This window comes from Corylus avellana, chromosome 10, assembly GCF_965113065.1.
Source record: "Corylus avellana chromosome 10, dhCorAvel1.hap1.2, whole genome shotgun sequence".
In the NCBI taxonomy this organism is placed as follows: domain Eukaryota; kingdom Viridiplantae; phylum Streptophyta; class Magnoliopsida; order Fagales; family Betulaceae; genus Corylus; species Corylus avellana.
In genome coordinates this window covers 9,136,628-9,280,806 of record NC_142499.1, presented here as the reverse complement: position 1 = coordinate 9,280,806, position 144,179 = coordinate 9,136,628, and the positions used below count along the sequence as shown (strand labels likewise).

Sequence of the window (144,179 nt, the reverse complement as noted above, 5' to 3'; positions counted from 1 at the left end):
TACCCATGGATGCACCTGATGAGCCCCCAGTTGCAGGGCTTCGCATTGGCACCCTAGCAGCAACTGATCTCAAAGATTGTGCTGACTGAGGATCATCAACATGTCTCTGGAAGTATGCCACAAGCCGATCAATGTCCTCAAACATCCTTTTCCGGAACTTGAATCCCTTCGGATATAGACCAACATATTCATGGTGTGGATTTGTACTCCTTATAAAAGTCAAGATGAATGTGCCTGGATGCTCATCAGAGATGCCAAAACAATAAACTATCCTCATAGGATACTCTGATTTCTCAATCTTTAGGAGTTCATCAACTTCTGCTTTTGTGCCCTTTCTGAACTTGCGATAATTTAACATTGCCTTTAAATGAGACACTAAGGGATCAACATATCGATCCATTACCTAGGGTTTCATTCAATAAACACATGGAAAACGGTTATCAGTTTACCTATGCCAAACTCATATCCATAAGAGCAACATCAATAGGCACAAAGCTCATGCCTCCACCCACCGAACAACAAGAAGGATACAATATTGCTTCGCATCAAAATCATATTTTTATTCAAATGTCTATTTGTCTACAATTTGTGAACTAAAGTATTTTGAGCTGCTGCAATTTAAAGCTAATCAACAATCCACAAAGGACTTTTTTCTTACCAGAATAATACAACATCTACATATTTCTACCATTTAGGAACGACAACTAAAAACCTTTGGACAGTTACAAATGCATTCCATCTTTTCCTTGATAAAAGAAATTCTCGACGTTATTCTGTGATTAGTTCTACTCATTTAAGACAGAAGGCATTCCAATTCAAGATAGAAGGTATTCCAAAAAAACAAACCATACATAAGCTGATTTGCTTAGGTTATTTCAAGCAGATTCAGCTTGCTTTGGGTGCGAAAACTCCTGACATCAATTATCAGAATGCCCCATTAATCAATATACATGTTGCACAGATTACTTGTCAAAAAGAAAATGTCAAGCAGATTCAGAACCTACAGCACTTTTCCGTCATCATCAATATTATAAATAAAGCACAACCAATCAGCAAAAAAAACCCCTGAAAAACAATACTGACCTCATCCAAATCCTCAAAAGTGTCTTCCCCAATTTTCAATGTCTTCCCAATACGAAGTAAGCTTGTGATGTCCTTATGCTCCTTTCCACCTTCGACTATGTCCTTGTGAGCATAAACTCCATCATAAACTTTGAGAGTTAGAGTTAAATGAGAAGGCCCATGACGACTGGGACTGATAATACTTTCCCCCGGATCCTTGTCCGACAAGAACTGTAGGACATAGTGGAGGAGAATTCAAAGTCTTGCCAATATAAAGGGAAAGTTATGACACACAATAAAAGGACAAGTATATACTCGTAAATAAAATTATATCTTGGTCTCTTCAAGAAATGGTACAGTATGATTTAAATCCTACAATTCAAGTAACAAAGCACAATATCAACAGATAAGACTCAAAACAATTTAGACAAACCTTGAGCCATTTAAATCTGAAAAGCAGAGTGGAATTTGTCTTGAAAATCATTATACAAAAAAAAAAAAAAAAAAAAAAAAAAAAAAAAAAAAACCCTCAACTTGTCAAGTGAATAAATAACACTTTCTTTGAACCAAAGTGTTCCTTATAATGGCATGCAGATAGAGCACCAACACAGAAAATTACAAAATCCTGTGAAACCAAAAAAGTACTCCTTCTACACCAATCTAGGGTCCACAGGCTCAGATTAAATTTTTTTCAGAGATAAAACTCTGAAACCCAAAAGTTGATGGGCATGGGTTGTCTTTCTAGAAAACATCTTTTTCCAGCTTTTGAAGAGATCACGGGTAAAACCACCATTTTCCTTTCTTTTTTTTTTTCTTTTTTTTTTTGAAGTAATTGGAGATTTTATTGATAAAGGGAAGAAACATCATGTTCAAAAATAGATTTTCCGAAAATCACAAACAGATGACGTCACTTCCCTCGCATACTCAAGATTACTGCCTGACGAGTGCAAGAAAGCTCTGCTCAAACCTCCTATGGGGTCCATGAGTTTACGAAAATATACGTAGTCTCATGCCATTGGATATTAACAAAGTTATTGTTGATACCATACCTCCTTTGCTTCATCTAAGGTTATATTCTGGAAGCGGGGGTGAACAATCATCCTTGGCTTAAAATGCTTCTTTGCAAGCTCCTTTTCTTTGCGAGCTTTGTCTTGCTCACTCTGTAGCCTGCTCCGATCTTCATGGTAGTAGGGATCAAGGTTTCTAGCATACTGATGTCGATTACTTCGCATCTCACTCTCTCTAGAAACTAGGAAAACCTGATACCTGTTCTTTTGAATTGATTTAATCTTGCAGGTGACAATGTCACCCTCATGTAGCCTGTCAGATAACTCAGGACTCTCCCTCCAGTCATCTGAATAGTCTTCCTTCATGAGCATCCCAGTCAATCCAGACTCAAGCACACATATTGCTTTTTGAGCTTGCACCCTGCGGACTGTGGCTTGCACAATTCTCCCCTCAGCAAGGGTGTCCTCGGTCTCACCTGAAATCATATAGAATTCCTCATCTTGACTTGGCTCTTCATATTGCTTACGCCAATCCTGAAACCCCTGCATTAGTTCCCTTTTTATATCGTAAAAAGTCTCCCTCTTATTCTCACGGTTCTTGCCTTTAGCATATGCATCCACATCAAGGATTCTCAAAATATTAGGCCGGTCTCTAACATGCTCTATTGCCATCTCCAGTGCATCGTCATCATCATTTGCATCACCACGTATGTCCTCGTCATAAACATCTTTGGCCAATTCTTGTGCAAGGCCATAAGATTCTGGATGTATTCTTGTATCATCCAACAAATCAATGAACTGACTGCTGCTAGCAGCCAATCCACTCCGCCGGACACGCAGAAAACCAACCGCATTGACGAATACCTTTTTACCAAGTCCATGCACTGTGACAAAGTCCTTTCGGGTAAAAATTGCCCCAGCTCTTACCAAAGACCTCTGTAGAAATGATGCCTTTCTGGGTCCAAGCCCAGAAATGAACTGCAAAGGAGCAAATAACCATTCATGGCTAATAGCCAAATTAATGTCAAGGCCCACCTGATTTGTGACATCTACCATAACCTGTTCAACCATCCCATACTTCTCATCTGGGGTGAGAAAGTTCTCTAGTGAACTAAGTTTCCATGACAAGATCTCCCTTCCTGGCCCACAAAGTGTAGCAACCATTGCCAACGGATTTTGCAAATATCGCCCAAGAGCGGCAGCCCGCTTAACAATGCCTGACAAGAGTGAACAAAATCAATTAAAGAAATCTAAAAGAACACATTAAGGGAGAGGCAGGAAAAAGGTAACAAAGTAAGTACCTGGCTGTCCAGGTAGCTGGTCAGATGAGATCCGAGAGTTTTCATAAAGACGAGGTAAAGATTCGTCACCATAAACAATGCTTAGCCCATCCATCTCATGGCCAACATCTCTGGGATTTTCCTCCACCATCTTGAAAATAATCTGATAAACGCAAAGTGAACTAAAATAAGACCTCATGCATCAAATGAGAAACAAAGTACGTGAAGTGAATTACTGATTCCAAACAGAGAGATTCATAAAGTATCACATAGTAATGGAACTCAAGTCTCTGGGAAGCAAAAACACGTTTATATAACAGCCCAAATGCAGAAGGAATAGAATTGAAAATAAGAAAAGATATACCCTAAGTCCTATGTTTACATCAACCACTAATTAAAAACAAATAAAGATTAACAAAAAAACAAGATTCTCACTTCTCAAAACCACTGCAGTTGTGGATTACTCTTTTATTGTTCGGCATTGAGCGATTTTGAGAGGAAACAATCTAGTAAAATGTTATCCTACTGCTATGCCAGACTATATTATTCAAGGATGAAGATAAATATTTTCTTAAATTTGTTTACACTGTTACCAGAAGGTTTGGCACCTCTTACTCCCTATGTATCCCAACAAGTCATTCTAGGAAGCTGGAGTGAAACTATCAACCGAAAATGTTAGATGTCAATTATAGAACACTACAAAAATCTAATCAACAGGAACAACACATGACATAAGTGTCAATCTCATTCCTCTGCCCCAGTGCTTATTAATTAACACAATGCAATCTGTTCACATCTGACCATGTCAGAACCATTAGAGACTCAAGAATACATCCAAACATGGAAACACAACACTTCTGCCACAAAATGAAATGCCTTCTTTTTTTTTCTCTATAAGTACTCAAATTAATTTTTTGAGATAAATGCAAAATCAATCCTTATGATTGGCCTAAATTAAAAATCGCTTATTGCAGTATAAAATATAATTCAAAGGTTCTCAGGGCAGGACAATATAACAATTTAGTCCATGCAGTCAAATTTCGTCAAAACATTTAACGGAATCCATTAGTGTGCCATGTCAGCACTAATAAAATGATGACACGTGTCACTCTTAATAAAAAAATATATAAATATATAAAACTAAAAAATTAATGCCACAAACTAATATCAAACTGTCCAAAAAATTCAAAGAAGAAAGCTAATAGAAGCTAACCCAGGTGGTGGGAGAAAGCTCTAAGAGCGAGTCTTCGACGCATGAGGAGTTGTAGTTGTAAGAGAAGGAGGAGAGGTCGGAGTAGTGCGTTGCAGTGGAAGAGGAAGAAGAGGCCGAAGCCGAAAGTACAGAGGACGAAGAGGAGGAATAGGACGAGGAAAGGAAGATCCTTGAATGGCCTCGGCCCGTAGTTGTAGGAGATCTGGAGGTATTGTGTGGGGTCGGGTTCAGTTTCCGGTGGTGGGTCGTCAGGTGGCTTGGAGAGGAGGGGATGGTTGGGGGGAAGGAGGAGGCATATAAAGTTAAGGGTTTGTTGAGTTTCTCTGTGCTACCCATCACACACACTCACGCAGAGAGGGGTATGGAGGAATTGTTCTGCGTTTGATTGTTTAGCTGGACAGCAAGAGATGAGAAATCCTTCTGTTTAGGTGGGCATAATGGATCAGAGATGCCTTGCCACCACCTCTTCTCCTTTCTTTTTTCTTTTTTAAATTAATTTTTTAGTTTTATATATTTACATTTATTTTATTAAGAGTGACACATGTAATCATTTTATTGGTGCTAACCGTGGCACACTAACGGATTCCGTTAAGTTTTTTTTACAAAATTTGACTATAGAGACTAAATTGTTATTTTGGCTTACCCCGAAGACCTCTAAATTATTTTTTATACCGTAGGAAGCGATTTGTAATTTAGGCCAACCATTGCACTTTAACACACACATACTCTTCCAAGGAAACATAACTACAGTGAACCCTCTCAAAGCAGCACTATAATAAGAACATACACTGACAACAAAATGAAACAACAGTGGAGCATTACTTATTTCACGTCATAAGTTGCAAAACAAAATAGCTTGTTGTTTAAAATAATATTAATAAAACAACCACAATCATTGCTTAAATATTTAGGTTTTAACTCTTTAGAAGGTAAAAAAAAAAAATATCAAAAGTAGTTCTAAATGGATCCATCTTACAAAAGCATATAAACCAAAGCCTACAACTTAAATAAGATATATTTCTTAGACAGCAGTTTTCATTTCAGTTGACAAAAATTGGTGGAGCGGTACTAGAATTATCTTACAAAAGAGAAAAATCTGACAGATCCAATTTAGGAAGAAGGGAAGACACAAGAACAAGTGCACACTGCATCTCACAAGCACAGCATAAAATGCTACTGACAACATAAGAAAGAGTACCAGAAAACTACAAGATCCATGAACCATTGAAGCTACGCAAAGTGCCAAAAGTCCCAGGGATATGATAAATGCTCATCATCTCAAGAAGATTAACCCCACAGTAAGAATTCAATGACTACCATAGAAAGCTAAAATTATGCTCACCTCATATATATCCTCCTTCAGGCGAGTACAAGACAAATTCACAGCACCTAAAACAACAACATGTGGTTGGTGATCCGTCATGAACTTTAATACCCGTTCCTGGTCATTTTTCTTACGTTGTTGGTCAATAACATTTTGAGACCGCAAAGTGAGGGACCCAGTGTAAAGCACATCCAGAACCTCCCCTGATGAATCTAACATCACAAAAGTGGTTGCTGGCTTTCCAGGGCCCCAACAGCAAGCCATGACCCTTGGTGCAGCTTCATCGTCTGAGCTGATATCAGTTTCCTTCCGTTGATATGGTCCTACTGAAACTTTATTCCATAAAACATTCCCATACTCCATCAGTAACCAGTTTTTGGCTCTACTAGTTAACAAAGATCTTGCTTCTTTCTCCATTGAAGGTAGAAGAAAACCAAAAAGAGCATCCTGCAATATCAATTTCCTCTGCTCGTTCCAAAGTTGAGCAGATTTACTGACTCCATCACTAAGATAATACTCATTAAAGTCACTCATCAACTTATTTAAATCCTCTTCAGGCATCTTAATAGTAACTTGAAGAAGCTTCTCCTCCTCAGCCTTCTGCATAAGGAGCCACTGTGCATCATCAAATGCATTTAATGGCTTCTCACGCAACCACTTCACCCCTGCAAACTGATGAAAAGAATCTATTGCCGCATTCCCATCGGGTGTAGGACATGTTGATACCACAGCATGATCCATAAAATTGCTACGAACATGCTTCCTAACACATGGCTCACAACTTATCTCCACAGCTGCCTGGACAAGCCACAGAAAATTGGCAATCAAAAATTACAAGATGACCCTATGATCAAGCATTACATACAGAAGCTTTAGCATTGAGAACTATTGATGACAACAAGAAGCATACCATGTGCCTAGCTCCTTTAAGCACAGCTTGAGGTGTCTCAAACATAGCACATGTAAAATTTGAAGCCATCTCTTCTGGTGTTTCCTTAGGATCCTCCAACTCATCGTTTCTCTACAATCCAATGAAATGAGAAACTTAAGTCTCCATTCAACAGAACAAAAAAAAAAAAAAAAAAATCCAAGAAATCAGATTAATTTACCATCTTTTCTAATGATAGCTGCAATCCAAATTGCTCAGAGCTGTAACCAAACTTGCTTGCAACCTCCCATAGGCCAGCTTTACCGCAAACACTATATAGTGACCTCCTCTTAGGCCTCTTGTATTGTCCTTCATCCACACCAACTTCACCAGATGGGAAATGCAAGTTAAACTTGGAGTCCACATCATCAACCTCCCTTTCTGATTCTGCTGCCTTGAGTGACTTCATAATTGATTCAAAAAGTTGCTGATTTAAATTGAGTCTTGTTTCATCATATACCCGTCGAGATTCTTCCTCGAATCGCTTATTGTAGTATGATTGAAGAGCACTCTTACGCTTCAGCAGCATTAGCCACTTTCTGTCCAAGTCTTGAATTGCCCAAAGTACCTTCATGTAGCAAATAGAAGTTATTTGCTGATTTAGTCCTGCCGTTAACAAGACACAGTTTATGTCTACAAGTGCAATACATACCTTGTGCCACTTAAGAGTGGGAGCCCCCTCATTCTTATCCTGATTGTCATCATCTACTTCAGGTTGCTCAGGATCTTTGAACAGGCTTAGGCACTCCTCCTTTCGATACATAGCAATAAAGGGGATCTGAAGGCATGAAGAAAATGCCAGAATAATAAGATAAAAATCAGATCAAAGAAAGTGAGGCTACCAACTTAGAAAAGAGAATACTGACATCTAACTTCTGCACATGCAATAGGTCCAAAAATCTCATGATATCATCCTTGTTAATAGAGAGATCCCACCCATCCTTAGGAGTCCCCCTGCCTCTCTTGCCAAACAATGGTATTGTACCAGTTGCAAGTTGACTATGTATCCAGGCGCTCTCTTCATCTATGCTAACTTCATCCAATGGAGGGGAACCAGCGCTTTCTTCAGTTATCTGCCAAATTTTATATATATTATTTATCACATGAAAACACCTAGGTGACATATGGAATAAATGTAATGGATTTAAAGGCATGTCAAACCTGCATTCTCTCCGGAACATCAAGGTCCCGAATCTGGTCATCCTTCTGTGTCATATACTTCTCAGACAAAACTATTGGTTCAAATTCATCTTCAAGTCTCCTTTCTCTATATTCGCTAGAATCGAAACCTTGCTTACGTTGCAGCAAGAGGTCATCAACATCACCAAATATTTCATGAGCTTCCTGCAAAGCAGACGAGGAAACTCCAGGTGCCCTCCTATTCCCAACTTTTTTTGGCCGCTTCCCTCCTCTACTAGAGTCAATTAAGTAAATAAGTTATTTAGTTAAACAATATGACATGTCAATATTAACAGAAACACACACAACACACTACAACATACTTGGGAGGAGCTCCATGCTCATCATCTTCATCAACAATAAAGTCTGCCATCTCATCCTCTTCACCAATGTCTGCATCCTCTTCATCTTCTGGTTGTTCCTCCTCCTCAGCAATGTCCTCAAGTGGAGGACCTACATTATCGCAGCATATAGTCAGTCCACAGTCAACAGGCACATATACCAATCTTTTTTAGAAGACAATACCTTCATCATCACCAAATAAACTACGCTTAAGCTTCTCCTCTGCAGTTCGCCCACTTTTACCAGTTCCAAAAATTTCCTCCTCATCAGAAAACCCAGAGGGTTCCTCCTCACCAACACCCTGGGCTTTTTTCAGCCGCTTAAACTTTTTGCTCTGCTCAAAAAGTTTCAACAAAAAACCTTGAGACATGAGCTATAATTCTTACATATGCATAGCTCTAGAAGGATTGAAAACAATGTTAGAGGATGAAATGAAAAGATATCAGGAAAGTTTACAACCTTCCAACGGGGAATAGTAATATTGTTGTCCTCCAGGAGCTCATAGTCATCTTCATCAAGTGTATAATTCTCTCTAAAAAAGTGGAAATGGAAATAGTTACAAACAACAACCTACCCCAGCTAGGGTATTTTGAAAAAAACTAAGGAAATGATGAACAAGATTTGCAATTTATAAAACTTTCACATTCATTAGAGGGGAAAAGAAAACACATATCAACTAGCCACAAATTTTTTTTTATAAGTAATATTTGCCCCCAAGGGAAGGGGTAAATATCAACTAGCCACAAAGTTAACATGTTAGATCCAAAAAATTGAATAACATTTGTTTCTATCGGTATCAATTAATAAAGACAACTATTTATCTATTCTTTTTTTCTTACAATTTCCCAAGCACCAACAACAAAATCAAATTCATAAAAAGGAAATGTGCATTTTATAAAATTTAACAGCTCAAAGGAAGAAAATTCACTTTTTCTTCCTTTTTTTCTTCTTCTGCCTCTCCTCATCACTGTCTGCCCTCTCCTCTTCATCTTGATCCTCTTCTTCATCAACGTCATCCACTATAAATCCATCCTTCTCATATTCATCCTGCCCTTCTTCTGCATAATGAAAAAAATTAAAGGGTTATAGTCTCCACCAGAATATTCACCTTGATAAGATCCCAGAGTGGAAAACCCAGCTAAAAGTCCCCAAAAAAAAAAAAAAGAGGAATTACTTTTCAATAGCACACCATTATCAACAAAATAAAAAATATAAATAGATAAAAAGTAACATCTGTATTACTTTTTGATATAAGTGACCAAAAAAAAAGTAACACGGGTGTTACTGACGGCCACGTAGGAAAGATATGAACTTGGCCTTGACCATACAACCAGAACATAAATTTTAAGGGTAAACATGAAATCTTCATGTAACAGTTGATTCATATCTAAAAGAACAATCAATTATAAAGAAGTATAGATAAAACTTCACGTCAAAAAGTTTCAAAAACCACAACTGAAACATTAGTCGACCACCAACTGGAAATGATTCCAACATGGAATATATTTGTTCAGGAAAATAAATTTCTGAAAACCATTCTTTCCCAGAAACTTCAAAAGAAACTATATAACAATGCCATCAAGCCTAACCCTTTTCAAAACCCAGTGTTATCACTTCAGGGAAAAATAAGATTTAGAATCTCATGCCTTGATTAAACCAAAAGAAGAAAAAAAATCCACAGCTCACTCACAATTTCTGAACTCTGTTGTCCAAAGTAATGAAAACCTTAAAAGCTTCTCCGCAAGCTTCACAACAACCAAAACACAATTAAGGTTTTCCCATCGTTTTTGTGCCCAAAATACATATTGAAATCCAAACCCTGAGCCAATAATTCCTTTATTTTCTCATCAACCAAACAGACCCCAAACACAGAAAAATCCTCTACCCAAAATCGTCATCAAAAACTGGTTTTAGAGTGCATTTGGCACAGCAATTTCTCAGACCAAAAGAGAAAATGTACTGTTTGGAGTGCATTTTTTAAAAATTACAATTTGAGCGTTTTCAAATCGCACTTAAAGGGTGCATTTTGAAAAAAGCAAAGACCAAACTGCAGTTTTACCAAACACTTAACTGCATTTTAAAAATCGCATGTTTTTAAATAGCAAACTCAAACATATCCTTACAGTTGGTTTGGCTCTGCAATTTGGAAGGCCGAAAGTGCGTTTTTAAAACAAAATAGCAGAAAGTGTGTCGTTTGGAGTTCGTTTTAACAAATAAAGGTTTGAAATTGTTTGAAAAAAAAAAAAAAAAAAAAAAAAAAAAAAAAAAAATCTATGTTTTCAAATTGCAGGTAACCGGATGCATTTTACAATTTTAAAGATATGATTTTAAAGGCCAAACAGAAATATTTTCAATGACTTAACTGCATTTTAAAAAGTCGTGTTTCGAATAGAATGTTTTCAAACCAAACGGAGCCTTACCCTCCATGCAACCAAACGAACCCTAATTCGAACACTAAAACCCTAACCCACCAATCAGTCCACAAAACCCGAACGAAAACAAAACGTAAATGAAACCCAGAGCCCCAAACCTCAAAAAAATTGGGCCTAAAAAGTGGAACCTAAAAGCCCTTACCGTCATCTTCATCCTCTTCATCGTCATCGCGTCTTGCGCCTCCATGGACAGGTTCCCTCTCGTCCTCTTCTTCGACCTCGACCTCATCTGCGTGGGAATCCAACAACAAGGGCGACAAATGTGAGAGACCCTGAAAGCTCTAGGGCTTTCTAAGTCGAAGCAAAGAGAGAGTCTTGGAGGGGGGGGCTTACCTTCTTCGTCCGAAACTACGGTTTTCCCCATTGTCCGAGAAGGAAACTAGGGCAACGAAGAAGAAACTGAGGAAGAGAGGCAGATAAAGAAAGCAAAGAAAGAGAGAGAGAGTTTGTGAATGCGCAAGAGAATCTGAGCGAAGCCCAAGAAAGCTGTGTGCAAGAATTGTGAGTGAGGGGGAAGAAGCGAAGATCTGTGAATTCGTACGCGTGCGCGTGAGAGAGAGAGAGAGAGGCTGTTCGAATCTATAAATATGAGTGAAATAAGAGAATATGTTAATGGTCATAACATAAAGCTTAATTACATAAGGCTTATGGCAAACTTCTCTCCTAAGTCTCATTTAAAAAAAAAAAAAAAATTGATAAAGAGAATTTTGAGATTATGAAAATTTGAGAAAAAAGATTATTTGTTTGGTTTAAAATTCAATTTTTTTTACACGTAGGAGAGAAATTGGCCCTGAGTTGAATTTGTGTTATGTCCGTATCAAACCTCATAACTTATATACGGAGGTTTTGTTCAACCAATCAAAAGTTGATTCTTAAGCCAAACTTCATAAACTTAAGTTTAAGGGTTAATAACTATTTTGGTGGCTTTGAGGTTTTTTAATTTTTCCCTCTAGATTTTAAAATATGAAACTAGAACATCAGATTTTAGAAATGACCAAATTACCGCCTTCAGTTTGAAAAATTCTATGGAGGTGACCGAACCGCCCTAGGGAGTGGCCGGCCACCCCCAGTTTGACCTTAAGGATGACTGAGCCACCCCCATGGCCCTTGGGGATGGCTGAGAATTTTTCAAACTGGATGTGGTTTGGGGTGTCAATGCGGGCGGTTAAAAACTGTCCGCTAACCGTTAACTGTATTAACCGCTATAACTGCCTAGCGGTTAGCGGTTTTTGGGTTTACTAACCGTAACCACTAACCGCTAACCAACTTTTTATATAATATTTTTTTTATAATTATAATTATAAAAATATTTATATATATAACATAATCACTTGATCATTAAATCACAATTTTTTTAAAAAATAATTAAATTACAATTTGAGTATTAATATATTATCACTATAATTTATATGATTATATCATGTAATCACTTGATCATTAAATTACAATTTTTAAAAAAAATAATTAAATCACAATTTGAGTATTAATATATTATCACTATAATTTATATGATTATATCACATGATCAATTGATCATTACATCATTTAATTATATAATAACAAATTATATATATATATATATATAATATGACATAACTCATAAGTATACCAATTCATACTAATACAACAATTAAATATCTAGAGACTTATTTCGAATGTATGTTATAAACTTATAAATTTATATATGTTATAAGTCTATATAAGTCTACATATGCATATGAATAATATAAATGTATAATATAAATACTTAATTATATGATTCAATGACAATTCAAATACTTTATTTAAGACTTAAAAGTGAATCATATTATTAATGTATAATGATGATATGATTCGTATAATATCAAATTAAGTAATTGACATTGGATAAAACAATGACTAATTTGTGACTTATAAACACAATTTAAGTATTAATGTATTATCATTATATGTTGTGACAGTTGAATTTTTTTTAAAAAAAAAAACAAGAAAAAGAAAAAGTTAACCGGTTATGATTTAATATTTAAGGAATTTTTTTTAAAGTACAAGTAAATGTAAATTTTGGGTCAAATATTTTTGATTTTTCAATATGGGCTCTTTTTATAGCAATTGGGCCCAATAAGACACTAAAAAAAAAAAAAAAAAAGCAGCCAAAAAAGGCCAAAAAGCCCTAAAAAAAAGAAGCCCAAAAAGGCCCGAAAAGCCTTAGAGAAAGCCCAAAAAGCCCAAAAAAAAAGTCCAATTTTGAAAAAGCGGTTAGCGGGCGGTTATCTATTTTACTAACCGCTAACCGGCGGTTAGCGGTTGTGGTTAGCGAAATCTACTAACCGCTAAGGCGGTTACGGTTAGCGGTTATTGCTAATAACCGCTAACCGTAATCGCCTTGACACCCCTAGATGTGGTGATTTGGTCTTTTCCAAAATCTGAGGTACTAGTTTTGTCATGTTTTAAAACCTAGGAGAAAAATTAAAAAACCTCAAAACTCAGGTACGAAAAAGGTTATTAACCCTAAGTTTCAAAAAAAAAAAAAAAAAAGAATTGAAGAGGTGGTTGGCTGGCCAACCCTCCCCCACTTGGGGTGGCGACGCGGCCACTCCCATGGCCTGTGAGTGACTCGCCGGCCACCCTATTGCTATGGGAGTGGCCGGCAAGCCACCCCAAGCCATGGGAGTGGCCGTGCAGCCACCCCCAAGCCATGGGAGTGGTCGTGCGGCCACCCCTTCAATTTTGTGTTTTCTTTTTAAAAAAAAAAAAAAAAATTATTTTATCTAAAGTATAATCTGGTGTGGTTGAAATTTTATTTTAAGTATAAGTTTAATGAAATTGGCTGATGTATTAGCTTCTTATTGGTGGTACAAGAGATGACTTTTGTGCAAAAGGTGCACTCGAGTCGCTCTCATGAAATAAAGGTAATAAAATGGGAAAATTAATTCGTTTCGATCAAATGGACAAATCGTATAAGATATTGTCTACCTTAAGAGCATGTCACTCAACGAGTAATGCTATAAGTCATTTTTATATATTTATGTGTCCTAAGAATAATATGGTTCTTAAAATTACCATTGAATTTGTGATTGATTATTATTAAATTTTAATCAAATTGTGATTTTAAAAGTCACCTCATTTTTTTAGGGATACAAAATAGACTTTTATAATTACTCGTCACTCCACCGAGTAATGTTAAAAATGTTAAAAGTCTCTCTCGTGTTACTCTTGTATCTTTTTTAAAGATGATGTGGCTTTTAAAATCATTATTGAATTTTGTATATCTATTAATGTGGCTTTTTAGATTTTCTTTCCTTTGGATCAAGTATATCTATTAATGATTTTTATAAGGGGATTTTAAGGTATAAAGATAGATTTTTTTTTTTTTGGTGTTGAGTATTGACTTTACTTAAATTTCGATCATAATCTTAAACTTAGGGGTGTCAATGCAGGCGGTTAAAAACCGTCCGCTAACCGCTATAACCATTAACCGCTTAACCGTATTAACCGCTAACCGCCTAACCGCTATAACCGCCTAGCGGTTAGCGGTTATTGGGTTTACTAACCGTAATCGCTAACTGCCTTTTTATATAATATATTTTTATAATTATAATCATAAAAATATTTATACATATAACATAATCACTTGATCATTAAATCACAATTTTTTTAAAAAATAATTAAATCACAATTTGAGTATTAATATATTATCACTATAATTTATATGATTATATCATATAATCACTTAATCATTAAATCATAATTTTTTTAAAAAATAATTAAATCACAATTTGAGTATTAATATATTATCACTATAATTTATATGATTATATCATATAATCACTTAATCATTAAATCATAATTTTTTTAAAAAATAATTAAATCACAATTTGAGTATTAATATATTATCACTATAATTTATATGATTATATCACATTATCAATTGATCATTAAATATGAGGGAAATAGGTGGAGACAGAGATAAGAAAAGAGATACCATTTTATGAGGGAAGTAGACATAAATAAGTAAAGAAATATGGCATTCCCCATACCATTTTGAGGAGGGAAACAAAGCGGTAATACTGAAGTTTTAACAAGAGCATTTTTGTTACTTTAAGTGAAAGAAATTAATTTTATCTCTGCTTCAGAATAAAACATGCATTTTTTTTTTCTCTGCAACATTTTAAATAGTGAACTCGACCAAAATGCGAATGAACTGGGACATCCTCTCTCTCAGTAAAACCGGCTCAAACAACCCCTCACAACTGTTGAAATCCTTCTTGATTCAACTCTGCTTGTTAGACAAACATGCTTCATTATTTGCAACCAATACGCCCCAGCCAATGGCGGATCTAAAGGGGGCGGGCAGGGGCGCCCGTCCTTGCAAAATCTTGAGATAAAATTCTGGAAAAATGCACTTTACCCCTTGAAGTTTGACCTCTTTTTCAATTTGAACCCCCAATGTTTAAAAATTTGCAATGTACCCTCATAAAATTTCAATTTGAATCATCCGTTAGTCATTGTAGTCGAAGAAGATGGAAAGTCTACGACGTGAGACACATGTGATATTTTTAGTCTTTTTCTCCCCTGTTTGCCCCCGACCCACTGTGCGAAATGTCCACACTGCCATGGCATTTTGTACCGAGACATGCAGCTTGAAAATCTCCTTATCGATGATAACGAGGACTTGAAAGTTTCTAATTTCGGCTTGTCAGCGCTGCTGAAGCAACTTTGGAATGACCAGTTGCTCCACACGCAGTGTAGCACGCCGGCATATGTGGCTCCAGAGGTGTTGAGGAAGAAAGGGTATGATGGGGCCAAGGATGATATTTGGTCTTGTGGAGTAATTCTCTTCGATTTGCTTGCTGGGTATCTTCCATCTCAAGCTGATAACCTCATGAAAATGTAAAAGAAGGTTTTCAAGGCCGAATTCGAGTTTCCTAAATGGTTTTCTACTGATGCAAAGCAGTTGATATCCCAGCTCCTTGTTTCTGATCCCGCAAAGAGAATTTCAATCTCGGAGATAATACAAAATCCCTAGTTTCAAAAAGGGGTTTGTAAAGCCAATTTCGCTCTCAATCTAAGAATTAGTCGGAGATCAGAACGACAAGATGGATGAAAAGTCCATGTCACCACATTTTTACAACACTTTCGAACTCATTTCCTCGATGTCGTCCAGGTTCGCCTTGTCGAGCTTGTTCGAATGCGAGAGGAAATCCAGGTCCATGTTCACGTCCAAGTGCTCGGCTTCGGTGATCGTGACGAAGCTTCAGGTGTGTATGTTAAAAATGTGTATATGTTAGATGAGCAGTGTGGACATTTCACACAATGAGTTGTGGGCAACAGGGGAGAAAAAGACAAAAAATATCATGTGTGTCCCTCGTGTTGGACTTTACGTCTTCTTAGACAGTCTGAATGGTTCGAATTGAAAATTTTTCAAACTTCAAGAGGGTAAACTGCAAATTTTTAAATATTGGGGTCCAAATTGAAAAAGAGGTCAAACTTTAGGGGGTAAAGTGCATTTTTCCCTCAAATTTATACACAGGCAGTTTTTTTAGTATTTTTATACCTTAGCCCCTACTCTTTCTCCTCTCGCCCCTACTCCTCCTCCTGGACCTCCTCTTTCGTTGACAACTTTTTCTTTGATTGCTCCTCTTCTTGTTGGTAATTTGGGAATAAAGTTCTGCTTGAGGTTCTTTAAAGACTGGCTTGTAGGCGAAAACGAAGGAAAGAGAGAGAGTTTCTGAGTTATCCTAGAATGCGTGTGATGAGAGTGGCGGATCTGAGCGTAAGGCTAGAGGGGAGTGTTAAAATATGGTGCAATTTTAAGTATAATGGAACATAGCTGGGGAGCACTTTACATGGAACTTGAAAATGCGTTTTACGCCGATGGAGTGCCAAAATGTGCAGGTGCAAAATGGAGGGAGGAGAAGACATAAAGCAAGTGGGAAATTTTTTTGTTTTGTTTTTCTTTGTATCCGGACGCAGTGAGTAATGGGCATCAAACCACCAAAGTAGCTTTTGCACGTTTTCCTTCCAGGCGTAAGGCTCAATAACTCTATTTCCAGCTTTATGTAATTTCATGGTAGATGCCCATATTCAAAATTCATGGCTGTTGCCAAACGATGCCAATGGGCTTAAGAGTTGTAGTTGAACTCAACTTTCTGTTAGTGTATTTATGAAAGCAAGAAAGAAGTTTAGTATTTTTCTATTCAGTCCATTGAACATCCTAGGAATTCCATTCCATTATCAAAATACGTTGAAACCAAAAACTCTAAAAATTTTAACAGGACACATGTCTTGCATAGACGGTGCATTTTAATTCCATAACACTTCCATTTATTATGATTAAAAATAACTCCAAATAATTAATTGCATACATTGATAGATACTTACATATTGAAAGTAATTAATTCAGCATACAATATTTTGTTTGGATTGTTTCGAATAAAGAAAATATTTATGTTGATTTTTGATAAATCGAATAAAATATAATATTATTTTATATTAATTAATTATTAATCTTGCCCCTACATTAACGACATCCTAGATGCGCCACCGGCTCCATCGGCATTTGTTAGGTAGATGATGCTTCATTTGTTAATAATAGATGCAACAATTAAAAAGAAAGAGATAAGAAAACATATAGCATTTTAGGAGGAAAACCTGCAGAGACAAAGATAAGGAAAGAGCCAAGAGGGAGAGAGTCGGAGAGAGATTCAACTTGTGAGTTTGCTATCCAAACTCCAACTTGTCTAGATTTGAGACCGAGAGTGACTATGACTCTGTGAGTATATCCTCTGGAGACTGTCGACCTCTTCAATCCTCAATAAATTAAATTGCTTTATTTCTCTATCAACTATGTGTGTGGTCCGTGTGGACCCTTTCTCTGAGCTTTTGTTTCTCTGTGCACTGTGCTGGTGGTCTGTGTGGACTGTGGAGTGTGGAGCCTTTCTCTGAACTTTTCCTTTTGTACTTAAGTACTTTGTAGATCAATAGATCTGTAGATGAGTTACCAGTAGATGGGCTCATGGGCTGAGTCAGTGATGGACCCTTTATAATTTAAATGGACCCTTTCTCTTGTCCTTTGGAGTTCTTCTTTTGTAGTTATGTAGGCTCCTTAATTTGGGAATTTGGGCTCGTTGCTTAAGGAAATGTTGCAAACTCTAATATGATTGACTAAAATTTCTGAAGCTTTTTGATTGAGATATATCTAGGGGTGTAAACGAGCCGAGCTTGAGCGAGCTTCCCTTGTTCAAGCTTGGCTCATTTAAATTTTACTCGAGCTCGAGCTCGAGTCGAGCTCAAGGGCAAGTCAAAATAATCGAGCTCGAGCTAATAATAAGTCGAGCCGAGCCAGCTCGCGAGCTAGCTCTTATATTTAATGTTTTTGTTTTTAATTTTTTTTTTTAACTTCAAGTACTCTTAAACGGCTTAAGAAGTTAGTTTGCATATGAGTATTTGCTTAGCCTGGCTAGTCGAGTATGGAGCCTAAGTCAATATAGCAAGACATTTGATTTCAAAGAGAGAGGATATGCATCCTTTTATAGATAAGCAAACTTAGAGATTGATGTTTTCTTAATAATGTGGAACAAGTTAACAGGTTGCATTCAGACTGCATTGGGGCAACGCCCCCTACAAAAAAATATTTTTTTAACGTCTCTCTCTCAATCCCCCTCACCAATCACAACGAATCTTCCACCTGAACTCTCATTTCCCACTCTCTCACTCTCGCTCACCAGACAGGTAGTGATAGTGTTTGGGTCTGTTTGATTCTTCAATAGTTTATGCCTTTCGCAATCTCCCTCAATAGTTTCTGCTTGGTTCTTCTTCCTTTCTTTTGGGTCTACTCTAATTGAATCGAGGTCTTTTTAATGATTACTCTCTCTCTCTTTGATCACGAAGGGTCTAGAATTTTTCATTCTCTAACGCTTAAATATAAATGCAATTTAAAGGTTTTAATAATTATGAGATTTATAATTAATTATGTATTACTTAGTTTATATATATATATATATATATATATATATATATATATATATATATACACACACACACGAGCTTATACGAGCTGTTCACGAGCTTAGTCGAGTCGAGCCGAGCTTGCTTCGTTTAATATTCGAGCCATGATTTGTGTTCATGAAGTGCTTCATTTAATATTCGAGTCGAGCACGAGCCGAGCTTATGTGAGCCGAGCCCGAGCTTGCTCGCGAGACGCTTCGCTCACTTAACAGCCCTAGATATATCTCTCATTTTCATCATTTTGTTTATCTTATTCTAATAAAAACGATATTGTTATTATTATTTTTTTTGTAAGGTACATTTTATATACTTTGGGATTTTGTCAAGCATCAAAGAGTTTCAGAAGATTATTGCCAATCTCAGGTATGTTTTTGTTATTGTTTGTTCTTTTTATTAATTCATTTTTTTGTAATTTTTTATACTAATAGGCTAATAGCTATTGAAATATGCTAATAATTTTATTATAATATCATTAGAGTATGTTTCATTAGCCATGAATTGCTTAGTGTGAGAAGTATTAAAACTAATACATAAATAATTTTTCAGGTTTCTGAAAAATCTTAGATTACATCATGGGAAGCCAAAAACAATTGATGCATTTTTTAAGAAAAAGATGCTGATTCAAATTCTAAAATGTCTCCCTCGACATCCAATCATTAAACTTTAGCTTCTGAGCAACGTTCTTCTAAGATGCCAAGAATTGAATCTCAAGTAGTTGTACTCTACAACATGTTCTAGGGTTACGTCTCAAATATGGGAATATTCTGTTAATCAACATGATGGAATTAGATGTGCTTATCTTAAAGTCGGTCCGCATATGTTCATTTCTTCTAATAGTTCTGGATATCTGTTTTCGGGAACTGAAAAAAATTGTCGAAGATTTCAATCATTTTGGTATAAGATGTTTAATTTGTTAGAATATTCTTCTGAAAAAGATGATGCTTATTATTTACCATGCTTTCTTTTTGCTAAAAAGCCAACGAGGTAGTTTGGAGGTAGTGCATTTACAATTGAAGTATTTTGTAATTGGAAGAAAGTTAATGATGGTATACATTGTTTCTTTTTTTTGGTCCATATGGGAAATGGACCATGTTCACCTTATAATAATGTTGCTAAGCGTTGTGACAATTTGATGGACCAATCTCAATATATTGATAAGGTGATATAGATAAGCATACTTTGGAAGAAAAATTGAACACTCGATTGCGATTGAAGACTTCAATCGATTCTATTCGGTATTTAGCATCTCAAGGATGTGCTTTTAGAGGTTACAATAAAGGTCCCGATTTAAAAAATCGTGGCAATTTTCTTGAGTTGATAAAAATTGTGTCCAATTACAACGAGGATGTTGCTAAGGTTGTTTTAGAAAATGCTCCACAAAATGCAAAACATACTTTACATCATGTCCAAAAAGATATTTTACATGTCTTGGCAAAAAGGGTGCGAGATGCAATTCATGAAGAAATTGATGATTCAAAATTTTGCATTTTTGTTAATGAGACATGAAATGAGTCTAAGAGAGAACAAATAGCTATTATTTTGAGATTTGTTAACAAAGATGGTTTTATACAAGAACACTTCTTTGATATTATCCAAGTTAAAGATACATCGGCATTGACTTTAAATGATAAAATATCTTATGTTTTTTTCTCAAAATTTTCTTGATATTCAAAGTACTCGTGGACAAGGGTATGATGGTGCTAGCAATATGCGTGGTGAATGGAAATGATTGCAGGCATTATTTCTTAGGGAAAATTACAATTTACCCCCTCAAAGTTGACAGCGTTTTTCAATTCGAACATCAAAGTTTTAATTTTTGCAATCCACCCCCACAAAGTTTCAATTTTTTTCAATTTGACCAATATTATCCCAAAATTCCCATATTGCCCCTGATTTTTTTTTAAAATTTTTTTTTATGAAAAAAAAAAAAACCAAATTTGAGGGTGCAAAAATGGCCAGATTTGCCAAAGGGGTGGCTACAACCACCTGAATTTTTAAATTTTTTTTTTATAAAACATAAAAAAAAAAATAAAAATTTAGGGCAATATTGGAAATTTTGGATACAATTGGTCAAATTGCAAAAATTTGAAACTTTGGGGGGGTGGATTGCAAAAATTTAAACTTTGGTGTTCGAATTGAAAAACGCTATTAACTTTAGGGGGGTAAACTATAATTTTCCATATTTCTTAACAAATGTTCTTGTGCATACTATGTTCATTATTTTGCACGTTGATTACAATTAGCATTAGTTGCTGCATCTCGAGAGGTAGTCTGTGTTCATGAGTTCTTCTCAAATTTGAATTTCATTATCAATGTGGTTAGTGCTTCATGTAAACGTCATCGTGATCTACAAGATGCTCAAAAAGCAGATATCTCACATTTGATAGCTATTGATGAATTTGAAACTGGAAAATGAGCTAACTAAATTGGCACTTTGAAACGAGTTAGTGATTCTCGTTAGGGTTGGCATGTTCATTCTATTTGTAGCCTACTAAGGTTGTTTAATCCTGCTTGTTCAGTGCTTGAAAATATTATAAAAGAATGATCCATTTACTCTCAACGGGGGGATGCTAATACTACTTATAAAATGATTATATCATTCAAATTCATATTCATTTTACATTTGATGAGGGAAATCATGGGTACTACTGATTGTTTTTGTCAACATTTGCAACAAAAATCTCAAGACATCTTAAATGATATACAGTTAGTTTCTAATACAAAAACACTCCTCTAAAAATTGAGAAATGAAGATTAGGATAATTTGCTTGAAAAAGTAATCTCATTCTCCAAGCAATTTGAAATAGATATTCCGGATTTGGGTACTCGTTATGTTGAAGGTTGAGGTTGTCATCAACGGGATCACATTATGGTGGAACATCATTATCATTTTGACATATTCAATGCTACTATAGACTTTCAATTGCAAGAGCTCGATAGTAGATTTGGTGATAGGGCAATGGAACTCTTGACACTTAGTTTAGCTTTGGATCCAAATTATGCTTATAAATCATTTAATATTGATGATATATGTAGTCTTCCAGAGAAGTACTATTCCCTTGATTTTTCCGAGCAGGAGAAAATTATTTTGAGATTTCTGTTGAAGCATTTTGAAGTTGATATGCTTAATCATTTGAAACTACAAAGATTGTCTTCCATTGCAGAATTATGTCGAGGATTGATAGAGGTAGGAAAATCAGATACATACTATTTTATTGATAGATTGATTTGTCTTGTTTTGACTCTTCTGGTGTCTACAGCAACTACTGAACAAGCATTTTCTGCAATGAAAATTGTTAAAACAAGACTTCGTAACAAAATGGAAGATGAGCTTCTTGGAGATAATTTACTTGTCTACATTGAAAGGAAAATTTCCGAAAGCTTTGATTCAGATTTGATACTTGATGATTTTGTTTCTCTAAGACCGCGTAAAATGTAATTTTAGGCACTTTGTATTTTGTATTTTCCTTTATTTTTGTACTAGTGCCTACATGTTAACTGATATATCAATTTGACATATATTTATGAAGTCAAATAGATATGCTTTTTGTGATACATATATTGTGGTATAATTTATTTTTTGATTGTATATACCTTATTATAATAAAAATATAATGTATAAAGAGAACTAAAAAAGTAGTGGACGTCCGATACTGTTGGGGCGTACATCTGGTACTATTTACCCAGCGGTCCAAAGGTTATAGCGTACATCTAGGTATTATCAAAGGGTTAACCCAAAAGTAGAGTACGTCCAGTACTATTGGGGCGTATGTCCGTGTACTATTTGCAGAGTACAGCGTACTATTGGCAGAGTACGTCTGGTAGTCCGCCAACGTACATCCTCACTTAAAGATAAGAGTGTACGTACGGTGGTCCCCGGGCGTACGTCCGGTCTCAAAGTCCAAAATTTTCAAAATGCCTTTACAGCTGTCCCTAGTGATCCAAAATCCAAATTAACCCTTTAACTAAGCTACCTAAGCTTAGTTAATTATTTGCGTCACTACATTCTCATCTCCTTATAAAAATGTTGAAATTTCGTAGCCCCAAAACACAAGAAGAAGTAGTAACATCACCTTAACGTCCGTAGTCTTATAAGGTTCGTGCTCAGCCCATCCTTGGGAAAAATCTTATCACATCCGTTCTTCTGGCACTGAGCCACTTCGTCCAATATAAATTGATCCACATTAGCATCCTCAAAAGTTGTACCAAATCCAGTTGTAAGTCACTAAGGGTGTTGTAGTTGATGTTACCCACACTATATCAACCATCGTCAAACTTGAAGTAACTCCACATGGAGTCAAACCCGTGGGTATCTTTGACATGGTGCCATACTCCCTAGCCGGAAGTGAACTTATCTTAATTGACCATTCTTTAACAATCCCAATATAACAGTTACCTATAACTGTAACGAATAGACATACTATCCAAAGCTAAAAGAATTCAACCATACGAATAAAATCCTTGAACCTGAATGGAAAGTCATGAAGGACATCGTACTTAGTGTTTCCTACACTGTACCAGTCATCGTCAATCTCGACACCCAAGTCAAGTAATTCTACATACAGTTCGGATTGGTGGGTATCTATGCTATAACCCTATAGAGGAAAACAAACTCTTTCTTACTCGACTATCCCTTTAACCAAAACAGGAATAGGTATACTGTCCAATTAGAAGTCAAGAAAGAGTCTCAAACAAATGTGGATAACGGTTTTGTATGTCCTACTCCACTTTCCACCATGATTATGCTACAATACCTTGACGATGGAAATCGTCTTGGCACGTATCACTTGCTCCTCTCGATCCATGATTTTCACCAGCTCCTCGATGTACGTCAATCCTTCCTGCATCTTCAAAGGTATGTACTCCACCACTAAGTCTAGCTTAGCGATGTACTTCCTTAATACCGAGACAAGAAAAACATCATGTGTTTCCACCAAGTCTAGGGGCAAGGTAACCTTGTATGCCAATCTCCCATTCCTTCCCAAATTGCATCATTCCCCTCATCGACTTAAGGAACACATGATCTCCTACTTTGAATTTCGAAGGTTGTCTCTAGTTATCGGCGTAGCTCTTCGGCCGACTCTAGGATGCATTCATTCTTTGTTTGATGGTAAGCATTTTGTCACGAGTATCTTGAATCATTTTAGGCCCCAATGTCTGCCTCTTGCTATGTTGTCCCTATACAAGGGCGATTGACACTTTCGTCCATAAAGTGCTTTGTAAGGTGGCATTCCAATAGTCGCTTGTAGCTAATATTGTCGGCGAACTCGATCAAAGGTAAGTAATAAATCCAACTACCTTTCAAGTCAATACGCAAGCCCGTAACTTGTCCTCCAGGATTTGGTTAGTCCGCTTCAACTGACCATCCATCTGTGGGTGAAAATTGGTACTAAACTCCAATTCCGTCTTTTTCTCGTCCTAGTACATCTTAATACTTTAGGGATATACAGTATATGGAGAATGGTGAGCCTTGCTCATGATCTCCTTTCTTAGTCCTCCATCCTCCAGCACACACACTTGTTTGAAATGGGTGAGCAACCCATCATCCTTAAGGCAAAACTAGGGCCGGCAATTTTGACACGACCCGCGAACCCGACACGAACACGACACGAAAAAACAGGTATTAGGTTTGGGCTTATCGGGTTCGGGTCGTAATCGGGTCTACTCGATTAAGACCCGGTAATTTCGTGTCTGGCAGGTCTGCTGAGTCGACTCGTCAGACACGATTACTGTGCGGGTCTGGCGGGTCGACCCGTCAGACCCGCACAGTATCCGGGTCTGGCGGGTCAACCCGCTAGACCCTTTTTTTTTTTTTTTTTCCCAGGATAAGCCATAGCGATCTACTGCCTCTCTCACAGTCTCACTCTCTACTTGCTCACTCTCTCTCAACAAGTCTCGGTCTCTTACTCTCCCTCCGTCTCCCTCTCAAGTCTCGGCTCTCTCTCTCTTGGGTCTCCCTCCTCGCCGTCGAAACCACACAATCAGTTTTAAGTGAAGAGAGAATAAACCAGAAGAAGTAAGAAGCAAGAGAAAGAAAGCCCCAAAACAAGGAAGAAAGGAGGAATAGATGTTGTGAATACTAAGGAAAGAAGAAAGGAGGAATACATGTTGTGACCTGTGAGTTGTGAGTGTCGGCAGAGAGGAGAAAGTGAAAAAAAGAAAGAAAAAAAACAAGAAACCCTACGTTTCTAACAAAAGCAAACCAATTCTTAATTTTTTTTAGAAACACGAAAATTTTTAATTGGAAAAAAACGCATTAGTTAAATTTTTTGATTTAATATAATTTTTTTTATTTAACGGGTCGTGTTGGGTCTTGTCGGGTCGTGCCTACCCATTTAGACCCAGTTATTTTAAACGGGTAAAACGGGTCGTGTCGGGTTACCCGGCTATTTTCGTGTCATAATCGTGTCAGACCCGATTACCCGTTTAGCTAAACGGGTCTTGTCTGTGTATAGGCTAATCGTGTAACGGGTATCCGCTGGTCGTAATCGGGTCGTGTCAGGTACCCATTTTGCCGCCCCTAGGCAAAACCCTTGTACCTTAGCAACTGCTTGATCTAGGTATACTGAGGGTCCTCCAACTTGAGCAGCTTTAATCAGAGCAAACAATTCTGATTCAACCACCAGGTTAGATAAGTGTGCAGGCGCACCCTCATCTACCACTTCTACTCCTATCGTAGTGAATTTCATAACCAACTAGGGTTGGGAAATTCCAAGAGCGACAAGCTTTACTATCGACTTCTTGCTCAATGCGCTAGCTAATATATTAACCTTGCCATGATGATAATTGATCTTGCGATTATAATCCTTAGATTAGTTCTAACTACCTCATTTGTCTCCATAGACATCTGTACCTGATAACTCCTTAGTCCATTCAGGTACATAAAGATTCTCTAGAATCTCTTAGCTCATATGTATCCCAAAATCATGTAATCCATGCATACAAGAACCAAAGGTACAAGATTCACCAATTGCCTTTTACTAGAATCTAAGTTCAAAAATATCATGCCTTAACATCCTTCTAATGGGCAATTAACAAAATCATGAAACGTATCATCAACACATCAATCATAGCATAATAAACATCATGTATTAATAAAACTATGAGTTAATGTTATACTTTTAGGTCCAAAACCCAAAGTCAAGTGCAAGTACAAAACAAAATACAACTGGTTGATGTTTGAGTATACATCCAGTATCCCAACCCCTAACTCCAAAACAAAGCGAATCCGCATGCCTTAAACAATTCTAGTGGTTACGCTTATCTCTTGTCCTGCCATAATTTCCTTCCAGGTAAACCATTACCATTCCTTTTAGCCTAGTTGAAGTTTCAAATGAAGTGTCCTACCTTGCCACATCCGTAACACCAATTGTCCTTAATTTGCATTTCCCAAAATGCAGCCTGCCACACATATGGTACAAACGACTCTATTTCTTGTTGGGACGTGACTGTTAGGGTATCATCCTTCTCAAGCTCCGTGAGTACTCCTAACAGAACTCTTCCTTGAATCGGGTCCACATAATAGCCTCCTCGCTTCCTAATTCCATCACTAGCGAGTTTCGCTTAGCGTTCCACCATTGCCTTACTCCTCTAGAGAACTTGTAGGTCGTGTACTTGACTCTTTGCTCCTCAGTTCAATCCATAGCTCATAGCAGCTCTTCCAAGTCCATAAGCCAATCCTTTACTTTTCCAGAGTTCAGGTTCCCCTCAAACACAAGGAAAGGGTGCTCGTCAAACTCTTTAAAAGAGCAACCTTTGTTTCCACTTGGAGTCCCTTTTCCTCGTATGTTGACCAAAGCCTCCACCAGAAGTCTTGCCACAGTTTCCAATGCCTCTCGAGCTTGGGATGGTCTCTTACCATTGTTTTTCCTAATGCCATTGTGCCGTGATATCTCTGCAGTCATAACGATCATCAGCCCTTTCTTCAAAATGCTACATCGAGCCTCTCTTAAGACGTCAACCTAGTCGCAAACCTATCCTTATTAAGGGCTTAAATTACTACCACCTTCTCTAAAGTAAGTCTATGCTTAAGACCGTATGTAACTATCTTAGTGCAGATCATTCCTAATATCCAAAGTTGCATCATCAAAGCTGTCCTAATCCTGACTTCAATATCATATCGAATTCCTAAGATCCTAAAGTCCAGCATCCTCAAGATCATTAGGTATCAAGATTCGAAACTCTGCGTCCCTTGTATACATTTAATCTATCCTATACTCTGGTAGATCATCTCCTACAGTCAGCGAAGCCAAAAGCTCTGATAAATCATGGCCTAATACCTAATAGATCAATTTATGTGGTCCAAAGAGTAACTGCTCTGATACCAATTATAACGCCCTAGAAATTTATTAACTAGTAATTAACTTCACGGTTCGTCTCCAAGCCTTACCCCTCGTAGAAAAAGACTCAGGAACCTTTACACCTTGAAAAGAGAGAATACTAAACAGCAGAAACATCATGATTCTATAAACATTAATCATTACAACCATAGCATCTACCAAGAATCATCAAAGTAATGGAAATCATACTACACAAGTCATCTTTACAAGGGATTCATGTTATACTTTAATATGCAAACATGCATAAAAGCTCTTAAGTCTATAGCATAACTCAGAAGTACTAATTACCATGAGCACCCGCCTAAGCTCGCAACAAATCCTCAAGCATTTCCCGGGTCAAATCCTCCACAATAACCGGATGCTTCGCGGTATCAACTTCTGCTAAACTATCTATAACCGCATAGTTGTTCATATGGAGAAAAAAGGAAAATAATACAAGGGTAAGTCCGACAACTTAGTAAGTATAAATGCACATGATGTACTCGTCATTAAATAGTGAACTTAATTATTTATAAAGCACATACAATATTATGAGATATAGTTTATCATGAATGTGATATAGATATAATATATGTTTATAATCATGAGTAACAGTAATAGTTTAATCGTATGGTCTACCTGAGATATTACCCCTTCTCAATAGGGTTGACGCTATCCCGAGAGACTTGTAATACAGCACTGGTGCCCCGGATATTGTACTCTACCATCCATAACACTAGTGGCACGACCAAGTCCGACCTCGGATTACCCATACCACTAATGATGTACGTCCTGTAATGACCATCCATTAGGGAATGGCTATGCCTGGTCACGAAATCATTAGATCCAAAGCTCCCACATAACACATTTGACCATAAAGTTAACCTGTATAGTAAGTCCATAGCTGTTATCCCGCAGGTACCGGTATACCATGTCACACAATGCAATTAATCTTATAAGTCTTTTACATGCATAGTTTTACAAGCCTCATTATTATCTTTTTAATCAACACATGTTTTCCCAAAAGAGAGTTCACAATAGTTCTAATATGTATTTCATGAGAGTTGCAAAATATGCATGTTTGATATATATAAAATAGACGTGCAATGCGAGAAAAGTAACAACAAGCATCCATATGAGTTTGTACTCACTTGGGTCGTAAGGCTCCTCCATAAAATTTCCTTGAGCCCCCATAACCTCGAATACTAAGAAAATACCTATCATTAGTTCTAAATCCAACTAAAATGAACCTAGAACATGAATACAGAGGCTATCGAACAACTGGCCAAAGTGGCGTTACCTAGAGCACTTTTGACCGTACATCCGAGTCTTTGGCCGTACGTCTGCCTAGGAGGTTCAGGTAGAACCTCATTTGGTTCAACTGTCCTTCTATCCTCCCAAACTGGTTCTAAAGCTACCAAAAGGATTTATAGGACCTCCTATCTCAAAACAACACCTCCATGCAAAATGAAATATGCTCAACAAGAATTAAATGCTAACCCATGCTTAAACCAAGATTAAGGGCAACAACATAACTAGAAGCTACAAACTACCAACTAAGCTAACTATGAAAAGCACTTAAACAACATAACAAACTAAGCTTAGAAATTACATCCTTGAAGCCAAAAACCTCCAAGAAATCTTTCATTCTCTTCCAAGAACTTTCAAAAATCACAAAACACTCACACAGAGGTCTCTAGAGGGTTTAGGGGCGGAAATGAGCGTGAAAGAGCGATGGGGTAAGGGGGTATTTATAGGTGAGAAAAAGCAGAGGGTGCTATCAACTATTCTGAAAAGTAGCGGACGTCCGGTACTATTTACCCAGCAGTCCAAAGGCGCATACGTTCATGTATTATCGAGGGGTTAACCCAAAAGTAGCGTACGTCTAGTACTATTGGGGCGTACGTCTGCATACTATTTGCAGAGTATGTCGTACTATTGGCAGAGTACGTCCAGTGGTCCCCCATCGTACGTCCTCACTTAAAGATGTTGTGCAAATTATATTAATTCGCAAGTGCACGAATTGATTGTAGTTAATGGATTGCAAGTGCGAGGTCGATCTCACAGAGAATTGTATTTTTGAAAGAGCAATTTAAGTCTAAACTAATTAAATCCTAACCTAGTTCCAAAAGGTTTTTGATTTTGGGTTTTTAAAACTAAAAGACAACATAAACTAAATAAAGTAAAATGACAGATAAATGTGCTAAGGTTTGAGAATTCACACTTACTGAATCATAACAGCATACTTCATGTTCATCAATATTAATCAGGAGTTCTTACAAATTAAATCTTATGTATGTTTTACTATACTTCAAAAGATTAATCAAAAATATCCCATGTATCCATTCATTGCACAAATCACAAAAGGAATCCAAATTTAATTGAAATACCAAATATATCCGAAGAACAAATTACAAGGGATATCCAATTTTTAAGCAAATAAAACCAAGCAATCAATTATATGAAATTATCTTAAATCATCAAGTGTTTCCTTAAATCACAACAAAATATCCAAGAATTATTCCACACATTGAAAAGAAATAAAACAATTGAAATTAAGCTTAATAAAATCGGAATAATAAAAACTTACATAAAAGTAACATCGTTCTTCATTAGTGAGGCTTCATCCCTAACCTTAGTTGGGAATTTAACTACACATAAATAAAACTAAAATCTAAACTTAAACTAAACTAAAGAAAAAAACTGTAAAATTTTGCTATCTGGAGGTGCATTCGAGCGTAGGCTGGATGAGATCGAGCGCAGGTGCGCTGATCCATTAGTGATGTTGTAGCTGCATGCGTGCACTCGAACTGAAGCAAGGAGTTGTCAAGCGCAGGCGCGCACAACATGAAATAGATGCTGCCTTTGACCGTGAGTGCACTCGAGCGTACTGTAGTTGCACTCGATCACACTTGCGTTGGTGTTCAAAAGGTACTGTCTGCCGCGCCATGGTCTATTGACTGGTGCTCCTTGCGGCGCGAGTGTGCTTGATCTCACTCAGATCAGTGTGCGGATCAAGATTCGGCAGAATTGCAAAATAAGCCGAAAAACAACAAAGAAAATGAAAATGAAAAATCTTATATATATATATATATATATATATTAGAAACAGGAATAAAAATTGCAGAAAAATAAAAATCATAATTATAACTAGTAGAAAGATAAAATCAATTTAAACATAAAATTGTTTTCAAAAATTGAACAATTCCCCGGCAACAGCACCAAAATCTTATTGTGCAAATTTTAATACTCGCATGTGCACGAATTGTTTACAATATAATGTTTTGCAAATGCGAGGTCGAACCCACAGGGAATTGTGTTTTTGAAAGAGCAATTTATATCTAAACTAATTAAATCATAATCTAGTTCCAAATGGTTTTTGATTTTAGGTTTTTAAAACTAAAAGACAACATAAACTAAATAAAGTAAAACAAAAGATAAATGTACTAAGGTTTGAGAATTCACACTCACTGAATCATAACAATATACTTCATATTCATCAATATTAATCCGAAGTTCTCACAAATTAAATCTTATGTATGTTTTACTATGCTTCAAAAGATTAATCAAAATCATCACATGTATCCATTCATTGCACAAATCACAAAAGAAATCCAAATTTAATTGAAACACCAGATGTATCTGAAGAACAAATCACAAGGGATATGCAATTTTTAAGCAAATAAAACCAAGCAATCAATTATGTGAAGTTATCTTAAATCATCAAGTGTACTCTTGAATCACAACAAGATATCCAAGAATTATTTCACACATTGAAATGAAGTTAAACAATTGAAATTAAGCTCAATAAAATCTGAATAATAAAAACTTACATAAAAGTAAAGTTGTTCTTCATTGGTGAGGCTTCATCCCCAACCTTAGTTGGGAATTTAACTCCACATAAATAAAACTAAAATTTAAACCTAAACTAAACTAAAGAGAAAAAACTGTAGAATTTTGCTATCTGGAATTGTATATATTTTCTTGAATGCAAAGAGATCTATTTATAGGCTTAGGGAAGTCCTAGAAGCCCTATTAAACCTAGACAATTCGGAGGTTTGTCTCCCTGTCCAAAATAGAAGTCTAAAATCGGCATAGGATTCGTCCAGATTTGTATTTTTTTTATGGCGGGGCGATTTTGGCATAGTAACTATCCAAATTAGAAAAATCCTATTTCATAACGACTTGTAGTATTTTGCGTTAGATTTCCAATTCTGCTTAAATCATCTCAATCCGATATGTGAGCAAAAAGTTATGGTCAAAATACTAAGACATGTGCAGAATCTGAATTTGAATCAAATCCAAAATTTTATCCAATTTGAAATTTAATCCAATCTGATCTTTAATCCGATTTTACCTTTTTCCTGGATTTGGATAAACTTAACCACATTATCTAGGTCTTTTTAAAGTACGCTTTCTTCCAAACTTTGCATTTTTCCCTTTAAAGCTGTAGTTTTTTTTCAACGACTTACAAAATACTAAAAACACAAAACTAATACAAAACATTAAATAATGACACAGCTAAAAGATTAACTAATGTAAATAAAGGGGTCCAAGAATGTAATATTTGACACTCATCAAAAGACAAGAGCGTACGTACGGTGGTCCTCGGGCGTATATCCGTTCAAAAAGTTTAAAATTTCTAAATGCCCTTCCAGCTGTTCCTAATGACCCAAAGTCTAAATTAACCCTTTAACTAAGCTTAGTTAATTATTTAGATCACTACAAAAGTTGTTAGGTATGTGAGTGTACATAGTTGACCAAAAAAAAAAAAGAAAAGTTGCGTTGGTTTCCAAACTGAAAAGTGTTCAAATTGGCTCTGTTTGGCATTGGACAATTACTGCTTAGTGGACATGAACTGTAGCAAAAATTGATTGATAGGAGAAAAAAGTAAGAATGTTTGGTATGGAAAAGTGAAAAAATTTTGTTTTGTATTGATTTTTTTTATTAAATAGTAGTAAAAATTGATTGATGTGATGTAAAAAGTAAGAATGTTGAAAGTTAAATTCTTTGGATGACTCTTGCCAAATGGTACTAAATGCCAAACTGATAAGGAACTGCCTAGCGAGGATCGATCCTACCAAGGTAGGATCAATCCTCCCTTGGTAGGATCAATCCTCCTTTTACCAGGATCGATCCTCCATTAGCTAGATCAAACCTCGGGTGAAGAATCATCCGAGATATTATAAAGGGTGGCAAGGGGGGCCACCTCTAAAAACCTCTTTCACACTTGGTGGTTGACGGTGGCAACAGGCATCACCGGCACCTCGAAAGTCTGCTTGGGGAAAGAAGTAGCAATAGTCCCAAGATGGCCGAGAAGATGTCTCACCCTTTCCCCGCCTGTGTTTAGCATTCCTAGAAGGCTCCTCCATTTTGGCCTTAACTTTGTTGGCCTTACGCTTATTGTTTGGAGTAGATGGGGCAGCCCAGATAGCATCCCCCACATCTCCTTTAGCTGCTCGGATGGTGTCACCCATCAAATGCCCGCCTCCGGACCGGGACTTGGTTGGGTCCTTGGGAATGTCACGGTTTCACGGGTTCCCAAGATTGCAATCATGCCTTGTGGCATCGTTAGTTGTATGGATCACCCAATATTGGACCTAATTAGACAACTAGTGATGACTGGCTATTATACCTCATTGAGGCATCGATGTTGTACCTGAAGTCCCATGGGATGAGCAAACCTCATTGCGAGAGGGTTATGGGTTTGAGTAGGCTATATGGAGGATGATTATGGACTTTGAAATAATTATTGTTGTTTTATTGTACACTTCATCAACATGATTTTCTACCTTAACACTACAAGATGTTTCTCCGAATTTTGCCTTAAACTACCCTTTAAATGTACTACTTCTCATATTAGCATAATTATTGAAATAGTTGTTATCGTGCGTAATTTGTCTAAACTTCTTGCTAAGCTTTACTAATATTTTAGTGACACTCTATCAAAACATTTCTAAAAGATTCTTCATCTTTATACATTATTTCCAACTAAATTGGGCTCATAACATGGACACTGTTTTATTGGCGATTTATTTATTAAGTTGTGGACTTATATGTTTTATTTCTACCTGTTTGAATATTATTGTTTTACATGTTAACATGTTAGCCTTAGGGATGCAGATTGAAGTTGTTCACAAAGGCTTAAGTTGTTGAGTGAAGGCTCGCAGTTTTGTGTGTACTATCATATTATTTTAGAGAGTAGTATTTTTCAGCTGTTATCGTACTTTGGAGGCTCTAGTTTGTATGGATTACTTTCAAATCAATATTATTTTTATATTACATTAAAACATTTTTTTCAAACCAAAAACAAAAATCACAATTCAAAAACATTAACAAATAGAGCCTAAGATTTCATGAACCGAACATCACGTAAGAGTATTTTTTTTTTGTTATTTTTAATAATCTTGCCTTTTTGTAAAAAAAAAATTCAAATAAGGTATTGTTGTGAAAATTTTTGTAACACCCCTGCTTCAAGTGGTATGATATTGTCCACTTTGGGCCAAGCCCGTACGGTTTTATTATTGAGTTTACCCCCAAAATGTCTCATACTATTTAAAGAGAGTATATTCTATATAAACATATCATATTTTCCATGCCCAGGCAATGTGGGACGTCACAATCATCCCCTCTTAGGACTCAACGTCCTCGTTGGCGACCCTCATGGGCTTGTGCACGCTCCCCCCATCTCGGGCTGGGCTATGGCTTTGATACCATATGTGACACCCCTACTTCAAGTGATATGATATTGTCCACTTGGACCAAGCCCGCACGGTTTTATTAATGGGTTTACCCTCAAAAGGCCTCATACCATTTAGAGAGAGTATATTCCATATAAACACATCATCTTTTTCATGCCCAGGCAATGTGAGATGTCACAATTTTAATTACTCGTAAGTACACGAATCGTTTGTAAAAAAAAAGGTTTGCAAGTGCGAGGTCGATGCCACAGAGAATTGTGTTTTTGTAAACAAACTAAAATCTAAATCAATTAAACCCTAACCTAGTTCCAAAAGAGGTTTGACTTTGGGGTTTTGAAAATTAAAAGACTCAACATAAACTAACTGAAATAAAACAATCAAAATATAAAGTACTAAGGTTTTGGAGTCCACACTCACCAAATCATAACAACATACTTCCTTGTTCATTAATATTAATCCGAAGTTCTCACAAATAAAATCTTAGGTATGTTCTACTATGCTTTTAAAAGTCAATAAAAACCATCACATGTATCCATTCATTGTATAAATCACAAAAGGAATCTAATTTTAATTAAATCATCAGATGCATCTGTAAATCACAAAAGATTTTCAATCTCAATCAAAACACCAAGTGTATCCGTAGAACAAATCACAAGGGATATCAAATTATTTAGGCAATTAAAACCAAGCAATTAATTATGTGAAATTATCCCAAATCATTAAATGTATCCTTGAATTACAAAAAATATATCCAACAATCATTCCATACATTGAAAAGAAGTAAAACAATTGAAATATTAAACCATAAAATCGGACAATAAAAACTTACATAAAAGTACTGTTGTTCTTCATTGATGAGGCTTCATCCCTAACCTTAGTTGAGAATTTAGCTCCACATGACTATGACAAATAAAACCTAACCCTAAAGAAAAACTAAGCTAAAAAGAGAAAAGCTGTGGAATTTTGTTCTCCCAAATCTCTATCTTTTTTTGAAGCTTTTGAGGTCTATTTATAGGGCTTTGGAGAGTCATAGAAGCCCTAGTAATCCTAAGAAATTCGAAGGTCTGTCTTTTAGTCAAATTAGGAAGCAATCCTAGTACAAATCGGAATATGATTCGTCCAGATTTGCGTTATTTTATTGCAGGAAGATTTTGACATAGTAAATATCCGAATTAGGAAACTCCTATTTCACAATAAATTGTATAATTTTGAGTTATCTTTCCAATGTAACTAGTTTTACCTCAATATGATACTTGAGCAAAAAGTTATGGTCAAAATACTGAGATGTGTGCAAAATCTAAAATTTAATCCAATATGATTTTGACTCAAATTAGAGAAACTCTGATTTAATCATTTCCATGATTTGATTAAACTTAACCACATCATCTAGGTCTTCTTGTGTGCTTTCTTCCAAACTTTGTATTTTTTTCTCTTTAAAGATAGAGTCTTCTTTTAACAACCTAAAAAACACTAAAAACACAAAACTAACACAAAACATTAGATTACGACATAGTTAAAGGATTAACTAATGTAAATTAAGAGGTCCAAATATGCAATATTTGGCACACATTAGGTATAAAATAATATATTATTCCGAAAAGTAAAGATAAATGTCACTCTTATTTCCATCCAAAAATTAATATAATTTTTAAAATTACCATTGGATTGTGATAGTTTATTATACAGTAATTTCACGAGCCACATCAATTTCATGTGAATACAGAAAAGGCCCAATGCTAACATCTATCATTAGTCCATTCCGGATTCCCTATTCAATAAAAGTGGGGTGTGGTGGGTGATGATAGATGTTATCTAGGATACATATTTGGCTTAGCCAAAAGTTTTTTTATTTTTTTATTTTTATTAAGAAAAAGAAGAAGCATAATGTGAAGTAATTTCTACAAATTCTAACCAAATTTTGACAAAAGAAAAAGCATTTGGATAGTCAATAGTAGTGAGTAGTGAGATATAGAAGATAATTGATCACCTTATCCAATTCTTACATGTGGACACATTATTCAAACAAAATATAGAAAGACAAGTCATGATAGAGTGTCAAACATGTTCAAAAACCGTAAACAAAGGGGCAGATTGCATCATACAAAAGTAAGACTATGCTTGTCTTGCCCTTCACATTTTCCATCTCTCACTTAATCCCAAGTCAAAACCAATCCCACTTTTATAAATGCACTCTGCTTCCCACTTCTCCATTAAACTATCAACAAGCATCTCCTTTTCCCACTATACCCCCCCACCTCTCCACTAGTGCGCAGAAACTCTAGAATACCAAAAAAATAATAATAATAATAAAAGTAAATCAATAAATAGAAAACTTCAAATAAAAAATAAGAATAAAAAATAAAAAACAGATAAACAACCACCATCTCATAACTAAAAGAAAAGACCATGCCTGTGACTTGTCATTTGCAGCACAAGCTACTTCACTCTCTCTCTCTCTCTCTCTCAAACCCTAAATTACTAAATTTGAAAATTTGAAAAAAAAAAAAAAGAAGCACAAACAACACCAACGCAAGCTCTCACTTTCTTGCCATCTTCGGTTTCTCACAAAAGAATCCAGAATGGATGCATTTGAGGCCGACCCAGTTGAGAGATTGGGGTATGGAGCGAGACCCACTTGAGAAAGCTGCATTGCAGTGGTGCCCATGGGAAAGGGCCAGGAAGGCCAGGCGGTGCCGGCCAGGGTGGGGGCCGAGTCTTCGGACCAGAATGCGCAGGGACGGTGGTGTGGCGGTGGTGGGTGTGGGAACTGTGGCTTTGGGTGGTGCTGTGGTGGGGTTCGGAGGCTCATTGGGCTCAGATGCCTACTGGTCCTGCTGCTCTCCGCCGCTGTCTTCCTCTCCGCTATGTTTTGGCTGCCCCCGTTTCTTCGGTTCGCAGATCAGGGGAATCTGGATCTTGATTTAAAGTTCAAAGGTGGGTTTCTGTTCTTATTCATTGTTTTTTTGGGTATTGAGTTTCTTTTTTTGATTTTGGGCTTTGTGGGTTGCAACATTGTATGGCGGTTGTAGATCTAGATTTGTTTAATGGGGTGGTTTTATTTTATTTTTATTTGTTGGGGTTCGGATGGTGGGTCGGTAGTGACTTTTTGTTTGGTTGATGAGAAGATGTAGGGAAAGGAAAAGATTATTCGTAAGATATTTTAATTTGGTTCTCTGTTAAATTTGGTATAAAGATTTGGGAGTTTTGGAATGTATTTCTTGGTGGTGGTTGTCGGTGGGTGTTTGTTGTTGCTATACTGGGAAAATGTAGCGAAGATAAGGAAGTAAATGGAATGTTTTGTTTGTGTTGCTTAATTTGGAAAGTTTTCAGAAACTTATTAACTAGTCTTAGGTGTTTGCTATGATTGGTTCCGAAGAGATGGGGTTTCGATAATTTAGGATTTTAGTCTCGGTTCTTTTCCTACACTTCAGGCCAATTGTAATCAGAGGAGAGAAAAATAAGGATATCCTGTATCTTGTTTGAATTTAAGGTAGTTACATTGTGCGTTTCTATTTTTAGTATTCAGATTTATAAGGATATGGACCTAGGTTTCTGGAATTGGCTATAGATGCTAAATATAGATGTTTTGAGTCAGAGTATTAATGGGTGAGATTTTTGCGTTTATATTTTGAGCTGGATGGTTTTGTTTGATATTTGTTGTCACACACACACGTTTTGAACTTATTTGGGTACAACTACATTGATTGAATTTCCAATTTGGTTTGAGGGTTTTCACGTTTGAGAGTATTTGGACAATTTTGTGATCTGGCATCAACTGGTGGCTATCTAGCTTGAACCAATCACAAGTTGGTCTTATCATTCCTGCAATCTGAGGTGTCAAAATGGGCGTTTATTTGTTTATTTTCTCTAATGTACTTTAGTTTGATTTCCCTGGGAAGTTACTGTTAATGGCAACCTTTATTGTAGCCTTATTGGGTGCTTTGTATACATTGAAATTCATGAAGCTGCCGTTTCAATAAGGTCTGGCAGAGAGTTTGAGTTCAGCACACTATACTTGAAAGTTTGTGGGGGTACATATATACCATATGTGTTCATTGTTTGCTGGCTGTACGACAAGCTTCTGGTTTATTTGTTTAATTGTTTATATTTTGCTGCCTAGTGAGGTTGCTATCAATTGTTTTGGCCATTTCTCACATGCTGTAAATGTAAATTGATCTGTTGGAACTATAATTTGGAATCCACTTCATACAGAATAATCTGCTGATCAAATAGATTTTCACCTTATCATGTGCTCTTATTGTGTATTTTTTTTTAGGCAAAAATAATGGGGTCCTTGGCCACTTGGATGATGCTAATCAGTTTCTTGTTGAGTTGATTTTGTCTTCCATCTTTTCTTAGAATATCTGAGGTTAGATAGTGTAGGCACTCTTTACTGATATTGTACTGCCTTTGTTCATTAGAACAAGCAAGGGATTGAGCTTTAGAAAGCCATTGCTTGTAAAGTTATTACTTTTCTCTGGATATTCTCTCATAACAGTGTGCCGCTTTGCTAAATTTGTAGAGAACAATTTTTTGTTCCTCTTGCATTGCTAAAACTGAAGCACCTCTATATATGGACACAAATAATTGAGTCAAGTCTTCTCTTAAGCTGAGTTCAGTGGCATATCTAGAAGCAAAGCCATTTGTTTTTGTGCTAAAAAGTACTTTTAATTTGTAAGCTATGAAGGATTAGTTAACAACATGTTGCTTTTTTATGTTTATGGATAAATCAGCTGAAAACTGTACTCTATTTTTAATGTTTCTGAATGTTGAAACCAGGAAATATGTTAGTATATGTATTTTGGGATCAATTATGTTATGTTTTCACTTCTGCCAATACTCCTAGATTTCTTGTATTTTCAATTGGGATTGTGGAGTCTTGCATTCATAGTTATAAGGGAAAAAATTACTTAAACCCTTTGAACTTTCAGCGCTTTTGCAATCATCCTCTTAAACTTCAAAAACTCTCAATTTAGTGTATCCAACTTAAAAAATTTTGCAATATTACACTTCCGTTAGAATTTTATGTTAAATCTTAACGAAGACACCCAAATACCTTTGTTTAAAAATTTTAAAAATTAAATTAAATAATTAAATAATTTTTAAATACATGGGTATAAGGGACATTTCCTTACACTCTGTTTGATTTAACCCGAAATCCTAACGATAAGGGTGACATTGCAAGTTTTTTAAAGTGAGATACACTAAATTGAGAGTTTTTAAAGTTTAGGGGGATGATTGCAAAAGTGTTGAAAGTTCAAGGTGATTAAGTGAAGTTTCCTCTAGTTATAATCATTATTTTGGGATCAATTATGTTATGTTTTCACTTCTGCCAATACTCCTAGATTTCTTGTATTTTCAATTGGGATTGTGGAGTCTTGCATTCATAGTTATAAGGGAAAAAATTACTTAAACCCTTTGAACTTTCAGCGCTTTTGCAATCATCCTCTTAAACTTCAAAAACTCTCAATTTAGTGTATCCAACTTAAAAAATTTTGCAATATTACACTTCCGTTAGAATTTTATGTTAAATCTTAACGAAGACACCCAAATACCTTTGTTTAAAAATTTTAAAAATTAAATTAAATAATTAAATAATTTTTAAATACATGGGTATAAGGGACATTTCCTTACACTCTGTTTGATTTAACCCGAAATCCTAACGATAAGGGTGACATTGCAAGTTTTTTAAAGTGAGATACACTAAATTGAGAGTTTTTAAAGTTTAGGGGGATGATTGCAAAAGTGTTGAAAGTTCAAGGTGATTAAGTGAAGTTTCCTCTAGTTATAATCATTAGTTTGGCACCATACTGCTTCAATTTGTTATTATTGAGATGAAAATATTGATTCTTCCTTCGGGAGAAAAAGAAAGAAAAAGGAGTGGATATTGGATGGTGTAGCAGCTAAAGATGCTGTGTTTAGTGGCACTGGTGCATTATGGTGATCATTGATAGTTATGCTTTTTGGTAGCAGCATGGGTGTTAACTTCTGCACCTGAGATCAACTGAATCTGGTGCTAAGATATTGTTATTGAGGTGTGTTTGGCAGACATTCCATGTACCATCTGAGGCCCTCACGTTATGTACCATCCATTGCTTGTGTAGATTTACATTAAAAGATCTGTGACACATCACTTTCAAAGAGATGTCTGGGGCAATGGAAAATGCAAAAGTGTACCTGCAACTCTACCTTGATCATGTGATTGTGTGCTTCATTTCAAGTGTTCTGTTAAGTTTTGTACTTTCATTACAAAAACAGTGCATATTGTGTGTTTGTGTGTTTTCTTTTACTGGTAATCCTCATAAATCATCTCACAGGTTTGGATCGTGAAATTTCTTAGCAGAAAGTATTTATATTCTAGATGATGTGAGCATGATTTGAATTCTCTGCAGTGAAGTTGGTTAGATGTTTTATATTACTTGACTGACAATTTTTTTTTTTTTTTTTTGTCCAGATCATGATATAGTAGCACGTTTCAATCTTAAGAAGCCATTTTCTTTTCTGGAAGACAATATCTTGCTGCTTGAGGAAGACATTTTTAATGAGATAGATTTTCCTTCCATCAAAGTATTAGCTCTCTCATATATTTTCTTTATTACATACTTCATATTTCGGTATTTTGATTTTTTTTTTTTTTTTGAACCAGGTGGTTATCTTATCTCTAGAACCCATAGCTGGATCAAATGCAACAACGGTTGTGTTTGGAGTTGATCCTGATGCGAACTATTCAAAAATATCCCAAACTGTGCAAAGCTTGATCAAGGGAAATTTTGTTTCTATGGTTCTACAACAGCCTTCTCTTCGCCTGACTACATCCTTGTTTGGGGAACCATTCCTTTTCGGGGTGCTAAAATTCCCAGAAGGAATTACTATAAGCCCTCCTCAGCATGCATTTCTTTTGCAGAAAGTGAAAATCTTTTTCAACTTCACCTTAAACTTCTCTATCTATCAAATACAATTAAATTTTGATGAATTGACGAGCCAGCTGAAGTCGGGATTAAATCTGACACCCAATGAGGTTTGGCAATCTTCCTTTTTTGTTGAATGCTTCCATTATGCATATCTTTGCCTGAGGAAAATTGTGATATAGTGGTTGCATGTTCCAATGTATCAATGTCCACCAATTTCTTGATTGGGAAAAATGCATAATCAAACCATGTGGTTTACCTGATTTGCAATTAGTTTCTGTGGTATCAATGAATTCAGAGGTCTTCAAAGTATGCCAAAAAGACAATTTACTCCCTACAATCAAATATCGTTCACCGACTTATTAGATTCTGATAATATGACACGTTAGAGTCAATAAAATTGTGACATGTGTTTTATTTAAGTTAATGTCACATTAATAGAATTTGTTAAGTCAGTGGACATAATTTGACTATAGCGAGTAAATTGTTTTTTTTTTTTTTTTGCATATCTCGCATGGATCTAATTGTAAATCAGGTAAACAACAAGGTCTGATTTTGCGTTTTTCCCTTCTTGATTTGAGTTCATTGTATACTGCCCACTATTTCCATATATTTTACACATGAAAATCTTGTACGGGTTGTTTATGCATTTCAACCAAGTGTGAAGGATTTGGCCTTTCAATTTGTGTGGGAAAGTGTTAATGAAAATATAACCAAGTCATTTTTCAATTTTATTACTGACCTATTGATTCTATTAATTTAGTTGTTGAAGTTTTAAAATGCCTCAATGTTAATTTTATCCTATCTTACTGTTATTATGCAAATGACAATTGCTATTGTGGCAAACCTTTTTTTCCCTTTTACACATGCCCTTATGATATTGACATGACACATTAGGTTACTTGTTGGTGTAAAAAATAAGAACATATAATAAAACACATGACATGCATGTTGTTTTGTATTTGTTTTATTATTATTTTATAAATTAAATTAATGTGTCTCCATATATTTTGATTTTGTGAGACAAGCTGATCTTACATGCTATATCAGCATTATAAAGACGCCCAATAAAAAAAAAGATGTCTGTTGCATCAATACTCAGCGTAGAGTGGTGGTAAAGTATGATAAGGGCAAGCTTCAAGGACTAAATTGAAAAATTCAATAATTTAAGTAAAAATTGGAATCTGGCACATAGTCCAGAGACCACAATTATATTTTGACCTATCATAAACTATAATTGGAACTCTTTCTGCTACAAAGGAAGAAACTTCTAATTTCAGTAGTTTTATAGATCATGGAAGCTCTATTATTTGATACTTGAAGATACCCTCAAGTCGTTTATCGTAAGATTCTGAGTGATTTTTTGTCATCTGGATGCAGAACTTGTATGTTAGCTTATCAAACCCAAAAGGTTCCACGGTAGCTCCTCCCACTATTGTTCAGTCGTCTGTTCTCCTGGCAGTTGGGAATGCTCCCACAAAGCAAAGATTAAAGCAACTTGCTCAAACCATTACAGGCTCTAATTCAAAAAACCTTGGCCTGGATCACACTGTATTTGGTAAGGTTAAGCAAGTTCGTCTTTCTTCTATCTTGCAACACTCCCTCCATGGTGGTGATGGCAGTGGCACCTCACCTTCTCCTGCACCTCTGCCCCATCCTCACCACCACCACCACCACCACCATCACCATCATCACCACCATCACCATGATAATCATCTAGCTCCGGCAATTCCTCCCACTCCTGCACATGAGAGGGGTGTGCCTGCAACTCAAAAGGGTGCACCTGCTCCTCAGGATGCTTCACCCGTACCTGCTCCTCAGGATGCTTCACCTGCCCCGAAGAGAAGTGTGCCTGCTCCTGAGAAAAGTCATGAAGCAAAGCCTCCTGGTTGTGGACATGGATATAAAAGGAGTTTTACAGGGCATGCCAGAAAGCATTCTCACTTGGCCCCTGCAGCATCACCTTATATTTCTCCTCATTATCCTGCTGCCTCGCCACAAGCGCCAGTAGTCCCACCGGCACCCATATCTCATACGGTACCTGCTTCTAGTCCTTTGCGAAGTGTAGTTTTTGCTCATGTTCAGCCCCCATCGAAGAGTGAATCAGATTCAGAACATTCTGACACTATGCCATCAGTTGCACCATCACCATCTATATGTGAGTGCTCTAAATATAATGACCATAGTGTACTGCTCCAAATATAGCTAACTATTTTGACATATCTGATACAATTTTTTGCATGCAATTTTGTTTCCGTATCTTGTTTTGCTGCATACAATTATTTTCTGGTTTTTTTAATGTTGTTTGAAATAGTTCAACTTATAGGAGCTTTAATCTGTTTTTTTTTTTTTTTTTTTTTTTTTTTTTGTTTTTGGGACACCTTATGTTTTTAATGATATTTCGATTAATTATGAAAACAATTACACGTCTCAACAAAAAGAAGAAGAAAAATAGTACACATCTCATATGACCAATTTAGCTTTATCTTCTCATAGTTTTGTCACAAATCTTTGTGCATGTCACCATTGGCATCACCACTTTGAACGACGGCCACACTTTTAAACTTTTTTTAATCTGTTTATGTATCTTCGTCATACTCTTTGCAGACTAATACACTGATTTTGCAGCTTCTGCAGGCTCTCTTCCTACTGTTCAATGGGCATTTTCTCTGTTCCTAGCCCTTGTATTACATTTGTAACAGAGGAGGAACATCTATATTCTAGTTTAAACCACTTCTCTGGTACTCAAAGGACACAAAACAAATCTTTCAACTGGACAAACTGGAGGAGTTCTGCAAGTGTGAGCAACACAAAGGGGGTGCTTCACATTGGAGTGGATATATGTTTTTTGTGCGTGTAAATATTTGATTACAAATATCCAGTCGGTAGATGCATTTTCAGGTCAAAGTCACATAGGTGGCAGGCCTTGGTAAATGCATTACCTCTGTTTTGTGTATTCCAATCTGCAGAAATGTAAGGGGAAAAAAAAAAGAACCAACAAATCTATCACATTACCTTTTGTTTCTCTCACCCATTTCATGTCAATGTAGTATGCCATTTCTCTAAAGCAGGAAGGCCTCATTTGGCTAAGATTCTGGAAGATTCAAGTATTGATCGAGGGAAAACAGTGAATTGTTCATTATGCCTAAAGTAGTTGACTGCAATGATTTTTTTAGAAATAAACTTATGCGAAGGAAGTGCTTATCATGTGTTCTTTTTGCACCGTTTTGTCTATGCGAGCCTTGGAAAATGACACTCGTAATAGAGTCAATTTATTACCACAAGGAAACTCTTAAAAAATTCATTTTAGTATTATCAATTATGTGTGGGGATTAAGCACTCAAGGTAATTAATCGTCCATGAGAACGCCAAAGTCAATTATCATCATGCTTGAATATTGTCTTCCATGAATGAAGCATTTTTTAACATGCATGCTTTTTTGTAAAAATATGTTGTATGCCTTGATATTTTATGAATGTTGATTTGAAATGTATTGATATTTACTGTGATACTCATGAAATAACTGATGTTCTCATAACGGGATTGTAATGTTGTGCGGTGTATTGTCATGAGAAATAGAAGTTAAGAGGTATGGGGAATGTGCACACTAATATTCGTACTTTACCGTATCATTCATATGTATTTTTAATGTTCTTTACCTTGAATTGAAAGGCTGAAGTGACTGACGCAACCATGAATACATGGTGGTCATACATTATGGCATCGCTAATTGTGTGGATCACTTGGGGTTGGTCCTGGTCGAACAACTAGTGGTGGTTGGTTATTGCACCTCACTGAAGCATTAACGTTGTACTTGAAGCCCCATAGGACGCGCAAACCATATTGTAAGAGGGTTATGGCCTATGGGTACAGTACGGTATTGATAAGTCATGTGGATGATGATTGTGGACTATAGAATAATTATTGTTATTATACTATACACTTCATCAACATGATTTTATGTCTTAAGACTTTAGCATGTTTCCCAAGATTATGCCTTGAACTGCTTTCTAAATGTATTATTTTCCATATTGGCTTGGTTACTGTATTAACAATTATCATTTTTTTTTTTTTTTTTTTTTTTCTTTCAAACCGTATAATACTTCCGAAAAAAATGTTCATCTTTATATGCTATTTCCAACTAAATTGGACTCACTGTATGGGTTAAGTTTCACTAATAATTTACTTACTAAGTAGACGACTTATGTGTTTTGTTTCCACCTGTAAACATTATTGTTTTATAGGTTAAAAGGTTAGCCTCAAGGGTGTTGATTAGAGTTCTTTGCAAGGACTTGAGTTGTCGAGTGAAGGCTTGTAAACCCAGATTTACGTGTATGATTTGTGTATTGTTGTACTTCTAAGAGAGTAGTGTGTTAGGTTTTGGTTTGGCCTAATTCAATACACAATTCCTTGTAAGTGTTTTGGTATGTATTCCCGTGAATTGCCTAATGTTGGATTGCAAGTGTTAAGTGAAAAAAGGAAGTTCTGTTGGATGTTCCGTTAAGATAGGCACGTGACGGGAATGTTTTTAGTGCTCTCTGGAAGTCCCGTTAGATGTTCCATTAAGATAGACAAGTAATGATGGTGTTTCTTATGCTCTATGTGGGTTCCGTTGGATGGCACGTCAAGATGAGGACGTGGTGGAAAGTTACTACCTTCCTCGTTCAATGGCACATCAAGACGGGAACATGACATGAAGCTACTGCCTTCTCCGTTGGATGGCATGTTAACACGGGAATGTAGTGTGAAGTTATTGCCTTCCCCGTTGGAGAGCATGTTAAGACGAATATGTAACGGGAAGTTTCTGTCTGCTCCATTTGATGTCTCGTTGGATGACTATCATGACGTGAATGCTAAGTTTTACTCTTCACATCTTGACGTGAGTTCGTTCTCGTTAACACGCGAAGATTGATACTGCTTCAATATTTTTATTTACCTCTGTTATTGTTCATTGTAAGCTTTTAGGAAAAATTATTGAAAGTTTAAGAGAGTTTTTTTTTTTTTTTTTTTGTGAAGAAAGTTGGTAAACCTTTCCTTCCTTGAAATGATATCTTTCACCATTGTTAATTCCAAGAGAGGATGTGAAAAAGCTTTGAGCTATCTTTTTGTTCTACCCGCTACAACCTTACACATACTTATCTGCAAAGAAGACTACCGATCATCCCTTTATTTTATTTTATGAGCAGTTGCCTCTACCCCTCCCAGACAATGGATGCCTTCCCTCTCTGATAGATGAGGGGTTGCCACCCTTTGCAAATTATGGGTGGTAGTCACCTCCTTGAGGGGTTGTACGCCCCTTGTAGTTGAGGCACCACCCTTCATTTATGAAGGACAACTAGCCACCCCTCATCTATGAAGAGCAGCTACCCTTCATAGATGTGTTGCGGTTGTTCATCACACGTAAGAGGCAACAACCTTTCACGTATGAGAAGTGGCGGCTGTGTGGTGGCTACCACCTTTTTTTTATTTTTTATTTATTTATTTATTTTTATTTGATGGGGACATGTCTTTTGTCAATGATGTGATCTTTTTAATTGACACACACTTGCATGTATAGTCTGACGTGGCAACAAAGATTGACTGATCCATGGTTATGCCATGTGTCATGTAGAGAGATGCTAATGTGGTGATTTAACGAACGACAAGGATCATTTTGGATAATTAACTTACATTAGGAATGGATAATTGTAAAAATTTGTTTGGTACAAATGCTCATATTAATAATTTTCCATCATGAATACATAAAGGGATTGAGGTCCCCTGCAAGCTAATGATTCAGATCGTTCATTCAAAATGAATGGTATAAATTAAGCTTGTCACAAAAACAATAAAAAAAAATCAAAAATCAAAAGAAGCTAATGGGTGGTCGAACTACCCCTTAATGTGGTTGGCCACCTCCTAAAGACATGGCCAACCACCCCCTCACCTTCAAGGGGGTGGTTGGCCACCCAAGGGTGAGGTTAGGGTAGGTTGACTAGCCTCAAGGGAGTGGTCAACTACTCGTTCACCCTTTTAGGGATGGTTGGCTACCCAAAGAGTGTGATTGGAGTTGGTCGACCACCCCTCATGCTTTTCAAGGTGGTGGTCACACCACCCGCATGAGCGCTAGGGGCCACCCTCAAGCCCTCGGGGGTGGGCGACTTGTAGTGACCCAAATAATTAACTAAATTTGGGCAGCTTAGTTAGATGGTTAATTTGAGTTCTGGGTCACTAGAGACAGCTGAAAGAGGCATTTTAAGAATTTCAGACTTTTTGACTGTATGTACACCCCAATAGTACTGTACGTACGCTCTTGTTTTTAGTACGAATGTACGTGGGGGGGACCACCATACTTACGCATGCAAATAGTACATGGACGTACGCAGGGCGACCACAGTACGTATGCTACTTTTTGGATAACCCTTGGATAATACATGCATGTACGATGCAACCATTGGACCGCTGAGTAAACGGTATTGGATGCACACTCCTATAGTATCGGACTTACGCTACTTTTCAGAATTACTAGCAGCGCCCTCAACTTTTTCTCACCTATAAATACCCCTACCCCTCGCCCTCTCCTATCCATTTTATGCCCTCAGGCTCTTTGAAACCCCTTGTGTGAGTGTCTTTGTGAGTGAGTTGGTTTGTGGAGAAGAAGAAGTGATTCCTTGGAGGTTTTAGCTTCTAGGAGGTAATCTTATAGGCCCTGCTTATTTCTTAAGTCGTTATGCACTTTTAATGCTTTCTAGACTAGCTTAGTTGTTGATTGAGGTTTTAGCTAGGGTGTGCCTTTTGACCTTTGTTTAAGTTGGCTTAGCATTTCATTATGATCAACATATTTTCTTATGCATGGAGGCCATATTTTGAGATATGAGGTCTTAGAAACCCGTTTAAATAGATTTAGAACCAGTTTGGGAGGATAGGAGGACGCTTGGACAAATGAGGTTCTACCTGAAACTCTCTGAGAGGACATACGGCCTCGAGCCCGGACGTATGGCCAGAAGTGTTCAAGGGAACGCCATTTTGACTAGTCATTCGATAGCCTCTATTATCATGTTCTAGGTTCGTTTTAGTTGGACTTAGGTCTAATAGAATGTTTTCCACAGATTTGGAGGACCTGGGGCATTTAGAGGAATACTCAGAGACTTTATTGGATCCATGTGAGTTTTAACTCACATAATGCTCACCATTTATTTTCTCGTATTGCATGATTATTTTGTGTACCAAAACATGCATATTTACAACTCTCACGATATACTCTTTGTTGCATATGAACTCTACATTTTTGTGAAAATGTACTACTTAACAAGATAATGACATTGAGACTTGTAAAAACATGCATGTAAAATACGGACAAGATTAATTGTATCGTCTGACATGGTACACCAGTGCGGGATAACGGTTATGGGCTTACCATACATGTTAACTTTATGGTCAAATGTGTGTGTGCTATATGTGCCTTAGATCCAATGGTTATTTCGTGACCGGCACAGCCTTAACGGGCGGTCACTACAAGACGGACATTATTAGTAGTGTGGGCCACCCGAGGTCGGCCTCGGTCGGGCTGCTAGTGTTATGGACTGTAGCATATAATGGTCGAGGCATCGACATTGTATTACAGGTCCCTCGGGACAGTGCTAACCCTGCTGAGAATGAGTAATATATTGGGTAGACCATACTGTTGAACTATCACTGTTACTCATAATTATAAGTATGTACTATATCTATATTGTATTTATGGATAACTGTTATGATTAAACTGTTGCATTTTTTTACCAAATAGAGTTCATCACAAATAATGGCATGGGTATTATGTCCATTAATTTTCACTAAGTCCTTAGACTTACCCCAATTGTTTTTATGTTTCCCCCTCCATTATGAATAATTGCGCGGACTTGAGTGATAGCTCAAGATTTGATTAGAGTTATTTCTGAGGACATGGACCCAGTGTGGTTGAAGACTATGTGGGATGACAGAGGAACCACGTAGGCAGACATGATTGAGATTCTTATCTCATTGGCATTGCTTAAGATTAAAAATCAACCTGTTTAGTTGCTTTATTCCCAAACAATGATTGTCTTTTGAGTTGTATCCAGTACTTTGATGATTGGTCTTTGACCAGTACATTTGGTGATCTATTTATGCTATGAGAATTATCTTTTATTTTGGTGATTGAGTGTGTGGAATGTAGTTATTGCTTTCTATTCCTATAGTTATTTAAAGTCTTCCGCTGAATTCTCTCATTAAGAGAGGTTAAGATCTCCGAGTCTTGTCTTGTGAGGAATAAGGCTAGGAGACAAACTGTAGAATCAATTACCAGTTAATTGATTTTCCCATTAGAGTCGTTACATGACCACTCCATCATAGTGCATGGGTTGATGGGTAGCCCAAGCCCTCAAGGCTGGTGCGCTACCTTGATAGCTTAAGGATAGCTTGAGCCTTCGGGCAGTGGTGCATTACCTTCTCAAGGCTGGTGCGCTACCTTGATAGCTTAAGGATAGCTTGAGCCTTCGAGCAGTGGTGCATTACCTTTGACAGCTCAATGAGCGCTTCGAGCCCTCATAACTCATAAGGTAGTGCGACCATCCCTTCTGATGGCCAACCACTGCCCCCTGCTGGTAAGCTACCCCTTAAGGGTTATTGGCCCATCTGATCACACACATTTGTAGTGACCAATCATCACTTTGAGAGTTTGATGGTTCACCATCTCATTAGCTTCTTTTATTTATTTATTTATTATTATTTTATTAGTAACGTAGGCTATGAAGGTTTGGTTGGAATTGTAGCCTTACATGGCCCTCAAGCCTATGTACAAGGAACATAATTCTTTCGATTTTAAATGAAATAAATAATTTCAAGTCAAAATTTAAACTTAGTATCTAATAATATATATAAAATTAATATAAAAAATTTTAAATAATATAAAATAACGTACACAAATAGGAGAGAATCTTGTTGAGTAAAAACACCTTTGTCTGCATTCTGCAACCTCTCCTATTCCTACGTTACAGATACCTTTGTTTGCAGCTTAATAAAAGAGATGTGGACACGACTCGACGGCACGCCAATTCCCGAGTCTGAGCCATGAGGCCTGAGCCAACTGTAACAGTGTCACTCTCCCGTGAAAGCTGCATTTTCAATCTCCTACCCCAAACAAAAAGACACTCCACTCCCTCCAGACTCCACTGCCCTGCTGACAAATATCATATTCGTTAATTCCACCACAAAAACCTCTCCCTCCTGAAAAATATCGTTTTGGTTACTTCCACCGCGATCACATCTCCCTCTCACAATCTTTTAGGCTTAATATCTAGCAACTTTTTCTCACAAAAAATCTGGACACGGGGAACTGGGAAGTGATAACATTTCCCTGCTCTTTTGTTTCTTCGAAACAAACTAAACTCCTTTCTTAGATTCCCTCGTCTCTTCTCCACTTCGTCCCATTCATAAACACAACGCTCCTCCGAGTTTACGTGAAAACATATAGCTTTGGATTCAAGTAAAGGTGATTAGAAGGTAGTTCATATCTCAAATGGCTTTGATTAGTGTTTAAGAAAACATTGCGAATTTTCATCTGGGTTCTCTTCAGTTTCTCTAAAATCAGTTGTTGAAGTTTGCGTCAATTCTCCATATTTTTTATCTTTACGTTCCTGGGTTTTGTTAATTTTACTCTTGTTGAGTTAATTTTATTGGGATTCTGGTCAATGTTTTAGTAATTTCTGATTTCGAATCTGGGTGTTCATAATAATACTAACAAGTTTCACTTGGATTTTCCCAGATTGAAAATTTTCAACTGGGTCTGATCCAATTTTCGAAGAAATGTTGAATCTGGCATCGTTTTCTGGGACCAAGTCAATGAAATCAGTGAATGTGAGTTTCCGATTGCCGTACTTTACGCACTGGGGTCAGAGCCTGCTTGTTTGTGGCTCTGAGCCAGTGCTTGGTTCATGGAATGTGAAGAAGGGCCTCTTACTGAAGCCTGTTCATCAAGGTGATGAACTCATATGGAGCGGAAGTGTTGCGGTCCCGAGCGGGTTCGGGTGCGAGTACAGTTATTATGTGGTGGATGACGATAAGAATGTTCTGAGATGGGAGATGGGGAAGCGGCGTAAACTGTTGCTGCCTGAAGGGATTCGGGATGGAGAGGTCGTGGAGTTCCATGACCTTTGGCAGGTGCTGCTTTGGTTCTCTTTTTTCTTTCTGATGCTTTATGAATTTTTAAGGTTTCTTTTTGTTCCTCCTGGGAGTACTATGTAGCTACTCAATGGAATCGAAGTCATTGCTGATATGTTTGGGTTCTATGAATTTATTTCTTGTGGAGATCCCTGCTACTGGAATCTCAGAATAATATGTCAGCTGACACCTTTTAGAAGTTCAATTTATAGAAAAGTGAAAACTTAATGTTATAATCAGCTCTTCCTAACGCTTTGTGCTTTGGTTGGTCTTTTGGGAAAGATGGAATTTTTATTTTTATTTTAATTTTTTTTATAATTATTATTTCTTTTAAAGCAAATCTAAAATCTTTTCACAGTTTGAAAACTAAGTAGATGCTCACTTTATTCTGAACGTTATGGTTTACTTATCTCTGCTCATTTAATTATACTGTTTGGTTGCTTAAAAGGGCAAGAGAGGAAAGCGTCTCTCATGATAGCCACTCCATCCCTAGTTTAGATTTTTCCTTTTAATTTATTTTGGGTCCTCGTTGTTTTTCAGCAATCAAATGGAGTATAGATAAATTTGACAAATTTATCCTTAATTATATGTTGTAATCATATCCTCTGTCTAAAATCAGTTTGTCCTGGTTTTTCTGATTGTGATACTAGAGCAAGGACAAATTTATCCTTAATTATATGTTGTGATCATATCCTCTGTCTAAAGTCAGTTTGTCCTGGTTTTTCTGATTGTGATACTAGAGCAAGCTTAAGTTGTTTTTTAATTAGGGAAACAGAAAATGATGGATGAAGAATGCTGGATTTTATGCCATAGATGTCAATTTGCTGACACTTAAATAGCTTTTTTTGAAGCACCCCCCCCCATACATATTTATATGACAGATAGGGACAGAGGGTGGCACTTGACCTTGACTGGCTCTCAGTCAATGCCATCTCTAATTGGAGGCCACATAAGCTCAACTTTAATGTTTGGGCAAAGTTTGAAATTATGGCAGTTCTATTGGCAAGATTGAATCCAAGATTCAATGCGTTTATCACCATGTTCATGAATAAATTGCACCTTTCAGTATGTTCATAAGATGAGTTTTGATGCTCGGGGGAAAAAATAAAAGAAAATAAATTTTGATGGAAGAAACTTAAACGAATTTTGAAAGAAATTTAACATGAAGGTAGAAGATCAAGTACCTGCCATGGTAGGTACCATGGTGGCAATGAGCAAGAAGCATTCATAATCCATAACTTTTAAGTTTCCTTATTATTAATTTTTTAATCTATGAGAAATTTATATGCCATATAAAAGTGGCTGTTCAAAGTCTGTGGTGAAGAAACTATAGCCTTTACACATTTGAACGCAAAATTATTATATGTTAATATTAACTGTATACTGTTATACATAATATTACTATCTTCTAACTTTGCTTGATGCTGCAACTCACCTATCCCTAAGTTGGTTGCGATTTTTCTCCCCAATTTTGCGTAAGAGGATCTTCAAGCTATTTTAGCCTTGATTGGTTTAGATTCAGCTAGATCAGTTTTTTCACCCAAATAGCAGTCACCAGGCCTTGGGTAGAGATTTAACTATGGCTGTCTTTTTAAGATGAAAATTAGTGAACTGTGTTTGTATTTGCTTAGTAATGGTTAATTTTCATGGCTTGCTATAATTTACTCATGGTGGAAACTTTTTGTTTCTTGACATTAACAAATTTACTGAAAAGTTGTCATTATCAAATCCAGACTGGTTCTGATGATCTCCCTTTCAGAAGCGCATTCCAAAATGTCATCTTTAACAAAAGTTGGAATTTGAACATAGAGAGACCTCTAGGCACCATTCAGAATAAGCTGGAGGAAGGTAATTGAATGCAGTTTGTTCATTGCGACTCCTTATGTAATATTCTTTGTGAACTGTCATTTTGCTAACTCCATTTATTGTTTGTTAATTCTGGTTATCAGTAGATACAGTTCTCATCCAGTTCAAAATTTGCTGCCCAAATATAGAACAAGGCAAATCAGTATGAGCTCTTTTCTCCGGATGAGATTTTACTGTTTATATGAATAAAACTTGATACTTCTAAGTTCTGTTGGTTATCTTTTCCACCTTGTTTTTGTTAGATAACTGATGTTGGACTCATGCAGGTTTATGTGATTGGTAGCCATTTAAAGTTGGGGAAATGGAAGGTTCAGGATGGACTTAAACTTAGCTATGCTGGTAATTCAATTTGGCAAGGTGACTGTGTGCTGCGAAAGGGTGATTTACCAATAAAATATCCTTTTTGGTTCAATTATTTGATGACATACTGTATATTATTGTTTACTGTGTATATCTGCTAATTGTTACCAAAAGTATGCACATTCTCTCTATTTTCCTTGACGGTTGTTCCACATACAAGTTTAGTAAGTATGACAAGGCAGGAAACTTTTCTTTAGAAACTGGTAACAATCGGGAACTAAATGTTGGCTCCTCAGAGAATCAACCAAGATACATTTTCCTTTCAGATGGCATGTATCGAGTATGTTATCAAACATAGGTTCCATACAAGTGAATGGTGTGTTGCTCAAAAACTATTACTGTGGGTTCTTATTATTGATCTATTCCACTAGGACTTGCCTTGGCGGGGTGCTGGTGTTGCAATTCCCATGTTTTCTGTTAGGTCAGAATCTGATCTCGGAGTTGGAGAGTTTCTTGACCTGAAGCTACTCGTTGACTGGGCTGTGGATTCTGGATTCCATTTAGTTCAGCTTTTACCAATCAATGATACATCTGTGCATGGGATGTGGTGGGATTCATATCCTTACAGGTATATGCCTTCAATTATGGATTACGTGAACAAGCTTATTTGTCTTGTCTCTTTCATTTCTTCTGTCTTTGTATGTGTGTATCGGGGTTCTTTTTTTTTTTCTTTTTTTTGTTGGGGGGGGGGGGGGGGGGGGGGGGTGGTGGTGTTGGGGGTTACTGATCGAGGAAATTGACATGTCCAAAATGTGCATTAAGTTGTGAATTGCCACACTTGACTATCTATTATTTCTGCTTTAGATCTGTAATTTAGTTTGGTTTTGATAAATGGGCATAACCTACAATTTTGTCCGGTTTAATGATTCCCCTTCTCCTGTGCTTCGCTATCAGACACTAATGATACCTTTTAAAATGTTTCATTTATAGTTTTTTCAGTGAGTTCAATACACTTGAGATTTTGTTATAATTTAACCTACCACTTAGTTTGGCTTCACAAATCCTCTGCTTCTTTTGTATTATGTGTTATTGTATGAGAAAGATATCTTTCACTTGTTTTTTCAGTGACTTCAAATATACTCGAGTATTTATTATAGATGTGCAATCGTGATCTGACAATCATTTTTCTCTCACCTCTCTTGGTGGTGCAGCTCACTTTCTGTATTTGCACTGCATCCACTGTACCTGAAAGTTCAGGCACTTTCAGAAAGTATTCCAGATGATATCAAGGTGAAGTGCATGACCTTTTAATTTTTCATTTAAACAGAATGTTATTGTGTTTTCCCATAATTTATGCAGGTATCTAAAAAGTTTTGCTTGCCTCGTTTTTTTCATTTCTTAACAGCAAGAGATTGAGGAGGCTAAACAACGATTGGATGGAAAGGTAATCACTTCAACATCTTATTCCTTTGATGTCATGATGACAGACATTTTATAGTTTACTCATTTAACATGTCAAATGTTATGTAACTTTATAAACTAGAACTTGGATGATGAGGATGCCTGTATTACTCGATACTCGCTTACAGCTGTGGGAAAGAAGATTACATCATAATGCGAACCGGTCTTTTTTTTTTTTTTTTTTTTTTTTGATAAGCATTATTAAAAGCATAAGGCATCCCAAAGTATATAGGGAGTATACAAAAGGAATCACCTAACTAGAAAGGGAAAAGTAAATAAGAAAATCATCATAACTAATCGACAATGGGGACACAAACGCTGCAGTCTAAAGATACAAAGTATGAAAACAAGAGGATGTTATCGCTCTGTAAAAATCTTTAGTTCGTACTTTTCCATTGGTCACATCTCTAATAACTCATTCGTAAATTTATGTAGTTCCCCTTGAAACCCAACCTTCCACCTCCGTTCTTTATTTTGCATGATACTATACTAATTGTAGTGTTGGTCTACCTAAAAGTACAAAAATCCCTGAATGGTATCTTTATTATAGGTCTTGAAACTGAAATTACCACCTTTTTCTTTTTTCAATTGATAAGTTAAAATCACCTCCCAATTTCCCTGACATAACTTGTCTCACTCAGCTAGGTGCCTTTAGGTTCCTTTCCTTTTAAGATACAGCCTTTGCTAGTGGACTCTGGAAAGGAGACGAGAAATTGGTTCCAGATTCCAAACTGTTCTGCTCCTGTAACATTGAAAATTGCCTCTCCTACAATGAAAGATCAACCACAATCATAGCTGTTATTCACTGAACTTCAAACTGCAAAAGCATTTGGTGCCATATGTCCTTCAAGATTGAACCGTTGTTCAGTAGATGATCTACTGTTTTGTTGCTCCTTTGTACATATGACACCAATCCACAATATTTTTCATTCTTTAAAATATAGTTATTTACTGTAAGAATCTTTAGCAAGCAGCTTTCTATTTCTGATGGAAGACCATTTGGAGTGCCAAATGGTCTTCCATGGGAAAAAGCACCTGTAGAGCCCTCAAGGTTTATAATAAGAGTGAAGATCAAACTGGATATTCTTTTTTAACCTCCAGAATATTCTGTCCCGCTCTCTCTCCTACTCCCAACTTGAGTGCAATAAATCAAAAAGGGAATCCACTACCTCTAATTCTGAATCTTGCTTTGGCGATGAATTCAATTCAAAATGTTCATTAGGAATAAGCTGACAAGTTAAAGATAATGATTTTTGAAGTACATTAAATCTGTTGTATATGTAAGAAAACAATATGAGTCATGATTCTAGTCTATTTTTTTGCCCACAATCTTGATCTCAGCAATTTGAATGATTAGGAAAACAATATACGAACACAAGGACTGTTTATTGATAAAGAAACAGAAATCAGATTGGTCTGGATATTAAGAAACTGCAACTCGTATGTTATACTTGAGTTTATATCTTTAAATCAAAATTTCACTCATCTTGATCTGCGGTGATTGTCGTTCTTGTGATATAGTAATGACATAAGTTCATTCTTCCATCTATATATCACCTGTTTATACTAATATATTTGGGTTTGTATCGGTGCAGGATGTTGATTATGAGGCTACTATGGCTACTAAACTTTCAATTGCCAAGAAAATTTTTACCCAGGAGAAAGATTTGATACTAAACTCCAAATCCTTTCAGAAATTTTTTTCTGAGAATGAGGTCTTTCTGTGTTCTACTTTCTTATTATTATGAATATTATAGCAAATGATTAACATTCTGTCATTCTACTGATTGCCTTTTGCTTCTAAATTTTGACTTAATTGATTGTCAGTTGTGTTCTTTTAAAACTTAACTGCTATACTGAAATCTGTGTTTTGATTGGTAAGGATTGGTTAAAACCCTATGCGGCTTTCTGTTTTCTACGTGACTTTTTTGAAACATCAGATCGTAGCCAATGGGGTCGCTTTTCTCAGTATTCAAAAAACAAGGTACGCCTTGTGACTTCTTTTTGGTCAAGTTGAGAGTTGGATTATTTCACTGCAGTTTTAAGTCCTTCCATATACACAGCCACTTAATGAGATTGCCATGCTCCTTTCCCTTTAGTGCGTAACAACAATATCCCTTTTCCTACAGCTTGAGAAACTTGTCTCAAAAGACAGCGTGCACTTTGACATAATTCGCTTCCATTATTATATCCAATTCCATTTACATTTACAAGTAAGTGGAAACTTAATATCTGTCTCATATTTTCTACATCAAGTCATGCTGTTGAACAAAAAGGCTTCTTATTCTTTGGTACCATCACCTTTGACAGTTGTCAGAAGCTGCGGGATATGCAAGAAAGAAAGGAGTGATCTTGAAGGGAGACCTCCCTATTGGTGTTGACAGGAATAGTGTGGACACCTGGGTCTATCCAAGTTTGTTTCGGATGAACACATCTACTGGAGCACCTCCGGATTATTTTGATAAAAATGGGCAGAACTGGGGATTCCCTACTTATAACTGGGAGGAAATGTCAAAAGACAACTATGCTTGGTGGCGAGCTCGTTTAACCCAGGTTTTATTCTTTAAAAATAAGATGATCCTACCCTCAATGTGCCTTGGTTTGAGTACAATGTCTCTTTCCCTGATTTTGATGCATAAGCAAAAGGTTATTTTTCTTTGTTTCCTTGACAGATGGCAAAATACTTTACAGCTTACAGGATTGATCACATATTGGGTTTCTTTAGAATCTGGGAGCTTCCGGAGCATACTATGACAGGTCTAGTTGGAAAATTTCGACCATCTATCCCTTTGAGTCAGGTAAAGTTAGTTTTCCTAATAAAAAAGCCAGTTTACTTGGAGAAATAATAAATGAAATAGGTGGTAGACAAATGTTGTCATTAAAAGAAGCAATTGTTTTTCATGTTATTATGGTGAATTTATGCAAAATTAATGCTTCTTCTGCAGGAAGAACTTGAAAGAGAGGGAATATGGGACTTTGATCGCTTGAGTTGCCCATATATTCGGCAGGAACTGTTACAGGTTACTGAATTTCCTTGTTGGCTGAAATCTGTTTTCTCTGAAGTTTTGTTAAATAATTGTAATTGACCTATGACTTCAATTTCTTTGTTTTAAAATTTTGCTCTGCACTTCTATACGGATTTATCTCTTTTCTCAATTTTCTTTTTTGATTCAGGATAAATTTGGAGATCATTGGACTTTTATTGCCTCAAATTTCCTCAATGAATATCAGAAACAGTGCTACGAGGTGATAATAATAGTTTAGTAGATAAAGGGATTTGGTAATATGTTTTCTTGATAACTCGTAATTAATTTTTGGAGGTATTTGTTATTTTATTATTTTTCTGTCAACTATTAAGCTGAGGGGCCTCACTATACCATTTTATGGGACCCTATATTTAGTTTAGGGAGGACTGCAACACAGAGAAAAAAATTGCTTCCAAGCTGAAGTCATGTGCAGAAAGGTCCTTGTTATTGGAGAGTGAGAATAATACTCGGCGTGATCTTTTTGATCTTCTGCAGGTGAGAACAATTCTCAATTTTTACCTTTTTCAAAAACCTATAACCCGAAACACTTCTCAAAACTTTACCAGACTCATCCTCAATTTTGTTATTCTCAACTCACAACCTGTTTTTTTTGATAATTTTTTATTGGATTATATATACTGGGAACTTTTCTCAAGTGTTCTATGGGTTGTTTTGAGTTGCCATTACTTGTCCTGGTCCTAGATTTGATCTGTTCAATTGTTCCTGCAGAATATAGTTCTTATCAGAGATTCAGAGGATCCAAGGAAGTTCTATCCTCGTTTCAATATTGAAGATACTTCTAGTTTTAAGGATTTGGATGATCACAGGTGCGTGAAATCTTTTTATTTTGGTAAAACTAGCTTATTTCTTACATATATATGGTCCTGATACAGATGCATTATTGCTAGTATGAATTAGAAACACTCAACTGCGGATAGATTTTGATATTTAATCATTTTGGTTACCTGTTCTTGGTACCAAAAAGAATTATCTTCCTGCTTTCCTTTTTCAACTCTCTCAAGATACTACCAATATAGCAGCTTACTTGCCATCCCGTGATACAGCAAAAATGTTCTGAAAAGATTATACTATGATTACTATTTCCATCGACAAGAGACTCTTTGGCGGCAAAATGCTTTGAAGACCCTGCCTGCCCTCCTGAACTCATCAGATATGCTAGCCTGTGGGGAAGATCTGGGTCTTATTCCTTCTTGTGTTCACCCTGTATGTTCATTGAACCATTCCCAATTCTCCCCTTTTCCTGCGAGGGGTTATCTTTCTTTTATATTTCTGATTTTTAGCTTATTATTGACCCAAACAAAAGTGTCTTCTAACAGTTTAATTTTTGTGCAGGTCATGCAAGATTTGGGATTAATAGGTTTGCGCATTCAACGTATGCCAAGTGAACCTGATTTGGAGTTTGGTATACCATCTCAATACAGCTACATGACGGTGAGATCTTGTGATACTGCTCGTCTATCATGTATCCATTTTATTGTGGTGCAATATGGTATCACAAGAGTGGAATACTAAAAGTTATTTTGTTATGTAGCGTTCTGTAAATGGTATATAAAACAATTACCACAAGTTTAACAAACCCGACTTATAGTTTGCGAAGTTCTAAAATTGACCGTTTCCATATAACTACATGACAGTAAGATCTTGTCATACTTGGTAAATCATCAATTTTTTTAAAAGCTTAAGTTGATAGGAAATAGTAAATTTAATTATTTAATTAATAGTTTACACTCTCCCTCACTTGTAGGATTAGAGAACACGTGGAATGTTTAATTGAAAATGTGGAATAAATTGTAGAATTAAGCTTCGAACTTGGGACATCGGCTCTAATATTATGTTAAATTACTAATTATCCCAAAAGTTTGAAAGAAAATGATAAATTTAATCATTTAACTAATACTTTAACAATATTAGTCTATCTTGAGACTATTCTTTACGGGTGCAATTGGGTTTGCTATCCGAATGGAATACTAGGAGTTTATTTTTCCCGTATAGCATTCTGGTGTGGTATTTAAAACCATCTCACAAATTAAAACAAAATAAAATATTTTTCCTTGCAAAGTCTTCAAATGCAGTTGTTGAGCCAGAATTTGATTTCTGAGTGGCCAAGATTTGCAGTGATTATAAAGTCTGGAAGGTTTACAATGAAGCACTGAACATTTAGTTAAAATAGATAAATCAACATACATTTAATTGCTTTATATGATAGAAAGAATGCAATTTCATTTGTTCTTTTATGCATATAGTCATAAAATGTCTGTTTAGCATATGGCTTCATATGTAACATAAGAAAAATATGTAACAAATGCTAATAAGAAGTTCAATAATCTTGAGCTCAAAAAGGCTTCAATGATAAAACTAATTAAAAAGATAATATCTATTTTTAAAATAAAATAAAAAGAAATCAATATAATAGCATTAAATATTTGAAGACATGCCATAGAATTTCTTAAGATTCTAAACTTTGTTTACTTCGCATCTTTGTATGTATTTTTTATTCAACTTGTTGCCCTTTTACTTCCCAACCCCTTGCCTTAGAACCTTACAATAGTTATAAGTATAGCATGATAATAGAATAAGTTGGAATTTCAATAGAATTAAAAAAGAATGCAAAATGTTAATGTAACATATAATAATTTGGAAAGAGAGTTTTGACATCTCGCCACTAGTAGAGGCATGGGGCCATTTCTCTTTTTGTTATGCATGGAGGGGCATTTAAAGGAAACTAGCAAATGAATAAAGTTTGCTCCAATTGCATTTGGGGAGGCAGGATCCTTTCCCCTTCCGCTTTCCGCCACTACTAAAATGGATCCTATCTGTATTATGAAATAATGTTGCAAAAACACGGTGGACTTGTTTTGACTGATACCCGTAAACACCAATAGAATAATTTTATTTGCACTGAATGTTTAAACATTTCCTTCACTCGTCGTAAATTAATTATGTAATTTGTAGCTCTTATTATTTGTCATTTGGTTTGAAAGCTTGACCTTTCTACCATTGCCTCATTGGGTTCATCTTCATAATGTGTATCCTTTTTAATCATTGAAGTGACATCATGCTCTTGTAACAGCATCTGTGGATGGAGTTTGAATTTCTGTGTAGTTTGAAAAGCACAAGTTTTACCATAATTGCTGCTTGAATCTGATTTCATGTCAGCTATTGCTTTATAGTTTTTATATTTTTATATTTTTACTATATGTAAATATTTTGTTTTGGGCTTGAGGATTCCAGAATTTATAATGCAAACCATGTACGAAAGTTTACCAAAATTTTATTCCTTTTTCCTTTTCCTACAAAGCACAAAATTATGGGATTTTGGATATTGCAATCTGGTCCCACATGGTTAAAATCTCTCCAACTGAAGTTTTAGGATCTTCACCTTGTTTGTGATTATAATGTGTTGAGTAATGGGTAAGTGCGTAAATGTGTTACAGGTGTGTGCACCTTCTTGCCATGACTGCTCAACCCTGCGTGCTTGGTGGGAAGAAGATGATGAAAGAAGACGTCGATATTTTAAGCATGTGGTGGGATCTGACATGTTGCCACCTAGTCAATGTGTTCCAGAAATTGCACATTTCATTATAAGGCAACACGTTGAAGCCCCATCTATGTGGGCAATTTTCCCTCTACAGGTATCATAATGGTCATGTTAATAATGACCTCTTCAGTGCCCTGGCGCCTGTGGTTTGTGTTGGTGTTAGACATTGTGCTGATTGATAAAAGAGCAAATTATGTGTTTCGATTTGATGATCAGGATCTGCTAGCACTGAAAGAAGAGTACACAACACGCCCTGCCACGGAAGAGACAATCAATGACCCCACAAATCCGAAGCATTACTGGAGATACCGTACGTATTAAAATATCAGACTAAAGCTGCCAGTTTAGCTTCTTTTTTTCGTCATATATTTATTTTTATTCAACCTTAGTTGAAGATTTTAGCCTCTCATGACTACAAAATATCATAGAATGAATTGAATCATGAAAATTAAAAACTTACAACAGGAAATGGAGTTCAGAGCTCAAAAAGTCAGAAAAACATAAAAAAATACACTGAACGCGCCCCCTTCGTCCGTTTGCAATAAAAAGAATGATATTTATATTGTTACTTAGGATTTCAGCGCTGCCAGGTCGGACGAGTGCGCTCGATTGCATTCAGGCATGCTTCAGGTCTTCTGCGGCACACCGCAAGAGCGCTGCTTGCTTGGGTGTATGCGGGAGTGCGCTCGAGCGTGCATTGCTGGGCTCGAGTGCAGATGTGCTCGAGCGTGGTGTTGTGCTCTCGATCTCAACTTCTAGAATCTCACTTCTGCCTACTTTGCAATTTTCACATTAAGACCGCAGTTTTCTCCCAACAACCTGTAAAACATTAAGACACCAAAACTAACACAAACATTAGAAAATAATAAAACTAAAGGCTTAGCAAATGCAAATTAAGGGGCCCAAATATGCATTATTTGGTACTCATCAATTTCCAACTAAGATATTGGAATTGCATATTGTGATCTGGGATTGTATTGTTCTCAGGTGCACATGTGAGTTTGGAGTCTCTGCTGAAGGACAATAAATTGAAGGCCGCCATTAAAGATGTTGTACGAGGGAGTGGAAGATCATATCCTGTGGGAGAAAATGAAGAGTCAGCAAGCACAAGCAGTGAGAAGCAGCAGCAGGTTGCCAATGGGAAGGAAAAGCTCCCTCTCCCAACACGGTTTACTGCTGTTTCACAAGAGGAGAAGACTCTGGCTGTCCACTAGTCTCTCTCTACTCTCAGAAGAACACATTATGTTCACCCTAGGCAAGGCAGCTGTTGAAGTTGACCCTCTTTCCATATTTCCATACTTCTCAGAAACAGAAATTATCAAAATAAATAAATAAAAATTTGATGGGCATAAGTATATAATATGTTTCTTCAGCAGTGGCTAATAAAAATGTAGTTGCTAACAAAGTAGCAACAAACAGTGTAACAGCTAAATATTATGAGGTTGGGAGATTTTTTTTTTGGGTAATGTAGAAATAAATTTGTCATTAATGTACTTGATGAACCCACGTCCTTATGATTGAATTAAGATCTGAACTGTATAATATCCAGTTCCCTTGTGATTGTATCTTTTCTAGGCAAAATAAATAAGAGAAATGTTGGAAATTTTATTTCTATCCTACAACTTTCTTTAATGTGTCATCACAATTTCAACTAATTTTAGAATTTTTTATTTTTAAACAAGGACTAATCTACTAGTTGGTTGAAATTGCCTGTTAGCATTGTTTCATATTTATAGAATAAAAACAATTGAACATCATTCCCACGACAGTTTCAATTGTTTGAGACATGAGAAAGATGTTGAGAATATTTGTTTTTGAAAAAAGTACATTTTACCCTTCAAAAGTTTTACCACTTTCTTTTTTTTTTTATTGTCTTTAATGTTTAAAAATTGACAATGTATTCCAATTAAGTTTCTAAAATTTTAAATATAGTCACTTTGTTAACCATTTCGTCTTTTTTTTTTTTAAAAAAAAAAAAAAAAAAAAACGAAAAATGGCTCATGTGTGCCGCACATGCGTTTTTTGGTGCAAAATTTCTATAACTGCCCCATGTACACTTGTTTAATTCCAAAATGCCACCATTTTTAAAAAATAAAAAATAAAAATAAAAATAAAAGCCAACACTATGGGCCATTACGGGTTGGCTGGCCACCCCATTCCAACTAGATGGGGGTGCAAAAGGGTCAACAAATGGGCCATGGATGGCTATGGCCAGCCCTTTCTTTTTTGGTTTTTCAAAAGATGTAGTTATGTTTTTCACTATTTTTTTGTAAAAAAAAACGAAGATTATTAACGGTGTGGCTACATTGAAAATTTTATAAATTTAGTTAAGATATTAAGGCGTAAAATTTATTTATTTATTTTTTGATAAACAAATTGAACTTTATACTTATTAAGGATAACTTCGTGGATTAAAGGGAAGTTAGCCACCCTGTCTAAAACACCCGCGCCCTTCAACACATTGACAAATTTGATAAAAATAGACAACTGGCGAAACCAATAACAAACATGCAACAGATCAAAATGGCAAAGTCCTAAATTTGTTTTGAAATTAAAAATACATCTTTATTGAGTAATTTCTATTCATAAAACTCGGTGTTATCTTCTCTTATCATTATCATGACGGGTTTTTTCCGACCAAAAAATCAATCCACGTGCACCAAATATATAGAATTACACGTTTTTATTACTATATTTACTTTATACATCCAGCTCATTATTCAAAAACAAAAATAGTAAAAATAGAATAAATTAATTTAAAAGGAATACAGTTATAGGATCAAAAAAGAAAGGCCCAACGGCAATGTCGGAAAATGGGTAACGGTTGGAAGGAAAATAGTGAGCATGGAAAAAAGAAGTTATAAATTTATAATAGTAAATAAATATATGGACGGTAGGGGATGAGAAGGCCCAGGAGGCGGGAGTGAGGAGGAGGAGGAGAAGGAGAAGAAGCCTCACCGCCTTTTTCCTCCTTAATAATAAATAATTCAATTTATCTTCTTTTTTCTCTTGCATCAAAAATAATAAAATAAACAGCGGCGGGAGAGAGAAGATTAGGTGCGGCGCGGAGTAGATGTACCTCTTTTGGTGAAGACCTGCTGCTCTCACGCTCCCGTTGCTGTTCGTCTCCCTGAAGAATGCCTTCACCACTCTTCAGGGTCCGGTTTATATCTATCTCCTTCATTTCTCCAAATAAAAATAATTCTTAGGTCTCGTTTGGGTTTGCGATTTTAAAATTAACAATTTAGAAGATAATATAATATGAAATTGTTTGTTGTTTACAATTTTTCTTTGTTTGGAGTAATCATTAATCCCTCTGTGTACTACAATGCAGGTTATGTTGGATTCAAGCAAAAATGGGCGGAAATTGGCCTTTATTCTCTAGGTTCTCCACAAATTCAAGGAACCAGAGTCCAGCATAAGACTTTTTGGACTGGCTGTATGCAAAATTTTGGTAAGAAAATTTATTTAGTCAGTTTGTTGTTCATGATGGCTGATGCAATTTTTCCCATTGCATGTGTTTATGATATTATTCTTGTCGAGCGTTGTCCTTGATATGTTTTTCTGATAAATAGTTAATATTGTAGTTTAATTTCATAGAAGGGAATGCAAGATCGATTATGCAGACCAATTTTGAGAATTTTCTAATTTAGGCAACAAATTATCTCAATATCTACGTAGGACCAGGAGAACATTAGAAAAACGCCAAGAAGAGCCGTAACATTTCTCTTAGATTATTGCTAGCATAAGTTGTGTTTTCCATATTTAAGAAATGCACATCTTTAGAATGATCCTATCAATTAGTTTCTTTCCTTTTGAAGCCTTGTATTTGCCATTATAAAAAGAGTGGTGAATGTATGGCAAAGGGGCAGGAGTTGAGTAATGAATTTTGAATATTAGTGAAATTTTTTGAGTTCTTTTGCTTTTAAATGCTAATTTTTTAGCTTGTTAACTGTTAGATGTCGAAATTCTTTTCTTTTTCTATCACTTCCCACTAAGAGGATGCACGACCCCTTCAACTTGATAGCGACAAGTTTCACCTTCATCTGATCTAGAACCTCCTTATAATGAAATATTCACTCTACTTCGTCCAACCAATCAATGAAAGCTTCAACTTGTAGAGTGTTTGAAAATTCTTGAAGCTTAACTCTGAAGCCTAGGACTCTGTATTGTTCATCCTAACCACATTGTTCCCTACCCAGAACATGATTGTGATACGGGTTCTTAAGCTGGAATCTGAGTCACAATCATCCAATCGTGATTCCTCTCCAAGTTTTACACCACTAGACACTAAGTTAATTCTACAACTTGCCTTTGCAAGTCTTTAATCATCACGTATTGCACACTACATTTGTGGTAGGGGACGTATTCATTCGGATACTGCCCACGCCCACCATGCTCACCGGCCATGAAATTTGATGAAAAAAATCATCCTATGAAGATGCTAAGCTCTAATACCAATGGTAGAATTGTTTTGATAGCACATGACAATAAACAAAAAACTAAGATTGAAGGTTGTAAAGGGGACTCAAGAAAGAAAATAACAATTAGGAAAGAGAAAAACCCTAGCCACCCAAAAGAAAACATAGGAAAACTCTAAGAATTTGAAATATTATTCCCCAAACTGAATTGAAAAATAAAAATCTTGAAACTTGGATACAAAGCAAAGTACTTGGCAATGTGTATAAATGCAATGAGGCAACACGTGATGTGCAACTGGTGGCACAATGTCAATGGTGGGAGATGAGGCTTGATGCATTGGACTAGCTACTCACTGCCTTGACTATTGTTAGCAAGCCTCAAATATATCTCATGTGGAGGAGGAGGAGGAGGAAGATGAAATTGTTGAGGGAGATTCTTCAGTTGATTGGAATTTTCCACCAATCCACATCATCTAGCTTGAAGAAGAGGATTTGTTAGAGGAGGTAAGTTCTTTTGATAGATACCGTCAAAATTGTTGAAGATAATTATGTTCACATGCGGTTGACGAAAATCTAAAGAGTGAAGTATCCCAATGTTGTCTTGAGAAAATTAATTATGTTCATTTTCTTGAGATTAAAAATTTTCTACCAAAGCTGGGCAAGAACCTGCCCTGCCCCGTTCGGATTTTGAGGGTTTTTTTGTGGATTCGGGTTGGATTTTATCCAACCCGTGTGGGGCGAGGCAGGTTGTAGGTATAGAAGTTTTTTCCCGTGGGTACCTGACCCGCCCCGCATAAGCATATAAAAGGAAAAAAAAAAAACCTAGTACCTCTCTTTTCATCTCTAGCCGCCTCCCACCACCCCCCCCACTACCTCTTTTCTTTTTCTTTTTTTCTTTTTCTCTCTTCTCTCACTCTCTGCTTTGTCTCCGTCTTCGTGGACCAACATTGACCAGCAAAGCTCATACCACTGCTTTGTGAGCTCTCTTCATGTTGACTGAAATCTTTGGGTCTTCGGCTGTTGGGGAATATTTTTGGGTTAATCTTGAGCTTTTTTGGTTTTTTCGTATATTTTTCTCTTAATCTTCTGGGTTAATCTTGAGCTTTTTTTGGGGTCCTCAAAGACCTCTCCACTCGTTCATGGAGTTCCATGACGAAATCCGACCCGCCCCGCACAACCTGCCCTGCAAAACTCAAACCTGCGTGGATACTATTCACTCTGTCCGGGTAGCGGGTTAGATTTTCCAAACCCGCAGGGTGCGGGTCAAGTAGGGGAAAAGGCCGAATCCCGCCCTGGCCCAACCCGCGCCCACCCTTACTAAGAAGATACTAAGCTCTAATACCAACTATAGAATTGTTTTAATAGCACATGACAGTAAACAAAGAACTAAGATTGAAGGTTCTAAAGGGGACTCAAGAAAGAAAATAACAATGAGGGAAGAGAAAAACCCTAGCCGCCAAAAGAAAACATATGAAAACTTCAAAAATTTGAAATATTATTCCCCAAACTGAATTGAAAAATAAAAATCTTGAAACTTGGATACAAAGCAAAGTACTTGGCAATGTGTATGAATGCAATGATGCAACATGTGATGTGCAACTGGTGGCACAATTTCAATGGTGGGAGATGAGGCTTGATGCATTGGACCAGCTACTCGCTGCCTTGACTATTGTTAGTGAGCCTCAAATATATATCATGTGGAGGAGGAGGAAGATGAAATTGTTGAGGGAGATTCTTCAGTTGATTGGAATTTTCCACCAATCCACAACACCTAGCTTGACGAAGAGGATTTGTTATAGGAGGTAAGTTTTTTTGATAGATACCGTCAAAATTGTTGAAGATAATTATGTTCACTATGCGGTTGACGAAAATCTAAAGAGTGAAGTATCTCAATGTTGTCTTGAGAAAATTAATTATATTGATTTTCTTGAGATTGAGAATTTTCTATCAAATTCTCCTAAACAAAATCTTGATGTTGGTTTTGGCATGTTGGAGGAAAATTTGACTTCCTGTTGCTAAGAAATAATTGATAATTTTTATAAGATTTCTACGGAGAGTGAATTGATAAAAAAATAATCAAGAGCTTGTGAAGATTAACTCAAGTTGGTGTGAGGAACTTCAGATTTACTATGGAGAGTTATGTTGTGATTGGTTGCAAATTGTTTATCTTTTGGTAACAATTTGTTTTGTTATTGAGAAGTACGAGATGAAAAAGATTGATTGGATATTCGAAAAATCGAGGAAAAGACGATTTGAATTCAAGGATGAATTCTTTATAACCCGTGGAGAATGATATAGACCAATTTTGATGATTTTCCAACTTAGGCAACAAAGCAACTCAATTTATTTTGACTGATTCTTTGATTTTAGTTTATTTTGGTATTGACTTTCATATTTCCTATAGATTTTGGTGTTCGTTCTTCATCAACGTTCTTGCAACAACCATTTCCCTGTTATTGTTGCCTTTATCGCTTGAGGCACTTCATCAAGTCATTTTATTGTTTGTTAGTATGCGGCCCCCTTAGAAAGGCCCGGCTTGTTTATGATTATTTTGTGATCATGAATGAAATCATTGCCTATTGTTTCTTTATATGTTTGTACTGCATTTTTTGTTTGAGTTCTGTTGTTGGGATGACCCCATTTATTGCTGTTCGATCTCTGTAACCCATTTCCCATATTTGAATAGAAAAAAAAAAAAAAAAAAAAAAAACCCTCCATTGATCATGCCTCCGTATCTCACATCACCATCTTCACCTTTTGCACGACAAGGAGCGGGAGAGAGAAGGAGCATCTCTATATCAACACAGAACCTCACGCCTCCCTATTCCAAAATACAAATGACCAAAACATTGTCAATGTCCCTTCTAAGGTTAGCAAAAGATAAAAATGCCTTTGTATTTTTCTCAATAAGACAAAAATACTCATATAAATTTGAAAATAATAATAATAATAAATTATAATTTTTAAAAAAAATGTATTTTCTTAAAAAAAGGGAAATTTTTATATAAACAAAACGAATTTTTAAAAAATATTTTGTTTTAAAAAACGAAATTTTTTAAACGAAATTTTTTTAATTTTTTTTAAATGGAAATTTTTATTTAAAAAATTATAAAACAAAATTAAAAAAAAAAGAAAATTATATATATATATATATATATATATATATATATATATATATATATTAATTTTAAGTTTTTTCTAGAAGTTTTAGTATTTTTTTGTTTTTATTTTACTAAGGGTAATTTGGTCATTTGGGGGGGGGGGGTGGGTGTGACATTGACAATGTTTTGATAGTTTGAGGGGAGACATTGTTAATTGAGTGGTAGTTGTAAGGGGTTATGTGAAATTTCTCATTTGATATATATATATATATATATATATATGGGGGCAAAAATAGTTAAGCTTGGCCCTTGTTCAGGAAAAAAAAAAAGAAAAGGCTTGGCTGTTGGTTCTATTGTAACAAAAATCATTTGTTACCCAAACCTTAAATAGAACAAATCTATTATATGCAATAACCAAAATCCGTCATTAAAAAGATTAGGCATGAGCAATAGCCTTTAGGAGCAACATAAAAGAGTTCTTAATGTAACAACGGTAGGAATGTAGAAGCTAAAACAACGTGGCTATATATGGCAAAGCGTTGAGTTCTATTTTGATAGGTAATTGAGTTGAAAATTAAAAAATTATTAAGAAACAATTATTTGGTTTCTTGTCTTGTGTTTATTATTAAGAAAATTAAATATTTTTTTTATTCCTGCTTTTAGCTCACCTATCTTAATATATTTCTCCTTCATACTTTACCATCTCATTCATATAAATTTTTTTTTGGACAGAAATTTTCACTAAATTAGTTTGGATGAAATTTCCTTCAACCTACTCTAATATGTGTATCTCTCACATGTTTTTTTTTTTTTTAGTCATTTATTGTCATTTTACTAGTATAGGAAACCGAACATTAATTTTTTAGAAATCCAAAAATATTGAATGACACTTGTCACTTATTAGAGTAAGTTGAAGAAAATTTCCTCCCAATAAGAAAATTTGTGCTTATTATTATTATTATTATTATTTATTCATGATGACTAATCTAGTGAAGAACTCTAATATATATTCTTCAGGGGATCCTCCAAGAAGAGCTGTACTTGGCATGCCAATCTCACCTGCATGAGATTCTCCGAAATGGCCGTGGCTGTTGATCAACATCATGGATTTAAGCCCTTCAACAGATCCCAGAGATGCAGGCTCCAATCCTACACTCACATCGATCACAATTTTCTTCAGCTTAGCCAAACCAATCTAGCCCACTCCTTAAACCAAGCAATATTTGAAGGCTATCACATCCACCGGAGCTTATCCACCCCATGCCTATCCATCACCACCGCACCGGAGGAAGACTACTTCGCCGCCGACACCAATCCCCGCATCGAGATTGTCGGCGGCCACGACGATCCACGAGCACGCGCTCTCGTTGTCGAGGTCGCCGTAGCTCTCGCCTCCGGCATCCGTCCCACGCCGGTGTCGACAGGGTTAGGCGGCACCTACTTCTTGCAGAACCGAAACGGCGATAACATTGCGGTGGCAAAGCCAGTAGACGAAGAGCCTTTAGCCTTCAACAACCCCAAAGGCTTTGCGGGTCGGGTGCTCGGCCAACCCGGCTTGAAACGCTCGGTTCGAATCGGCGAAACCGGCGTGCGTGAGTTGGCGGCTTATCTTCTCGACCACGGCGGCTTTGCCGGGGTTCCTCCGACAGCTCTAGTGAAAATCTCCAACGTCGATTTCCATGTCAACAATGGAGATGATGCTCGCGTGGCGGATTATAAGATCGCGTCGCTGCAACGGTTTGTTCACCACAAATACGACGCCGGAGAGTTGGGTTCTTCCAGCTTCTCAGTAGCGTCGGTTCACCGGATTGGGATTTTTGACGTCAGGCTGCTGAATCTTGACCGGCACGCCGGGAATATACTTGTTAAGAAAAATGATAATTCTGCGGAGCTTGTGCCGATCGACCATGGGCTTTGCCTTCCTGAGTGGCTTGATGATCCATATTTTGAGTGGCTGCATTGGCCTCAAGCATTGGTTCCTTTTTCCGAGCACGAAATGGATTACATATCGAATCTTGATGTGTTCAAAGATGCCGATCTTATAAGAACTGAGATTCCTTCTATAAGGGAATCTTCCATCCGTGTGTTTGTTCTCTGCACCATTTTCTTGAAGCGAGCTGCGACTGCCGGGCTTTGTCTCGCCGACATTGCCGAGATGATGACTCGGGAGTTCCGCTGCGACGAGGAGAATCTAAGCGCGTTAGAGATTCTCTGTGCACAAGCGAAGGCGAGTTTGCCTGGAGATGGAGATCATATTATTTGTTGTGATGATTGGAGAGAAGAAACGAGAAAAGAAGGTGAGATGTTTCAGTTTGACGACAATGAAGGCGAAGAAGATACTTCTTTCACTGAGGTTCCTAAACTGTTGAAGAACCATTTTGTGTTGCCTGATGCTGCAGCAGCATTGCCGCCGTTGTATGAAGAAAACGACCCTTTTCATGACAATTATGATGATATCAAAGCAAATGAAAATGGCGGCGGCGACGAGAGCTATAAGGTAGGAGGGGGGTTTATGAAGAGCGTGAGTTTCTCAGTACCCAACCATAACAATGAAAGTGGAGGGATTTCTTTTGAAGAGTTGAGCGAAGATGAATGGGAGTTGTTTTTGGAGGTTTTTGAAGAGCTTTTGCCCGACGTGTTTGAAGCCAAAACGTGCACCAGCATGAGGCAGAGGTTGGGAACTTCTTGCAAGTTTTGAGGGACTTGGAAATATATAATATAATATAATATAATATAATATATAACAAAATAAACTTAATTAATTAAGTGTACATTATCTGCCAGATGGCTAGAGTTGGTTGTAGATATATAAATTTTATAGGGCAAGAATGGAAAAGTGATTGGTGAAAAGCCATCCTTCCATTTTAGGTACCTTAATTTCACTATATTATTCTTTCTTTCCAGATATATATAATATATATATGGTTGTAAAAAAAAAAAAAAAAAAAAATGGTCTACCTTCTTGCACATGATTTTGGAAGGATTTATCATTGACATATATTGTTGAATATATATGATTAATTGGATCTATTTAGTTATAGAACATATTGCATGGTGTGATGGTGAAAATCATTTTTATATATAATTAGCCTAGTCTTACAAATCCCTTGAATCACGAAGAATGTGTACACTAGCTTCTTCTTTTTTCTTTTTTTCTTTTTTTTTTTTTTTAAATTAAAAAAAGAAGAAGCATTTTTAAAAAGAAATTTTTGCTAGAGAGGGCTGATGTAGGGCCCCACACTAGCCCCCCTATAGCTCCGTCACCACCTCCATACTATATGCAACATTTTGCGCATACTTGGCTTTGGCCATTCCACCCTTGAATTTTAAATCCCATATATGCAGCGTATCAATTCTACAAATATCTATGTGTTTATCTAGATTGAGATCGATGGTTATGGGATGAGTAATGTTATATATCGTACTACTTTCTCATTTGTTGATGTAGCACATAGTAAAATGATGGTAGAAAAATGGTTAGGATTGGCAATTTTTTACATAACTCGCGAACTCGATATAAAATTAGAGGATTAAGGTTTAGCATAATCGAATTTTAGTCACTAATGGGCTAGTAGATGGGTCAATCCTGAGCCATTTATTAAACGGGTCAATCCTTAGTCAACCTGCTTAACTCATGAGTGACTAGATTAACCCGTTTATAAAATAATTTTTTTTTTAAAGAAAAAAAGTTTGAAATCATGTTATTGATTGGAGATTTTGTAATTGACTACCTTTTTTTAGTCTTATTGGTATGAGATTTTATTTTATTTTTTAATTTTTATAAAAAGAAAAATTATTGACCCAAAGGCGTCATGACTCATGAACATTTTGACAAAAATTAAATGCAGCTATTTATTACAAAAAAAAAAAAAAAAAACAATTTCAATGAGTATATTGAAATATAGATATAGTTGACAAGGGAGAGATTGTTTTTTGCGTTTTTATTTTACATTGAATATTTTCTTGATGAATTCTTTACGGAAAGATGAATTCTGGGGCTTCTCTAGTTGTAACATGCATATTTCTGAAGGTACTCCTTTTTGCTCAGGTTGTTTTAGATTATTGGTTTGTTCATTGTCGACAAACGTTTCTTCAAAATTTACAATTTCAATGCATTAATTTTGTGATTTTTTTTATTTATTATTCAAGATATGCTTATAATTGACATATAGCTTCAACAGATACTTAAGTATCTCGATCTTTCCCATAATGATCTCGGGGGAAAGTGCCAAGTGAAGAGATTTTTTTGGATGCAAGTGTTACTTCAATTTTTAGAAATGACAAGCTATGTGGTGGTGTCTCAGAATTACATTTACCAAAATGCTACGGAAAGAGTCAACGTCCATCTACGCCGATAAATTTATCGGTGTTTGCATATTGGTCAATATATGTACATAATGGTTAGGGGAAAGTCCACGTACCCCCTCAAACTATCACCCAATTGATAATGACCCCCCCAAACTTAAATTGTGACAATATCCCCCCCAAACTACAAAAAATTATCAATGTTCTTTCCAATGACGAAACTACCCTTAGTAAAATAAATAAATAAAAAATACTAAAACTTCTAGAAAAAACCTAAACCTTCAAAAAAAAAAAAAAAATCCAAAGGGCGGCGCATTTAAATTTTTTTAAAAAAAATCATTTTTATAAGAAAAAAATTAAAAATTCCAATTTTTTTTTTTTTTTGTTATAAAAATTGAAAATTTTTGTTTTGTTTTATAATTTTTTTAAAAAATAAAAATTTCCGTCTTAAGAAAAAAATTAATAATTTTCTTCTAAGAAAATAAAAATTTTGGTTTTCTAAAACAAAATTAAAAAAAAAAATTAAAAAAAAAATTTCCATTTAAAAAATATATATATTTGTTTTTTAAAAAAAATTCGTTTTTTTTTTTAAAATTAAAAAATTTCGTTTAAAAAAAAATTAAGAAAAAAATCCTACTTTTTAATTTAAAATTTTTCCTTTTTTTAAAAAATAAAAAATAATATTTTTATTTTTATTTATTGTTTAATTTATAGGGATATTTTTGTCTTATTGAGAAATATATAGGGGCATTTTTATCTTTTTGCTAAACTTAGGGGGGACATTGACAATGTTTTGGTAATTTGGAGGGGACATTGTCAATTTGGTAGTAATTTTAGGGGGGTATGTGGACTTTACCCTAATGGTTATCATATATATAGGGAAAAATATAAAAAAGCTCTCCAAACTACTAGTCGTTTTCAATTTTGCCACCTAATGTTTCAAAAGTGATAAAGTAACCCCTCAAACTACCAAACTATTGCATTTTGGCCACTCCGTTAGTCAAAATCGTCAGTTTGGACGAAAACTGCAAAACGACGTCGTTTTGTTGGGGGCTACTTTATCACTTTCTGAATATTAGAAGGCTAAAATGAAAACGGCTAGTAGTTTGGGGGGCTTTTTTATATTTTTCCCAAATTTTTTTTTTTTTCATAAAAGGGCATTGTAGTAACTTACCCATAACAAAACGACGTCATTTTGCAGTTTCCGTCCAAACTGATGGTTTTGACTAACAGAGTGGCCAAAATGCAATAGTTTGGTAATTTGGGGACTACTTTATCACTTTTAAAATATTAGGAGGTTAAATCGAAAACGGCTGGTAGTTTGGGGGGCTTTTTTATATTTTTCCATATATATATATATATATATATATTAGAGTATATCATGAAGTTTAAAAATAATAGTCACAGTATAAGACCATTATTGACTTACAGTTGAAGAATATCACTGTAGTTACTGGTGAATAATTAAAGATTATCACCAAGCTAATCTAGCTAGAGTAGAAGTCTATTTGTATTCAACATGATTCTCCTATAAATAGAAGCATGTTGTATTGTAAATATTACTCAAAGAAATAAGAGTTTAATGCAGCTTTAGGACTTGATCTTGTGGATGTAGGTCATAGACCGAACCACATATATCTTTGTGTCACTATCTTCTTTGTTGTTATAGCAAAAAAATATAACTCGTCTTTGTTGCATTTGTGAATGATATCATCCACAACTTCAAAAAAAAAAACGCATGAAAACCACCACACTTCTGGATACTTCTGGCACAAACATCCCATACATCCATCAAAGGAGGACACTCCCATAGGATATGCAAAGCAATTTCTTTCTCCCTATTACAAAAAATACAAGAGTCATCTATAACTATACCCCTCTTGAGAAGATTGTCTTTGGTAGGAAGTATATTAGAAGAGGCCCTCCACATAAAAACCTTTGATGCGTTTGGCACTTGAAGACCCCAAATAGACTTCCACAAATTAGTGTACCCTAACCAACTAGATCCCTCTCCCAATCTTGCTGCTTACCTATCCTTTTCCATGTGATATGCACTGCAGACAGTGAACATACCAGTGGTAGTGGGTCTCCAAATCAACTCTTCAGCTCTACAATATCTACTCATTGGTAAACTACAAATCAACGCAACTTCTTCTTCATTGAAAATTTCTTGTATCAAGTTTTTGTTCCACTCCCCCCCCCCCCCCCCCCCCCCCCCTACCATATCTGAGTCAAAAAGGGCCTCCACCTTTGCATCCCTTGGTGATCTAGAACACACCGACTGGACAGTAGGCCGAGGGAGCCATTTATCCTCCCATATTCGCACTACACGCCCATCTCCAATATGCCATATCAATCCCTCTGAAAATAGTTCTCTAACTGCAATTAAACTTCTCCATGCATAAGATGGTCGACTTCCCAATTTTGCAATCAACGGGGATCCCCTAGGAAAATATTTAGCCCGTAGAATACAACCTGCCAAACTCTCCGGATCCTGCAATAATCTCCACCATTGATTTGCTAAAAGAGCTTTATTAAAGCAATGAAGATCTCTAAACCCCATACCCCCTTGAGATTTTGCAAACCCCATTCTCTTCCAACTAATCCAATGAATCTTCCTTTCGTTTACCTTATGACCCCACCAAAATTCCTGCATCAAGGAGTTTAACTTTTTGCATAGGGTTTTAGGTAATAGGAATACGCTCATGCTGTAGGTAGGAATGGCCTGGATCACCGCTTTTAACAATATCTCCTTCCTTGAAAGGAATAAGAATTTAGTCTTCCAATCTAACACCCTCCTCCGGACTCTGTCAATAATATTTATGAAATTCACTTGTACGTGATTTCCCTACTAAAGCTAGTAACCCCAAATATGTGTCGAACCGTTGAGATTCAGGAAGTTCTGTCAACTGAAGAAACCACTCTCGTGATTCCCGACTTGTATTTCGATTAAAGAAAATGTTTTATCTTTGTTTAACCTCTGCCCCGATGTGCTTTCATAGACAACCAAAAGGTCAAACAGGCACTGCCATTCAACTTGATTAACCTTACAAAACAGCAAACTATCATCCGCAAAAAGTAAATGATTCAATTGCGGACCACCTACCGAAGTAGGAACTCCCCTTAGCCGTCCTTGTCTTTTCGCCTTTTGCAATTTTGAACTTAGCACCTTAGCACAAAGGAGAAACAAAAAAGAAGAAAGCTCTATAATTACGATGCATGATAAAGGCACAATTTTTTGGCACAACGTTTTATTTTTTATTTAAAAAAAAAAATTAAAAATATTCTAAAACAATAACATCCTATGTTGTTCTTTATTATTTGGTTTTTTTTTTTTTAAAAAAAAAAATGATATTTTTCTTCATAAAATGGCCTTTTTTTTTTGAAAAAAAAATGGTCATTATTATGAAGAAAGGCTATTTTTTTGAAAAAAAAAAAAATACAAAAGAAAAAAAAGGACCACATAGGATGTTATTGCTTAAGCAATTTTTTATTATTTTATTATTATTATTATTATTTTTTTAAAATGACCAGATAAGGAAAAAGTTTGGTTAAAATTATGCCAAAAGGTTGTGTTTTTATCATTTCTCTATAATTACTGCTTGTTGGGTTGAGTAATTAATGTTTTTGAGGAGAGAAATGCTAGAATCTTATAAAAACTCCACATTTTGCCCATAAAAGTCTAGCAAAATGCTATATCATTTTTTTTAGGAAAAAAGATAAAACAAAAAGAAGATGATGTGGTATCTTGCCACGTGAACTTTTATGGGCAAAATATGAAGTTTTTATTAGATTCTAGCATATCCCTTTTGAAGAGGTGACATCCACGTCCACCCACCAAACGAGAACACTTGAATCAGCTTTACATAAATCAACAATTATTTTTTTGAGTGACGTTATTATTATTTTTTTGGTTGCCCCATAATACTGAATTTTTTTTCCTAACATAAATCAAGATTTACATTCTATAAATGAAATTTTTTCCCAACCTTTTTTTTTTTTTTTTTTTGAAACGGAAATTTTTTTCCTAACTGAATATTTCCTAATGTTGTGCATATACACTTGTGAGGTTTGTGTTCTAAAATAGGTGATAATAGCTTAAAAGAAATTTACTAAAATGCAGTAATAATACCTTAAAAGTGTCTATTTTCTCTATTAAAATAACTTTTATCATATTTTATTTTAGATTAATTCTTACATTTGTCATCAAGGGATAATTCAATCGGCTGTGAACCACGACTCATGAAGCAGAGGTTACTACTTTGAATCTCTCTCCCCCTTCCCTTGTATGAATATGTCAAAAAAAAAAAAAAATCTTATATTTTATATTTAATTGTAAAATAATATTTAATTATTAAATGTAAGCTTAAAAATATATCATAAATCAAGGAATTGTCTTTTTAGAATTATAAAAATCAAAAGAATAACAATTGGAGCACTACCAAAGCTACAAGACAGAAAGCCAAGCCAAGCAAACAAAAGCAAGCTGCTAAACAAGAAAAAAAGAATGAACAAGGCATGAGAATTGCTTCTTAAAGGCCCTATTTGTTAAATAACATGGCACTGTTCCTTCATTTTAAATAATAATAAAAAAAATTAATAATGATTGGTATATAAAAATGAAAAAGTAGTATTAATAAGTTAAAAAAAAAATTGTTTTGTAGTAATTTTTTATTTAAATAGAAGTAAAACGTAAATAATATGATATAAAAAGTGAAAATATTTTTATATTAATTTTTTTGAAAAAAATGAGATAAATAGTATTTAGGGGAGTTGTGCTATTTGGTACACCACTCAAGAGTTGCCTACGTGTGGGCTCAAAATAAAAGCAAGCCAATTACCGAATGAAGAAGTCAAGCACGTGGGGCCCCATTGAAGGCTAACTAAGAAAGAAAGAAAGGAAAACCAAATAAATAAATTTTTTTTTAAAAAAAAAAGGGGGGGGGGGGGGGGGGGGGGGGGGGGGATGAAGGCCGGTACGGTACATATAGTGGAGTCCAATACGAGAAATACAAATTCAACTAGGAAAGGGTTTTCTTGGAATTCTCTCCGATCCATTATACACCAGAGAATATCCAGTTCATGGCTAGGATTTCATATAAAAAATCTTATGACCACAAATGGGAGGACACATATATCACTAATAAAAATAATAATAAAATATTATTTTAAATTAAAATTTTTTTTTTAAAAAAAAGGGTGGCTGGCCACCCGACCACCCCCATTTTGGTTAGGGGTGTCTCAAGCCACCCCAATGGCTGGCCAAGGGGTGGCCGAACCACCCCCATGGCCTATGGGAGTGGTTCGGCCACCCCCATCTTGCAAAAAGGGGGTGGCCAAACCACCCCCAAGAGCCTTGGGGGTGGCTCGGCCACCCCTTTTGGGGCAAGGGGTGGCCGAATACTGGCCGGTCTGGGGTGGCTTTGGCCCTTGGGGGTGACCACCTCCAAGGGCCAAACCATTTTTTTTTTTTTTTTTTTTAACTTGGCCCTTGGGGGTGGCCGAGCGCGAAGCCACCCCCTTTTTGCAAGATGGGGGTGGCCGAACCACCTCTATAGGCCATGGGGGTGGTTCGGCTACTCCCTAGCCGGCCATTGGGGGTGGCTCCCTACTCAAAATGGGGGTGGCCGGTCACCCCCTATGGTGGCCAGCCACCCTTTCTTTTTCTTTTTTTTTTTTTCTTAATTTTTTTATTAATTTTTTTTAAAAAAATTTAAAATAATATTTTATTATTATTTTTATTAGTAGGATATGTGTCCCATTTGTGGCCATAAAATTTTTAAAATGAAATCTTAGCCATGAACTGAATATTCTCCGGTCCATAATAGACTGGAAATGGTCCTACTCCGGTTTTCTTTGACCCTTTATAAATAGAGCAATAAGCTGCACAAGAGAGGGGATATCCTATAGGGGAAAGAAGAGGAGTTGCCGTAGAGAAGAATCAGAGGAGGAAGATTTATTTCTAATATTCAAGTTATTTCTTTTCCATGTCTTTTTATTTATACATTATTAAGTATTTTAATATTATGTAAATATCTAGCTAGGGGTGAAGCCTAGTATTTTTATTATGTGTTCTTGAGACTGTTGTTGTTCTTCACATATCAATGACTGAATTTTGAGGATGCTTTTTAATTTGAGAATAATTTCACGGGACAAGTTTATTTTGACTCATTATGATTTTTGTTTATATGAAATGCTTTCTTTGTTTGATTTGTTATGATTCAGAAATATATTAAGTGCATAATTTATTGTCACATTGTTATTAAAAATCAAATTCTCAACAAAGCCATATTCAGTCTATTTTATATTTGATTGGTGCTTAATTCTTTTATCTTCCAATTAGGAGAATTGAATTTCTACTTAAAATATATGTCTCAAGAATACGTAATATAATGCAAGGTGGATCCCCAAAGCCTTAGTGTTTTTCCCATTAATTTTATCATATCTCACTTTTATTAAATTATTTTAGTTAATTTAATTTTTGGTTTACTTTGGTTATTTTTATCTTAATAGTTTACTGCTTTAATTATTTATTCTGTTTAGATTAGTTGCATTGTTTACTTTTTATTTCTCAACGACTGCATCTTTATTGAACTAAATTAGAATTTATTTAGTTAAGATTTAGTTAGTTTTCCTACAATTATACAAGTCCTTGTGGGTTCGACCTCGCACTTGCAACCCTATATTTAAAACGATTCATGCACTTACGAGTACATTTAAAATTTCACAACACGCGGCATCACTTTATTTCATGCCTAGGCGGTAATGCAAACTTTCTTTCTTCACTTCTTACATTATTTGTTACTAAAAATGTAACACTCCAATTTATAAAAATAGTTATTGGTGCTAATAGTTATCTTTGAAAGAAAGCTTAAGTTCACTTACAATTTGATAAATGGATGTCTCTAAAAGTAGAGAATACTAAACCCTAAACTAGAATATGAGATCTAACTAATAACAGATAATGTTGAAGTAGAATATGAACAAAAAATACTGTTAGAATATTTGATCTTATTCTAATTTATTATGTTTCCTTATATATTATAGGGTTTAGTTTAGAGTTTCTTGTCCACTACTTCTTTTCTCTCTATAAATAGAGAGCTATGTAAACATATCAAAATATAGAAGGGAATATATAATGTAGTTTATTATATGCTTCCGTTATCTCTCTTCTCTCTTTTCCTTTCATTTCAATAAATTTAATAATAGGAGAAAGTCTACATACCTTCTCAAACTACCACGTCCTCCAAACTTTCAATTGTGACAATGTTCTCTCCAAACTACCAAAATATTGTCAATATCTTCCAAGGACAAAACTATCCTTAGTAAAATAAAAACAAAAATTACTAAGACTTCTAGGAAAAAACCTAAAACTGAAAAATAAAAAATAAAAAAAATAAAAAAATTCAAGAGGTGCCCAAATTTAAAAATATAAAAAATATAAAATTTTCAATTTTTAAATAAAAAATTCCGTTTAAAAAAATAAAAAATTTCTTTTTTTTCTTTTTTTTAAAAAATAGTTTTTCTTTAAATAAAAATTTCTGTTTTAAAAAAAAAAACCTTAATTTTTTTTAAAAAAAATTTCAAATATATAAGGACATTTTTATCTTTTTGCTAGCCTTGAGGGGGGACATTGACACTGTTTTGGCAATTTGGAGAAGACATTGTCACAATTAAAAGTGTGGAGAGACATTGTCAATTGGGTGGTAGTTTGAGGGGAGTATGTGAACTTTGCCATTAATAATATATTTAATAAATGTAATCTCCTAGACTATAAGATAAATATTATCTTGTGGTTCCTCTTGTGACTTATCTTGGTCTTTATCTCCAACAAGTAACATCTTTTTCGTCTCTAATTAATTATATGTAATGTTTTGGTTTACGAGCAAAGAAAAAAAAACTTATATTTGTTGCTAACTTTACAATTATTAGTGAATGATAGCATTTTAGTCGCCAACGAAAATTCATGGTCATTGTTAATAATCATGTAATTATTAGAAATGGCATCATTTCGTTTCTAGTAATCTTCAATTTTTTTTTTTTTTTTTTTTTTGAATTGTGAATTTTTTGTGAGTGATCGGTGAGACTTTTAGGGAGCGGAGACGTTTTATTTATTTTAAAGTTCTTTCAAGGGTATTAGATTTGAATTTGAGTTGAATAGGGGCTTGTATAAAGAATTAAAATGAAATGTGTCAAGGCTTGACAGGTGACGAGTTACCTTTAAAATAGTAAGACTATAAGAGTCTCAAAGGATCTGTTTTTACCGGATGCTTGCATCCCTTTTATAGAGTTTTCGATATAAGGTTTTCGTATAGGGTTTTCGATAGGGGTGATCATTTATTTATTTATTTATTTTTAATATGTCGGCACAAGAGGGTGGAAGAAGATTCGAACTAATAACCTCCGCTTCATTAAGCGTGGTCCCAGCCAATTGAACTACCTCTTGAAGACTAAGGGTGATCATTTATCGATTGAATATCTGAGTCACTGATGTCTTAAAATTTGTATCCTTTATTTATGGGGATTATGTAGTTATTATCCTTATAATTTTTGTATTTGAGTGATATTCTTACCTGTAGATCTCAATTACATATCCCATATTGGCATTCATGATTGTAAAATTATTTTTTCCTTGATTATAAAATTATTGAATTCTTGATTTGACTAATGCATAGACTGCTAATTATAAGAATCAAAATAAAACAGTTTTTTTTTAAAAAAATACATTTTACTCCATGAACTATCCATCTATTTCCACTTTGACCTCAAATGTTTAAAAAGTGATACTTGACCCTCCAAACTTCCAAATTGTTGTAATTTGACCATTTTGACCTTTTTTTTTTTTTTTTTTTTTTTTTTTTTTTTTAACTTAATGCTCCTAAGTTAAAAAATAAAATAAAAAAATAAAAGTAAGGGGTGTCCGATCTGGAGTGGCCGAAGCCACCCCTAGGCCCAACTGAGGTGACCGATCACCCATTAATTTTTTAATTTTTTTTTAAAAAATTTTAAATTTATTTATTTATTTATTTATTTTTTAAAAATAAAACTTGGGATGGGGGGCATTTTGGAAAGAAAAAAAAAAGTCAGAATTGTAGAATTGCAACAATTTGAAAGTTTGGGGGGGGGGGGGGGTCAAGTGTCACCTTTTAAATATTGGAGGTCAAAGTGTAAATGAGTGGATAGTTTGGGAGTAAAATGTTTTTTCATTTTTTCATTTTTTTTTTTTTTAAAAATAAAGTTCAATAAAAATTAGTAGTCATTTAGAGTATTCCCAATAGAAGAGCTAAATGTTACTTTTATCTAAAATGACTCTTTAAATGTTTAAAAAACCCCTACATTGGATTAGCCAAAAGAAAATGTAAAATAGATATTTGATTGGAAGAGCTAAAAAAAAAAGCTAAATGTAGCAGCACTTTTCAATAGAACTATTTTATTTTTCATCGTTTCTCTCATTTATTTTCGCTTTTTCCAAAATCTTTTCCTACTATTTCTCAGCATGTTCTTTTTTTTCCAAAACTTTTCTCATTTTTCCTCTCATATGTTCTCTTTTTCTCAAAACTTTTATTGCTTTTAATAATATTTTAATAGAATAGATAGAAATATAGTTAATCAGATGTAGAGACATTTAAAAATAACTTAGCTAAACTAGATAAAAATGAATTTTGAAAAGCCATTTTATATAAATATATGACTCCTCCATTATAAATGCTCTTAGAAAGATTTGATCCCTTTAAAAAAAAAAGAAAAAAAAAAAAAAAAAAAAAAAGAAGAAAGATTTGATAATGGCCTAATAAATACGAATAAATGTTATTTTATTAATCTTTTTCTTTTGGTATATTTTTGAAAGGAAAAGGTATCAAATGTATTTCCAACTCTGAAAGTTGATTTGATTAAACCAAAAAAAGCACATTATTAAGCCGGTTTCTGATAGGCAAACAACACATTTGTTTCTCCCGCATTGCAGCTCCATCGTCCTCCATCAACCGGCGGCGAACCAGCTTCGGTACCTCTCTCTCTCTCTCTCCTCGAAGATAACACTTTCTCCCCTTCTATTTCTTACCTCGTTAAAATTTTCCATTTTGTGTGAAATACTGTGCTCAAGAAAGAAGATCCGTATGTGTCTTTGCTCATTTTGTTCGTGGTTCAAAGTTGTGTGCTGCTTGTAATTTTAGCTTTTTTGGGAAATGTGTTTGGATTATGAACCTCTCCAGTTATGGGATTTGGGTTCAAGTTTTGTGGGGCCGATGTTGGTTTGGCATTTGGGATTCTAGGGTTTGCTTTGCTTGTGCTATTTCTTTCAATTTCCTTAAGTGGGTTTCAGTTGGATTTTACTTTAATCTTTGTCTTGTTGTGCTTTTTTGTTCAGTTTAGCCTAATAGGTTCTCTTTGCTTCCCGAAAATATGCATGTTTTTATGAATAGAATGTGGATTTGGTTCCAATTCGGAGAAAATATTTTTCTTCTTAAGCAGAAGGTTTATTGTAAAGTAATCTGAGGACGATTAATGATGTGTTCGATGGCCTAAAATTAGGAGAAAAAGGAAATAAATTTTGTGTTACAACTGTTTGTTGTAGAAGTTGGTTTTCTTAGATTTCAACTAAATAACGTATTAATAACCAACTGTATAGTTTCTGTGCAAATTGAGGCTGCTTCAACTATGACAAATTTTTAAACAATATGACCATTTGGAAATGACAAATTCTCAAAAATATGATTGTTTGAGAAAGAATAAAGAAATAGTTAAAAGACTGGCCATTACTTATCAACTTTCAGTATACTCCCTATTACTTATCAAAAAAATAAAAATAAATAAGAAATATTTAAAAGAGAACATTTAAATGGAATAGTGAAAGTAGATAGCTAAAATGCTAAGATTGATTGGTGCTTTGAGAATGTGGATAGCTAAAATATAGAAATGTGATTGTTTAGCTATTTTGGCTAGTACATTTGCTGAGGTTTCTGTGAATGCTCTAACAAAGACCGTTGTTTCCCTTCTCTCTTGCAGTCACACCCTCGCTCTCTGTGCAAACTCATTCACCATGACAGTCAGCATATTCGACCACCAGCTCCCCAACGACTCTCACAACCTCTACGATGTGTCGTTCTACACGGACAATATCCATACTCTTGTCACCCAAACCCCTTCCATGGTCAACACTTGGCTCACAGAAACCTACCAAATCTACCAGAGCCGTCCCCACCGCATGATTGTCGGACTTGACGTCGAGTGGCGCCCCAGCTTCAACAGCTACCAGAACCGCGTCGCCACTCTGCAACTCTGCGTTGACGGCCGCTGCCTCATCTTCCAGCTCATCCATGCCCCCTTCATTCCCCCCTCTCTTGTCAACTTTCTGGGCGATGCCAGTTTAACCTTTGTGGGGGTCGGCATAGAGAGCGACGCTGAGAGGCTCTTGGAAGACTATGGGTTGGGAGTGGCCAATGCAGTTGATCTTCGGGTTCTGGCTGCAGAGGAGTTGGGGGTGAGGGAGCTGAGGAATGCTGGGTTGAGGGGCTTGGTCATGGAGGTGCTCGGAAAGGAGCTTACGAAGCCGAAAAGAGTTACGATGAGTAGGTGGGACAATATGTGGCTTACTCATGCTCAGGTGCAGTACGCTTGTCTTGATGCTTTTCTGTCTTTTGAGATTGGGAAGTGTTTAAACGCAGCAGGTTAGGATTATTCTTGGATTTTGGGATGTGGGTTTTGGTGGGTTTCTTGGATGAAAGAGTTTGGACAATATTTGGGATGGTTTTGTGTCTGTGTGAATATTAGTGTGATTTTTCTTTTGTGGGTTTCATGAATATGGAATATGGAACTTGGATGGTGGGCTTTGGAATTTGGATTAGTACGGTGCCATTATGTGTTCCATTTCTTTTTTCTTTCTAGGGATTAAATTGTTTGGTGACATTTCTTTGTCCTTACAAGGTTGAATTACGTTTAGAGTTTTGACTTGTTTGACCATGATTGCATTTTCTGTTTAATCTGAAATGGTATACACATTGAATGAGGATGGTATTTTTGAATTCTGTGAATTTATTAATTGATTTAGTGAGTTGCTATACTGTTATTTGTGGATGAGCATGCATTGGTTGGTGCTCATCCCCATTAGCTGTGCCAATAGTGCAAGAGGGGAATGAAGTCTTGTTGTATGGAGTTGCAGCATGGCAACTATGGTGATCATGGTTTGGATTTGGATGAAGAAGCATGGTGATGGTACCATGGCACATAGAATAAAATAGTGGCAGTGACAAGTGGGCGCAGTTCTGATGTTGGTAGAGAAGGATTGTGATAGTGTTGGTAGTTGGCGGTTGATATGGTTTCATGAGTTTGGACTTAGTCATGCTTTGTATACACAATGTTGGTAGGGACAGGGTTATGGTAGCACTTGCTGTGCTACTTTTAGTATAAACTTTTATTCTGAGCTATTACAGTGTAAACTTTTAGTAAGTTTATTACAGTGCCCAACAACCATTTATTCTGAGCTAAAAATGTGCTTACTATGTGGGAGTCCTCTAGTTAGTGTAAACAAGTTGGATGGGAAATTCCATTAACCAAAGGACTGCAGGGTCTCCTTTAGGTAGATTCAATCAGTTTGAAGTTTTTCAGATTCACTAATCAAATGGCCTCGATGTCATTGATCTTGTTTTCATGGTTTGATCTTTTAAAGATGTGTTCCTATTTGTTTGTAAAGGAATTTGGTTATTATAGTGGGCACTGCAGGCATTTAGTCAAACCAACAGATTAGTGTACATTATTGCATATCAAGAGCCATGGTCTGAATTAGCATTTTGGTTTGAAATGAAGTTTATTTGCTAGTCTAAACCTGTGGGAAGATGTTTGGGAAGCCTAGGGATTTGATCATTGAGGCTGATACGCATAATTTGGCCAATACTAGATGCAGAGATTCAAAGGTGGTTTAGAGAAGGGATAGGTAAAGACTCTTTTTTTTGTCTTGTGAATTTAAAGACAGCCTTATGTTGTAGAAAATCATGTTTTTAGCTTTTAATCATTTTAAATTAACAAATGTTGATGCATTATTTGAAGTTGTGTGTGTATCTTGCAAATTTGATGCAAGTCAGGGCATTTATCTTTCCATGAGTTCATGGAGCAAAAGAGGCCGATTAATACCTCCATGTGGTTAATTTATGTGCACGAGCAAAGATATTCAACCAATTTAAATAATGGGAAATTAGGTCATGATTCATGTGTTATTGGTAGTTTTGGTTCTAAAATTACCCCAATTTCTAATTTGATAGGTTTGAGACCTTAGTTTAGGGTCATTCTTAATTTGGGAGTTGTGTTCTTTTCTATCCAACAAATAATAAAAATGATTGTGAAAACAATTATGTACATCATATTAAAAAATAGAAAAAAATAAAGAAGGGATTGTGGTTGGGATCCAACCTAACCACCCTAGCTAGTGGGTGGGTTCGAGCCACTTCTCCAATAGTTCGGGTAGCTCGTAGTTAACCCTTTGTGGCCATCCCCTCTATCAGTGGAACACGAGCAAGGTATAGCTACCAACGGCCACTATCATAGCTAGGTTGGGTACCCCCAACCTCTTTTTTTTTTTTTTTTTTTTTTTTTTGTTTAAAAAACTAAAAAATTTATTGACGGGTATAATTATGTTTTCATAGCCATTTTTTATATCTATTTAGCAAAAAGGTTGATGGAGATCTTAAATTTACAGTGGGCCCAAAGTTGGGTCTCAAATTTTTCTATTTAGAAACTAAGATCTTAAGTTAAAATGGCTAAAAATAGAGGGAGACTTTATCGTATTTTTTTTTTTTTTTTTTAAAAAATCTATAATGGAGTCAACTTAGGGCCTGTTTGGGTGTGTGTGTGAGGAGCTTAAAAGTGCGTTTAACACTCAAAAAGTTTGTTTGAAAAAAAGTACTCGTTTAGTAAAAAAAAATTGAAATCGGTTTTAAGAGTTCAAAAAGCCTAAAAAGACCAAAATACATTTTTTGACAAAAGATTAAAAATAAAGCTTTTGCAAAAAAAAACGTATTTTAACTTAAAAACTCTATTTATCAAACGCAATCTCCAACAGACTCTTAGAGAAAAAAACAAAATGACGTTAAACAACATTTTTATCAGTAAAAATGACATTTAACATGTTTTTGTCGACCGCGGTAGTTACCTCAAAAATGGTTGGACAAAAAAAAAAAAAAAACCAAGGTAATAATACACGTACTTTCACTTATATCAAATTTTCCATACTTATAGGTGGCTTTTAAAACTACAATTAGATTAAAATCCAATAAAAATTCATCTCATATTTAATGATAGTTTTTAAAGAGAAGAATAAGTGTAATATATTACACTTATGAAAAATCATTATGCAGTACCAATGTGGGAAAGTGAGCTTAAAGAAGTGAGAGTAAGTGTAATATATGAAAAATCATTATGCAGTACCTTGCTCTTGTGTTCTCTTGTGATAAAGGGACATAGGAGAGACAATGAACTAAATTAAATTCCATGAGAACACTTTATTAGTAGCTAATTACCAAATTCAAATACAAACCAAAATTTCTGAAAACCAATTCTAATAAAGAAAAAAAAGAATAACTAAACTCTTAAACTATCTTTAAACTATAGTAATCAACCTAATTGTAATGTTAAAAAAAGAAAAAGAAAAAAGAATGAACTAAATTAAATTCCATGAGAACATTAGTAGCTAATTACCAAATCTAAATAAAAAAAAGAAAAAAAGAAAAAAAAAATGAACTAAATTAAATTCTTTGAGAACATTTGTAGCTAATTACCAAATTCAAATAAAAACCAAAATTTATGAAACTTAATCAATTTACAAACCCATAATAAGAAAATGGAGAAATTAAAGTACCAATTCTAATAAAGAAAAAAAAAATCACTAAAACTACCGAATTGTAATGCCAAAAAAAAAAAAAAAAAACACATTAAAGCTTGAGCGACAAGTCAAGAACTCCAGAAGTTTCGCATTGCGAAGAAGTACTACTCTGACGATAAATTTCACTGGAAATTGCGTTAGGAAAAGGTCCCATAATTAGAGACATGCCACCATTTGAAGTATTCACATTCAACGGTAAACGCTCATGAATCCTTGCCGCTAAGCATTGTGCTTGATAAATATTAGCCTGGGTTTGCCAGTAACCTTGATACCCGTACCCGGGTCTACCACGTGGCCAACCGTTATAGTTCGGCTTATGAATCATCGAGTGCCCCTGAACTCCTAGAGTTTTGCTCACAGATCCATGCAGAGGATTTGCAGCCAAAACCGGATACGGGAGCGACGACGTATGATCTATATGTTCAAAACCTGCAGGAGAAATATATATTAATTTATCCTTCTTCTTTGCGGCTCGCTCGTGCTTGTGGGCGTTTTGATGGCCTCCAAGCGCTTGTGAATTGGAAAACTTCTTGTTGCAGTACTTGCAAGAGAAAGACCGCTTCTCCGGCGGCGGCGGCCGAATGGTTACCGCCGCCTCCTGCAAACAATCAAACAGATTGAGTGCAAGAATGGGTGGCCCAGTGGGGGGAGTTTCCTGTACAACTCCTTGCATGATCTCGTTGTTTTCTTTGGCTGAGATATGTTCTCGAGAGGGCGACGACGTCGTCATTGTGGAGCTTCAAAAGAGTTGGTTCTAGGGTTTGAGAGAGAGAGAGAGGGATGCACGGTATTAATGGGGGACAGAAGCCGGCCGATCTGATATCTTCCGTGCATGGAATGATATCTCTTGTGAAGATACTGCATGTTCTTAAGCAGGAAATGTAATAATTGTAACAAGATAAGCCCTCTATGTCTTTGACTTTACAACACAATCGTACCTTTCTTGTACTAATTAAGGTTATGGATCTCGTGTTTTAAATGATAAAGAATAACTTGGATGTGGTTATGATACAAATTTATTGTTTTTTTAGTACCTTCCAATTATATATTGACACATCAGCTTAGTACAATTTAAGAAAAGTAAACAAATGCACATGATCACATCTAAATCTATTAAAAATAAATAAATCTCACCTTACATATATGGATGTGTTTGTTTTCTTTTCTTAACTTGTACTAAACTGAAGTGTCAATCTCTTGTTGGAGGGCACAACCCCGTAGAAGCAACTCTCTAAATAATAATAAAGAGACTATAAGATGCGCTTTGGTGCCTGAGCAAGCGAACAAAGCTACATAGGTGAGCTCTCAAGCTTAATTAAGTAGAGGAACACCTTTCACCTATCCTTGCCGGGCCGATCCACCAATTACTGACTAAGGGTTCTTACACAGGGAAAAAAAAAAAACAAAGAAAAAAAAAAGATGATAAAATTAGAGTTTGAGACTTAGAGATCATAGTTTGATTCTTTCTGTTGAGGAAATTATTAATTGTATCATACAATAGCATTTAATATTTCCTATATAAAACAAGTATAATTAATATCCTACTATGCTTCTATGAAAGTAAATATGCTAGGCATAAACCAATAGCTAGCGACTCCTTTTCCCTAAATGGAAAGTTTGTTCAAGAATAAATGTGAGAAGATGCATGGCATTTAATATTGCTACATGTTTAAATTAATTTGCTTCAATGTCTCTCCAATCTAAATTGATTATTTTTTCTATTAAAATTTGAACCAATAATATTATTGGTGTCCTTCCATGAATTAACCACGATGGTTGTAAGTTGTAACTCGTCAACTGTTCCGTGAACAATTAATATTTAAAGAGTGTTTTAAATAATAAATGCTGAGGAATTATATATATATATATATATAAGGAATTTTATGGGGTAATTATCTTTTGCCTCCATGAACTACAGTGCCTTGGTACTTTCCCCCCATGAACTATCAACTATGACACCTTACATATCCCATCAAACTACCATCTTATGACAAAAAGTCTCATTCCGTCAGTTAAAATGGTTAAAATTGAAGGTCAAGCTCATGTGCAAGTCATATGCCATTTTAAATTTTTTTTTCTTCCACTTTTGCCCTCACTTTAGACCCATAAAATGACGTTTATACCTTCCTAAACCCTAATCCAACACATAAAAATAATTTAAAATGAAGGCAAAAGTGGAAGAAAAAAATTTTAAAATGGCACATGACTTGCACATGAACATTGACTGTCAATTTTAACCTCGCTCTTTAACTGACGGAATGAGGTTTTTTGTCATAAGATAGTAGTTTGGTGGAGTCACATGTCATAGTTGATAGTTTATGAGAAAAAAATGCCAAAACGCTATAGTTCATGGGGTCAAAAAGTAATTACCCCGAATTTTATTTTTAATATATATGTATATATACACACACTCATACACTACTACAACTTCTATACTTACTTGTATGTAATATGTTCAGTTCAATTATGCTATTAGCTTATATATTCGTGCTCTTCTACAAACATTACACGTACGTGATTTAACGCCCGTCATATATAATTGTTCCATCGCTTTAGATTATGTTACAAATTCCTCAATAATTTCTTCAAAAAATAAAGAATTAAGTTTATTTGGTTTGAAAGTCAACTATTTAGACGAAAAAAAGAAAATAAAACCTAGAGTATATATTTCAATTATAGAGTTACTTGACTTGTAAAAAAAAAGCTATTGAGTTGTGAATTGGATTCTGCCAAACTTCGAAGTCTACGGCCATCAAATTCTTGTTACAGTAATTCTTTAAACTTTAATAATTTAATCAATTTCTTAGTTATTTGTTTTGAACTTTTGAGGGAGTGAGAGGTGTACGGTGAAAATATTGGTCAAAGCCAAAAATTATCCATTAAAATAAATTGTAAGTTATATTTATATGTTTAGAAAATAATATTTTTTTGTTGAATTATTTACTTGATTGGTAATTTATAATTTTTACATTAATTTTTGGCTTAAGTTTAAAGAAAATTGTTTATTCTAAACCAAAATTTTGGCTTCGCCACTAATCAAAACTCTGTTTTAACAACAATAGTTTGTGTGGACAAAAACGCGAAACTTGCTAAGTGGCACCATTTTGTTGGCGCGTTGGTGTTTTTTTTTTTTTTTTTTTTTTTTTTTTTTTTTTTTAATTTTTTGTTGGTTTGGTTTTTATCTTTAGTCTTTAGTTGCTACTTGTAGTTGCGTGTTTCAAAGTTACCATTCCTCTTTCTTTTTCTTTGTTTTTTTTTAAGTGAAAAAGGTTGCAACTTATGATTCCTTCTGCTAACTTTTCTTTTTTTTTTTTTAAATGAAAAAAGTTGAAACTTTTCAGGGTACATCTCTCAATTGTTGAACAGAGAAATTCGACAGACTCAAACTTTTCCAAATTGCAAATCTATGTGGACTGTGGTATATTGTTGAAATGATTTAATCTTTATTATCTCTATATTTAGCTTCATGTAATTGTTATCTTTATCTTTAGTTTCATGTAATTTCTATCAATAGCTCATACGGTACTATAAGATGGGAGGAAATAGTCCAAATGCAGCAATTATTTTGTGATGTTATTTTGGCATATTTTAATTTTGATTTATTATTTGTTAATGACATAGATATAATTTTACATTAAAAAGAAAAAGAAAAAGGAATGGATATCATTGTGGCCAATTCCTCTCAAAATGTGAATTCCCAAACAGATTGGACACCTCAAGTTGGTATGGAATTTGATATTCCAAAGGATGCAGGGAAGCATTAGGAAAATTATGAAAAGCAAATGGGTTTTGGTTTGAGAAAACAACTTGAAAATAAAAGTTCGTTAGATGGAAAATTAACAACAAAGGGATTTGTTTGTTGTAAGGAGGGTGTTCGAAGAGTAGATAAGCGAAATCTTCTTTACACTTGTCATCGAGATGATACAAGGACTGGTTGTTCTGTACGATTGTCGGTTTCATTAATACGAGAGACTGAAAAGTATAAAGGTTTATGATTTTGTAGTTGAACATAATCATATTCTGCATCTTGAAGAAACCACTTATATGATGAGGTCGCATCGTAAAATGTCAGAAGTTCAAACATCTGAAATTGATTTGGCATGTGCTTCTGGAATCTCTCCTAAGGCAAAACACGATGCGTTGATGAGTAGAAAGGCTGGTGAGAGGGCAAATATTGAATATACTGAGCTCGATCAAAAAAATTATCTTCGAACGAGATGACAAATGAACTTAATATATGGTGAAGCAGGTAGCTTATTGAAATACTTCTAGGAACAAATTAATAAAAATCCATTATTTCATTATGCAGTCCAATTAGATACCAAAGAAAAAATTATTAACATTTTTTGGGCTGATGCAAGAATGATCGATGACTCTGTCTATTTTGGTGACATGATGGCTTTTGATACTACATATGACACTACTAAAGAATTGAGACCCCTAGTTGTATTTATTGGTTTAAATCACCACAGAGGGGTTGTGATTTTTGTGGGCTGAACTTCTATATGATAAAACGGTAGTCATTCAAATGGCTTTTTAAAAGTTTCTTAGATGCACACGCAGGTAAAAAACCTTGAACAATCTTTATAAATCAAGATGCTGTAATGGCAAAGACATTAACTGAGGTGATGCCAAACACCTGGCATGGATTATGTACTTGGCACATAATGCAAAATGGCATCAAGCATTTGGGGAATTTCATGAGAGATGGTTCTCATTTTCTACGAGACTTTAAATCTTGTATGTTTGAATATGATGATGAGGCTGAATTTCAAAATGCTTGGGACAAAATGATTTAAAAGTACAACGTCGGGTCAATTAGTTGGTTGGACGATATATACAAATTGAAGACAAAATAGGCCAAATGTCACATGCATGAAGAATGCCATTACTCTTGGAGTGCAAAGTGCTCAACTTAGTAAGAGCTTGAATGGTGGCTTGAAAGCTTACTTAAAATCAAATTTGAGTATAGTTGAATTTTTTTCAACATTTTGAGTGGGTGAAAGAACAAAAGCGACATAAGGAATTTGAGGTTGAATTTAATGCTCGAGAAAAATTGCCTACTTTGGGATTAAAGAATTCTCCCTTATTGAAGCAGGCAAGACAAACATATACTCTTGTGATATTTAAAAATTTTCATGATGAGTATGATTATGCATCAACAACAATAATAAAATACCGCAATGACAACCGGCTAGTGCATGAATATATTGTTGGGTTTTTCAATGAAAGTAAAGAGTACAAAGTAGTTTGCGACCATGTCAATAAGATAATTTCATGTAGTTGTAGAAAGTTCGAAATATTTGGGATTTTGTGTTGTCATACTTTAAAATTTTTTGACGTAATTGATATAATTCCCAGGGGGGGTTTGGGATTCAAATCAATAGCTGATTTTAATAGCTCTTTGTGAGCTAAATTGAGTTGGCAACTTTTGAACGGTCAATCGGCTCTTTGGGTGAATTGTCTAAAAACAAAGTATTTGAATAATTCTATTTTCTTGGCAGTTCCTCCGAAACTGGAGCTTTTTACATTTGAGAAGGGATCCTCAAACATAGACCTATTGTTGATAAAGGGGCTTGTCTTGCCATCTCTGTAGGGTACCATATTGATATTTGGTCTAATCCTTGGATTCCAACTCTCCCTTCTTATAATCCTACCCCAAATCCAGCCTTGATCTCCCCTCCTAATATGCAAATTTCGGATTTGATCATTCCTTCATCTAGGAGTTGGAATACTAGCTTGGTATATTATCTTTTTGATAGTTCTTCTGCAGAACAAGTTCTTAACATTCACTAACCTCAAAGAACAACTACAAACAAATGGATTTAGGTTCTTGCCCCTTCGGGTAGATTTTCAGTCAAGTCTGCTCATGAGCAAATCATTAATTCTACCACCAAGAGTGGTAGTTTAATGGCTTCAAGAGAATGTCCATGAGGTTGGGCATGCACTAGGGTCTAAGTTCGACTCTTACAATGGGAATCTCTTAGCGTATTAGTGTTAGCCACCTTGAGTCCTATTGATACCCTGATGGGGCGGGTGTTAAGTTATGGCTCGGTCAGTCTTGAGGGAACGCCTGCGGTTCCCACCGTTTAGGTCCCTCCTGAGCCGTGCCCCGCAGGTTGGTACTACTATAGTCACGCCTAAGTAGGATAGCTACAATTAGCTTCCCCCTCCAACCTTGTTGACCAAAAAAAAAAAAAAAATTCATCATTAATTCTACTCCTCTCAAGGTGGCTTCTCTATTTCCTGCTTATTGGGAAAAGTTATAGAGTTTAAAGCTTCAACATAGGCTTACCTCATGTGGAAAATTGCTTGGGATATTCTCCCAAATTTCTCAAATCTGAGTAGATTCATTTATGATGATAAGCAAGAAAGATGGAATTGTCCTGTTTGCAAAGGCGCAATAGAAACAACTCAACACACTATGTTGAATTGTCTCATTTCCAAAATAGTTTGGAGGAGCATCAACTGACAAGTGTTTTCTCGATTAAGATTAAGAGTCTGTTTGAAATTGTACTTGAAAAATAAAACTTTTAAGTCAAAAAGTATTTTTGGGCAAAAGCTTCATTTTTAAGCTTTTGCCAAAAGTACATTTTTACTATTTTTAGGCTTATTGGACCTTTAAAAACACTATTAATTTTTTTTTTTCCAAATGAGTTCTTTTTTTTTTTTTTTTTTTTGCCAAACGAATTTTTTGAGTGTTAAACACACTTTTAAGCGGCCCTAAACCTATCTCAAATTAGATCAAAGCCATTTAGAACCTTAGCTAGGGGGTGGTGATTCTATGTGTATGTCCATTTGGTGAGCTCGGGTCCTTGGTCAGGGCTGAGTTTACTTTGGGCCTGTGTATCTTTGGGTTGGGCCCCTTAGGCCTAAGAATAATTTAGTCCTTCCAAGATTGGTAAGTGATGAATCTCAGAAAGATGGGCAAGGGCATCTTTTTGTGTGATCACTGTGAATGAAAAAATCAAGGCCTTGAAAGGAAGTTTGGGCATATATCTATATAAATATTTGTTGTGGATCATAAAAATTAGGGTTCATTTTAGAACTGTTGACGGAGTTAGCCAAGTTTTCTCTATAGGATGATCTGAGTTCTCTAATTCATTACGTTGTGCGTGGTTCATTAATTTGGTCACAGTTATCTACTCAAAACAACAAATAATAGGAAATGACAATTATATTTTCATATGATTTTTATTATTTATTTGACACAAGAATATAGAAAAATCTCAGATTTAAAATGATTGTAAACACAAATCTTAAATTTGCAAATTGAAAATTGGGATGTAAAATTCGAAATCAAGTGAAGCATAATATTTTCCCTAATAAATTGCATCTTTAAAAAATGAGAAATAATGGTTTACAAAATGATTGTAAACGACCCAATGCTTAATGCAAATTCAGTAGTAGGAAATTTAGTAGATCCTCTCTGCAGTAGATACTGGACGCAGGAAGACAACAATTACAGTGATGTTGTCTTTGCTGCCTCGCTCTGCAGCCTCCGTTGCCAACCGTTTGGCGCACATTCCAGGCTCTTTTACGGTGTCCCTAATTATGCTTATAACATCTGTGTTGCTCACAACGTCCCACAGCCCATCGCTGCCCATTATCTGTTAACCAATCACTCCAACAATTAACAAAATTATGAAATGTTCATGGAGTTCAATTCTATCAAACCAATTTTCTCAAGAAGTTTAGCATCTAAAAGATGTCACAAAACAGAAGAAACAAAAAAAGAAGAGTTTTCCCAATCCTAGAAACTTCATGCAACTTTTCATTTCTACCATGGTTCTGTGCTTTTCTAGACTCTATTTACCAAAAGAATGCAGTCAGGCAAAAGATGGTACATGCAGGGTCATCCTACAGTGTGTCTTCTACCTGAGAGGGTTCACTTGGATAGAATCCTAAGCACCGTTAGCGGAAAACATTTTCTTGAAAACATTATTCGGTCTTCGACAATTCTTGCATGGAGTGGCTAGTGATTATTGCAAATTAATGTTTTGATGGTAGGATCAGACCTGGTGAGGCCTAGTGCTTTGCAAATTGGATATTAAGAAGGCTTATGATCATGTGAATTAGGAGTTTTTATTAGGGCTGAAATGGCGCTCTTGGATAGCACATTAAATTTTTTAGTGTGCTTTTCTGTTTTGGTGAATGGCAATCTGTCCGCATTCTTCAGTAGTTCGCGTGATCTGAGGTATGGAGATCCTTTGTTGCCTTTGTTGTTTGTTATTGTTATGGAGGCTTTAAGTAAAATGCTATCTGCAACTGTTAATGGTGGTCTTATTTCTCGCTTTTCTGTGAGGTTTAGGGACTTTGATGTGCTTAACATATTCAACATTCTATTTGTGGATACTACATTGATATTTTGTGGGACAAAAGGAAGCTTCACCTGATCTTTCACTAGGAAATCGAGTGACATTTAAGTCTCCTCCAATGCACCACAACAAGTTCCACCAACTACGTAAGCCAGCCAAATCCTCCCATAAATACCTTCCATCATAATCAGAATTAGGCCCATAAACTCTCGCAAAAGCCCAGAGAAGCCATCTTCAACGTTTCACAAGCAAGCAACAATAAACTCCCCCACACAGTCTTCGATCTTTTCCACTAATCCACGTGTTGACATCCCCAAAAACTACACACAACACTACTAGAGATGAGCTCCAGTTTTAGATTCCTACAAACAAATAATATTCGGCCTTCAACTGTCTAAGCAGATTTCTGACTCTCAAGCGCTTGTGTCCCTAATTTAACCATCACACATTCAATGATAACAACTTAGGCTTCACAATAACCACACACAGACCTCCTTTGACTCTGCCACAGATAGCATTGCCACAGGTCAAATCATAGTTAATGGAACAAGATAACCTTCTTAATTCTCTACTACCTTTTTTACCCAAATTGGAACTATAGGCCGTCTCCTTAGGAGAGTTGTGTGCTTAGGCCGTAAACAAGGCAAAGAGCTCCTCTTCAAAACCCTTGCACGGTCCCGCCCCACAAAATGAAGAATTTCCCTCATTGTCTATAAAACGCAGGTTGACAGCTGTCCCTGCACTTTCCTTTTTAGTAAAAGTGGGACAAGATCTCAATCGAATGCGCTCCTCCTCAGAGAACACTTCCACATCCAAGCATGGCTGAGTTACATTAACAAGAGCATCACTCTTAACCACACCATCCGCATCACACTCATCCATCTCAAAAGAATCAATCCCTTTCCCCTTATCTACACTAGCTCTACCACCTCCCCCCACGTTGCAACTCCTCTAAGGAAGAGGGAGACGAGGAAATAAAGAAATCCAACAATGGAATCTGCTTTCCCCCTTTAGCAACAAAAGCCCACTCTAGAGTTGCCGATAAAGAGCCCAAACCAAGGGCAAACTTCATCTCTGATGTTCTAGGACTAACTTGGCCTTGAAATCCACATTTCTAAAGCAAATAGAATCTGTCAATACCTTCATTAGGGTCTACTTGCCAGACCAGATGAGGCACACATCCAGATGTTCAAACATTGCCACCAAAGTTCAAATCAGAGAGCTCATGAAGTACAGTGACCAACTCAACCTCATCACCGACAAATTCTGAAGGAGGGGGAAGAGCCAGGTACTGCGACCAGATCACTGAAGGCTCCACTGTGAATGGAAGGTTATCGGCTAGCATAGACGCATTGCTTGCAGCCCTCAAAACAGTCTGCACATCATCAATCTGGGTATCGAAAGCTGTCAGCGAGTCTATCGGAGGACCACTAGGCCAGGCGAAGCTCAAAACTGCAAGAGCCACATCTAATCTCTCTAAACCCACTACCACAACTGGGTCTTGACCCAGAGAAGATGCCTCCCCCCCCCCCCAACCCCAACCCGTGTCTTCATAGGCCACTTAAAATTGGCTTGACATGAAACACATGTTTCACTTGCAGGGGAGGAAGGTCTTTTATATATATATATATATATATATATATATATATATATATATATAATATCTGGGATACTACCTTTCTCCTTCGAAAATGGACTTTGCGTAGGGGAAATTAACATGGGTTGGGCCTTTCTACAACGTCCTTATCTCTTATGATGGCACTCCCTTTCCCTGGAAGAGTATTTGGCAAACTAAGGTCCCCTTGAGAGCAACTTTATTTGCTTGGTTGGCCGCCCTAGGGAAGATTCTCATCGTAAATAACATTAGGAAGCGGCATGTCATTGTGATTGACTAGTGTTGTATGTGTAAGAGGAGTGGGAAGTCTGTTGATAATCGTCTTATCCATTGTGAGGTTGCTAGTGCCTTATGGCGTGTTATTTTCAATTGTGTTGGGTTGACTTGGGTTATGCCTAGACGAATAGTGGACCTGTTTACTTGTTGGAGAGGGTTATTTGGCAGTCCTCTGAGTGTAGCAATATGGAAGATGGTGCCGTCATGCCTTTTGTAGTGTCTATAGCAGGAAAATAATTATAGAAGTTTTGAAGACAATTGTGGAACTAAAGTCTTTCTTCTTCAATACTCTTTATCTTTGGATAGCTGCACTAGACTATCCTTTGTTTGGTTTTCATAATTTTCTTGGTCTTTTCTCTTTCTAACTCGATGTTTCTCTTGCATACTTCATGTGTACTTGGATTGTGCATTTTTGCACTTTTTTCATGATATTTTGATGATTTATGAATAAATAAATTATCTAGCCAATATGAGGATATTGAAAATGTTTAGCATCCTTGAGTAAGGACAACTAGAAAAGGGAACTCTTACCCAAACCTCCTGTTATTTATCTCAATGCATTTTTACGAAGTTGTACATGCTCAATAAGAGTTTCTTGCCCTTTCGTTTTTCCATTTTCCCACTTAAAAGCTATCGATGTATTCAACATGTTGGAGATGGAAACTATCTATGATTTGGTCCTCCTTGATTTATTCTGATTTGATCTTATTGTAATATGTCATTTTTTCTTTCCATATTAGTTCCTAGATTTCTTGTATATAACCTATGAAATTGCATGGAAATAAAAATAATCAAGAAATAAGTCAATAAGAATATTTTTTTCTCCTATTCTATTTTTCTGCACAACAATCAAGCCATAAAGTTCAAATTCCATGCATGATTAAACAAGTACCAGGTAAATCACCATTCATCAAAATAAAGGTCTTTACCAGGAATTCATCCTCTTCAGACAAATTAGTTTCAATTATCTCAGGTTCTGCGGTTACAGCAGGCTTCAGATCATCGTCACCAATGGAGCGAGTGACCTGTTAAGAAGGACAGGATTAGCGATTCAACCACTGACCATCAACAGAAAACGTTATAGTACAAGATTGTTAAAAGAAAAGAGTTTATTAATTGAATATGTTTCGCACAGCCATAAAGAATTCTTCAATAGGATTTGGTTTTCTGAGATTTAATCATCAACAAGTTGAAGAGTCTTTATGTCAGGGCTTTTTACAACACGTTGGGGGCACCACCTTAATCCAGTTACACCAATACATATAGATACAATAATAATATATTACTACTCACTCTTGTTACTATTACCCAATATAAGAGTTGACCAGTTAACCAACTTCAAAACACAGACACAAATATGTTAACAAATCTCTCCCTTCACCTGTGAGTCTTCTAAACCACATCAAGCATTTTGTCTATACTTCCCCTTGGATGAAAGCCGTTTTCTAAACAATCTAAGTACAATGGATCATCATCAGGTCCAATAATCACCATTTAGAGTGCCTGCCCTCAACCGTGAGTGGAGTTAACACAAGAGTCACCTTGCATAACTATGGGAGCCACCAACAGACAAGCACAATTGCTTTTACTCAAAACAATTGGTGGATCTAGTGTGTAAATAACCATTGCTCTACCATGAGAGCCACTAAGAAGACACATAATCACATTGAACACTTGTTCTGTCGAAACATACCACTTGTTGGGATCTTGAATACATGAGAGTTGAACATTAACACCTAGAGGAATTTTCATTTGAGGCTTTGACAAACTTGTTGGGACCACTTTAATCTGAAAGTTTCAGCCAACAGATTTGGACTCAACAATGTTATATTAACCACTTACTCTTTTCATTACTACCAAATATGGGACTCAACCACTTAATCAATCACACCACTCACATGAATATTCCAACAACAATCTATAATTGTCTCCCTTGGAGTGTTTCCTTCTTCCCTAAATGACAAAATGATTGACAACCAGTACCATAAAATAGTTATAGGAACCTCACCCTTCGAACAAGAAGTCTGTCTTTGATATAGACAAGAAACTTTTCCCATATGGATTTCCTAGAAATATTTTAGTTATGTTTTAAAAACGGACAGTAAATATAATGTCCCTTACAAGGTAAATAATATCGGATAGGCCAACAAATTAAAGAAAACCATAGCACTAGAGTACCAGTCAGCAAACAATTGCAATGCCCAAATTTATAACATTGTGCTAGAAAATTATAAGTCCAAGGTTGGAATTGAATAATCTTTCTCCTTGGTAGTAGTGATGTAGGCTTTATGTTAAGAAGAAATAAGAAGAGGAAAGGGGCAAAAAGTAAGATAACAGAAGGGAAAGTGGCTGTTTTGTGTTTCAGCCCCTAACCTTGTTCTTATTAATTATATAAGAACCAAAATGAAAACCACAAAAATTGCTTGCTCCATTGTACGTGTTATTTTTACCCTTATTACCTTTCCCCAAACAAAATGACCAGAACTAATGTTGAAGCAGGAAGGTTATAGGTTATACACCACAAAGCATATTACCACTACAAACTTCTTCGAAGCCAATCAAGCTTTCACATCAAAGGTTTTTTTTTAATCTTTTTTCCTTTTTCTTGTCAAGCAAGTTAAGCATTGGTTAAGAACATATTATCATTCATATCAAGTACTGCATACTAACTCGAAACAAGGGTCCTTAAAGAACACTCCATAAACAGAAAATATAACAGATGTTTATAAAGTCATGGAAGAAAAGATAATTTTTTTTTTTTTGATAAATAAGTGATTCATTGAAAAGCGTAAAAGGGGCAACCTTAGTACACATGAAGTATATAAAAAAAAGCCACACTAAAGAGAGAAAGAGGAACATAAAGATAAAAATTGAGACACAGTGAAAAATTGAGACAGTCCTCAAGAGATAGCTCAATCGGCTAGGACCACGCCTAATGAAGCCGAGGTCAATAGTTCGAATCCCCCTCCCCCTCTTGTGCGGACATATCAAAAAATAAAAAAAAGCGTTGGCCCAATGGAAAAGAGATTTTTTTTTTTTTTTATAAGTATAGAGAAATTGTCGATGCAATTATGAAGATACGAGCATAGTCCATATATTTTTGGAAAACAGCATTACCCTATGACCATAAAGTTCAAAGAGATAAAACCTGGAGAGCAGCAGGACCAACCCTCCACGTATCAACTTGCCATTTAACTTCTCCGCCAGCACTAACAACACGCTCTCTCTCCTCAAGACAGCTAGCAACATGATCCTAATATGTCAAAGTAAATATCTTTGAGAACAATAGCACCTTATGGTGAACCAGAAAAGCCAAAGTAATACACTATACAAGTCCCAGCTCACATTAGTTAGAACAAAGGGGTGACCAGCCCGACATAATACTGCCCTGCAATCACCAGCATTAGCTAGAAAAAGCTTATTTCCAACTATGAGAGCAGCAACCGCAGTGCAACCAGGATGCCAGTCTTTTTGAATGACTCTCTTGGATTTACGATAAGAATCCAGCTCCTTTCTAAATGCAACATCAGTCTCAACAAATGCTCCCAATAATGCGTTTGAAGGACTGCATTCGTATATAAAAAATAATTATTTAAGAAATAATAATGCAAGGTAGAGGATTGGGTCAATCTAGAGCAGAAGAAACCTGCTGGTGGAACCAAAACTTTGCAAGAATCCTGGAAATGCTCGAGCAGAAAACTCAGCAGCTGCTGCACCTGCATGTGTTACAGCAACATCCATAAGTTATGATGTGGCTAAAGCATTAGCATCAGTGTATACTAGGAAACAAAAAAAGGAAGAATAACTTCTGAAAACCCAGCAGTCTTCATGAAGTAATAGTTGAAAAAAGGAGGAGGGGGGAGGGGTGGAGTGTTCATAAATCCCTCCAAAACAGGGTCACTTCGTGTACTTACCCCTGTCAGGTAAACCTTGGACCCGAGTAAAACGCCCCCTCCACACGAATCGGACAATACTCGGGATTCGCCAGCGAGCTAGCCCCAAAAAATTGTTTGCACCCAATGGGTTTTGAACATTAGACCTTATGGGATTACCACAAAGACCAATGTCCTTACCATTTGATCCAACCCCTTGGGGTTGAGTGTTCATCAAATCTATTTCAACTTCCAACTTCCAAGCCATTAAAACAGGAAATTGAAAGCAAAAATTTGAAACAAGTTTTTGGTTTCCAGAGTATATGAACCATATCTCCTTGATGGTTCCAACTTGGCACTAATATGCTTTTTATGAAACCATATTAGACAGACATATCAATAACTCTATATTGTTTCTTTTCTTAATTTTTTTTCCTTACTTTGCAATTGTTGCAATCACAAACCATTAACTATGCATTGCTTAGAGTCTACAGGATACAAACATAATTCTGTCTACAACTACAATATTTGAAATCATTATTATAAGCCCTACAACAGATAGGGTTTTTTTTTTTTTAATAATATGTTACTTTGAAGGAAATCCATCCATCATTCACATAGAAAGATAGCTAAAATATGAGAAGTTATTTCTGAGGGGAAGTTTTCTTGAACCTTTTTAATGATGCTTTAACTATTCCCTGAACACTACTGATGCCTGAGCTCTTTAGGAATAACATCACAAGGGGGAATTTCGAGCAAATTAAGTGGAGAAGTTACCCTTGATCACCAAATTAATTGCAGTACTGATCCCTAATAGTCATTAGAGTCCACTCTTCCTGGAAAGTGGCTCTAAATTAAACATTAAGTAGAGAAAGTAAATCATCATTAAGCACCTCTATGACCATCGCAGATACCAAACACATGGATATCCTTTTCATTGCACATATGGGGCATAAGGAAATGGGTATCCTCCATAGTCTCTCGTCTGCCACATGTAGCAAAGGATCCCCAAGAAAGTACAGGATGGTATGCCAGATGATCATATGAGGAATCACGCCACATTCTGAAAGTAGAATCAGCTGTACAAGAAACCCTCCTGGAGAAATGTTCTCCCTGAGTGGACCAGTTAATACTCTCTAAGTAAGGTTGAAGGTTTTTGGTGTCATCCATTAGCTGATCATCATGAGAACTAGGAGGTTCACCAAGGGTCATATCCTCTACTTTTGCTGTCTCTGTGTGTTCTAAAACTGAATCAAGTTCCTCAACTATTTCATCAAAAGAAGGTCTATTCTGTGGACTTGCATCCCAACACCTCTGTATCAGTGACAAGAGACTTGATGGAGCACCCAACTCCAGACCTGCAAGGACTGGTCTCAATCCACCAGAAACCACAGCTGCCGTAAGTTGCTGCTCAGTATAGTTCATCTCTAGCACTGTGTGGGCCTGCCAGCATTACATACATATCATGCATCAGTTCACAATAATGTTTTTACAAGATGAAATGAAAGAGTCTAAACAGTCATTTCGAATTTTTTGATGTCAGATTAAGAATATGTAAGAGTATGTACGCAACAAACTGATTTACTACAGAACATTTTATTCTGAAATTTAAGAAGCCCAGCAGGAGCTTCATATCACATGTTTGGATTCTTGCCAAGTTTTGGTTCCACCAAAAGAAGCTCCTTAATATTTGGATTTTCTATTCTTTCTCTACTGCGTGTGTGCACTTTTTTTTGTTGGCGGGAGAGCTGCTCAACAGCCACCATTTAGTGAGTTGCAAGAAAATGATGAAGAGAAATATAAGAATATTCCATATATTACAAAGCTATGCTCCTTAACATTGGAACATATCACGCTTAAATAATATAATAGAAGTAAATAAGGAAATTTTACCCACTTTCCACATCTAGGTTCTGGGCAGCACTTTTCCATGCTAACCAAGAGAGACTAACATTTTTTTTTGGCGGGGGGGGGGGGGGGGGGGGGGGCATGAAAGGTTGAAAAACCTTGCTTTCAGGTACTCAGAAAAGAAACATTTGGCTGAAAATGACCGTTTCCTTACAGCAAGCCACATGGAAGTTCATGGTAAATGTTCTGACCTGGTAAGTTGAGGCAATAATGAGCTGTCATCCACAAATTACCAGATCATAAAATTTTCCAAATCATAAAATTCAATGTTTCAGCTTTTTCCCTTTGCCCCTTTAGGATGTCAACAATGCATAGCAGGTATCAGAAGGTTGTGTGTGTGTGTGTGTGTGTATAAATCTACATGTGTGTGTACGAATGAAAGTAGATTTCAATTACCAATAATGACAATTCAATTTTTTGTTTCACATTAATTTGACAACTTACAAGCTTTTTCCCCTTTTTTTGGCTTGAAATTCAATAATCCATAACTATGAAGGGAAATGCCTACCTATCATATTAATAGACTAAAGGTCTTTCCGAGACCGTGGAAAATAATATTTGCATTCTACCAACAAATAAAGACCTAAAACAGGTGACCAACAGTCTTCAAATAAAATTGATCTCTCTATACACATCACACAATAATACATGTAAGATCTATGTGCGTCCTTTTCAGTTTAAAGCTCGTGTAGTGGGCTCTTTTGTATACTTCCTGTGTACATAAGTTGCGCTCCTTGCGCTTTTAATACAATGACTTTTAATTATAAAAAAAATAATAATATATGTATGATGCAGCACAGGTGTAGTGGATTGCAAAAACAACAATACTAGGCTAACAATTCTTCTCAAAACCAAGAACAAATCAAGGATTCGAGGTATGATAGATAGAAAACCACTCCTTGAGTGTTTCTTATTGAAAACCAATGAATAAAAGCTACGGCCATATGGCCCATATATAAAAAGTATTTATAGTACTTAAACTTCTAACCCTACTAAAACACTGAAATTAAGTTTGTTCTGTCGAACTAATGTGATCGTGCCAAGATGGGGACACTTAATTGTCTTGACGATGTGATCTTGTCACAAACCATTGCAGACGAGATAGCTGACAAGTTTCTCAAGAGCTCCTTTAAAATTGAGCTCGTTAGGACAGCTTGCTGACGAGGCTCTCAAGTAGCCCTTATATTTCTTCTTCAAGTAACCTTGTCAGCACACCAAGCTGACAAGCTAGCTAACAAGGCTCTTGGATCTCCTTCCCCAAGCCTTCTTAGCAAGCTCGTACGGGCGTGCTTTGGACCTTGTTCAGACCCCCATGTCTTCTCCAGATTTCTTCATAAAATCGAATGGAGACCGATCGATATCATCCTCCCTGGTTGGAGAGAATTCGCCCTCGAATTCTGATTGTCATCAAATAAATCTCCCATGTATGGAGCATTATGTTTGACATTGAATACATTGAACATCTTGATGTGGTTTAGTAGCTTCAACCGGTATGCATTTAAATTGATGTTCTCAATGATATCCACCAATCCAATGTTGCGAGCAGGTAGCTTGTTATACTCTCCGACTATAAACTGACAGAAACTGATTCTTCATTAATTTGAATAATACACAAAACGTTAGCTATATACATCAACCCTAGCAGCAGAAAAGGAAAACTAACTAAGTTATTTCAAATCCCATAATTTATGGGATATAATAGGACACTAACTGTTGAGAGGTTTTTATGAATAAAGTATAGAGAAAAGAGGAGGCTGTTCAAAGATCCATAGCCTACCTCACACATATTATATATAAGCTTTGAGAATACATAAATGACCAAATTGCCCTCATACCCTAATACATTCTTCTACATTCTTCTAACACATTCTTCTACATTCTTCTAACACTCCCCCTCAAGCTGGAGCATATATATCATATAAGCCCAGCTTGGAACAAATAAACTCTAACCGGTTACGACATAAAGACTTTGTAAACATATCAGCTAATTGGTCTCCAGACTTCACAAATACTGTAGATATGTTTCCATTGAGTATCTTGTCTCGGATGAAATGACAATCAACCTCAATGTGTTTAGTCCTTTCATGAAAAACCGGGTTAGATGCAATATGTATGGCAGCCTGGTTATCACAAGATAATGGGATAGGAGTAGTAGTCGAGAAGCCGATCTCTTGAAGGAAATGTTGTAACCATGTCAACTCAGTAGTCGTATGAGCCATTGCCCTGTACTCTGCTTCAGCACTAGATCGTGCCACCACAGTCTGTTTCTTACTCTTCCAAGTTACAAGATTACCACCAAAGAATGTGCAATACCCTGTAGTAGACCGTCTATCTGAAGGAGAACCTGCCCAATCTGCATCAGTAAAACCTTCTACCCTGAGATGTCCATTTGGTCTATACAATATTCCTAGACCAGGTTGTCTCTTTACATAACGAATAATCCGAGTAACAGCTTCCCAATGTGAAACCCGAGGAGCCTCCAAGAATTGACTGACAACACTAACGGCATATGAAATATCTGGCCTGGTGATAGTAAGATAGTTCAACTTCCCAACTAGACGACGGTATCTGCTGGGATCTTCAAATAATTCACCTTCATCCTTTAGTAATTTCTTATTTGGATCCATTGGAACATCAACTGGCCGAGAACCCAAAAGACCTGTCTCTTCTAATAAGTCAAGTGCATACTTTCTCTGGGACAAGTTGATACCTGTTCGAGATCTAGCAACTTCAATGCCTAGAAAATATCGAAGTTTGCCCAAATCCTTTGTATGAAATTGATCCTGTAGGAATTGTTTTAATCGGGCAATGCCTCCTGAATCATCCCCAGTAATGACAATGTCATCTACATATACCACAAGGAGAATATAGCCAGCACTAGTATGTAAGTGGAATACTGAATGATCTGTCTGACATCTCTGCAGACCAAACTTCAGTACCGCTTCAGAGAACTTTCCAAACCATGCCCGCGGTGATTGCTTGAGACCATACAATGCCTTTCTTAATTTACAAACATAGCCCGGAGACTCCCCCTGAGCGACAAACCCAGGTGGTTGCTCCATATAAACTTCTTCACTCAAATCCCCATGGAGAAAGGCATTTTTGACATCCAATTGGAACAAGGGCCAATCAAGATTAGTAGCCATGGAAATAAGAACACGAATAGATGAAATTTTGGCAACAGGAGAAAAAGTGTCATCATAATCAATACCATACGTTTGCGTATAGCCCTTAGCAACCAACCGAGCTTTCAATCTTTCAACCGAACCATCAGGATGAAACTTAACTGTGTAGACCCATTTGCAACCCACAGTTTTCTTATTAGGTGGTAAGGGAACAAGCTCCCATGTCCCATTGTGATGCAAGGCCTTCATTTCCAATTCCATAGCTTGCCTCCAACCAGAGTCAGATATTGCAGCCTGCACTGTCTTAGGAATAGAAACAGTAGAGAGATGGGAAAGAAAGCAAGAGAATGTAGGGGATAAAGAACGAGTGGAGACAAACTGACTAATAGGATGTTGGGTAGTGCAAGAACGTGTACCTTTCCGTAGGGCAATAGGCAAGTGGTCGGATGGATGTGGAGGCAGCGGATCTGGAGACGATAAGGATGATGATGGCGGTGCAGGAGCTGATGGTCGAAGTCGGCGTTGATAAACTTGGAGTGGAGCAGGTTGGTGGTGAGGTAGCGAGACCGGAGGAGAAGGAGAGACCGGCACAGAGAGAAGAGGAATAGGCAGCGGAAGAGACTCGACATCAGGCTCAAGGGAAGGGTCACCCAAAGAGGTAGTAGCAGAAAAATAGGGGAGAGACTCAACAAATGTGATATCGGCACTAGTGAAGTAGCGTCGAAGAACCGGACTATAGCAACGGTATCCCTTTTGGGTTGTGGAATACCCAAGGAAGACACATTTAGTAGCACGAGGGTCAAGCTTATCAAATCCGGGACCCAAATTATGAACATAGCAAACACACCCAAAAACCTTCAATGGCAAGGAGAATGAGGAGGAAGAAGGATATAAAAGAGAATGAGGAGAGGTACCATCTAAGACCGAGGAGGACATCCTATTAATTAAATAACAAGCGGTGAGGACAGCATCACTCCAAAATTGTTTGGGAACATGCATATGAATTAAGAGACAAAATGCGATTTCTAATAAATGACGATTTTTGCGTTCAGCCACACCATTTTGTTGTGGAGTGTGAGCACAGGATGTTTGATGGATAATGCCTTTATCAGACAAATAAGAGGCAAATGAATGAGATGTATATTCTTTAGCATTATCCGAACGCAAAATACGGATTTTCTGAGCAAATTGAGTCTTAATCATAGTGCGAAAAAGTTGGAAAATAGAAAATAACTCTGAACGATTTTTCATTAAAAATAACCATGTCATACGGGAAAAATCATCCACAAAGGTCACAAAATAGTGGAATTTATTGGCTGCGATATTAATTGGACCCCATACATCAGAATGAACTAACTCAAAAGCACTAGAAACCCTATTAACAACACGAGACGGAAACGAGACACGATGATGCTTGCTAAGCTGACAAGCTTCGCAAGGCACATACGTCTCATGACGAAGACTGGGGACTTGATGCTTCAATGTAGAAAGGGAAGGATGACCAAGACGACAATGCCACTGAAGAGCGGAGGCCGACGACTGCAACGCATGAGAGGAAATTGTGGGTGCTAGATCGAGATAATAGAGGCCATCAACTTCATGCCCCATACCAATCATCCTCCTCGTCTTGAGATCCTGAAAAATGCATAGAGAAGGATAAAAACTAACTGAACAGTTAAGGGATTTTGTGATTTGACTAATAGATAACAAATTAAAAGGAAAGCCAGGGACATGTAAAACAGATAACAACTCAATGTCAGGACTCAGATGGGTAGTGCCTAAACCGACCACTTTGGATAGGGAACCATTAGCTAGGGTGACACTTCTAGGTGATGCGACAGGATGATAATTAGAGAGGAAAGTAGACGAACCAGTCATATGTTCATTGGCGCCAGAATCGATAACCCACGGGTTGCTAGTGGAGGATAAAAGACAGTGAGATGCAGTACCTGACTGAGCAAGAGTAGCAGTGGAAGAGGAAGAGGCCTGCTTATGGGCTAAGAACTGAGCATACTCATCTTTCGGGATGGAGATGAGATCATTCTCAAGGGGTGAGCTTGGAGTACCAAGTGGTCCAGCCGAGGCTAGAGAACCCTCATGAGAAGTAACCTGATTGGCAAACCCGGATGGTGTGCCATGTAAGTCCCAACAAAACTCCACAGAATGATTGGTACGGCCACAATGAGTGCATTTGCGAGGCCCACGACCTCCAATGCGACCACCTCCCCGGAAATCACGGCCACCACGAAAACCACGACCACCTCGACTGCCACGCCCCCCACGGGTACCACCATAACTACCACGGGCAGCAATAAATGCAGCACGATCACCAGTACGTTCCATGCTCAACAAAGAACCATGATCAGAAATAGTAGCACGCTGAACCCGAGAAAAAACCTCAGAAAGCAATGGGAGACCAGAACCTCCCAAAATCTGCGCACGAACAGACTCATACTCAGGTTTCAAGCCGAGAAGAAATCGAACCACATCCACATCTTGACGTTGCTTCTCCATTTTCTGCAAGTCAGTGGAGAGTGGCTGATACATGTCTCGTTCCCGACAGACGGTCACAACCTGATTGTAGTACTCATCTAAAGATTGAGTACCTTGTTCTAGTCCAAAATATCGTTGACACACCTCATAAACTCGAGTGATATTCCCAGCGCCAGAGTACATATGCCGGAGATGATCCCAAATTGCTTTAGCAGTAGGAAGATAGAGACATGAGGATCCAATGTGAGGTTCAATACTATTCAACATAAGAGATATAATCTGATTATCGGCCTAGTCCCAAAGGCCTTTGGAGTCATCTTCCGGAGATTGCTCATATTCGAAGTGAGAATACAGACCTTTCCCTCTCAAGTATACTTCCACAGATCGTGACCAATAACTATAATTTTTGCCATTAAGTTTCACAAGTGTCATAGTAGCCGGACCCATAGAGGCAGAATTAATTAAATCGGAAGGAGGAGCCATGATAATGCACTAACCAGATGCAAACAACTACACAAGTCCACCAACCAACGAACTACCAAAAAAAAACTCACACAAAACAGCCCCAACTCAAAGCAAAGCTTGCTGACAATGATGAATGCCAACCAAAAACAACTCAAACCATGGTAGAATCGATAAAATACGTCAAAAACTGACCTGAACCGGACTGAAGTTGAGCAAAAACAGGTCTAAACCATAGTGAACCGGAAGAAACCGAGAGAAATTAGCAAAAACTGACCTGAACCGGCTTGAACCTGGCCTGAACCGGACTGAACCGGCCGGAAAATGGACTGAACCGGCCGGAAAATGGGCTGGACCGGTCTGGACAGGGGATAACCAGAAACCGGATAGCCTTATCCCGGTTGAAGGTTGGGATATCCTTATCCCGAATACGCGACAGCAGGAACCCGGAGCCAAACACCCAATCTTCGTCTGTAAAAACTGCTGGAACCACGCCGGAGACTGCCAGACATCGCCGGAAATGCGCTGGAGACAGCCAGACCTTGCCGGAACTGCGCCGGAGACAGCCAGACCTCGCCGGAACTGCGCCGGAGACAACCAGATCTCGCCGAAACTGCGCCGGAGACAACCAGACCTCGCCGACGACAACCAAACCGTGCCGGCGACACCCAAATCGTGCCGGAAAACAACCAACGACGACAACCACACCTCCGACAGCACTACAGACAGCACCAACCGATCATCGACGACTACTTAAGGCCCATGGAGATGACGGCGGTTCATACCATCGGCGATGGAGAACCTAGCGCCATCTTCCACCACGGGCTTGAAGCCCAGCACTTCAACTACGTTCAAGCAGTAGCAATATAAATGGGAGAGGAAAAAAAAAAAAAAAAAAGGAAAGAGAACCGGGGAAAAAAAAAAACGATTAAACTAAAAGAAAGAAAAAGATTTGGGAGAGAAGAATAAGATATCAGGAAAAGGTATAAACCCTAGGCTCTGATACCATGTTGAGAGGTTTTTATGAATAAAGTATAGAGAAAAGAGGAGGCTGTTCAAAGATCCATAGCCTACCTCACACATATTATATATAAGCTTTGAGAATACATAAATGACCAAATTGCCCTCATACCCTAATACATTCTTCTACATTCTTCTAACACATTCTTCTACATTCTTCTAACACTAACCAAATCAGCCTAATTCTAGGAATACAGGCTGTTACATAATTTCCTAAAATAGTTAACTATACAAGTATAGAATACAAGTCATTAAACATGTTTTCCCACATAAACCTATCTTTTGTCAAGTTAGTCCATAGAAAGTCGCCTTCCTCAAACTCCACAGCTTGCCTCTTCTCCGCACTAGCCTTATATTTTGCCATTGACTCTTGCAAGTTTTGAATAGTCGCCTTGTGAACCTCCTGAACTTGAGTAACTAAATCTCCAGCCTTTGCAATCATTCTCTTCAAATCAGGAACTGGTACTAGGTCCAATGGTCCCCAAGGAGTAGATTCGTACACAATGAAGAATGGACTAAACCCGGTACTCCGATTAGTAGACCTATTGTAGGCAAAGTCTACTTGATAGCTTATGATCCCATGGCTTCAAATGATCTCCCACCAAGCTTCTAAGCAAGCCTCCCAAAGACTGATTAACCACCTCCGTTTGCCCATTGGTTTGAGGATGATAGGCACTACTAAATTCCAGCTTGGTGTTAGACAATCTCCACAAGCGCCTCCAAAAATAACTAAGGAATCACGTGTCCTGATAAAAAACTATAGACAATGGCAATCCATATTACGCCCTGACTTTTATTTCCACATAGCACTACTACATACAAAAACACTCACAGCAGAAAATTACCAAGTATAAATTTTTTCTTTTCTTTTTGAAACCACTAACTCACCTCAAAAGCACAATATACCAAAGTTTCTACTGAAAATAAATATCTATAAACATGAACTAGAATGTCATTACATCTTTACAACTATTGTCTATTACAAATCAAAATTTGCCATAAGCCGCATATGAAATAACTACAACTGATTTAAAGAAAGTTAGCCCATCAAAAGGGAGGCCTCCTGCCAGCATCATGGACAAAAGTCCACACACTCATACGGGACTTTGTCGATTGCCTCCTCAGCAACATCTGTAAAATTACCTCAATTTTACAGGTAGATGTGTGAGTCTACGGATCACCAATTACAAACATTCTACCCATTAATGTGTGATGTTTGCCCCATTTTTCTTTTTGGAAAATCCCTCTTACTTGTGTTTTACTAAACAGCTACCACAATGCTTGGTTCTCACAAAATATTTGTTTATAAAGTGCCATTTCCAGTCTGCAAATCATGCAAACTAGAGCGCTTTTATACATAATAATAGAATGAAACTTATGTTCTTTTACATTTTCTTTACTACATATAATCACGTCATACCCCATCATATGAAGTGAATAAAATAATTTATAACATGTTTGTTATGATGTAAAACGTCAGTTTAAATACTAATAGATGCGTATCAAATAGCTCATGCATATTTTACATAGATACATATACTAACACATTTAGCAAACTGCCATATTCGAACTAAGGCTTCAGCCTTGCAATAACAAAGGCTTCAACCCTGCTAGAACTAAGGCATCTCAACCTTGAATAACTAAGGAAACAAACGTACAAACCCGCTCGAACTAAGGCTTCAAGGGAACAACCCTACTCGAACTAAGGCTTCAAGTGTACAATCCCACTCGAACTAAGGCTTCAAGTGTACAATCCCACTCGAGCTAAGGCTTCAAGTGTACAATCCTGCTCGAACTAAGGCAGCAAGCATACAACCCTACTTGATCTAAGGCAACTCATATAATCATCAGATAACATTCTCATTTCTCAGAATCTCTAACCAAAAGTTTTAGAAATCCTTTAAATCTGGTATTTCCTTTCAGAAAACAAACTTTCTTTTAAAACTCTTTTCAATGAAATTCCATTCTTTCAAATCTTTTTCCATGAAAACTCATTTAAGGCATGTAAAACATATGGTAACATAATTTCATCTTTAAGAATATAATTTCACATGTAGGGCTCAATATCACATAAAAAAATAAAATAAATAAAAAAATAAAATAAAAATCATATATAACATGTGTTTGTAAAATATTCAAGTGCAAGATCAGCAAATTTATACTTATAGTTTAGGCCAAAACTCCCTAACCAAACCTTTGTGATTCGATTCCATACTTTCTTTGCATTTACATTGTACCCATCAATTGTGTTCTAATTCTCTTTAAAACTCTAGGAGCTCTAACAAACCCTAAGATCCTTGAACATTATGAAAGTCATTTGGAAAAACCCTTATTTTTCTGTTCTAACTAAGCTTGGTCAACCGGAGATCAGCCGAGGGTCACTGGAATATACTGCCTCAGGCTCAATCCATCGAGCATTGACCGAGGCATCTATCGAGGGTCACTGGACCTACTGCCTTGAGCTCGGTTGACCGGGCTTATGTCTCGGTCGACCAAGGGAGTACTGGCAACAAACTAAATTTCCAAAAACTGTCTTGAAACCTTGTCTTTTGGCCTCTTTTCACTTCAATGGATCCATAGGCCTCATATACAACAACATCTACCAAATGGAACATTGAAAAGCGTCTAACTTTTAAATCTATGAACAAAACCATAGTTTTGTAAAAATGTCATTTTTATACGTTGTTTTCTTTCTAACAAGATTTGGGCGGCACAACAACACATTTACACGCATTTCTAAAGTGCCATGCAAGTCCCATCACATAGTTTGATCAAAATAGTTATAACAATACCATTCTACCAAAACTTAGTAATACAACCACTCACGTGGTTATCACAATATTGCCAATATGTTTACTTATAGTATAACTATATGCATATACATGACACTATACTTGCATTATAACAACGTTACAATGATTACACCAAATGAAAAGCGAGTTTAGACTTTTTACCTCTCAATAATCTATTATCCAAGCACCTCGATACTTCCACGTCAAGATTTCACTTTCGTAGGGCTTCACTGCTTGAGAACCTTCTCACACAACCCTCACATGCATCCCTTAAAGTTTCTAGAGAGAGAAGAGAGATTTTTGAACAATTTATTCCGAAGCTTTGAGCTCTATTTATAGATTTTTAAGTCAATGTTATAGTGCTAGGTCGACCGGCCCTTTTTTTATCTAGCCTGTGAAATGCCTACCACTTGTCTCAGTCATCTAGAGTCATGTCTCGGTCGACCAAGTCATCATGACTCTCGAAATCGGTCAAATCAGGGTTAGCCTGAATTTGACTCAGCCACCTTGAAATAACTTATTTTTGCCACGTGTCCAAATCTCGATCAATCGAGCTTAGTCCTCGGTCAACTAGTCCTTGGTTGCAGAAACCCGATTTTTGCCATTTTGACGCCATTTTTGATCCATTTCATCCTATCTCCCCCGAGTCCTTACATACTTGATTGATCGGTCAATTATCCACACATGGTAGTAATTCAAATGTAACTTTAGGTACGAGGTCGGAATCACGGATAAGATCCCAATCTAGAAAGCTCTTTTCTGTGTACATGCCGTGGTCACCCAGCAGTGCTCAGTGAGTGCATTTTCGAGCTAAAAATCCATCATTTTCACTTTTCACCTCTAAAATCCCATTTTCTTTCGTATTCTGTCTTAGTTTGACCTAAGTGGGTATTATGCATTTCATTATTTATTTAACATTTAAAATATGCATTTTAATTTATTGGGCGTTACAACCCATGTAGCCTATAAACTTTTTAAAAATACAGTTGTGCCACATTTACAGCATCAGAAGTCTTCTTACAGGCAATGAAATATGCCATTTCATAAAATCGATCAACCACAACAAAGATGGAATCATTACCTCGTTGTTTCCTCGGCAGGTCCAACACAAAATCCATGCTTATATTTGTCCATGGTTGCTCCAAAATTGGAAGTGGCTTATATAAACCGGCATTTGTAGTTGTACCCTTGGACACTTGACAAATCCAGCAACCAGCCACAAACTTCCCAATCTCTCTTCACATGCTTTGCCAATAGAATTGGTCCGGTATGATCTTCAATCTCAAGCCACCCTTTGGAATACATAGTTGATTGCCTTTGAAAAGGAACTCGTCATGTAATAGGAAATCATCCTTTTGTCCCGCTGTCACATCACTAAGAATAGGACCAAAGAATGGAGGACTAAATAAAGAATCTTTTAAGAGATCAAATCGAAGTACCTTTGTCTTGACTGTAATCAATAGAAGTGCCTTCTAGCTGAGCAAATCACCCACCTTGTTCAATGCCCCAAATTTATGCTTGATGACAAGGGAGAACTGTTGCAGATACACCGTCCAACCGGCGTGTCTTTATTAAGGTTTGTCTTGAATATTAAGGTGCTACAAAGCTTCATGGTCAAAATCCAAGAGAAACTCATTGTAAGAAAGATAAGAACTCCAATGCTTCAAAGCTTGCACGAAAGCATAGAACTCTAGATCATAAGTGTTGTAGTTAAGCTTAACATTTCACTGAAGTGCACCAATGGTCTTCCTCCTTGACCAAGTACTGCTGCAATGCCCACCTTGGACGCATCACAATGTAATTCAAAGGCTTGTGTGCAACCTGGCAATGAAAGAACAGGAGTAGTAGTAAGCTTCTCCTTGATCACCTCAAATGCTACAACTGTCCCTTTCATTCCATGAAAACTTTCCAGCCTTCATGCAGTCCATAATAGGCGCCAAAATAGAACTAAAGTTGTTGATGAAGCGAAGGTAAAAAGACACCAACCCATGGAAACTTTGTACCTCATGCAAAGTAGCAGAAGTCAACCATTTCCTTATGGCTGCAACCTTCGACTCATCCACTGACAACCCATTCTTCGATACCACATAACCAATGTTAAGGACCAAATCCGTCATGAACAAACACTTGCCCATGGAAACAAAGAACTTCTCCCTAGGCAACTCAATAAGAAACTCCCACAAGAGCAGAAGTTCTTTGATGTGTTGCCACTTCATTTTAAGCAAGAGCGTGTAACATTCTTAGTCTTTGTTCCACAGTAAAATTTGTGACCTATCTCTTCCTATTAAAATTTCTTATTCAAAGAAACAATTCCTTTTGAGTATCTTGGTTCAAAATGGTTGACAGGATTAGTCTCTCGCTCTTCCTTTACACTTTTTAGGTTAGTAAGATAGTTTTCTGCCCTAGCGGCGGCGTTGTTAGGCATTGTGCGCTAGGCTCTGGTGAGCCGCAATGGAACGGCGCTTCTCCATAGAAGCAAAATCCTTTTGCCTGTCAACGAAGGAAGGGTGTCTTGATCTCCGTTTGGAGGAAAAGAGAAAAGGGTTCGTAGAGGTAATTTTCGTGAGTCAACCTTGTGCTTCATGGTTGGTGGATACGGTTGAGGAGACGAGTCAATCTCTGTTGAAGGTTGATATTGCCAAGTCATACCGTGAGGGCGATAAGGCTTTGATGGTGCATGGGGGTGTTAATACAGCAGGTAGTTTCCTGGAGGTGACTGTGTTTGCTGAGGGAGGTCGTAAAGGAATCATTTGGCTACCTGAGGGCTGTGGTGGGAGGGGATGGCGTCGGTTTGCAAATGAGTTGCGGAGGATGTCGGCTCCACAAGCCTCTGTGCACCCTGTTCCAAGGACGCAGCCCAAGCTTGGTTTGGGAGAATCCATCTCTAGATGTCATCTTGGGCGCTCCTTTGCGGAGGTTCTTCGACTGGCGTCTGGTTTTGAGGTGCCTCCCGTTCGGAGGAGGGAGGAGGGTAAGATCTTCGCAACCTCTTGATCTTTTCCCGGTGAAGGACTCTTTTGAGCCAGGGTACGGTGATTATGAGTCGCGAGTGATGGTGGATTGTTTTGAGTTGGAGTCGCCAGAGCCTGCTAATTCTATTACATGTTCTATCTCGGCGGCTGATCATACGAAGAAGAAGAAGAAGACGAAGACAATGCAAGGTCTTTTTTGTTCTAATTTGGGCCAGGTCCTAGCTGGGTTAGTTAAAGGACTATTAGTTGGGCTGGGTGTATTACCTTTAAGGAAAAAACAATGGGTTTTTTTTGTTTTTTTAAAAGGCTTACAAGGTCTTGGGTTTGGGTCTTTCCTTAAGCCCAAACACGCTGGGTATCTTAAGTCAGGTTGGCACAGGGGTATGATGCGTCATGTTAAGTGTTTGCCTAAGTCTCAACAGTGCGGTCTGCCTCGCCGGGAGATGTTGATTTTCCGGCCGCTTGTAGGGAGGCGTGTGTTTCTAAGGCATTTGCACCGGTCGTTGTTGGTCTCGCCGGGGTTTCCAACGATGATTTCAAGCTTGCATTGGTGGGGCCGTCGTAGGCAGAGGTGCATCCGGAGTTACCTCAATAGGGCTGTGCGTCGGGGTCTGTGTCTAATGCTACGGCAGCGGCCCCTGTCTTTCCGACGGATGCTGCTCTGATGCCGGAGAATACCCAGAACTGGTTGTCGACTCCGGTGAGTACCATGCCCAGTATTGGGGATCTTTTCATTTCTTTTGTTGATAAGGCGGAGGCCCCTGTCTGTCCACTGTCTCTGGTGGTGGTCTCTGTCCATCCGGTGGGAGTTGGTGCTGTTCCGGCGAAGGAGGTTGAGCCTGTTCAGACTGCTTCGACAAAAGGGTGCTACGTCGGGGGTTTTTAGGGTCTAGAAATGCTTTCTCTGCCTGGGATGAAGAAGGCTTCATCGTCGGCAAAGGGTTCTAAAGTTGTAGTCGAAGATTCACAGATCTGTTCTTCGAAAAAGCATGTAGCTGAGCTGGGTTTGAGAATAAGCGAACCTTTTCCTCGGATGTTGGAGAGTGGTGCTCCAATTTACTCCTCTGTTTCCAAATCTCAAATAGGGTATGCCCAGAGGGTGAAGGAGAAGATTGCTAAGCAGTTGCATAAGAACAAGGAGCTGTTTGCCGAGGTTGTAGTGGAACCTTCAGAGAAGGGGGTGAAGAACTATTCGGAGGTGGTGATAGATGTGGTGAAATTCGCCTCCAGTGTAGGACTGTCTAATGGTGAAGGAGGTGATGAGAAAAGTCTTTTGAATCTCTTTTCAAAAATTGAAGAGGGGCGGAAGCCTTATACCTCTAAGGTAAAGAGGAAGAAGGAACTCAAGAATTTAGAATGCTCCATCAATTATGAGGCTACAGAGAGACCTTCTCTGGAGAGGTGCCATCGCCGGCGGGGTTGTGTTGGGACCAAAAATGCATTTTCCTTTCCTCCAAAGGTGCATTAGGGCTTGGTGTTTTTTTAGGGCTGGTGGTGGGCCATTGTGGGCTTCAGTCTTTGGGTTTTTTGGGTTCTTTCTTTGGTTTACCGTTTGGTTGTGGTTACTAGTTGGATCTTCTTGGGTTTTGTCTTTGGGTTTAAATTGGGCTACCTATGTATACTTTCTTGTGTACTTAGAGGCGCTTTGGGCTTTTTTTGATATATACAATTTACTTATCAAAAAAGAAACTCCCACAAGAGCTGAAGATGCACATCAATGTTAGCACTATAATAAGGATGTCATCAAAATACACCAAAACAAACCTGCCTATGAAAGGGTGGAAATCTAATTCATCACCCCCATAAACGTGCAAGGCGCATTTCACAACCCAAAGGGCATCACCAACCATTCATATAGCCCCTCATTCATTTTGAACAGTGTCTTCTACTCATCACCCAGTCAAATTCGGATCCACTAGTCTTCAAGTGCAGCTTTGTGAATACCATGGCCCCATTCAATTGGTCGAACAAGCCATCTACCCATGGAATAGGAAAACTATACCTCATGGTGATCTTGTTAATTGCCCGACTATCCACACACATCTACCAAGACCCATCTTTCTTGGGTTTAAGTAAAATTGGAACTGTACATAGGCTCAAGCTCTTTCGGATATGGCCTTTAACCAATAGATCTTCCACTTGTCGTCTTAACTCTTCATGTTCTTTAGGACTCATGCGATATTGTGGGAGATTCGGAAGATTAGATCCCGGCACCAAATTAATTTAATGCTAAATGTCTCTCCAAAGTTGGTAACCCCTTCGGCAACTTGGGAAAAACATCAACAAAATCCTTCAACATTTCCTTCACCGGCTCCGATACTCATCCTTTATTACTTTCTTTGCCCAATAGCACAAATATAACCCCGGAAGCTTTCATCTCATCCACAAATTCCTTCCTTGCTAGGAGATTTTTACCATCCCCCTTTGAGGATTTTGGCTCAATCTCTTTCTTACGTTTTAGTGTAATCTTCACATTGGCAAACATGAAGCTATAAGTATTCTTCCTCCCATCATTGTAATACCCCGATCCCATATTGAGAAGATGAGTAGCCTATATAGAGTAGTGGTTTATAAAGACAATTACGGATGCTAAGTCCCGCATTATTTACTTACTAGGTGAAACTAGCTAAGTGATTTTAAGAAAATTCCAAATTGATTGATTCTTTTGGGGTATTAGCGCAGATTTGACTAGCACATTCCCTAGGTCATTACAAATGGTATCAAAGCCACTTAATAGCACCATGTGGTACTAGAGCACTGCATGATGTGGCCTTGATGAAGACATCACAAGTTTAAAGATGAGAGATTGTAACACTCCTTGAGAAAATGAGTAGCTCACATAGAGTGCGTGGTTTATAAAGACACTCATGTATGCCAAGTCTCATATTACTAACTTATTAAGTGAAACTGGACTTTATAAGTGATTTTAAGAAAGTTCCAAATTGACTAGTCTTTTTGGAGCGATAGTGCAAATATGACTAAAGCTTTCCCTAGATTGTTACAATCATGGATAACGATTCTATCATATTGTCACAATCCATCCAACAAGAGATGGCAAGCATTCATGGCAACTACACCATACCATACCTTATCACTATATTTAGTCCCAATAGAAAACGACACTAGACAACGTTTAGAGATCGTTACCTCGATTTCTTTCTTGAGCCACTCCAACCGGTAAGGACTAGGGTCCTTTTTCATCTCCAAATTCAATTTTCAGATAGCCTGCTCCGACACTACATCTTGCAGCTTCCCAAATCAATGACAGGTTTGCACACTCTCCCATGATACATGTAGATTGGGAGATGCTGCGTCTTCAATCTTCACCTTCCGCCTTACAGGATGTAAAGCAAACACTCTACTAACCACCAACAAAGGACCCTCTCCAACTACAATCTCCAAATCAACTTCTTTCTTCGCCATCAAAGTCGGGCTCTTTCTTAAAATCAACCGTCGTATTGTCTATTTCCTCCCCGGACCCGATGATTAAACCTTTTCCATACTTCTCTCCCTTGTGGCAATCCACCATTCTGTTCTCCACATCACATTTAAAAAACTTTGGAGTGCTAGTCAAAGACGCCTTGTTAGGTTGCACATTCGGTTGCCCTCTAGTTTGTGTAGGAGGTGGGTTTATACTACGTGTAGAGAATGTGGGATTAGGCTGGTTACCCCCACTACCTCCTCCTCCAATCAGTGCCAAAGGCCTCCAAGATAATGTCTTCTCTAGGTGCAACGCTCTTTGGTGTGCTTCAAACACATTAAGAAGATCAAAGAAGTTCAATGAGTCTAGGAATTGTTGCTGCATACATCAAATATATTGAGATACCAACTGATCATCCGACTCCGCAAAATCCACACGAGCCACCACCAACTTGTAGAAGTCCGTCGTGTAATCATTCATAGATCTTGTTCCTTGCCTTAGATTCTGCAATTGTTGGTATATGGTCCTCGCACAGTTATGGGGCAAGAATGCAGCCCTCATATGTTTCAATAATTTCTCCCAATTATTGATCTTCTCCTGCCCTCGCCGCATTCTAGTTTGCTTCAATTGCTACCACCATGCAACAGCTCTTTCCCAGAACTTGGTCGCCACTAAAGGAACTCTTCAATCATCAGGCACCTCCTTAAAGTATAAGATCTCAACAGCAGCTACCCAATCAAAGAATTCTTCAGGTTGTAGGCAGCCTTGGAACTCCAAGATATCGAGTTTGAATCTTGACTCTCATCTGCTAGCATTGATCTGCGCCATGGGACACTCCCTTCCCTCTCTACGCTGCACAAACGGACTGACAGTTTCATCCTTAACAATATACATGTCTTCCTCCTCCGCATAACGCGGATTTGGTCAATGGCATTGGCGACAACCGTTTGGTCCACCCATGACAGTAAATTGCTCAGCGAGCTCTCTAAGTCACCCAAACAAATCATCAATGCTCCTCCATGATTGCAAACTTATCTGCAAATGGTTTCCCCTTCTGCATCCCCTTCACGCCAAAGAAAAAAGGCCTTGACTCTGATATCAACTGATGCAAAGTAGGTGTATTTGATATATATTAAAAAAAAAAAAAAAAAAAAAAAAAAAACAATATTATACTAGTAATTCTTCCCAAAACCAAGAACAAATCAAGGATTGGGATAGATAGATAGAAAACCGCTGCTTGAGTGTTTCTTATCTTATTATAAACGAATGAATAATATACAAGTATTTATTGTATCTAAACTTCTAACCCTACTAAAACACAAAAATTAAGTATGTTCTATGGAAATGATGTGATCGTGTTAGGACGGTGACACTTACTCGTCCTGAGGATGTGATCTCATATGGGGACCTGTTGCTGATGGGATAGCCGACGAGCTTATCGTAGGCTCCTTTAAAATTGAGCTTGTCAAAACAGCTTGCTGGCGAACCTTTCTGGCGAGGCTCTTAGGTAGCCCTTATATGTCATCCTCAAGTGACATAATCAAGATGCCAAGCTGACAAGGCTCTTAGATCTCCAAATTAAACAACATGCCTGGACGCGTTCCTAACGTTGTAGCTAACGATGCTCTCAAATCTCCTTCTTGAAGCCTTCTTAACAAGCTCGTCCACAAATGTTTTGGACCTCGTTGGGATGCCCCTATCTTCTCCAAATTTCTTATAAAATTGAATTCAGTCTGGTTTACATCAATATATTTAGCAACAAGATTGATTTGAATGAATCAATTTAACCATAACATGAAAAACATCTACAGGTGTAGAATTATAAGCCCTACCTCCCCTGAAAAAAAAAAATGCAATAGAGAAAGCTAACCTGAGCTTCTGCACGAAGATCAGTATATGGGACAACACCAGTAAGAAGCTCACTGCAATAGAGTAGAAAGGACGAATAAAGAATTTCAAATGTACATGCTTCTAGACTATAATAATCCAAATGACTCCTAGTTCTATGACAACATTTTAAATTCAAAACAATAATATGGCAATATAAATGCATCTAGCAAACAGAGCTTCCTGGAATGCATATCCTTGCCTTCCTAATTTGACATCTTTTATTTTAATAATTCAAGATAAATGCACTGGAAACTGCTTTTGTCCCACTAACAGCGAGACAGTAACAATCAACTGATAAATAGCTTAATATAGGCCAGAACAGGAAAGTTCTGAAGCACATAATTCCCAAAAGCAGACATGACCATATGTAATACGTATTGGACACAGAGACATTAAAAACACTCAATCAAACTGGTACCATACACATCCAAAATTTGGAAACAATTTCTGAAGCATTAGAGACATTGGAATGGACCCACAACATGCATCAGATGAGTATTTACAATCAAACAAAGTTTGACGCAACATAGATAAAGAAAACTTTAACTTATTATAGATTAATGAAAATTAATATGGGATTCTTACAAACTAATATAGATGGCAGGGCATGCTAAAAAGAAAAATAAAAAGAAAGAAGAATAAATGAGAGAGAGAGAGAGAGAGAGAGAGAGAGAGAGAGATAGAGAGAGAGCGAGAGAGAGAGAGAGAGAGAGACAGCGAGACAGAAATAGAACTTCAGGATTTCGACCTATTGAGTATAAATAGTTATTGTTGATGAACCACCAAAACATATTTTATCACATACTCTATATATAGCATATCAAAAATGTGTCATATATATTTATAATTATGTTGCTACTTATGTACTTCCATGTTTTCTGATGATATCTATGTCCACATTTCTATATTTTTTTGTGTCTTCATTACATTCATGTTTCTGCTACAAAGTTAGAGAAGACCTGTGTAATGCATAACCATGGAGGACTACCTTTTTTCCTCTGGCTCTATTATTTGTAAGCACTCACTTATCCGCCAAGGAAAATTAATGTTTTCATACATCATTTATGCTTTCCAAAGATGTTATTCATGACAATATGGTGAGCAGTTCAATTTAGCATCCAGATTTCAACATTTAAATTCTATGCCAAATGAGGCAAAAATTCATATCAGTAATGTTTAATGTTTAATCTCCAGTTATCTGATAGCCATAATGATAGCTGCAAAATGTCTTAAAAGACATAATTATACATGTGATCAAAAATCTGGAAGTGCAAATTGAACATGTTTGATAATGGTTTTGAAAAGTGATTTTTATTTTGGTTTGAAAAAGTGTTTTGATGTGATGTAAAGGTTAGAAGTGTTTTTTTGATGGGATCCACATTTGAAAAGTCTTGTGTTTTGAATAGTTTTTTTTTATATATATAAATAAGTAATTCATTGAAAAGCGCAAAGGGGCGCAACCCTAGTACAAAGGATGTATACAAAGAAAAGCCCCACTAAAGGCGAAAAGAGGCTTTTGTGTTTTGAATAGTTTATTAATGATTTTGAGAACAGTGTTTTTTTTTTTCTCAAAACAGAAAAGCATTTTCAAAACCGTTACCCAACGAGGCCAAATCCATATCCAACAGTGTTTAACCATGACTTTTCAGCAGGCATAAACTGCAGCCACAGCCACAAGAACATTGATGGCTCGAGTGTTATAACCATTTATATGAACACTGGTTCCGCCTTGCTATTTTTTATTTCCTATATGCAGTATTGGAAACTTAATGGACCACCAAATATCCTAACAAATTCCAATCTTAATTGCAATGGATACAAGTTTAAAACTGCATTCCTATTTTCCTTTTTCCATGATTCATAAAAGAAAGAAACCATGCAATTTCGTATAGTGTAATTTAACAACTTGTCTCAGACTCTTACTTGATTGATACCCCAAAACTGTAGACATCTGATTTTTCTGTCTGGGTCTCCTTCTTTAAGATTTCAGGTGCCATATATATGAGTGTCCCAACCATTATTTTTTTGTGAAAACCACCGGTCGGCTTGCCAGTTGATCTCCAGTTCTCAACAGAAATTCCTTTCAGATTTTTTTTGTATTCTGCCAAACCAAAATCTGCTAGGTGTGGGTAAAGGTTTTTGTCGAGCTGCATTGTAGAAACATACACATCAGTTTCCTACCTACAAGTCAAAATCAAGATTCCAGTACTAAATTTTGGGAAAAAAAAAAAAAAACTAACTGGAAAGAAGATAAAGAACATAAGAAGATATTTACAAGAATATTTGCTGGTTTCACATCCCTATGTACGATCCCGAGGTTATGCAGATACTGCAAAGCCTTTGCTGCAGAAAAAGAAATAATGGAAAAGAAAAACAATGAAAAGTCATGCAAATGGAACTTTTAGAAATCTTTAACTGAAAAATAAAATAAACAGAGATTTTATAGGAAAATGAATCATTAGCACTAGTATAATGACTAAAGTTGAAGCAATAGAAGTAGGATAACCTTGACTTTGGATAACTTAAGAAAAATGAACATTATTGTGGTGATTGGTGGTGTATGTGCAAGAAAAGTGGAAAATCTAATGATCACCTCCTTCATTGTGAGATTGCAAGAGAATTATGGAGTTTGTTTTTCCATTTGTTTGGTATTGTTCGGGTTATGCCTAGAAGGTGAGAGAGATGTTGGTGAGTTGGAGAGGACAAATGGGAAAACCGTAATGGTCTAGAAGTGTCTTTGGAGAGAGCAAAATGTAAGGAGGTTAGCTCCTTTGTGTTTAATATGGTGTCTTTGGAGAAAGCAAAATGTAAGGAGCTTTGAAGATCGAGATAATGCAATGTTTAGAGCAGAAAACGATGTTCCAATTCCTCTACACATGGATAGCAGCGTTCAATAGCTTGCCCGTTTCTAATTTCTCTGAGTTTTTGGATTTTTGTTCCTCTTTTTCTCAATATTAGAGAGTTTCTCTTGTATACTTCTTGTGTACCAAGGTTGCATCCCTTTGTGATTTTAATGAAATTGAATGACTTATCAAAAAAGTTGACATTTTTCAGTTATTTCAGATTCTTACTCATTCTCATTTTCCATGCATAAAGTCTCTATGATGTTGTAGTTATTCATGAAATTGGTACGGGCCCTGTATGAGTAACTGGTAGCATTTGAAGGCAAGTTAGTTTTATGATCTCCAATACTGTACCTTTAAATACAAAACAAACAGTAGTCCATGAAAATACTGCAGCATTACCTTTCCAGTATCATGATATTAGAAATTTGTAAATGTGAAATGACGAATGATATTTATTGCAACCACTTTGTATAAAAAATGATTGAAAATATTACGGATATGGCCTCTAACGAGAGAGTTTAGAGGCTTTTTGTATCTTCAAGATTCTAAAGGTAATAATACGGATCTTTTACCTCTTTCATAAAATATCAAAAGATTAACACTCCTATCTTGCCAACTTTTACATTCAGTAATTTGCATCTAATCAAAATTACATTTGAATATCTGAAATTTAAAAAATTTGAATAGAACATAGAGAATTTACCATCAAAAAAGTATCTTATGTTGTGACAAAATAAATTTCAGGATCACCAAAGTAGCAGAAAATAACATAATAAAAAAATAATCAATCACACAAGACACCAAGATTTACATGGTTCGGCTTATTAAGCCTATATTCACAGGCGGAGATGATCTAGTGAAAATTCACTAACAAAAGGATGGAGTAAAAAAATTAGCACAGAGAACAACCACTCAAACCCAAAAAGGCTAATACACTCAAATCTCACTCTCACACAAAAGAACACAAAAGAGAATTAAATACAAAAGAGAAAATTTCTCTAAAATTCTCTAAGCTTTTTAGCACTTCAAGCGAGAGATAACTCAAGAAACAAAATCGTGTATATCTCTCACAAAGTTTCTTCTCTTCCTTTGCTATGCAACTCAAGTTTTTCTCTTTTCGACAACTTCAACTTTTCTTCTTCTTGCCAACTAAATGCCCAAATGGCCTTTTCTTGTCAAAGCTTCTAGACGAAGCTCAATGAATGAAGAGACAAACAAACGTGTGGGAAGAAGTAAGTCAAAAAGTTATGTGGTCCCATGGTAAGGCTTGTGAAAAACAAGTCACCTACTCCAACATGACATCCACATAGAGCAACAATTAAATAAAAGAACCATCTGACAATTTCATGTAATACACACAGTTATCATAACTACTTCTTGTGTAACCATGCCCAACCATAAAGCTATCAAAGCACTTGTACCACTATTTTGGAGATTGTTTCAAACCATAGAGTGATCTCCTCAACTTTTTTTATAAATAAGTTATTCATTGAAAAGCGCAGAGGGGCGCAACCCAATACACAAGAAGTATACAAAAAAAGGTCCCACTAAAGGCAGAAAGAGGAACATAAAGATAAAAATTGAGAAATGGTGAAAAATTAAGGCACACTAAAAGCGTCGGCTCAATGGAACAAAGTATGAATAAACAACTTTTTGAGCTCTTCCATTGACCTTTCTTGATCTTCAAAACATCTTGCATTCTGCTCTCGCCAAATAATCCACATTACACACATTGGTGCAATTCACCACACCTCCTTAGCTAAAATATTACCTCGTTGACCGCGCCAACAAGCTAACAACTCAACCACTCCTCTAGGCTTGATCCATGCGATATCAAAAAGAGAGAAAACCAAACTCCATAAGCTCGTGCCACTTCACTGTGAAGGAGAAAATGGTTGACAGACTTGCCACTGTGCTTACACATACAACACCATCCCACCATCCTCAACTAACAAACATGATCCTCTTTACCTTCAACAATGAATCCCTATGGCTGATGCATGTAGATGGTATCCTCAAGCTCACCATGTAGAAAAGCCGTTTTCACATCAAGTTGTTCAAGCTCCAAATCAAATCGAGCAACCATGGCAAGCAACACACAAATAGAGCTATGTCTCACAACAGGAGAGAAAACTTTATTGAAGTTCATACCTTCTCTTTGACTATAGTCCTTTGCTACCAAACGTGCCTTAAACTTTGCATCTTCAACACCTAGGATCCCTTCCTTTTTCTTGAACATCCATTTGCAACCAATAGTCTTAGTGCCCTTAGGCAATTTTCACCAATTCTCAAGTCTGGTTCTTATAAAGAGACTCAATCTCCTCATTCATGGCAACAACCCATTGAGCATACTCACTACTTGTGATAGCTTCTGAGTAAGTGGAAGGCTCCTGGACTGCAGTGTCTTCTGCCACATTAAGTGCATACGCTACCAAATCTGCATATCCATATCTCTGAGGTGGCCTAATCTGTCTCCTCTGTCTACCAGCCACAATACTAGTCTCTTGCTCTTCTTGTGGATCATCATCATCAAAATTGGAACCATGTCTATCTGTAACGGGCTGATCTTGGGTGCTATCTCGCACCCTCTGTGAAACCTCCACCTGAAGCTCCACCACCTCGCTATGACTCTGCTCCTTTCCTATAGACACAATAGACTCCTTTCTCGGGTGAAGCATGGCAGATTCATCAAATACAACATCTCTACTAACTATAAACTTAGGTGATTTAGGATCAGAATACCACAATCTATATCCTTTCACCCCATCAGCATAGCCTAGAAATATACACTTCTTTGACCTAGGCCCAAGCTTACCATCATTCACATAACAATAAGCAGGACAACCAAAAGTTTTCAAAATCGAATAATCAGCAGGAGTACCAGACCATACCTCATAAGGAGTTTTACAATCAATGGCTATTGATGGAGAACGGTTGACCAAATAGCAAGCAGTATTGACCGCCTCAGCCCAAAAATCTTTCGACAACCTAGCATTCGAAAGCATGCAACGCGCTCTCTCCAAAAGAGTCATGTTCATCCGCTCAGCAAGCCCATTCTGTAGTGGAGTATGACTAACTGTGCGGTGTCTGACGATACCTTCATCCTTGCAAAATTTATTAAATTCACCACCACAAAATTTCATGTCGTTGTCTGTTCTGAGTCGCTTGATTTTCTTCCCAGTCTGATTCTCAATTAATGTCTTCCATTGCTTGAAAGTGACAAGCACATCACTTTTCTTCTTCAAAAAATACACCCATACTTTTCTCGAATAATCATCAATAAATGTTACAAAGTACCGAACACCACCCTTTGATGGAACCTGAGAGGGACCCCATAGATCTGAATGGATATAATCCATTGTACCACTTGTTCTGTGGATACATGTACTAAATTTGATTCTGCATTCTTTTCCGAACACACAATGCTCACAAAAGTCAAGAGATCCTGTTTTCTGGTCACAAAGCAAACCCCGTTTGCTCAGGATTGTCATACCCCTCTCACTCATATGACCCAACCGCATATGCCATAACCAAGTAGTGTCTGAATCTAGATCATCTGAAGAAGACACAGCAGCTGAACTTGTCACCGTATTGCCTAGAAGAAAGTAAAGGCCATTAAACTTGTTACCTTTCATCACAACCAATGAACCTTTGCTAACCCGAATGACTCCACCTTCACCACAATACTTGTATCCAAGGGAGTCCAAAGTGCCCAAAGAAATAAGATTTTTCTTCAAATCTGGTATATGTCGAACATTCGTCAAAGTCCTCACGATCCCGTCATGCATCCTTATTCTAATTGTACCAATACCAACAATCTTGCAAGCAACATTATTTCCCATCAAGACTGAACCACCATTGATTGACTCATAGGTAGTAAACCAATCCCTTTTAGGGGACATATGAAATGTACAAGCAGTATCAAGGACCCACTTTTCGTTAGAACAATCAGCATAACTGGTAATTGCAAGGACAAGGCCTAAACCCTTAGAATTTCCTTCAACAACACCAGCCACAAAAGATGAACTTTGTTTATCACCTTCCTCTTTATTTTTCAGCTTCGAACACTCTGATTTATAATACCCATACTTTTTACAATAGTAACACTTGACTTTCTTCTTCGACCTCAACTGTGATCGGCCTATTGATTTTCCTTTACTTGAATTCCTCTGACTAGATCGACCTCTAAAATTACAGAAATTCTCTGAATGACCCTTAACAAATAAACCCTTTATCTGATTATCACTACCTTTACCATTCAATCTTATCCTCAACTTCATAAAATCTAAAGCAGATTTAATGTCCGCTAAGGAGATGGTATCTCTACCGTACAACATTGAATTAACGAAATTATCAAAGACATCCAGTAGTGAACACAACAAAAGCAGGGCTTGATCCTCATCATCTATTTTAATATCAATATTTTTCAGATCCAAAATAATTCTATTAAAATCATCAAGATGATCACAATGAAGCATGCATTCTTTCATCTTGAGGGTATATAACCATTGCTTCAAATATAAACAGTTCTTGAGGGACTTCTTCATGTACAAGCTCTCCAGCTTCTTCCAAAGTTCAGCGGCAATTTCTTCATCAGCAACTTCTCTCAAGACTCCATCTGAGAAAGATACCAAAATTGCACTCTGAGCTTTTTCTTCAAGTTCCTTACTTTCCTCCGTTAATGATGTTGATGGCACCTCGGCATCCAAAATCTTCGCCAAGGCTTGTTGCCGTAACAAAACTCGCATCTTGATGCGCAAAAGACTTAAACTATTCTGACCGTCAAACTTTTCTACTTCAAATTTTGCAATAGCCATTCCGCAAAATAAAGATCCAAGCTCTGATACCAGTTTGTTGTAACAAAATAAATTTTAGGATCACCAAAGAAGCAAAAAAAATAGCATAATAGAAAATAACCAATCACACAAGACACCAAGATTTACGTAGTTCAGTTTATTAAATCTACATCCACAACTGGAGACGGCCACAAGAAATTCACTAACAAAAGAATGGAGTACAAAGAGTAGTACAGAGAACACCATTCAAAGCCAAAAACCCTAATACAGCAAAATCTCACTCGCACACAAAAGAGAAAATTTCTCTAAAATTCTCTAAGCTTTTCAACACTCCAAACGTGAGATAACTCAAGAAACAAAATGGTGCATCTCTCTCTCACAAAGTTGCTTCTCTTCCTTTGCTCCGCAACTCAATTTTTTCTCTTTTCAACAACTTCAGCTTTTCTTCTTCTTGCCAACTAAATGACCGGATGGCCTTTTATTTTACAACAAGGCTTTTTGTCAAAGCTTCTTCTAGAAGAAGCTTAGTGAATAAAGAGACAAACAAACGTGTGGGAAGAAGTAAGTCAAAAAGTTATGGGGTCCCACTGTAAGGGTTGTGAAAAACAAGTCACCTACTCTACATCTTACATGGTTGAATGCATGAAAGATATATGAATTCATCAAACACCTCAAAGTTCCAATTATTAGTCTCAAAGTGAATCATTGAGATCTGACAAATAAATCCAAAAAAAAAGTGAAGTGTCAACACTATTTAGCAAAGCTTTGTTTGTAACCACTGTCATAAGGGTGTGCTATTTTATTGATACATTTCTAGAGTATGAGATGAATAAGATGTACATCCAGAGCCTTTCTTCTGGAAATACATTGGCAAGACTTTGAGTATTGTTAAACCAACTACTTTCTGGTGCTAATGTAATAAACGCTATTCATATAAACTAGTTATTTTTCTGTTAAGTGAATTACATATTAATCTTACGATACAAAGTTATAATAAGCCTATAAGTGAAAGATCATCAAACCAATACCCCAATGATTCGAATGATGAAATCAATATCACATGCATTGATAATATTGTGAGACTAGTAAAACATTAAATTTGAAACAAACAAACAAATCATACCTAACCGGACTGTGATCATGAGCACTTGATAAATATCCGGAATCCATTCTTCCCTGTGTATTTTGTCCGCGAGATTCGGAGATTCATAGAATTCAAAGAAGAACATATAATTGGGTGGCCTCGCATGCGCTGCAACCAGTTTCACTATTCCCGGATTCTCCACCTTACTTCATTTGCATATAAAAAAAAATAAAAAATAAAAAATCATTCCCAGTAAGTATCACCAGCACTAATCAGATCAAAATGCTTAACACATTATTCAGAGAGAGAGAGAGAGAGAGACCATAACAATTGGAGCTCTGTATGGAATCTGCCAATGTCTTCAGAAGTAGACAAGATGGGTTTCTTTACAGCAACCTTTTTACCGTACAAAGTTGCTTGATATACAACACTCTCTGCCCCTGAAATCCGGCATTTATTGACATCAGAAGTGCTCAAATTATTACGTAGAGGAAAAGGTTTAAATTAGTTTACAGAAGGAACAAGCAAAAATCAAGTGCATTTGGGAATGAAAACCAAACAGAGCCTTAGCATAAAGCGTGAACTGCCGAGGGAATAGATGGTTACCGCGCGCAATTGGGGAGAGGAGAGTATAAGAGGAAGGTGGGAGATGCAGAGGGATCGATTTGCTTGCACAGCAACCTCTTACGCACGTGTTTGGCTCCACAATCTCTAGCCCCATCTCTCTCCCGCTCTCTCTCTCTCTCTCTCTGGCTCTGAGGATTTTGAGAAAGAAAGAAAGAAGAGGAAAGAGAATTTAAAGCGGGAGCGCTGCGGGGATGAAGAAGCGGGGCTGTCTCAGTGTGCTGGAAATTTCGTTTTGATTGTTTGGCTGTGAAGTATGTTTCGTACAGATTGAACGCGACAAATCTAAATGCTTTTCGCCAACTCATATATGTTGTCAATCTTGATATTAATTTATTAATTTTAGAGAAAAATGAAAAATTAATCTTTATGATTTTTTTTTTTAATTTACAATTAGCTAATTTGGTATGACAATGAACTCAAATGATTTTGAAATATGCTAAAAAAAAATAAAAAAATTAATCTATACAGTCAAATTTTGTCCACTAATTTAACAGATTCTGATAGTGTGACACGTGAGAGTCAATAAAATTATGACACGTGTCTTATTTAAGTCAATGTCATACTCACATAATTTGTTAAGTCAATGGACGGAATTTGACTGTAAGAAATAAGTTATTTTTTTAGTACATGTTCGTCGTTCGGAATTTCGGAGTTCATTTTGATACTACTGTCTATATGAAAGTAATTGTGAATCAGATAAACTATAAGGACTGATTTTATATTTTTATTGCTTTAAGTTTTTTCACCTTTTTTTTTTTTTAATGTTCTTTTAAATGACTTGTGCTTTGATTTGGAATTTCAGTTTTTGAGAATACAAAACCTTTTTACAGTCCATAAATTCACCGAATTGAATCCCAGACTTACCACACAATTTGTCTGAGAAAAGCTTGAAAAAAAAATTGATAAATTAGAAATCGTTTCAAACGGTTTTTTTATATACCTTTTTTTATATTTAGTGTAATAATATATTATGAATCAAGAGAAGTCACTTTCGTAGTACATAGAAAATGAGAAAGGCTAAATATTATACTTCCATCTCACTTCATTTTATTAGATAGATTGATGTGACACTGCACATCAGTCATTTAATTTTATTTTTAACAATTGTTGATAAGTAATGAAACATCAACTCAGCCAAATAGAAGTGGAATGAGATATAGTATATAACATTGCTGATAAAAAAAACTATTGCCAAAGGAGATGAAAAATTGTTGGAACTCCCTGTCCAATTGGAGAGCGTACTCCCATTTTTTATAACAAAAGATACTATATATATAAAAGGTAATAAAGCATTGGGTAAAATGGGACACTGAATCTCCGTAAAACAGTAGCTCATTACTTTATTTTCACTCAAAAAATCTCGGACTTGGCTGGGTTTGGCCCTAGGGGGTGGCCGAACCACCCCTTAGGGCCGAAGCCACCCCCAAGTGTCGGTTGGGAGTGGCTTCGGCCACCCCCTAGGGCCATCGGGGTGGCCGAAGCCACCCCCAACCAGCCCTTGGGGGTGGCCGGAGCCACTCCCATGTCTCAGGTGGGGTGGCCGGCCACCCAAATATATATTTTTTATTTTGTTTTATATTTTTCTTTTTAAAATTTAAATAATATTTTATTAGTTTTTAGTTAATTGGATACGTGGCAACTTCTAGACCCTTGGATGAGATTCAATAGCCAAAATTTAAAAAAAAAAAAAAAAAAAAAAATGATGGGCAATTCCCAACTATTGCAGGATCCCGATCCCACATATATACAATCACAAACAGTAGATCTACCCTGGATTTTAATAAAAGCTCTTGCAGCCCGAACCACGTGATTTGAGACAGTGTGGTTTTGGGGGCAATGGAACTTCTCTTTAGAATTGAAATTGTCACACTAAACAAATAGTCTCGTGTATGGAACCACGCTGTCATCTTGATGGGTGACAAAGTCACACTATCATCATACATCTCACAATTGTGCCATATGATGAGAATCAACAAGCACCATTAAAGAATCCATTATATGTTCCAGTTGGGCCTATTACTAGAACAAGATCCAAGAAGATCAAAGAAACACTTAATGGGCTGATTCAAGAGATTTGGGCTGGTTCTAAAATGGGGCATTCCAAGCTTAGCCCAAAGGAAAATGAAGGCGTAATAAATTTAATCCAAGTTATTGATGGGGCTGATCTTGCTTAATTGGGCATAATTTCCTTAACAATGGCGTAGATTAATGGCTGATTGACTTTCCAATTACATACCAATTAATTGGATGATTGATTTGCCAAATTACATGTCAATTAATTGGTTGATTGACTTACCTATTTCAAGACCTTCCTTAGGTGTGATTTAATTGCCAATTTCAGTCTATTTTTGGCATGAAGGAGCTGCTAATTTCAGACCAAATCAACCTTAATTTTAGGCTTTTATTAGTTAATCCTTCTTTACCTTATTTACCTTCCAATGTTGGAACCAATTTAATTTCATTTCCATAGCAAGCAGGTAGTCATATTTTCAGCCATGCTTTATAAATAGCATGCACTCATTGTAATGGACATCATGAATGAAAATACAAAAAAGTGAGGTTTGCTTTTTCTATTGGTTATTTAAAGAACTTTTGAACTTATCAAGGATTCTTCTTTGTGGCGTTCAAACTTTATACCTTCGGTTCGCGTTTCATTTATAAACGCTGAGTCGAAGGTTGTTACTTTATACCTTTGGTTCGCGTTTCACTTATAAACGTTGGGTCGGAGTTTTCTTTCAAAAATATGAATTTTTAGCTTTCTTGGGTCAATATTCCAATATTGTTGTTGGGTCTCAAAAGCGAGTCGATTGAGGTTCGCATCACATATGCATTGAAAAAAAGTGCCTAGTTTTTAGTGTTTATTCCCTAAATTTGTTTTTCTAATACCATGATTAATTATCTTTACCAAGTCATTGTTATTTGCACATCAATAAGAAGGGAAATGTTTAAGCCTGTCATGCCAGGAATATGTTAGAATACCATATCATGGAGTTTAAGATTCGATCTTAAGACTTTTAGTTCTGATTCCATATTAAATTACCAGTTATTCTAAAAGCTTAAGTTGATAAGAAGATGTATATTTAATCACTTAATCAATATTTTAACACTTCTCCTTATGTGTGAGCTCAAAATCTCTAATAATAGGTGAAACTCAATCTGTAAAAGGTACTAAAGAAGCCCATTAAATTAACAAAATGTAGTAAAAAGGCCCCTTATTTTTTATATTCCTATAATACCCCTATTCTTTAAAAAAATAAAATATTGGAAAAAAAATATATTAAAAGCCCCCCAACTACAGTAACTAATTATTTATTTATTCCAAAAAACTTTCTTCTTTTTTTTTTTTTTTTTGTATTTATTCGCCCATTGGTTTTTTTTTTTCCTTTTAAAAATTGTTTTTTTTTTTTTATTATTTTATTTTTAAAAAGAATATGGGCATTATGGGAATATAAAAAAATAAGTGGCATTTTTTTATATATTTTGGTAATGTGATGGGCTACTTTAGGACCTTTTGAACATTGTAGAGCTCTATCGCAAACAGCAGTTAGTATGGGGTATTTTTTTTATATTTTTTCCTTAATTTAAATAGAGAGTGAATCAACTGTAACTATTATTCTTAAACTCCATGATATAATCTAACATAATCAACCTACTATGTCACTCTGGGGAGTGTATTAATGGTCTTTCCATGATATCAAGAAGCAAGCTATAGGAGAAATATGAGAGAGAGGCATTCACCCATGCGTAGAAGTTGTTAGAAAAAATATGATTTTATTCCGCGCATAGCCTCCAATCAACACAAACCAAACAGCTCCTACATCTCTTAGCACTAAACTATTCTTAGACGTTGAGACTCATTCTCTGAGCACCGAATAGCTCTGGTCGTTTCTCTTAGTCTGAGTGCCAGGATTCATGGACAAACCTTTGGGTGCAAACATTTTGAGGGGTATAGATAAATTTAGTTTTGTGTTTTCTGCGCATTCAATCATATGTCAATGTTTCTTATTTATAATAATAAAGAGATTGTTTTGTTTACAAGATCAATAATTGATAGAAACCTAATTATACACAAATTATCTTTGAGAAGTAATTCACTTCAGTTCTTGTTCCTGCAAGAGTTTCTGTTTGAGCAAAGGTTCCTTGTCATTATCTTTATCACAATCAGTTGTTTGTAATTTATCTGTTCTAATACGCCCCCTCAAACTCAACGTGGGCATGCTAACATTGATGTTGGATTTTAGCACTTGGAACTTCTGTGAAACTAGAGGTTTGATAAGGATGTCAGCTATTTGATCTTTCCCTGAGATGAAATGAATGTCAAGTTCCTTGGCAGCCACTAAGTCACGGACAAAATGATAGTCGATGGCAATATGTTTTGTTTGTGCATGAAACATGGGATTGGAGGAGAGATACGTGGCTCCGATATTGTCGCAATGTAAGATCGGAGGATGCTAGAAATGCTGACCAAGTTCACGGAGAAGAGCTTGAATCCATACCAATTCAGCTGAGGCATTTGCTAAGGCTTTATACTCAGATTCGGTGCTAGATCTTGACACCGTGGGCTGCTTTTTCGAACTCCATGAGAGTAGATTTCTGCTGAGAAAGGTACAATATCCAGAAGTTGATTGACGATCATCGGGGCATCCCACCCAGTCAGAGTTTGACTATGCTGTGAGAAAATGTGAAGATGAGCGATATATTGAGAATGTATGATCACTTGTGAACTTTAAGTAACACAAGATACACTTGACTGCTGTCCAATGGGTGTCTCGGGGTTCCTGCATGAATTGTGATACCTTGTTTACGGCAAATAACAAATTTGGCCGTGTGAGAGATAGATACTGAAGAGAGCTCACTATGCTGCGATATCAAGAGGGATTAGTGATTGTGGAGCCATCAAACTTGCTTAAAGGGGAAGAAGCTAGCATTGGAGAGGATATAGGCTTGGCAAACATCATGTTTGTTTTTGTAAGAAAATCATGTATGTATCGTTGTTGGGAGAGATGAAGAGCATCTTTTGTCCAAATTGCTTCAATGCCTAAGAAGAAGTTCAATGGTCCAAGGTCTTTAATGGCAAATGATAGTTGCAGGTCAGCAATAAGTCTTGGAATAGCCGATTGGTGGGGGCTCGTAATGATGATATCATCGACATATATTAAAACAAAGATAGTAACACCATTGTATTTATAAATAAAGAGAGAGGAGTCAGATTTTGAATCTTTGAACTTTAGTTCATGAAGCCGTGAACTCAATCGATCAAACCAGGCTCTTGGTGCATGTTTTAAGCCATATAACGCTTTGTGCAGTTCGCAAACTGCATTGGGGATGTTGGGATGTGTGAATCATGGAAGTTGGAGCATATAGACGTTCTCCTTGATGACACCATGTAGGAATGCATTGCTAATATCAATTTGATGAATAACCCAATTTTGAGTGACAGCAATAGTAAGGACAGTGCGTATAGTGATAGGTTTCACTATGAGACTGTAAGTTTCATCAAAGTCGACCCCTAGTTGTTGGTGGAATCCCTTGGCTACTAGTCAAGCCTTATATCTTTCAATGCTCCCATCAGCTTTTCATTTGATTCGAAATACCCACTTTGAGCCAACGACATTCATTGAGGGAGAGAATGGTACCAAGGACCATGTACCATTTTTCAAGAGAGCATCAAACTCTTCATTCATTGCGTGACGCCAATTTGTATCCTTGGCTGCTGTAGTGTAGTAGGTTGGTTCAATGGCTGCTGAACTTAAGGTGGTGGTGAATGCACTTGGTGGATACCTGATCATACCTATATAGAGAGGCTTCGGCTTGAATATCTGATTTTGAGACCGAATTGCCATCTCATGAGTACGTGTGAGAGGAGCTGGCATTGTTCATCTTCTGAGGCCGTGGATGAGGTATGAGAATCACTTGCGGCAGAGGGTGTGATGGTGGGGGCTGGGACAGTAGGTAATTGAGGTGAGGTGTGAGTAATGCTAATTGGAGAGCTTTGGTTATGAGGAGTTTCCGTAGGTGGGGAACTTGTGGCAGCAGCGGTAGGGGTTGGATGGAGGAAAATAGGGGATGTGAATGGAGACTGAATCACAACACTTGGTGGTGAGGGTGGGTGATTTGTTTGGCCGCGTTTGAAGGGAAATGATGTTTCATTGAATACAACATGACGTGTGAGAAATATTTTTCCTGAGGGAATGTGAAGACATTTGTAGCCATGATGATCTTTACAGTATCCAAGGAAGACACATGATTTGGATCTATAGTCAAGTTTATGTTTGTTGTATGGACGAATGAAAGGCCAACATTCACAGCCAAAAACTTTGAGGAATTTGTAGTCGGGAGTGACTCTGAGAAGAAGCTTGTAGGGAGATTTGTTTTTGGTAGTTTTGGAAGGAAGTCGATTGATAAGATATGTAGTTCGTGATTTATCTGTTCCAATAAGGGGAATCTTCAGATAATCCCCATTCAAATCACCAAAAATCCAAATAAAAATTCTGAGCAACAGTACCATTGATCATAGTAAAACAAATTGTCCATCATAGTCAAGTGGCCAAGATAGTTCTCCAAGCTCCCAAAATTAAAATCAATTAATCTGATTAACTTGGAGTGAGTTACTAGTGTTAGAAATTGTTACAAGGATTTTTACGTAGAAGGATTTTATCCCGTTATGGTAGAAATTCAATAGAGGACCAAAGAGAAAGAGAAAACAGTATTGTCTATAAAATATGATGGAACGAATTGTTACTTACTATTTTCTCCCTATATAGAGTATTGCAATACATGCAACTCTTCATGAAGAGTTGTATTGTTCCCTTCTAACTCTAACCTCTATGTAAGTTATCACCTTCCATGGGAATTATAAGGTGTGGGGATGACTACACTAATTATGGTGTGATCATTCTTATATCTATATCTCTTACTTGATCACACTATACATTTGGTGATGAACTCTAGTAAAGCATGATTACTATGATAGTAATAATTTTTAACCCATGCCAACTCTCATCTATAAAAAGTACAGATCGGCGTTAGATTATGATTTGATTACATGTGCGCACATTTTGTCATTTTAATCTAACCGCATCTTTTACCATATACTGTTAAACCAACAACATATTAGATATGACTTCATTTCGTTATCTTACAAATGAATGGCATCATATCTCCATGGTTAGGAGTATAGTCCATACCCATTCCATAATTGATGACTTCAGCCATACACAAATCATGTGTTGACCTGCACTAAATTTTTGATCAAGTACGTCCTAAAACACTACTATTGTTAAGGTTTTTCCTTGATTCACATTATTAGTGTCTTTTACACTTTCAGAGCATAAATATTGCTTAAACTCAACATAATGCCTTTTAATGGACTTTGCATTTATGTAAAATATAATATATGTACCTCAAAATTGTTATCTGCCCTTAGCTGACCAATTGTTTCATATTAGGCAGAAAAGCATAAAATCATTCTTCCAGGCGTCCTCGGATCCTTCTGTTTATGCGCCAATCCATGTAGCAGTCATCAAAATGTACCTTAACCCCATTGTTGCTACATGCCCTCTAAATTTATCCAAAGGCAATCCCCTGGCCATAGTGTAGTGCCCCAAAATTTTCAAAGTTATTTAAATATATTATTTTGATGATGATATTATTTTAATATCCATTTTAGCCATTGATTTTAATTCTTGGGAAATTTATGGTGTTACAGAGAGTGGTAATTAGAGAATGGTAATTGGTGAAATAATAGGATAATAAATGGTAGGAAGAATTGTATTGGAAGGTAGAATAGTAAGGGAATGTAGAATAGTTAATGGTAGGTATAATGGTATTGGTATAATAAAAGGAGGGTAGAATTGTAAATGGAATGTAGAATAGTCAATGGTAGGTATAATAATATTGGTAGGTGGAATAGTAAAATGAGGGTAGAATTGTAAATGGAAGGTAGAATAGTATTTGGTTTTTTCCTATAAATAGAGCTCTTCCCCTTCACAAATTTCACCACTCCTCTCCCTTCTCTTCCACATATTTTTCCTTCTTCTGCTTTCTACTCGATCTTTCTTCTTTCTGAGAGTGTTTACACAGAGCAGAGAGAGAAAGGATGAGACAAAGCACTGCAAGAAAGAAAGAACACAAAAGAGAACGGACTTGAGAAATTAGTTTCAAAAGATATACTAGTCGTGTTAGTCAGATTGGAGCAACTAGGTCCTTCAGACCACTTTTAGCTTCAATCTAGAGGTAAGTAAATTCACTACCCCTTCTAAAATTACTTCATGTCATACTATTTATACATTCTTGTATCAAACTGTAAATGATTATTTTATTTACCTGTCATGGAGATATGTTGCATGCATGAAGGATTTCTAAAAGAATTATTTAGAAAGTTTCTATTTCTTTCAACGCTTTCTAAGTACAACAAGTTTATATTTGGAAAAGTTTCCATTTTGAGAAAAGAAAGTTGAGAAATGATGATGATTATAAGAAAGAAGAATGATGATAAACCTTCCTACATGTTGCCCTAAGATGCATCAAAAGAAGTACAAAGAAAAGTACAAGAAATGAGTTACATGTTTATGAAATGAGAGCACATGTATGGAGGAGAGCATTTTTGACCCCAAGATAAGTAAGGATGAGAGAAGTTCGGTACCGATACTCGGATGGAGGCGAAACCACTGAAGGAGGCTATGCAAGAAGGTGGTATTCCATCAACATGACCGTTGAGTGCACCAAGAAAGAGTAAATTGACGGTCGGGCATGGCTGAGGCCACAGTTCAGTGCCATGGTCACAAAGACCCGCAACTCTCGTACACAGGGGTAACAGTGTACATGGGCCTTAAAATGAGAAAATGATAATATAAGTTCAACGATGATATACTATGATGATTTACAATGATGATTTATAAAGATGCATTATGATGATGATTTATAACGATGATTTACGACAATGATTTATTACTAGATGTAATAGTATGTATATGCTACGGGAGATACAACCGTACATACTTATATTATTATGGTTGGATGTATATATATTTGTGAAAATATTTTTTTAAAACTGAGGACAATGAGTAAAACTATTTATGGTTGTGGACTTTACTTGCTGGGCCCCTTTGGGCTCATTCAGTTTTATTTCTTGTTTTTAGGTAGAAAGGACGCTGAAATAGGAGGCCGGAATGAGGGTGGGAATAATTATTAACTTTCAAAGTCTTTTCATATCAGTTATTGTAATAATATGATATTCTGCAACTAAAGTTTAATGTTTTCTAATTTCACTTATAATAAAATCTCTTGAAGAATGTTTATTACATTTATCGTATCCTTTAAAATCAAGTACTATGATAGACCTTATAGATCTTTGCAAAAACTTTTGTTGTAAAAGAAGAAAAGTGGCAAACTCAGCCTTAACGGGCTGTTACACGTAGGATCGGCTACCATCTCTACTTCACATTTCTCTAATATATCTTGAATATAATGATAATTTATATCAATGTGTTTGCCTTTTGAACTATGTGCTCTACTTTTTGTTAAAGAGATAGTAGACTTATTGTCATAAAACACATTGACTGGTCTGTTAGGTATACCTAAATTTAAACTTTCAATAAAACATCCAATCCAGACTACATTGTTTACCATTGTGTTGCATGATATATACTCAACCTCCATAGTGGATTTTGCAACACAAATCTGTTTTTTTGCTAAACCAAGAAATAATGGTTCTTCCAAGTAGGAACACATATCAACTTGTAGATTTTCTATCATCTGCATCACCTGCAAATATGCATCGGTGTATCCTGCAATTTTTAGATCACTTAAACCAAAACATAGCTTGATGCTTTTGGTGCCTTGCAAATATCTAAATATTCCCTTTACAGGTTGCCAGTGTGCCTTCCATGGATTGGACTAATATCTACTCACAAATCCTATCGCATGACAAATGTTAGGTCTTGTACTTGTCATGACATACATGAGACTGCCCACTGCTTGAGCATATGAGACTGGTTCAATTTCTATGATTTCTGTCTCATTTTGGGGACACATTGTTTTACTTAAATCTTGACATACTAAACTTTTTAGGTATCTTTTCCAGATATTTTTCCTGATCCAAGTATAATAATTTTGAATTTCTATTTCTAAAGATTCTTATTCCCAAGACATAGTTAGCTGCACCCATGTCTTTCATTTCAAACTTGGATGCTAAGAAAGCTTTAGTGTTGTTTATCATATCTGACCAATTTCCAGTCAACAATATATCATCTACATATAATGACAATATGGTTAATTTATCATTGTTTTTACATATGTAAACACAGTGATCTAGTGGACTTACCTAGAAACTATTTTCAAGTATAGCTTGGTGGAACTTCAAATACCATTGCCTCAAAGATTGTTTTAGTCCATATAGTGATCTTTTCAATTTGTAGACTTTCTCTTCATGTCCTTCTAGTTCAAATTCCTCTGGCTGGATCATATATATATATATATATATATATATATATATATATATATATATATATATATATATATATATATATATATATATATCTTCTTTTAATTCTTCATTTAGAAATGTCGTTTTCACATCCAGATGATGTAATTCTAAATCCATTTTTGCTATGATAGACATGATCATTCTTACTGAAGCGAACTTTGCTACAAGCGAATATGTGTCTACAAAGTCTATACCGGGTTCCTGAGTAAACCCTTTAGCTACCAACCTAAGTTTATACTTGTCAAGGCTTCCATCTGCTTTGAATTCTTTCTGAGTACCCACTTACATCCGATTGCTTTCCTTTGTGTTGGTAAATCTGTGAGTTCCCATACGTCATTGTTTTTGATTGAATTAATCTCATCATTCATAGTCTCAATCCATTTATTAGCATCATTACTGTTTATAGCCTCTTTAAAATTTATTGGATCATCTTGTAGATTTATGTCATCTACATTTAGAACATAATGATCTTTGAGTATAATGAATGGTCGCCTTTGTCTTTTACTCTCATTGTTTTTATGATTTGTTCCCATGTTAGAAAGATCATTAGTTTGGGATATATCATCAGATTTCCTTTTAATACTCCCACTTATCTGGGGATCTATCGCATGTTGCTCTTGTAAATGAGTATGTGTTGGAATTGATGTTAGAGTTTGAGGCTCTTCTTCTTCTTGAAAAAATCTGATCTGATCTATAGGAATTATTTGAATGGTATCTTCCAAGTAAACAACATTCCTACTCTCTATCAATCCTTTTTCAGAATGATAAAATCTATAACTACTACCATTTTCCACGTAACCAATGAACCTACATGATGAGTGCCAAATATTGCATATCTCAGCCCCTTAATTTACATTTGTTAATCATTTAGCTGTGTCTTAATCTAATGTTTTGTGTTTTTAGTGTTTTGTAGGTTGCTAAAGAAAAATTGCGCCTTTAAAGGAAAAAATACAAAGTTTGGAAGAAAGTTGGAAAAAGAGCCATCTAAGGAAGTAGGATCGAGTGCACAACCCTGTGCTCGAGCGCATTTGCACTTAAGCCCAGCAGAGCGCAACCACACCCACAAGCAAGCATCAGCGTATGAGCGCTGCACCACTGGAGGAACATCGCATGCACGAGTGCGATCGAGCGCATTGGCCATGCGATCGAGCGTACTCGTTTACCAGCTAAGCACCAGCGCCATTTTTAGGATTTAAAACCCTAGAAACCTCTATAAATAGACTGTTAAGCCTCAAGGAAAGGAGGCTGGAAACAAAGTACGATATTTCAAGAGTAGTTCTCCCTTTAGATTAGTTTTTCCTTTATTTTTTTTCATAGTTATGTGTAGCTAATTTCTCAACTAAGGTTCAGGATGAAGCCTTACCAATGAAGAGCAACAATGTATTCATGTAAGTTAATATTATCCGATTTTATTGAGTTTTAACATTTCAATTGTTCTATTTCAATTCAATTAGTGGGATGATTCTTGGATATCTCTTGTAATTTACAGATATATTTGATGATTTGAAATACTTTCATTTAATTGATTGTTTGGGCTTTTATTTATTAAAACATTGGATATTCATGGTGTTTCGTTCTATGGATACATTTAATGATTTGTGAAAAACTCTAAACAGATAAATATCACAATTTTATGCGGAATTAACAGATATTTATCAAAGCAAATAATCACCAAAATATGAACAATCACACACAAAGATTTTGGTGACGAAGAGGAAACCTTTTAAAAAACGTTTTAAAAGTAAAACCTCTCGGGGGCAGCCAAACTCAGGAAATCACTATCAAAAGATTTTTCAGAGATTACAGACACTAGGAACACTTACAACCCTTTGCAAGACCTTGACTCTATAAGATCGACAAGCCTCCAACTTGTCTCCTCGCTCACAATCTTCTTCAACGTGATTCTCCTTTATCGGACCCTTTCGATAGACTTCAATTAAGCACACAATCAAAACTAACAAAAATCCTCTAAGAGGAATCAATTTGGCTCACAACAAAATAATCACTCAAGCACAGCCTTACACGAACTTTCTGGGGGTGAAAATTCGTGTCTTTATCTTCTATAATGATGTATATATATCAGTACATCAAACCCTAGACCTGAGCCCATTAAAAACACATTTTTGGGCATAATAGGTACGGGGTGTCCGGACAGGTTAATGGGCTGTCCGGACACGGACTTGCGAAGCAAAAATGGAGTTTCTGGAAATGCGGTCCGGACCCGGGGAAGGTGTGTCTGGACCGGGTGAAATAACATTCTGGAAATGCTGTCCAGCCTTGATCAACAGCTCCGATTGATGGGCGTTTGTGGTCCGATTGAGCTGAAATTTTGCAGGGACGTTCATAACACATGAATCTACATTATGAACGGTGGAGATTGGATTCTGAGCATTTTATATCAGTGTTTGAGCCCATAAACAGTAGCCTCTGCAT

General features: G+C 36.5%; 8 protein-coding genes and 2 pseudogenes across 12 annotated transcripts in view; 6 read left to right on the top strand and 4 right to left on the bottom strand.

Annotated features, from left to right (window-relative positions):
- GTB1 (global transcription factor group B1) overlaps positions 1–11,333 on the bottom strand; it is a 12,196-nt gene extending 863 nt beyond the window's left edge. The window contains exons 1-16 of one of the 3 annotated variants that reach the window (XM_059606289.2): positions 11,101–11,333; positions 10,910–10,996; positions 9,264–9,393; positions 8,795–8,867; positions 8,519–8,672; positions 8,317–8,446; positions 7,976–8,228; positions 7,681–7,887; positions 7,467–7,592; positions 6,996–7,382; positions 6,797–6,907; positions 5,905–6,684; positions 3,371–3,512; positions 2,112–3,286; positions 1,084–1,293; positions 1–403 (exon numbers count right to left, since the gene is read on the bottom strand). The exon at positions 1–403 is cut by the window's left edge and continues 87 nt beyond it. In XM_059606289.2, the coding sequence (XP_059462272.1) occupies positions 1–403; positions 1,084–1,293; positions 2,112–3,286; positions 3,371–3,512; positions 5,905–6,684; positions 6,797–6,907; positions 6,996–7,382; positions 7,467–7,592; positions 7,681–7,887; positions 7,976–8,228; positions 8,317–8,446; positions 8,519–8,672; positions 8,795–8,867; positions 9,264–9,393; positions 10,910–10,996; positions 11,101–11,131 (4,399 nt within the window). In that variant the 5' untranslated portion in view covers positions 11,132–11,333. The remainder of the gene's footprint in view (positions 404–1,083; positions 1,294–2,111; positions 3,287–3,370; positions 3,513–5,904; positions 6,685–6,796; positions 6,908–6,995; positions 7,383–7,466; positions 7,593–7,680; positions 7,888–7,975; positions 8,229–8,316; positions 8,447–8,518; positions 8,673–8,794; positions 8,868–9,263; positions 9,394–10,909; positions 10,997–11,100) is intronic. The other 2 variants (XM_059606290.2, XM_059606291.2) reach the window with 2 other exon arrangements.
- A 3,603-nt stretch (positions 11,334–14,936) lies between these two features.
- On the top strand, positions 14,937–17,770 carry LOC148583319 (CBL-interacting serine/threonine-protein kinase 25 pseudogene; annotated as a pseudogene).
- Positions 17,771–36,194: 18,424 nt separating this feature from the next.
- Positions 36,195–43,712, top strand: LOC132161820 (uncharacterized). 2 transcript variants are annotated; one of them, XM_088510909.1, is made up of 5 exons: positions 36,195–36,706; positions 40,227–40,339; positions 40,419–40,790; positions 42,061–42,834; positions 43,415–43,712. In XM_088510909.1, exons 1-5 carry the CDS (start codon positions 36,436–36,438, stop codon positions 43,538–43,540), a joined length of 1,656 nt encoding a protein of 551 aa, XP_088367035.1. In that variant the 5' UTR covers positions 36,195–36,435; the 3' UTR covers positions 43,541–43,712. The 2 variants fall into 2 exon arrangements, with proteins under 2 accessions (XP_088367035.1, XP_059427999.1); XM_059572016.2 differs by having other exon boundaries at positions 42,061–42,838; positions 43,309–43,473.
- A 6,030-nt stretch (positions 43,713–49,742) lies between these two features.
- DPE2 (disproportionating enzyme 2) lies at positions 49,743–62,661 on the top strand. The gene is made up of 23 exons (XM_059572015.2): positions 49,743–50,178; positions 50,441–50,835; positions 52,569–52,683; positions 52,785–52,843; positions 52,968–53,098; positions 53,218–53,341; positions 53,433–53,629; positions 54,213–54,291; positions 54,407–54,445; positions 56,058–56,177; positions 56,345–56,446; positions 56,592–56,675; positions 56,773–57,015; positions 57,135–57,260; positions 57,408–57,482; positions 57,637–57,708; positions 57,864–57,983; positions 58,218–58,315; positions 58,553–58,712; positions 58,842–58,940; positions 60,944–61,141; positions 61,264–61,357; positions 62,035–62,661. Exons 2-23 carry the CDS (start codon positions 50,482–50,484, stop codon positions 62,259–62,261), a joined length of 2,916 nt encoding a protein of 971 aa, XP_059427998.2. The 5' UTR covers positions 49,743–50,178; positions 50,441–50,481; the 3' UTR covers positions 62,262–62,661.
- A 1,302-nt stretch (positions 62,662–63,963) lies between these two features.
- LOC132192106 (phosphatidylinositol 4-kinase gamma 8) lies at positions 63,964–71,468 on the top strand. Its single transcript, XM_059607323.2, has 3 exons — positions 63,964–64,205; positions 64,382–64,501; positions 69,587–71,468. Exon 3 carries the CDS (start codon positions 69,633–69,635, stop codon positions 71,265–71,267), a length of 1,635 nt encoding a protein of 544 aa, XP_059463306.2. The 5' UTR covers positions 63,964–64,205; positions 64,382–64,501; positions 69,587–69,632; the 3' UTR covers positions 71,268–71,468.
- Positions 71,469–82,753: 11,285 nt separating this feature from the next.
- Positions 82,754–84,811, top strand: LOC132192207 (3'-5' exonuclease). Its single transcript, XM_059607480.2, has 2 exons — positions 82,754–82,877; positions 83,879–84,811. Exon 2 carries the CDS (start codon positions 83,913–83,915, stop codon positions 84,543–84,545), a length of 633 nt encoding a protein of 210 aa, XP_059463463.2. The 5' UTR covers positions 82,754–82,877; positions 83,879–83,912; the 3' UTR covers positions 84,546–84,811.
- Positions 84,812–87,792: 2,981 nt separating this feature from the next.
- On the bottom strand, positions 87,793–88,473 carry LOC132162271 (uncharacterized). Its single transcript, XM_059572529.2, has one exon. The coding sequence runs from the start codon at positions 88,471–88,473 to the stop codon at positions 87,793–87,795; it is 681 nt and encodes a 226-aa protein (XP_059428512.2).
- Positions 88,474–91,399: 2,926 nt separating this feature from the next.
- On the top strand, positions 91,400–93,153 carry LOC148583318 (protein FAR1-RELATED SEQUENCE 5-like; annotated as a pseudogene).
- A 1,831-nt stretch (positions 93,154–94,984) lies between these two features.
- Positions 94,985–131,504, bottom strand: LOC132191452 (protein kinase family protein / protein phosphatase 2C (PP2C) family protein). Its single transcript, XM_059606468.2, has 12 exons — positions 131,240–131,504; positions 130,956–131,073; positions 130,673–130,839; positions 124,183–124,250; positions 123,831–124,054; positions 121,888–121,939; positions 102,718–103,267; positions 101,599–101,668; positions 101,298–101,517; positions 101,101–101,205; positions 98,882–98,977; positions 94,985–95,353 (listed from the first exon to the last, which is right to left on the bottom strand). Exons 1-12 carry the CDS (start codon positions 131,352–131,354, stop codon positions 95,159–95,161), a joined length of 1,980 nt encoding a protein of 659 aa, XP_059462451.2. The 5' UTR covers positions 131,355–131,504; the 3' UTR covers positions 94,985–95,158.
- LOC148583317 (uncharacterized) lies at positions 108,371–110,484 on the bottom strand. Of its 2 annotated transcripts, XM_088510863.1 has the most exons (3): positions 110,090–110,484; positions 108,729–110,007; positions 108,371–108,492 (listed from the first exon to the last, which is right to left on the bottom strand). In XM_088510863.1, exons 2-3 carry the CDS (start codon positions 109,615–109,617, stop codon positions 108,455–108,457), a joined length of 927 nt encoding a protein of 308 aa, XP_088366989.1. In that variant the 5' UTR covers positions 109,618–110,007; positions 110,090–110,484; the 3' UTR covers positions 108,371–108,454. The 2 variants fall into 2 exon arrangements, with proteins under 2 accessions (XP_088366989.1, XP_088366988.1); XM_088510862.1 differs by having other exon boundaries at positions 108,729–110,484.
- Positions 131,505–144,179: the final 12,675 nt, after the last annotated feature.

What these genes read in the sequence shown, in the direction of transcription:
- LOC148583317 (XM_088510862.1), bottom strand. Translation starts at nt 109,617, where the DNA reads ATGTTGAATAGTATTGAACCTCACATTGGATCCTCATGTCTCTATCTT. An exon ending in CGCCAATGAACATATGACTG is followed by an intron (nt 108,493 to 108,728) that starts GTTCGTCTACTT and finishes TGCATTTTTCAG; the next exon opens with GATCTCAAGACGAGGAGGAT.
- LOC132161820 (XM_088510909.1), top strand. Translation starts at nt 36,436, where the DNA reads ATGGGAAAGGGCCAGGAAGGCCAGGCGGTGCCGGCCAGGGTGGGGGCC. An exon ending in TCTTGATTTAAAGTTCAAAG is followed by an intron (nt 36,707 to 40,226) that starts GTGGGTTTCTGT and finishes TTTTTTGTCCAG; the next exon opens with ATCATGATATAGTAGCACGT. An exon ending in TAGATTTTCCTTCCATCAAA is followed by an intron (nt 40,340 to 40,418) that starts GTATTAGCTCTC and finishes TTTTTGAACCAG; the next exon opens with GTGGTTATCTTATCTCTAGA.
- LOC132192207 (XM_059607480.2), top strand. Translation starts at nt 83,913, where the DNA reads ATGACAGTCAGCATATTCGACCACCAGCTCCCCAACGACTCTCACAAC.
- DPE2 (XM_059572015.2), top strand. Translation starts at nt 50,482, where the DNA reads ATGTTGAATCTGGCATCGTTTTCTGGGACCAAGTCAATGAAATCAGTG. An exon ending in TTTCAGATGGCATGTATCGA is followed by an intron (nt 53,342 to 53,432) that starts GTATGTTATCAA and finishes CTATTCCACTAG; the next exon opens with GACTTGCCTTGGCGGGGTGC. An exon ending in TGGGATTCATATCCTTACAG is followed by an intron (nt 53,630 to 54,212) that starts GTATATGCCTTC and finishes TTGGTGGTGCAG; the next exon opens with CTCACTTTCTGTATTTGCAC.
- LOC132192106 (XM_059607323.2), top strand. Translation starts at nt 69,633, where the DNA reads ATGAGATTCTCCGAAATGGCCGTGGCTGTTGATCAACATCATGGATTT.
- LOC132162271 (XM_059572529.2), bottom strand. Translation starts at nt 88,473, where the DNA reads ATGACGACGTCGTCGCCCTCTCGAGAACATATCTCAGCCAAAGAAAAC.
- LOC132191452 (XM_059606468.2), bottom strand. Translation starts at nt 131,354, where the DNA reads ATGGGGCTAGAGATTGTGGAGCCAAACACGTGCGTAAGAGGTTGCTGT. An exon ending in CCTCTCCCCAATTGCGCGCG is followed by an intron (nt 131,074 to 131,239) that starts GTAACCATCTAT and finishes GCCGGATTTCAG; the next exon opens with GGGCAGAGAGTGTTGTATAT. An exon ending in CTGAAGAGGATGAATTCCTG is followed by an intron (nt 95,354 to 98,881) that starts GTAAAGACCTTT and finishes ATTGGTTAACAG; the next exon opens with ATAATGGGCAGCGATGGGCT.